At 34.7% G+C, this 144,179-nt stretch overlaps 9 protein-coding genes, 1 long non-coding RNA gene and 1 pseudogene across 12 annotated transcripts in view; 4 read left to right on the forward strand and 7 right to left on the reverse strand.

Moving 5' to 3' along the window:
- Window positions 1-12,453: 12,453 nt before the first annotated feature.
- On the forward strand, window positions 12,454-17,088 carry LOC142526832 (guanosine nucleotide diphosphate dissociation inhibitor At5g09550). The gene is made up of 13 exons (XM_075631449.1): window positions 12,454-12,733; window positions 13,339-13,401; window positions 13,611-13,694; window positions 13,922-14,029; window positions 14,102-14,274; window positions 14,529-14,640; window positions 15,399-15,479; window positions 15,570-15,632; window positions 15,847-15,948; window positions 16,071-16,195; window positions 16,299-16,509; window positions 16,643-16,717; window positions 16,800-17,088. Exons 1-13 carry the CDS (start codon window positions 12,647-12,649, stop codon window positions 16,851-16,853), a joined length of 1,338 nt encoding a protein of 445 aa, XP_075487564.1. The 5' UTR covers window positions 12,454-12,646; the 3' UTR covers window positions 16,854-17,088.
- Window positions 17,089-21,484: 4,396 nt separating this feature from the next.
- LOC142527659 (terpene synthase 10-like) lies at window positions 21,485-50,103 on the forward strand. 2 transcript variants are annotated; one of them, XM_075632523.1, is made up of 8 exons: window positions 21,485-21,616; window positions 29,501-29,797; window positions 29,884-30,145; window positions 30,314-30,698; window positions 30,936-31,154; window positions 48,719-48,857; window positions 48,991-49,239; window positions 49,622-50,103. In XM_075632523.1, the coding sequence occupies exons 2-8, from the start codon at window positions 29,564-29,566 to the stop codon at window positions 49,976-49,978; spliced, it is 1,845 nt and encodes a 614-aa protein (XP_075488638.1). In that variant the 5' UTR covers window positions 21,485-21,616; window positions 29,501-29,563; the 3' UTR covers window positions 49,979-50,103. The 2 variants fall into 2 exon arrangements, with proteins under 2 accessions (XP_075488638.1, XP_075488639.1); XM_075632524.1 differs by lacking the exon at window positions 48,991-49,239 and having other exon boundaries at window positions 21,486-21,616.
- A 9,788-nt stretch (window positions 50,104-59,891) lies between these two features.
- On the reverse strand, window positions 59,892-63,115 carry LOC142527189 (uncharacterized). The gene is made up of 3 exons (XR_012815413.1): window positions 61,027-63,115; window positions 60,266-60,941; window positions 59,892-60,040 (listed from the first exon to the last, which is right to left on the reverse strand). It is a non-coding gene; the product is annotated as an uncharacterized LOC142527189 (long non-coding RNA).
- Window positions 63,116-64,182: 1,067 nt separating this feature from the next.
- On the forward strand, window positions 64,183-68,476 carry LOC142526829 (uncharacterized; annotated as a pseudogene).
- A 7,503-nt stretch (window positions 68,477-75,979) lies between these two features.
- On the reverse strand, window positions 75,980-79,876 carry LOC142527873 (uncharacterized). The gene is made up of 6 exons (XM_075632856.1): window positions 79,458-79,876; window positions 79,275-79,370; window positions 78,463-78,503; window positions 76,857-76,974; window positions 76,655-76,735; window positions 75,980-76,338 (listed from the first exon to the last, which is right to left on the reverse strand). The coding sequence occupies exons 1-6, from the start codon at window positions 79,656-79,658 to the stop codon at window positions 76,282-76,284; spliced, it is 594 nt and encodes a 197-aa protein (XP_075488971.1). The 5' UTR covers window positions 79,659-79,876; the 3' UTR covers window positions 75,980-76,281.
- A 3,189-nt stretch (window positions 79,877-83,065) lies between these two features.
- LOC142527404 (putative glycosyltransferase At5g03795) lies at window positions 83,066-85,878 on the reverse strand. The gene is made up of 6 exons (XM_075632189.1): window positions 85,780-85,878; window positions 85,407-85,679; window positions 83,944-84,230; window positions 83,537-83,760; window positions 83,292-83,449; window positions 83,066-83,191 (listed from the first exon to the last, which is right to left on the reverse strand). Exons 1-6 carry the CDS (start codon window positions 85,813-85,815, stop codon window positions 83,093-83,095), a joined length of 1,077 nt encoding a protein of 358 aa, XP_075488304.1. The 5' UTR covers window positions 85,816-85,878; the 3' UTR covers window positions 83,066-83,092.
- On the reverse strand, window positions 84,844-85,044 carry LOC142527006 (uncharacterized). The gene has a single exon (XM_075631713.1). It carries the CDS (start codon window positions 85,042-85,044, stop codon window positions 84,844-84,846), a length of 201 nt encoding a protein of 66 aa, XP_075487828.1.
- A 3,039-nt stretch (window positions 85,879-88,917) lies between the features above and the next one.
- Window positions 88,918-106,545, reverse strand: LOC142526221 (cleavage and polyadenylation specificity factor subunit 3-II). 2 transcript variants are annotated; one of them, XM_075630474.1, is made up of 13 exons: window positions 106,212-106,545; window positions 101,322-101,409; window positions 100,888-101,138; window positions 100,141-100,258; window positions 98,014-98,087; window positions 95,907-96,043; window positions 94,318-94,381; window positions 93,197-93,262; window positions 92,408-92,477; window positions 91,601-91,705; window positions 90,772-90,913; window positions 89,949-90,048; window positions 88,918-89,840 (listed from the first exon to the last, which is right to left on the reverse strand). In XM_075630474.1, exons 2-13 carry the CDS (start codon window positions 101,344-101,346, stop codon window positions 89,052-89,054), a joined length of 1,941 nt encoding a protein of 646 aa, XP_075486589.1. In that variant the 5' UTR covers window positions 101,347-101,409; window positions 106,212-106,545; the 3' UTR covers window positions 88,918-89,051. The 2 variants fall into 2 exon arrangements, with proteins under 2 accessions (XP_075486589.1, XP_075486588.1); XM_075630473.1 differs by having other exon boundaries at window positions 101,322-101,488; window positions 106,017-106,545.
- Window positions 106,546-109,794: 3,249 nt separating this feature from the next.
- LOC142526348 (dynamin-related protein 3A-like) lies at window positions 109,795-119,718 on the reverse strand. Its single transcript, XM_075630680.1, has 20 exons — window positions 119,203-119,718; window positions 117,878-118,160; window positions 117,729-117,757; window positions 117,552-117,653; window positions 117,031-117,099; window positions 116,890-116,949; window positions 116,495-116,608; window positions 116,371-116,419; window positions 115,821-115,930; window positions 114,705-114,797; window positions 114,518-114,610; window positions 114,298-114,435; window positions 113,595-113,708; window positions 113,400-113,495; window positions 113,255-113,297; window positions 112,464-112,612; window positions 112,217-112,363; window positions 111,735-111,787; window positions 110,949-111,048; window positions 109,795-110,453 (listed from the first exon to the last, which is right to left on the reverse strand). The coding sequence occupies exons 1-20, from the start codon at window positions 119,584-119,586 to the stop codon at window positions 110,175-110,177; spliced, it is 2,505 nt and encodes an 834-aa protein (XP_075486795.1). The 5' UTR covers window positions 119,587-119,718; the 3' UTR covers window positions 109,795-110,174.
- Window positions 119,719-132,390: 12,672 nt separating this feature from the next.
- Window positions 132,391-135,187, reverse strand: LOC142527601 (gamma-glutamyl peptidase 5-like). The gene is made up of 4 exons (XM_075632443.1): window positions 134,761-135,187; window positions 133,047-133,196; window positions 132,799-132,966; window positions 132,391-132,647 (listed from the first exon to the last, which is right to left on the reverse strand). The coding sequence occupies exons 1-4, from the start codon at window positions 135,067-135,069 to the stop codon at window positions 132,546-132,548; spliced, it is 729 nt and encodes a 242-aa protein (XP_075488558.1). The 5' UTR covers window positions 135,070-135,187; the 3' UTR covers window positions 132,391-132,545.
- An 8,348-nt stretch (window positions 135,188-143,535) lies between these two features.
- LOC142527188 (uncharacterized) overlaps window positions 143,536-144,179 on the forward strand; it is a 1,233-nt gene continuing 589 nt past the window's right edge. Inside the window, exon 1 of the mRNA XM_075631925.1 lies at window positions 143,536-144,179. This exon is cut by the window's right edge and continues 589 nt beyond it. Within this exon, the coding sequence (XP_075488040.1) occupies window positions 143,536-144,179 (644 nt within the window).

A 144,179-nucleotide genomic window follows, 5' to 3' on the forward strand; every position in this document is an offset into this window, starting at 1 on the left:
CTTGTCGAACGTGCCAGCTTTGACTAATATAGCCTTCGCCACAGTATCAGCCAGAATTTGATATTCCATTTTGAGTAACTTTTTGTGGCAAGAAGGAGACAATTCTTCTCTAGTGGCTGAGAAAGTGCTAAGAGCATAGACATTTCTAGCTTGGAAATATCAGATAGTTCAGAAGTAGCTGAAAGTGGAAGGAGAAAAGTTGTGCCCAATAGTGCGGCATCAATGGAGATGGATGCATCTCCTTGAGAGTGGACGATCTTTCCTTCATGCACAGTTGCCTTAGCATAGAAATTCAGAAGAGCATTTTTGTATATCACAGCTGGTGCTTCCAATAAGTTTCGAAGTCCTGATTTCTCAAGGTCTTGAAACATTTTAACAAGATTCTTATCTTTGACATTGAGAACTGAAGCAAAGTTGACTTGATATGCATTAAGAGTGTATGCTCCGGCCATTTCTCTACGATGAAAGGATCAGATAAAATTTGCAGTAGATAGAAGATGATTAAGAGAAAGCAGTAGCTGAGTAGCAACAGTTTTGAAACGGTAAAAGTGAAAAATGAGAAGGTGATATTTTAAAATGAATGTACAGCCGTCAAGTAAACATAAGGACACGTGTCAGTATGTTTATGGTTGAATGTTTGAAAAGACTTGCAAAGTTTGTCAGAGACGCGATAAAAATTTGAAATAGGCGGGCTGTCCAGACGGTTACTAAAAATAATCAGAAGAAGATTTGTCGTTTTATGATAACGTCTGCTGGAAGTTTCAGAGTGCTGAAATATTTGAGCACTGTGACAAAACCAGCAGACTTGTTGTTTTATCGAAAAGACAAATACTCTATCTGTTTTCTGAAAAAGGTATAAAAATCTTAGTCTGACTAAGATATTGTTCCCCCTCGGTAAATGCAACTAATAAGTGGATATTAAACACCAAATGACTTTTGGCAATCTTTCAATCTGAACCGTTGAAAATGAACAGTCGCAAGAGTCTTTGTGTCTTCCGAAGATTACTATAAATGCCTGCACAACTTAAACGAAGTTAAACATTCATAATCTAAAATGAAAGCTCAAGTTAAAGAAGAGTTAGAGTCTGATCCAGGAGCGGAAGCAAAAATGTTCAGAAGGAAGTTTGAAGATGTCATTCTTTACGTAATGATCCTTGGATCAAACTCCTGGAGTTGTAATGTCAACAATCAAAAAGATTTGTTGCTTCCATTTAGTCGGAGATGTAGCATCGATCTGGCTTTCTAATGCAATAAGAGAGTGCTGGTTGATCGATGAAGCTGATGCCCTGTAAAGTATCTGATTATACATTAATGCTAACAAGACCCAAGCTTGCTAGATTCTTACTAGACCCAAGCTTGCTGGAATCTTTTCGAAGCAGACCATCCTTTTCCTGCTGAATACTGAATGCAAAAAATTTAATGTAAAGCTTCTTGTTAAAGAGCATTTGTTGATCTACTGCTTTTACTTCTGCATCGTTTAATGTACTGGAATGGTTTCTAATAAAATTTCAGTTTAAGTACTTGATATTCCCTTCTGCTTTCCTGCAAATAACTTACTGTTGGCTAAATAAGATAAATAACTGATGAATGATGAATAAAATTCAGAAGAAGAGAAGTCGTCTTGATAGCTTCTACTGGAAGATAAAATAAGCCTTGTTTTGTTAATGAGACAAAATACTTTTTGGTTCTGACAATGAATCACAGAATATCATAATAAAGTTTTTCCTAAATTAGTGCAATATATGGTAACAAATCCGATGAGAGCTAGATATGGGATGTTTCATATATCTACTGTAGTCAATACTTTCTCGTGCTTTGGTCCCTGGTTTTCATCTATAAATATGAACATGGGTTAAACCAGATAGTCATTCTTAAAAAAAATGGCAAGAGATAATAGTCCTGATTTGTCTGATGAGTTCATGAGAGAGGTGACTACTGCAAGAAAGGAGGCAATAGAGGTCAAGGTGCTGAAGAAGACACTTGCTACTTGGACTAAAATCCAGGAGCTTAGGTCTTCCTTCGAGAGTGGGCGAACATCTTCTACTAAGGAGTTGATGATGATGTTGAAGTATTATCGACGTCTCCATAGTGCTGATAGTGCTGACGTTGTCTCTGATGATGGAGTCTACCTTCTTATGCTCTTAAAGGAGCTTAAGACTCTGAAAAAGATTGCTTTTTCAGATGAGTTTTTACGTACCTCTACTGGAGAGCTGACCGCTTGGTTGGCATCCTGGAGAGTTTACGTTAAAACAGAAGTGAAAAATGTACGCCCCCGTTTCTATTATCTTTAATGAAATATTATGTCTACTGATTGTCGCCATCGTTCAACTTTTACCTTCTGCAAAATTAGAAACTGAATAATCACAGAGGAAAAGTTAAGCCAAAATATCAGATAATGATAAATAATTAAGTTAAATCTATCAATCCAAGTGTATTTCGAAAGTAAGAAAACTTATTCTCAGGGAGAGGTTTTGTAAAGATGTCTGCTGCTTGCTGATCAGTAGGTATGTATTCCAGACGAATGTTCTTCTTCTGCACATGATCTCTGATGAAAAGATGTCTGATGTCTATGTGCTTCGTTCTGGAATGAATTACTGGATTTTGTGTGATTGCAATGGCACTGGTATTGTCACAGAAAATAGGTGATTCGGAGGCTTGAATTCCATAGTCTTTTAACTGTTGCTGAATCCATAATATTTGAGAGCAGCAGCTTCCAGCAGCCAGATATTCTGCTTCTGCAGTAGATGTGGCTATGGAGGTCTGCTTTTTACTAAACCAGGATATCAGCCTGTCACCAAGAAATTGACAAAAACCACTTGTGCTTTTCCTATCCAGTTTACATCCTGCATAATCAGCATCTGAGTATCCAATAAGATTAAACGACGAGTCCTTGGGATACCAGAGGCCTACATTTTGAGTACCCTTAAGATATTTTAAAATCCTTTTACCAGCAATGTAATGTGATTGTTTAGGGTTTGATTGAAATCTAGCACAAATGCAAACAACAAACATGATATCTGGTCTACTGGCAGTCAGATATAACAATGAACCAATAAGACCGCGATACTGAGGTACCTCTACTGGAATTCCACTTTCATCTTTATCAAGTTTAATAGATGAGCTCATTGGAGTAGAAGCAGCAGAGCATGCTTCCATACCGAACTTTTTCAGAAGCTCCTTGGTGTACTTGGGTTGATTTATAAAAATTCTAGTATCAAGTTGTTTAATCTGTAATCCTAAGAAGAATGTTAATTCTCCCATCATGCTCATCTCGAACTGGTCATGCATTAACTTAGCAAACTTTGCACATAATTTGGGGTTAGTTGACCCAAATATGATATCATCAACATAAATCTGAATTAATAATATGCGTTTGTTTTTGGCCAAGGTAAACAAGGTTTTATCTACAGTACCAACGATGAAACCATGATTAATGAGAAATTGTGAAAGTGTATCGTACCAAGCCCTAGGTGCTTGTTTCAGACCATACAATGCTTTATATAATTTAAAAACATGATTTGGTAACAAATGATTAGAAAAACCTGGAGGCTGTTCAACATAGACTTCCTCTTGTAGTAGACCATTAAGAAACGCACTCTTTACGTCCATTTGATATACTTTGAAGTTTTTGAAATCAGAAAAGGCTAAGAATATTCTGATAGCTTCGAGCCTAGCTACTGGTGCAAAGGTTTCATCATAGTCTATTCCTTCTTCTTGTCTAAATCCTTGTGCCACCAGTCTTGCTTTGTTTCTTACAACTGTTCCTTCCTCATTTAGTTTGTTTCTGAATACCCACCGAGTTCCAATGACAGCTTGGTGAGAAGGTCTAGGTACTAGAAACCAAACTTTATTCCTCTCAAATTGATTCAGCTCTTCTTGCATAGCTTCTATCCAACTGGGATCCAAAAGAGCTTCTTCAATCTTCTTTGGTTCATCTTGAGAAATAAACGCAGCATGTATGTATTCATTTATCATTTACCTTCTGGTTCTCAAAGGCGCTGCTGGATTACCAATAGCCAATGATGGAGGATGAGATTTTCTCCAAATAAAAGGATTTAAAAGGATATCTTCCTGATTTGATATGTTGAGATTGTTCTCGACGGAACCAGTAGTAGGTTCTTGAGTGTCTTCTGCTGGTATTGGCAGATCTAATGTCTGTACTTCTGGTTCCACTATCGGAATGTCTGGTTCTGGATTTTGAAGATCCTTGATGTTTGCTTCTACATCATCTTCACTGTCCAGTTCTAAGTGGATCCTATCTAACATGTTACTTAAATCTGACGTGTTAGATATTTCAGGAGCACTGCTGTCTTCATCGAAGACAACATGAATCGACTCTTCAACATTAAGAGTTCTATTGTTGAAAATTCGAAAGACTTTGCTTACAGCAGAGTAACCAAGAAATAGTTCAGCATCTGATTTTGAGTCAAATGCAGTTAAGTGATTTTTGCCATTATTTAGTACAAAACATTTGCAACCAAACACATGAAAATAAGATACGTTGGGTTTATTCCCTTTCCATATTTCATACGGAGTTTGATTGTGCCTTTTTTGACCATAGTTCTGTTTTGCGTGTAACAAACAGTGTTAATTGCTTCAGCGCAGAAGCGCTGAGAGATGTCTGCATCTGCTAGCATTGTTCTAGCTGCTTCTTTTAGAGTTCTATTTCTCCTCTCAGCTACTCCGTTTTGTTGAGGTGTTCTGGCAGCTGAATATTCATGATGAATCCCCTGTTCATCCAAATATAACTCAAGATTTTTGTTAGTGAACTCAGTACCCCGATCACTTCTGATTTTAATGATGGAAGAAGATTTTTCATTTTGAATCCTTTTCAGAAGCTTGATCAGGAGGCTACTGGTTTGATCTTTTCCTGCGAGAAATATTACCCAAGTGAATCTAGAAAAATCATCAATAACAACAAGAGTATATTTCATTCCCCCTAAGCTCATGATAGGGATTGGACCAAATAGATCCATATGCAGTAATTCCAGACATCTTGAAGTTGACTTGCTATCTTTGTTTTTGAAAATAGATCTTATCTGTTTCCCAAGCTGACAAGCAGAACAAACATGATTTTTAACAAAATTAATATCAGGTAGGCCATCAACTATATTCTGCTTTTTGAGATGATTGATTGACTTGAAATTCAGATGATTCAATTTCTTGTGCCATAGCCAGTGTTTATTACTAAGCGAGGCAACTAAGCATGTAGGAGTGTGGACATGATTTGAGTTCCAAGAGACTCTGTAGGTGTTGCCTTCTCTCTTTCTAGTTAATACAGTAGTTTCAGCAGAATCTCTAACTACACATGAGTGCTTCTGAAAAGCTACAGAATAACCATTATCACATAGTTGACTAATGCTAATTAGATTGTAACAAAGGTTGTCAACTAATAACACATCATTAATGGTTATGTTACCATGGATAATCTTACCTTTACCCACGGTTTTACCTTTTGAGTTGTCTCCAAAAGTTATCTTTGGTCCAGTGCAATTCATTATCTCGGAGAGTAGGTTTTTCTGTCCAGTCATGTGTCTGGAACATCCACTGTCCAGATACCATGTAGAGTTACTGATTTCTGTTTTCTTCTGCTGTTCCTGCAAACACAAATTTTAGTATCCGGTACCCAAATCTATTTGGGTCCAAGCCTTATCAGTCCTTTGGGGACCCACATTTGTACAATTTTTGTACTTCGGGTATCCATGGAAGTGTGTGCAACAAAGGGTCTGTTGTTTTTAACATTGTGCATCCTAGTATGTTGTTCTTCCCTTCTGTTTCTGTTGTCCAGCCTGTATCTCTTCTGAACAGGTTTAGAATTATAGTACTGGTAGTTTTTAACCTTCATAGGAGGTTATCTTCCTGAGTTGAATCCACTCATGATTCTAGAACTCTGGTAAACTTTTTCCTTAGGTTTAACATAACCCAGACCATAGTGCATTCTTCTGTTCATCTGATTTACATTCCTTTCTACTGAAACAGTAGGTACTTCTGGTTTCTGTACCACGCTGGATTTCACAAAGTGAATATACTTCCCTTTGCACATATCCAGTTTTGGCTTAGTATTTGTTTCAGAGGTGCCTTCATTATTACAAAATCCGAGACCACTCCTGTCTCCAGATTGTTTTTGTAACTCTTGCATCTTTTCCAGTGAAATAGAAGACTTGTTCCAAGCATTTACCAGTAGTGATAACTTCTGATTTCAGAAAGCATCTTCTGGTAATCTGCTTTTTCTCTTTCATTCTCCGTTTTTAATTTACTCATCTCAACTTGTAAATCATTACAGCTGTCTACTTGCAAGCAAGTTAACTTACTGTTCTGATCCTTTAAGTTCTGATTTTCGATCTTAACTTCTTCGAATGATTGAGAAAGTCTAGAATACTCTTCTACCATGTCATGTAATGCATTAACCAGATCAGTTCGTGTGAATTCGTTAGAATCAAAATCAAATACCTCTCCAGATGTCGAGGTTGAATCAGTGTTTGCCATGAGACATTTAACTTCTTCTGCATCACTGTCACTGGAATGAATTTCTGAATCAGATCACTCAGAACTGGAGTCCGCCCATTTGGATTTGCTTTCTTCAGCAATCATTGCTTTTCGATCTCTTCTGGACTTTTTGTCATTCCTCTTGTGATCCTTTCTCTTCTGGTCATCCTTCTTTGGTTTAGGACAATCAGCAATGAAGTGACCTATTTTTCCGCAGTTAAAGCATCCCGTATCACCAGATGGTGAATCTTTCTTGAAGTTGCGATTGGGACCCTGATAAGTTCGATGGTTCTTTTCATGAACCTGGAGAATTTCTTTACAAACAAGGACATAGCATCACTACTGATTTGTTCAGCAGTCTTCTCCAATGTACTGTCAATGATCACAGTAGGTAATGCTTGAGGTACAGCTGTAGCAGCAGTAGAAGAGGTAGTAGCAGTAGCAGTAGCAGCAAGAGCCTTGGTAGGTAGACTTGAGGGCTCTTCTCCACTTCTTACCTCCAGTTCGAACTCGTATGCTTTCAGGTCTGCAAACAAGTCGTGCAGTTCCAACTTGTTTAGATCTTTGGACACTCTCATAGCCATTGTTTTTACATCCCATTCTCTGGGTAAGGCTCTCATCACCTTGAGAGCTATTTCTCTGTTGCTATGCTCTTTACCCAGAGCTGTTAGCTCATTTACCAAGCTACTGAATCTTTCATCGAACTCATTTAGAGTTTCACCAGCTTTCATTTTTAGATTTTCGAACTTCTGCATTGCTACAGACAGTTTGTTTTCTTTCGTTTGCTCATTTCCCTCACATATCTGGATGAGCTTTTCCCAAATATCTTTTGCAGTAGAACACATTTTAATCTTGCTAAAGGTATTCTTGTCGAGAGTTTTATATAATATATCCTTTGCAACATTATCAAGGTTGGCCTTCTTCTTATCTTCGCTGGTCCATTCACTTCTTGATTTTTCAACCATATGCGGTGCACCCTCAGTAACAGCAACAGCTGTGTTAGGCTTTAATATTTTCAATGGACCATCTGTGATGACATACCACATGTCATCATCTTGTGCTGCAAGCTGAGCTTGCATTCTAATCTTCCAATCATCAAAATCTTCCTTAAAGAACATAGGGATCTTGCTAAAGTGTGCCATCTGTTGTAGTTTTTCACGAACAAGAATAACCTGCTCTGATACCAATTGTTGAGGATCGAAGTTGAGTTTAGAGGGGGGGTGAATAAACTCTACTCGTTTTTCTTTTCTTTTGATGAGGTACTAAAATCCTGTTAGAGATAGTAGTTTATCTTGTTGCGTATACCTTCACCTAGATTACAATTATAGGTGCGGAAACAATCTGATGAAGTAAGTGAAAGACAATAATAACAGTAGGCAGTAGTTTTTTATGGAAGTTCGAAGATGAAATCTTCTACGTCTCCCCTTCTCCTGTTTCCAGAAGGTATAACTAAAAGACTTTGGATATTACAGTACAACTCTTGTACACACCCACTTCAGAAGGACTTACACATTTTCCTACTGAAACTCTTAGTTGCTCGACTCAAAAAGAACGTGATACAAAAGGTTCTGAAAAGACTCTTTTCAGATTACAAGCTCTTCCTGATAAAGTATAAGTGTTGTAAAAGATTGTGAAGAGTGTAAGAATCAGTAGCACAAGATGATCTTCAAAAGATCGGATATTTGCTATGAAGCGTGTGCTACTTTTCTTTGTGTTGAACTCAAAGTTATCAAGGAATTTTGAGGTTGTCTCGTTGAGTGAAATAGCGTTGATCCTTGAAAAGATATTATGCATAGAGTTCTTTTTCTGTAAGGGTTTGTTCCATGTATATATAAGCGACTGAGTTCAACGTTTATGATCAGAAGATGTCTTCAGATTTCTGATAGAGTCAGCTTTATTACCAAAAAAGGTTCCTGCAGAAAAGCTATAAAACAATCAGTCCTATTTTATACTAAACTCGGTAAAGTGAATTAAATGACTCCGTATAGTATTTAATACTGCAATTAATACTAGTACTTGGTAACTTTAACGGTAACATTTAAAGTAGTCACGTTAGGCAACATCTTCTACTGATTCTGTTTTTCTATCATTTCTACTGCTTTTGTTTTACTAGACCAGTAGCTTCTGATTTTCTTTTTGTCTACTGTTTTCTTAAAGAGTGCTGCTGGTCTGCTGGTTTTTATTTTCATCGCCACAATTAATTAATGTCTATCACCTAAATAGAGAAAATTTAATAAGTTCTATACGCAACGCAAAAATATTCTCTAGATTTGATTGCAATTCCAGCTTTTATCAGATTCGGATGAAGGAGGAAAGTAAGAAATTTACAGCTTTCTCCAGATCATAAAAACATTATATCTGGAAAGTATTACCAATAAGATTGGTAAATGCACCTTAGATATTCCAAAGAAATATGAATATCGTTTTAAAGATTATCTATAATTTATGTTTGTTTATATTTAAATAACATCTAAAAATATAGATGAACATCTTAAACATTTAGAAATAATTTCTAAAGTTTGTCAACAAGAATGACTAGTCATATCTGAAAATAAGGTAGTCATCGCTACAAGGAAGATTGAATTCTTTGGAGTAAAAATCGATTAGTCAGGAATAATTATGCAAGGACACATGAATAATTATGCAAGAACATATAGTGAAAAGGTGCATAGTTTTTTAAATTAACTAAAAGAAAAGAAAAAACTTCAAAACTTCTCAAGAGTTGTTAACTTTGCTGGAATGTTCATTAAGAACTTAGCAAAACATATGAAAGTGTTTACTCCATTATTAAATAAAAATGCCAGACTCATATGGACCTGAAGAATACATCAAAGGACTTAGCCAACTAAAAGAGATTTTCAAAAATCTTTCAGAAATGACTATTTCTCAAGATGAAAATTATGTGATATTATATACAGATGTCAATGATCATTGGTGTGCGACGGTTCTTACAAAGCTCACAACAGATGGAGAACTATCATGCAGGTATTGCAGTAGACTCTTCTCATATCCAAAAGTCATACGATAGCAAATCAACGAAAATGAATTTTATGAAGTAAAAAGATCTTTGAAAAATGTCCATTATTTTTTCTTGCAAAAAAAATTACCTTAAAGATTGATAATATATATGTAAAAGTTTCTTGAAAAATATAATTGAATCTAAACCCGAGAGGCTAGATTATTAAAATGACAGACTTTATGTCAAAATTATAATTTATATATTGGTATTATTAAATCTCATGAAAATATTTTTGCATATTTCTTAACAAGAGATGAAACGTTGATGTCGATGATATCATGAAAATGCATAGACATTTGAAAGAACACCTCGAAATGCTTCAAAACAAGTTCAGCAAGCTTGCCCTAAATGTAGAAGTTTCGGGTAGGCTACAACACGTTGATAAGAGCACTATCTCTGATGGAATTACATGTTGTTTATAAGTTTATACTCAGTTATGATTTGTATTGCAAAAGCCTATTCTCCAGGCTGTGGATAAATTAGTGGCTTCTCAAAAGTGACTTTTCGAGTATAAGGCTCTATACCCGGAGCCGGGGATTCAAGTACTCTTAGAACAAGTGCTAAGTCAGGAACATCTTTAGATGAGTTGGCCCAAGCGAAAAATTGAAGTTCTGGATCCTTATCTCTAGCCCTCAAGTCAACCATTCACATTGGGATTGAAGATGGAGAGATCAACCTTAGACCTTAAATCGACAAGGGAAAATATAAAGTTGATACTAATGAGCCTATATTTTTTCCATTTCTTGTATATCAACATATATGAGAGAAATTAAAAACAAGATTATGTATCAAGCTATCGATAATCCGGGTTCACATAACTAGAAAATATCCTAGGATATGGATGAAACAAATTTCCCATCCTAAGGAGTTCAAGACATGATATGAATTTAGGGCTCTTACCTCGGTTTATAGTACATCATCCAACTTTCCAAAAATTTCAATACTACCTAAGTGGATTCAGGAAGCTGTTCATGAAACATGGGCTGACAATTATTATTTGTTCAGTGAAGATATTCTAGAGCTTTATTTTTTTATTGCAGCACCAGAACCAGCAGGAAAAGGCTCACATGAATCACTTCATCAAGTTAAGGAGATCAGCCATGAACATTCAGAAGTTCATCAACAATCCTCCAGAAAATGAAACACATTGTTTCATCATTAATTGAAGATGACATCTCCAATAGACGTATGTGGATTATGGGTCTGCCTTACAGAGATTGACAAAGTCAAGTTTTCATTTAAGTTTTATTGAAATTATATAAATGGATCTTTTCTGTTAAATACGATAACAAGAAAAACTACAAATTTTGCAAAAGACATATATGAAAAGAAATTTATTTTTCGTGGAACAACAAGCTGCCAAAGATTAAAGAAACTCGTCGAAAATTCTGCAACATGGCTCATGTTAGAAGATGGTCAGAAAACATTTTCCCAAATTGTCGAAACAAAAAGAGCCAGAATTCGGGAAAGATTTCCGGCCAATATCTAACCGGAAACACACAATAGAGACAAGTCCAAGCCGTGAGGGACCACACAAGTCATGTTTTATGCGAGGACCATATAAAAGCAAGAGATTTCCCGAAAAAATAAAGATAACATGTGATCCAACCACTACAATAATAGAGCATGAACCACTCAACCAATACAAAAGAACGAACCAATAAGTAGTGGTTTGATCGGACCACCTACCACAAAAGTCTGTCAGCAACAACCGACAATAATTCAAGTCCAAAGTCTATATTTAAAACCCACCAAGAGTTCTATATATATTGAAGGCACAAGGAAGTTGAGAACATCGACCATTTATCCAATTTTCTTTCAAAAAAATTCTAGTATATGTGTTTTGTATTCCAAGCTACGATAAATAGCTAAACAAGTTTTTCCTCATCTACATGAGCTTATTATTTTAATAATATATAGTATGTCTGAATAAAATTTCCAAGTTTTGCCCTCTCATGTATTATTTTTAACATAAATATATTACTACACTTTGAGGTAAGAAACGAAACAAGGTTGTGCTAGATGTTGTTGAATGAATCTGCGATATGAATCATTAGTTGTGTCTATGTGGTTAAGCTGTATGATTTCAAAACGAAATAGATTTTTGATGTCAAAACATTATGTACTAAATCGAGAAAATGTCAAAACATTAAAGAGTAAATCGAGAATTTTCTCGTGATTTCAAAACGAAATAGATATTTGATTAATACTCGTGTCCTTTTCCTCTTGAATTATTATTTAAACAACTTATCATATGATATTTTTGGAAATCAAGTTGATGATACATCAAATATTTTTGATGATGCATTTAATTATTGACCTAATATAAAAGACACCTAATATTATAAGCATTAAGCTAAATTGAAACACTTGTGAAATGAAGTCCAATTAATTTGAATATATTTAAAAGGTTATGGTACTGAATACTCGTTATTTTACTGAAAGATATAACCGATAATAATTATGTAAATAAAATATTTTAAATTGTACATCAAGTCAAGCGTCACAATCCTTCTTCAAACAAGGACGTTTTACCAAATGTTATGACCGATGGTTGTGATGATAGCTGATGGTAATAATATAACTCAAATAATTTAAACCATACATCAACATAGTTTTGATCGATCTCCAAGCTTGAGTAATTATCGCAACACAACACTTTCAACTATATTTTTATGGATCATTGGCCAACATTTTTAATCAAAATGTTAAAATACTATTAAAATCTTTGCCAGAATTTATTTTAAAAAAATTGTCGGTACTTTGATACGCGATAGGAGATGATGGCAAAAATTGTATTGAAATATTTAATAAAAAAATTTGATTATTAATAAGATTTTAATTTAGTAAGTTCCAAAATACTATAATTTGGTTTTTAAATGTATTTCTTTTAATTACATTACACTATTCTCCCCCCCCCCCCCCCCCCCCCACCCAACGCTGAAGACTCGCTCCCCTGCATCGCACAGAATGTGTTCGCTTCGTAAATCTACCACTGTTCTCGTTTCCATTGATCCTCTTCTCTCTCCCTCCTTCACTCTATTTTCTCCTTTGATCCCATTTTCATATTACCCCCTCCCCCCACTCTCTCCAATTTTCTGGGTTTTTTTAAAAAAAATTGAGTAAATTGTGTTCGTCGACATGGATGAAGAATATGATGTGATTGTTCTGGGAACTGGGCTCAAAGAGTGCATTCTCAGTGGCCTCCTCTCTGTTGATGGCCTCAAAGTTGGTACTTTTAGTCTCCACTCTCCATGCATGGATTTTTGTGAATGAAGTAGGATTGTGTGAGGAATTGGGATTGAGCCCAATAAATTTCTGGGATGTTTTGAATATAGTATAATATGGTAGTTTATGCATGGTTTCTATATTGTTTGTATGATTGCGTGTATTGATTTTGCTTGCAGTGATTGTTTTGGTCTAGTTTGTTGGTTTCTTAGATTAAGACCAGAAATTTTTTGGCCTTTTGAGTATGATTTAAGAGTTAGATAATCAACTGTTCTTGATTGAAGTCTTGATCTTGTTCGTCATTGTCATAGAAAGAACAGGATCTGATGATTTCTGGATTTGTAGATTTAATGGTGTGTTTGGCATTGCAGAAATGCGTATACAATCACGGATCGTAAATTAATCCGAGTGCAACCATTTCTAATTTTGGATTGACTTGATATGAATTTTCAAATCAAACTTGGCATTTTCAAGTTTTAATGTCCACTAACTAGCGTCTTGATCAATTGACTTTTGTCAAATTTGATGTCCATTTACACTCATCATTGCTTCAGATTTGATTAAAGATAAAGCTTCAAAGATTTAATCTTGTGTTCTCCTAACAGGTGCTTCACATGGACAAAAATGACTATTATGGAGGAGAATCCTGCTCTCTCAATTTAAATCAGGTAATACTTGTTGATAGAATCACGGAATATATACGCTCTCTTATCAAATGCAAAATTCCAAGCCCTTTGATCAGTTTTATTTTATAATATCTATAGAAACCGTATCGTTCAAAGAAAAATAGATTAGTTGAGTGAATATCCATATTATTATTTGAACTTCATGTCGGGTTTCCCCGGTTTGTTTTAACAATTTATATTTGGTTCCATAGCTCTGGAAACGCTTCAGGGGAAATGACCAGCACCGAGAGCAATTAGGAGCTAGCAGAGAGTACAATGTTGATATGATTCCAAAGGTATTTGAGATTTTCTAATGATATTAACTCTTTTACCTTCCACGGTTTTGCTACAATGCTCCAAGATTGGTGAGTCATATGGATACATCAAATCTCAAGATATTCCCATGCAACTTTTGCTGTTGAGTTTCAACTTCTGAAAATAGACTGGCTCAGAATGTCTCACGCCTTTGAAAATTTAAAATTAATAATTAAATTTGAGTTCAAAGTTATTTTTTATTTTATAGTTCATGATGGCGAATGGAAAATTGGTACGGGTGCTTATCCATGCGAATGTTACCAAGTATCTGAACTTCAAGGCAGTAGATGGTAGTTTTGTCTACAACAAAGGAAAGGTATGCTGCTTGGGTAAAGTTTAACAGTTATTCGCTTCATTCTCCTTATCTTATTAAATTTAATCCCCTCAGATCTATAAAGTTCCTGCTACTGATGTTGAAGCACTAAAATCTCCATTAATGGGGCTGTTTGAAAAGCGTCGTGCAAGAAAGTTTTTTATTTTTGTGCAAGAATTCGAAGAGAGCACCCCAAAAACTCATGAAGGGATGAATCTGGATACGATCACAGCGAGAGAACTTATTGCGTTAGTTTTTCAGCATTTCATATTATTGAACCACGCTGCAATTTTTTATGACTTCCTCGATCTTGGTAGAGATTTGAATATCTATTCAACTAATTAATGCAGGGAATTATTATTTGATTAGCTCCTAGTCAGTCAATTTTTCCCATTGCATTTGATGAATCACATGTCACATGGTTATGGCATCATGGAAAGTTAGTTTAAAAAACTTGTTTGTATAATTTAACAGTAAAAACCATCTTTGCTTTCTGATGCAGAAAATATGAACTCGAAGATGACACGATTGATTTTATTGGTCATGCTTTGGCACTCCATAGCAATGATAGTTACTTGGATCAGCCAGCTATTGATTTTGTTAAGAGAATGAAGGTAGATGTTTTTATAGTTATAGTTGGCATGGCTAATGAATATCAAGTTTTAATGTTCTTAACCACACCTTTTAAGCCTAGAACACGGGGCAAGAACATACTGTTAGATGTATGTTTGCTTTGAAAAATGTAATTTATATATTATTATATCAGTATATATATGTATATGTGTGTGTATATGTGTGTATTGTAATGTTTGGTCTTAAATTTTATATTTTGCTGAAATATTTTGAGAAAAGGTCAGACAGATAAAAAATGTATGATTAATATTATTTTTTTTTATCAATTTATGCAAGATTTTCTTTATCAACTATTTTTTTCTTAGTAAAATTATTTTATTTAATTACGTGTAAAATGATATTTGTGTGGATGATAATTAGATTGGAGTATTTTTCAAAAAATTATAAAATATAATATACTCGATGAAAAGATTCTATAATAATATAGTAATTTACGGGGGTGAAAAAAATGATATAAATGTGGTGATTATGTTGGAAGGAGTAGATATTGATGGAAATGTATTTCGTGGAAATGATTGCAGTTAAGAAGAAGATATTTGAGTCTATTTTTGTATTTGGGCAATAGATTTGGGGAATTAAAAATTTTGAGTACACTTTCTGATGGACTAGCTATATGTGGTTCGAATTTGATATTTTCACAAGCATGATTTTTTTATAAAAATTTTAATCTGTCCTTTTGCGAAGTTTTTCTTACTAAAGAGGTAGTGTTTAATAACTATTATTTGAATCTCTCGAAAAGCTGTATGCCGAATCTTTGGCACGTTTCCAAGCGGGATCCCCATACATCTATCCATTGTATGGACTGGGAGAATTGCCTCAGGTTTGTGTGCTTCTTTATATCATTTTCATGTTTAAAGCCATTCTATTTTAGTTGGTGCACGATTGAGCATGCATGTATCACAATTCACAGGCATTTGCACGGTTAAGTGCCGTTTATGGTGGGACATACATGCTGAACAAGCCGCAATGTAAGGTAATGGTTACCAGAACATGTCTTCCCTTGGTATTGTTTTCAATCTTCAAATCTTCTTTGATGAAGAAATTAAACAGTTGCAAGATTACTTTTGTTTATAGAATCTGTTTTCAATAGAGGCTTCAGCTTTCATGTTTATTGTACCCTGATACCAATGCAAACATGAGAGGTGTTCCTTGCGTTTCAATCCATCTAATTGTTTTAGATTTTACAGGTGGAGTTTGGTGCAGATGGAAAGGTAATTGGAGTAACCTCTGAAGGAGAAACTGCTAAATGCAAGAAGGTCGTCTGCGATCCTACATATTTACCTGATAAGGTAACTTTAAGTTCCAGCCAACTACTAATTAGAATGTCGCATAACAAAAAAAGGCAAGTTCATGTGTTGGACGTTCTTGATCTCCACGAAACTAGTGTAAATATGAATGCCTATATCCACAGGTTCATAAGGTTGGAAAGGTTGCTCGTGCTATTTGTATCATGAGTCACCCTATCCCAGACACCAATGAGTCTCACTCAGCCCAAGTCATTCTACCACAGAAGCAACTTGGTCGTAAATCAGATATGTGCGTCCATGAACTTCCTGATGTCATATTTGCATTATATGAAAAACTCTTGTTTATCTTATATCATGTTTGTCTCAAGTTGGTCATGTCTCTTATGCTGAAGGTATCTGTTCTGCTGCTCATATGCTCACAACGTGGCTCCTAAAGGAAAATATATAGCATTTGTTTCTGCAGAAGCAGAAACTGACAACCCAGAGGTCGAACTAAAGCCTGGTGTGGACCTTCTCGGACCAATTGACGAAATCTTTTATGAGACCTACGACACATTTGTACCCACTAACGACAACGATGCTGACAATTGTTACATATCTAAGGTGTTATGCTTCTGTCTATTTTCCTATATTTTTGTGTCAAGACTAAGACTGACATCACATACATACATGCGTACATGTGACCTCATTTAACAATTTCTTATCAAAAACTCATTCTCTTTATCGTGTGTTTCAGAGTTATGATGCGACGACACACTTTGAATCCACGGTTACTGATGTGTTGGCCATGTACACGAAGATAACTGGAAAGGTATTTCACGAACTAGTGAATTTGATTTGTCAAGATTACAGAGAAACTTCTTGATTTTATGTAACTCACTATGATTTTTTAGGCCCTCGATTTGTCGGTGGACCTGAGTTCGGCCAGTGCTGGTGCTGAAGAATAAGCATCTTTTAACGTCCTCTAATTTTCATGGATTACCAACTTTTATTTCTAATATATGGACAACTTGAGTACTTGATTTTGTTAAGAATATTCATTTCCTTGAAATACATTAGGACAAGTGTGTTAGGTCCCCGTAGCAGCTTCATTGTTCTACTCTATGTTTCTTGAGTAGTTTTTCCATCCCGTCGGAATGCATGTTCGAACATCGATCTTCGACTGTCGAGCCAACTTTTTTTTATATAAGTTTTTCCTGAATCTCGCCTTAGTTTAATTTCATAAAAGCAATGGGGAGTTGAAGTCAAAATCTGATTGTAATGATATTTTTCTGCATGTAATTGATAATATATTGGAAGGCAATGCCTGTACGTCTCTCTTGAAAAACGATTGAAAGGTAGAGTTTTTGGACAACATACAAAACTAAAAATATATTGTTAAACTTCATTTTTTATTCTATATATCTATCTTGTTGCGATTTTGATCATCTATATTATATAATTCCAAAGTTAGTCATGTACTTTTCATTTTCCTATAATTTTGGTCTTTTTATCCGAGAATGTTGATAATATACTGTACAAGTCATCGTCATTTTTTCGAGAAAAATATTAAATTACAAAAATAACGGATTAAGACTGAATTTTAACAATGTGCAATCAATGATCTATACTTGGTGGGGTTGTGGTACAAAATGTATGGCATCCACGTATATAATATTTCACAACAAGAATGTAAATTATGGGGCAAACATGATGGGGCCGGACTAGTGAATTATGATCACAAGTTCCAGCCCCGTGAATCACGTCTAGTCGTGTTCAGGTAAGAATTGTGTGGTGGATTTATTTTATTTCTCGATTTAAAATATGTTATTTTTAATTTTTCGACCATAAATTGTGCCTTAAATCCACCTCAATTATTAAAAAAGATAGGTTGAGGTCGACGTTGGTTGATTCTCTCTTATGTCGCACGATCGATTCTCGTATGGAGCATATTCCACACTAAAATAATGTGGAGTATGTTCTCGAGATCAGTGTTTGTTGTCATCTCCCTTGGATCTCTGTTTACTCGTGCATATCCTACAATTTACCTTTTCGTCTGGGTCCAGAGGAGTGGCGGAGCCAGATTATTATTTCTATCTGGATTAGAATTTTTTAAGATAACGTTGAGCTAATATTGGTAAATGGAGTCTCCGGACTATCAAAAAATTAGACTAAATTTTATATACAAAAAATAGAGGGAAAAAAAAAAAGATAGGTCTATTATAAAATAAATAAAACTAGATCTATACTTGCAAGGGTCGACCAATCGCGCGAATTATTATACTAGAAGCGTGCAAGCCTCATTAAACATTAAACTTGCTATATGTTTCATTTTATACTTGAGTTACAATATTATGTAGGAAATAAATTATTAATAGTATTAATTATTATTATATGTTTACGATTTATAATATATGATATATACAGAAAATTCTACTTTTAAACTTTAAATATGGTAAAAACGATATATTAATTTGAGCCGATTGAGAGATAAAAGAATAAAAGCAAAAACTTGTGTGAGACGGTCTCACGGGTCATATTTTGTGAGACATATATCTTATTTGGATCATCCATAAATATTACTTTTATGCTAAAAGTATTACTTTTTATTGTGAATATCGGTAGAGTTGACCCGATAAAAATTCGTGAGACCGTCTCACAAGAAATCTACTCAAAAATATAATTAATAATGGTTTGAAGACAATCGCAATAATTTAATGACATCTGAGAAACCAAAAAAATATATTGAAGGTTCATTTCACATTTGGAAAAATTGACCAAAATTGAAGTCATAAATATTAAATAGCTCGAAAATGAGGAGATCCAATATTAAAAAAAGGAAAAATCTTACCCATCGTAGAAGCCACATATATTTTTTCAGAATTAAAAATCATTGGATTTTGTAGAAGCCACATGTTTTTTTTCTTTCTGAATTATATATTTTTAGACTATTTATGCACGTAAAATTATCTCATAAGATTTTTTGTTTTCACTCGCAAAAATTCCAATTCCATGTTATTGGCATTTTGCATTGTTTAATTCGTTGAAAATTTGAATAAAGTATTCTAAAAAAATCTTGAATATGGTAATTTAAAGCCAAAACATGTAAACATTTTAAATTTGGGAATTTAAGAGGCCAAAATCCATCCGATATTAATAGATAAATTAGGGAAATTTTTTTTTAGCTTAAGAACATTATTATTGGTTTTTAATTTCCTCAATTTTCAAATAATAATATCTTCTTTATTTTTTTTTTCAAAACTAATAATATGTTTTTATAAAACCATGAAATTTAGAATCTTCTTATAAATTAGTCAAAAAAATAAGCGTAAGAGATCCCCATGTCCCCTTCGACGGATATGGGTGTTTCTTGCCAACACATGCAATTAAATAATTGTGTTCATTTATTGAAGATCGAGAGATCCAGAAAGCTTCACTCCACAGATATTATATGATCTTTATTTTATTTTATTTATTTATTCAAAAATAAATACAGAGTATGATAAAATTCAAGATATGTTATTAGTAATTAAACAAGTCTAATCAATACCAAATCGGAAGAAATCTTATGTAACATTTTTTTAGTAACAATTTGTGTACCATCAATAAATCTGATCACATATATTGATTATGAAAAATTAAAAGAAGTTACAATTCATTGATTAGAAATGTTACAAAGAATCTATAAAAAAAATAAGTCTATTGTGAGACGGTCACACGATATTTATTCATGAAATGAGTCAACATTTCTCATATTTACAATAAAAAGTAATATTTTTAGTGTAACGCCCCAGATTCGACTGGAGCTCATCACATGAGAACTCTAAAGTTAATAGTGTTTGACTTGAAACAATTCTGAGATAAGTGACCCACTGAGAAGTTTCTTAGGGTGCGTGTGAGAAAGACTTGTGTGAGAACCCAAATTTCCAGCAGCTAGCAATATTCAACAGTAATACAAAAATTTCAGCAGAAGCTAATAATTCCAGCAGTAACTAATATTTCAGAAACTGGTATTTTTTCAGCAGATAGAATCCATCAGCAGAAGAGTTCAGTAGCGCGAGATTTCAGCAGACAGCTACTGATTCTGCTTATGACTTGTAACTGAAGCATTTAACATGGAATAAAGGTGGTTAATGGCACATAATGACATATTCATTAATTGGGAGGCTAACAGTCAGAATTTTTGCCTATAAATAACACCCTCAAATATCTGAATTGGTGTTATACAAATCTTGAGTTATCAATTGAAATTCGAGCTAAGAGAGTGCTTTTTTCGAGCAGAAAAATCCAGTAGCGAGAGCAAGCGGATTCCAGACTTCAACGGAAACTTTCTAGTAAATTATTGTAAGTGGGCTTATGTATAAATATCTTGAAACCAGTTTGATAATTTCTGTTTTGAAGCAAAGTATATGTATTTGTGATATATGATTTTTGAAGTACTGAAACATAGTGAAGTAATGGTAGGAATATATATTCTGAAACATTCCTGATTACTAAATTCTGATTACTGATTACTGGCATCACCCATTAGAGAAGAGAACATATAGGAGACTGATATCAGTATAGCCATGAAATTCACAAACGTGCTCAGTGCTTGCTTGCTAAATTTTAAGTTCTGATTTATGTTCTGAAACATGTTAGTCCTGAATACCGATTCCTGTTCTGAAAGTAAGAGTTTCTGTATATTATTTGTATTACTGTTTCCGTTGAAAATGGTTTTGAAAATTGGGAGTTATGTCCACCTCCGCTTATTGAGTGACGACCATATCACTCATCCACCAAACTCATCTCAGATAAGAACAAGGAAGAAATGTTAGAAGAAGAAGAGTAGAATCAGTTCTGGGGCTGGTGAAAAAGATTGTTGTCTCTCGGTTCTAATTTATGTTTTTTCGCTACATCTGTTAAGACGTTGTTATATCTGGTTTTTACATTTTCGCTGTAAAACATTAGTTATTTGAGTTTGTATCAGAGAATGAAATATTCAATATTATGAATAAAAAGACCGATTTCTGAATTTTGTACTTCCGAGGCTCGTTGTTTCGAATGTAAATTTGAGAGCAACGTCGGTGTCGACCAACTTCGTCCCTGGGGCATGACAACTTGTCTTGGTACAATGTAACAGTCGTCGAATCTGACGTGTTACATTTTACATAAAAAAATAATATTTTTCATGAATGATCCCAAATAGAATAGTCGTATCACAAAATTGACTCGTGAGACCATCTCACAAGTTTTTGTTTATAAAGAATGATGTATAAGATTTTTTTGTGTATCTAATAATATAATTAGCTGCATAAAACTTGTCCGATAAGTAAAATTGATGCTTAGTCTAAGAGCATGTACACTAGTAGATCTTGTCATGTCGTCCAAGATTTATATATTTATTTATATGTAGTCAGAACTCGCAACCGTTACAATTCATTATGTACGAGATAAATCACGAACTAACATAAATAGTTTATAAACCACGCTAGCCAGATAAAAGTATTTTATATATATATGTAACGTAATATGATTAAATTTTTTTTAAAGACAGACCAACTTGATTGTTCAATACTATACTATAAAAATTAGTGAAATTGATCGATTAACAGTAGCAATTTATGTGATATTAAAATTGGAATGTGAAGTATATACTTTGAAGATCCCATAGTATATCATCATTTCACCGCTAAGTTGTGCACTTCTAACACAGTGAAAGTACAGCTTATTTCAAATAGGGTAAATTGGTGTTAGTACCTGAACCGAAAGGAAGTTTGTCCCAACTCCCTGGTGAGAGAAAGTTTATTCAAATATGCCAAATATATAGTCAATTTTATTTTAAGTTAATTGATCCCTGCGCTTTCAAAATGGTATCAGAGCATGGTTAATTTATTTCAAACACATGATTTATTATTATAAAGAAATTAAAATGTTTGAGGAGGAGAATTTCGAAAAATTATGAATCCGAACTTAGGTTCGAGAAAATAATTTACAAGATCTATTCTAATATTTTGGAATATACACAAGTTCATCTAACTATTGTTAGATATCAGAAACAGAAAGGGAAGCATCAGCACCCTCAGGTAAATTCTCAGGTAAACTTATGATTCAAGCAAATAAATTTCTGGAGATAGTGCCAGATTCCTCTAAGCTCTCTTCAGATCTAAGGGAAATCAAGAAAACCGTACAAAATTATGGCAACATGCTATATTTTGTACCTCAACGAGTTGAAGAAATCCTTAAAAACCAGGAAGAAATTCTTGGAATATTAAATGATATTCAAACAAGAATTCAAAAACTAAAACAACAATTAGGTTCTAGTAAAAGAACTTCAGGAGGATGGTTACCACCATCATTCGGTACCGAACCTTTGTTACATCAACAAGAAAGGCAAGAGTGGTGTCAAAACCATTGACTGAAGAAGAAAAGATGATCAATCTAATTAAATCTGTCTCAGAGAAGAAATTTATCTGATGACAACTTTAGAAAGGATTAGTCTGGAAGATCTACAAGAGTTGGCGGAATCTTTCGCAAATCTCAAAGTGGTAGATCTAAAGATGAACACAGCAGGAGGTGAAATAACTGCTATAACCTGGTCATCGACTCAGGAACCACCAAGGGAAAGTGTGGGATCTCAGAATGTTAACATAAGAGAACCCCAATCTGATTTCCATACTGGTGGAGGATCACACCCAGCGGGTACAAGGACAAGGAGAAGTCAAATTCCCTTGCACCAAACACCCTACGGGAAAACTGTTTTAGATCCGATACATCCTTACGGGGTTATGCTTAACCTTGATGTATTAGATTTCAAAAACAGAGAAGATCTCATAGATGATTGGACATCTTCTATGAGAATCGCAGCAGAAACACTTGATCTCAACAAAGAGGGATTCATTAAACTTTTAGAAATGAGTTTTATGGGATCAGTGAAAATTACTTGGGACATGAATTCATTAGAAATGAAAGAGTCAGTCCTGGCAGGAGAATCTCTGAGCGAGATAGCCGGAAAAATGGCTACCCTATTTAAAGCACAATTTATGGGGTTAGATTATTTTAACAGTCAAGATACAGAGAAGAGGAAGAAATATACTCAAGCTCTGTATAGTCTTGAATTGCATGATATATGTTTAGTGGATGAATACATTATGTTATTCACTAAATATAGATGAAATTCAGGAGTCGAAAAAGATATAGCTATGCAGTTTTTCTTCGCAAAAATGCCAAGTCCCTGTAGAGAAATGCTCATAAGGGAATACGTACCGGGAAATCCAGATACGTTGGCACGAAGAGCCTCTTTTCTTAAAGGAAAATTGGAAGAATGGTGTCACATGACAGCATTACAAAAGAATTACAAACGCTTAAGGGGTATCAACAAAAGAACTCCTTTGTGTTGTAAGGAAAATGATCTTCCAACAATTATTGGAAGTAAACCACAGAAGCATAAGAGGAAAAGTTTTAGGACTCATCCTTATGCTCGAAGTGGAAGAAGTTCTTGGAAACCAAGAACTATATGGTCTAGACAGAAAGCCAGATCTTATAAATCTGGACAAAGAAGCGGACCATCAAGAAGTAGGATATCATCCCAAGCATCGAGTACATCTCGAAGTACAGGAAAAACACCTACGAAGAAAACTTTCAGAAGATCTCATACTCGAGCAAATGAAAGTTTCAAGGATTGTAATTGCTGGACATGTGGAGCAAGAGGTCATATCTCGACCAACTGTCCAAAAAATGAAAAAAGTGGTATTAAACGCTTTGATCCAACCCCGGATATTGAAGAAGAAGTTTATTACCAAGATCTTATTCAAGTATACAGATTCGAGGACATTGCCTCGGATGAAAGTATATATGAAGAAGAAGAGGTCTTAAGTCAGGAAGAATCTGATGGAACAGAATCGGAATCTGACTGAGGACGAGGTGTTTCGACACGAAACACATGAAGATTTGTCTGGATTTTTCAGCCAGACAACAATCTCTCATAATATGGTCCAAAGGATCATGAGAGAAAATCCTACTCTACAGAGATATCAAGGATTCTCTGCAGGACAGGTAGAAAAGTTCTTAGTAAGTCTTGGCCTAAAAAACAGAAAGCATCATCTAATTTATAAAGTTTCTAGAAAGGAAATGACAATCCCGATGGAACCTACAGGAAATAGAATGGAGATGCAGTTAATTCCTTCTGAAGAAATTAAGGAGGAATTACAAAAACTCAAGATAGAAGTAGCAAGGACTATGTCCTGGATTCATATTGGAGCAATCCAGATTATGATAAAGGCTACTTTCAAAGAAGATATAGATTCACCTATTGATATTGCTATATGCGATAAAAAAATGGGGAATCTACAAGATTCAGTACTGGGAACAATCTCAGGAAATCTCTTTGCAGGAAAGATTGTAGGAGTAATCTACCCAAGGATAGCCTACAACTTGGCAGATCGAGATTTCAGCCGAGCCTGGACATTACATCAGAATTTCAAGGAAAAGAGGCTGATGAAAGAAGGTAATAGACCATATTCTATTACTTATCAGATTTCATATGCTCTATCTAATACACATCATTCTGAGTTGTTTATTAGAAACAAGTTCATTGAAATACCCGAGATATTCGGAAAATTTGCCCATGTAATTTATCCATAACGAGTTGAGTCTCCTTTAATACAGGAAACAAATATCCAAATACAAGACAAACCGATTCTACAAAGGAATCAAAGTCTTAAATTTGAATCAAGAAGACGATCTTTTCAGGGAGATAGAATTACGAGTTACAGGTGGGGAAAAACGCTTGTCATAGAGACCCAACAGGAGCTGAAAAGTTTTTCTACAATTGAAAAACTTAGATGCCCAGAAGGGTGGAAGGAAATAGAAATAGTATTTGATATTACAAAGCAAAGAAATCAATTTCCTTGTAATTCAATATACTATTTGGAACAACCTGTGATAGGAACTTACCAAGGACTGATTAATATCAGAGAATTGGAAGTTCATATTCAAGGAATTTCAGGAAAAGAATCAGATTGACTGATTCTTGGACTAGAGTTTCTCGAGGAATACAAACCTTGGAAATGTCTAGAATATAGAATGGAATTTATGGCAGAGGATAAAATGTGGAAAATCCAATGACCACAAGCCCATTTTCCATATACATTCCAGTAGGAATGTTATATGAACAATATAAAGCAGAATATTTTGCTGCTTATATTGATTCAGGTGCTGGAATCTGTACAGCAAAACGAGGAGTTTTTCCAAATAATTTGGAAGAAGAATTACCAAAGATTGTTGGAAAAGATTTTTCCAGAAGAATTTTAATCTTATGTAAGGGGATTAAGATGACCGAAATCATGATTGGCGGTGCTGGACAAACACCTTGGTACAAGATGAAAACACCACCAATTTATTTTCATGATACAGGAGCTGACATATTGTTAGGAAATAATTTCCTACAAATGTTCAAGTACTATACTCAAGAAAATGAGACTAGACGATTAGTGTTCACAACACCCTGTGATCACAAAATCATAGTCCAGAGACTACGAGAGGCATTTTACAGAAAATTGCCAATCCAGTTTCGCAGCAAGCGTAGTGATTCAGGACAACTTCTGAACTCAAAAATGAAGGATTCTAGAAGGTTTGGAGAAACAATGCTTCAGTTAAGAGCAAACAAAATACTCCAACCAGAAGATATAGAATGCCTTAAGATAACTCTACAGAAGAATGAAGTAGAGTTTGAATCTAAGGTATCATTGGAAGATGTCAAGAAAAAGATCAAAGAAAATTACAATGAAGATCCCTTGGCATGGTGAGACAGAAATCAACTCAAAGCTTGCCTTAAGATAAAGGAAGGCAAAGAGTATGAATTTGTCCGTTGTAAGCCTATCCCAATGAATATCATTGATCAAAGGGATATGCAGATTATAATCAAGAAACATTTGAACCTTAGTTTAATCAAAGCAGGTATGTCACCATATAGCAGTCCAGGTTTTCTGGTAAGAAATCATGATGAGATAAAACAAGGTAAACCCAGATTAGTTATTAATTACCAAGAGATTAATAAGATTCTGGAGTTTGATGGGTATTTTATACCTAGTAGAGAACACTTGATTAGTTGCATACGCAACGCCAAGATATTCTCTAAGTTTGACTGTAAGTCTGGATTTTACCAAATTCGGATGCAGAAAGAAAGCAAGAAATTCACATCTTTCTCCACACCTCAAGGACATTATATTTGGCAAGTATTACCAATGGGATTGGCTAATTCACCCCAGATATTTCAAAGAAAAATGGATAATCTTTTTAAAAATTATTTTAAATTTATGTTTGTTTATATTAACGATGTGTTAATAGCATCTAAAAATATGGATGAACATGTTAAACACTTGGAGATTTTCTCTAAGATTTGTAAAAAAGAAGGACTGATTTTATCTGAAAAGAAAGCAGTCATTGCAACAAGAAAGATTGAATTCCTCGGAATTGAAATCGATGAGTCAGGAATAATTCTGCAAGACCACATAGTCGAAAAGGTGCAGAATTTTCCAGAAAGTCTCAAAGACAAGAAAAAACTTCAAAGTTTTCTAGGAGTTATTAATTTTGCTGGGATGTTTATAAAAAACCTAGCAAAACACAGGAGAGTGTTTAGTCCATTATTGAAAAAAGATGCAAGATTTATTTGGACAAAAGAACACACAGAAGGACTTGTCTATTTAAAGGAGATTTGTAAAAATCTTCCAAAAATGGCTATTTCTCAAGACGAAGATGATCTGGTATTATATATCGATGCCAGTGATCATTGGTGGGCAGCAGTTCTTACTAAGCTCACATCAGATGGAGAACATCCATGCAGATATTGTAGTGAGTTATTCTCAGATGCAGAAGCCATCAGATGGCATATCAACGAGAAGGAATTTTATGCAGTAAAAAGGGCTTTTGAAAAATGGCCATTATTTTTACTTGCAAAGAAATTTCCTTTGAAAGTTGATAACACACAGGTAAAAGCTTTCTTAAGGAATAGAATTGAGTCTAAACCTGAGAAAACCAGATTATTAAGGTGGCAGGCACTATGTCAGAATTATATTTTTGATATTATGATAATAACATCCCATGAAAATATTATTGCAGATTTTTTAACAACAAGAGATGGACAGCGGTGATATCGATGCCATCATCAAGATGCAGAGGCATTTGAGGGAACACCTTGAAATGCTTCAAAACGAGTTTAACAAGCTAGTCGTAAATGCAGAAGTTGCGGGAAGACTACAACAAGCCGATAAGAGAGTTATCTCTAATCGAATTACAGGATGTTTACAGGCTTATACTCAGTTTTGGTCTGTAACACAAAGGCATATCCTCCAAGGCATTGAGAAGCCATTGGTTTCCCAAATGGAGAGTTTTCGAGTACAAGACTCTATACCTGGAGCAGAGGATTCAAGTACCCCTAACACAAGTGTTAAGTCGGGATCATCTCCAAATGAGTCGGCTGAAACAAAAATTGAGACTCCTGATCCTTATCTTGAGTCCTCAAGTCAACCCTCCACCTCGGGGATTGAAGAAGGAGAGATCAACCTTAGGCCTCGTACTGACAAAAGCAAATCTAAGGTTGGTACTAATGAAGTTGCTATTTCTCCATTTCAAGTTTACCAACAGAACTGGGAGAAATTAAAAACAAGAGTTGGCATTAACCCAGCTACTAATAGGGTTGATGTTTCAGGAAAATATCCTAGGGTATGGATGAAACCTAATTCATATCCCAAGGAGGTCAAAGTCTGGTATGAATTCGGGGCTCTTGCCTCAGTTTATACCACCTCACCCAGCTTTCCGAAAATTTCAGGATTACCTAAATGGATTCAGGAAGCTGTTCATGAAACTTGGGAGAATAACGATTATTTGTCCAGAGGAGATGTTTTGGAGCTATGCTTTTTCAGTGCAGCACTAGAACCAGCAGGGAAAGGTTCACATGAAGCCTTTCATTTCATCAAGTTAAGGAGTCCAGATACAAATATTCATAAATTTATCAAGGACCCTCCGACAGAAGAAACACCCCTGGTTGCTTCAATTACTGAAGACGGTTTTTCAACCAGAAGAGCATGGGGTTTTTGGGTCTGTCTCACTGAGATGGACAAAGTCAAGTTTCCATTCAAGTTTTATCAAAATTCTTTGAATGGATCGTTCCTGTTAAATACAATAATAGGAAAAACTACAAGTTTTGCAGAAGAAATATTTGAAAAGAAAAGAAATCTTCTGTGGAACAGCAAGCTGCCGGCAAGTAAAGAGACTCGTCGGAAATTCTGCAATATGGCACATGTGGGAAGATGGTCAGAAAACATCTGTCTTGAATGCCAGAATCAGAAAGAACCGGAGTTCGGTAAAGGTTTCAAACCGAGATCTGATCGAAAGCATTTTACCGAAACAAGGACAAGCAGGGAAGGAACACAATCACATCGAGGAAACAAAAAGCCAAAGATTCCTCGACAAAGTTAAAAGAAACATATGATCATCCCACCAAGAAAAGAAGGATCACCATGTGAAAAACCATGTGAGAGGAATTAAAGGACCACCAATAATTGGTGGAAAAAGAACAAGGACCACCAATAATAGGTGGAAAAAGAACAATGACCAAGGACATTGGATTCCTTATCTTTAAAGATAATGAAAATCTGATAAAAAGACAAGAAAATTGGACCCAAGTATCATACTATAAATAAGAGTAAATGGGAACCAGTAAAACATACCAGAAAGAAACCTAAAGAAAATGTATTACACATATCTAAAGATTTTAAAAAGAAGAATCAAGTATAAGAGAAAAGAGGCGGATTCTCTTAAATGGCTAGTCCAACGATTCCAGGAAAAATGAGATGAGATTACCGCAGATCTCTTACATACTCATCGTTACTGGTATCTTGGAGAGGTAAAAGAAGATGAGAAGTTAATTTCTAGATTAATAATCTAGAAAAAGACAGGAACATCTCAAGGGACCACTCAACCACTACATGGTCCATGTGCAAGCTGTAAAGGTTTATGAAGATTTGAAATCCGAAGTTCAAATCCGAAGAAGCCTTCTATAAATAAGGCAGGAAGAAGGAAGTGAAGATCATCGAACATTTTCCTCATCTCTTTCAACAATAAATTGTAATATTTTCTCTTTCTAGTTTATGAGTTTTTCAAGTTCGGCTACTATTAGTAGCTAAGCAAGTTCCTCCTCCTCTACTGAAGGTTTCAATGTAATAATAAATGTGTGTGTTTGAATAAAGAGATCTTTGCTCTTAGCCCCTCTCATGTATTATTTTCAACATTTTATCTTTTACCATACACTCTAAGGTAGGAAACGAATTAGAGTTGTGCCAAGTGCTGCTGAAGGAATCTGCGTCGGTAACCATCGGTTGCGATCGCGTGGTTGGACTGTGAGGAGCAGTCTGTAAAATACGGTGGATATAACCCGGTGGTACTCCGGTCAAAGAGGTATAAGATTTAATTTATTTTACGGAAGCATGATGAGCCATTATTTGAAAAAAAAAATCAATTATTTAAAGATAAAGTTGATGGGTAATTTGGGTAATTGGTAAAAAGAAGGGAGTGAGGAGAAAGACAGGGGTCAAACAAGAACTGAAGGCAAATTTCTCCTTCAAATAATAGAAAGTAGTGTAGCAGTAGCCCCATCCATTCAACACCCAAAACGAGAAAAAAGATAACAAAGTTCTCATAAATGGCTACAATGTTAATGCGTAAACTAAATTTTATGATCAAGCAACCCAAAAATCTTGGGACTTTTGACAGGAAGCTGGCTTCAAAAATTTCACCTTCATCTTCAAAAACCCTTATTTCTTGCTCTGCGACTGCGCCGTCTTGCGATGAAGCATTATTGAACCGGCGCTCCGCAAATTACAAGCCTCCCATTTGGGATTTCGATTTTATACAGTCGTTGAGCAGTGAATACGCTGTAATATATGTAGTTTATATTGGTGCAGGCTAGCTGCATGTCTTGTTGAAGATTTCACTTACTGAATTCTCGTGTATTTTCTGTAGGACGAGAAGTACGCGACGAGATCCTGTGAACTGAAGGAGCAAGTGAAAATAATGCTCGAGGGTCAAGATTTGTTGGCCATTGATCAGTTGGAAGTGATCGATGATTTACAAAAAATGGGAATATGTTACCATTTTGAGGAGGAAATCGAGAAAATTTTGACGTCCATTTATGAAAGAAGGTATGCCAAGGAAACTGGGGATTTGTACTCCACGGCTCTTCAGTTCAGACTCCTAAGGCAACACGGTTTCCTTGTCTCTCAGGGTATTTTTTTTCGATTTACAGCTAAATCTGAATCAAGACTCCAAATATTAGTTTTTATATATATATATATATATAATATTAATTTCAACAGCATTTTCTCAAAGCGTTGCCATGAAACACCCTAAATGAATACAAAAAATGCTAGCTAGGCTTGTCGATGAATTGCAGAGATATTCAATCGTTTCAAGAATGAGAAAGGCGAATTCGAGTCTTGTCATGGCGAAGATACTAAGGGATTACTCCAATTGTATGAAGCTTCTCACTTGTTGACAGAAGGTGAAGAAACCTTGGAGGCAGCAAGAGAATTTGCCACCTTTTTTCTGCACAAGAATCTTGAAGATCAGGGTAATGGAATTGCTGAAAATCTATCTTTGTTGATTTGCCATTCTTTGGAAATGCCACTTCATTGGAGGGTCCCAAGGCCGAATGCAAGATGGTTCATAGAAGAATATGGGAGGAGACAAGATATGAACCCTATTTTGCTTGAGTTTGCAAAATTGGATTTCAATATTGTTCAAGCAGCACACCAACAAGAACTCAAGCATGTCTCAAGGTACATGATCATAAACTCTTATTCTTCTATGAATTTGGCTCCAATATATATAATTAATTGGTTGACATGATCATTTTCTCGTCGGCATATACGATACACAATTTTTTTTTAAAGATGTTGTTTATCAAGAAAAAGGACAGGTATCATAACTCGAGAAGGCTCAATTATTTGCTCTATCGTGTCAAGTTTTGTTTTAATATATATATATATATATTGAGCTTTTGGCCTTTCTCGCAGATGGTGGAAAAGAACGGGGCTTGTTGAAAAGCTGCCTTTCGCAAGGGATAGACTTGTGGAGTGTTATTTTTGGAACATCGGTTGGCTCTCCGTCCCTCAAAATCAATATTCAAGAATTACTCTTTCTAAGGTTAATTCGTTAATAACAATTTTGGATGATATATTTGACGTCTATGGTACATTGGAGGAACTGCAGCTCTTAAATGATGTCATTCAAAGGTTAGGATTCGAAACTTTAAATTACATTCACATAGCCAAGGAAAAATAGTTTTTTTTTTTCTACTAACTTGTTCAATTTTGGATTTTGTTAACTAAATTTTCAAAATTTGTCTTTCATACAATAACTTTTAATTTCAGTCATTTTGTTACAATTGCTGAGGTGTACACAATGAAAATATTAACATCACATAGAAAATTGCTGACGTAGTATCGAAAATTGTTTACTTGTTAGATTTCATATCAACAATTAGACCAAAACATCCGAAAATTAAAATTTATTATATCAAAACCAAAATTTGAAAATTTAATGATATGAAACTCAAAAATAAACAAACTAATGAACCAAAAAAATCATTTTCCCCGTAGACAAAGATAAATTGAAATAAAGGACAATAAAAACCAGCTTTCGAAAATATATAAATGTAATGCCCTGGATTTGATTGTTGTCCTCATTTTACTAACACATGTTTTTCAAACGTGCTTATGTCATTATTCACATACATCCTAAGAAACTTCATAGTGAGTCATCCATCATATAATTTCTCCAAGTCAACCACTCTTAACGTTGAAGTTCTTATGTGATGAGCTCCCGATAAAAATATGCATCTTGTTGATATAAGATTACCAATCATATATTTGAAGTCATCTTCAATTGTACAGTCTCACACCTGTGTAGTCTTGGAATCACTCTCATTCCAATGTGAGATCGGTTTATTCATGTTTTTTTCGTCTAAAAGCATGTCAGGAGCTGCACATTGTTCATGCAACCTCTTGGCAATGGCGATCACTCCACACCATCTTCGGTCCCGGGCGTCACATGAAAATTTCCGAATGTTACAATAAATCCATTCCGATTCTTTGTTTAAAATCTTATATTATGTTAAGCATAGTTGCATGGGAACTTGGACAATAGCAAAATCAGTCAGCTATAATTTGGCCTAATATTGATTTTAGACTTTTAACTGGTAAAATTTCAGTTTTTGTTTGATAATTTGATGTTTTTGTAATTTTAATCATTTTTTCGTTGAAACACTAATATAACACCCGCTACATCGGCAATACACAACACCACATAAGTGACAACATGCATCATATTAGCAATATCTGGTGTCTTATAGTTTTTCAGGAAAAAACTTACTAAAGAAACAAAGTGTGTGAATTAACATTGAAATTTGACCAGTTAACGTTCAAAATAATCTAATTTATAAAACCAATTTAATAATTTTTCTTTTGGAACAATGGAGCAGGAACCAATAAATGATGTCTATCCATCCATTACCAGTCTACCACTTTAGTTAAAATAAGAAAAAAGTTACAATTTTAGTCAGGGACGGATCCATAAATATGGGGATATTATTAAAAAAAATTACACTATATCGTTCAACAAAGTTGTGCCCTACGAGATTTTAAAACATAAAATTCATCAATAATAGAATTTACATCAATATGTTGAGCTAAATCTCGTTCAATATAGAGTGTCAAACAATCGACAAGAAAGTCATCCTCCATTTTATTGCGAAGTGCCATCTTCACATGCTTCATTGCTGAAAAAGTCCGCTCAGTAGTGGTGGTAGACACATGTAATGTCAAAACAAGATGAATCAATCTAGTCAACATAACGTAAACATTTGACCGTCCACTCTCGATCAATTGCTGACACAACTCAACAAGTGTAAAAACCTTTAAATTCTGCATCACATCAAGTTTATAATGTATCAATTCATACTTCAAAGCAACAATTTCTTGATCTGTGAAATCTCTAGGATAAAACTTCGTTGCAAGCTTGCAAATATCATCACTGTTAAATGAGTCAAATGAATTTTTAGGATCTAAAGCTGTACTAAGAGAAAGAAGTTCCACCGATGACTCATTGAACCGAGTATTTAACTCCATCAAAATGAATTCTATTGCTGCATTAAAAACATCAAAGTGGTAATGATGTTCTATTGTAGTTTGCCGACAGGAACGTCCAATCTTATATAGACAATCAAGGTCAGGCACATCAATTTCATTTCTTGAGCAAAAAACTTTAACTTCCTGAAGAAATTTGTTCCACCCACATTCTCTAAATTCTTGAAGGCTAGTTTTGGTAATAGTGACAAATGTAATAGCAGTCAAAATGTCTTGAGATTTTCTTTGAAAAAATTGACAAAGAGTATATGTTGTTCTCATAATTTTATGCATTAAGTGCAAAATAAACACAAATTCAAAGCTTGCCATGTTTCTGTAAATCCCCCGAACTTCAGCCTTAACTCTTCCATTTGGAAAATGATCACTGAGAACTTCAAAAACTTTGCAAGTTGCAATGTGTAAGAAATGTATTGTTCGACAGATACCACAAATAATAAAAATATCAGAATAGGATGTAAAATAGTAAATTGTGTTTAATCAGAATTAAGTGTTGTGCCAGATGTTACAACATCTTGGACAACATGCAGAGGAATATTATATTTTGTAACACAAATTGACTTTAAATAAATAGATGGACGAGATTAAATATGCACAAGTATAAATACTTGTGCGGTGCCTTATGACAAAAAATCAATCACTAGAAAACCAAACTGTTTATAGAAACATATCACTAGTGATTACAACAAAAGTCAATTTCCTCAACAAGTTGAGAAAACAAATAGCTTTCTAAAAAAAATAACCAGAATAAAATGTTAACAAGAAAGCAAAAATGTGATGTCAAAAGAGAATCCACGAAAACGATCTTCAGCCAACTTCTTTGCGGAAGTTGTCTGTAGATGTTCCCAACATTCAAGGTAACACACAATCAGCACTCTTCAACAGCAACGGCTTTGAGAATTATTTTGTCCTGAAAATCTTTACTTTGTGTATGTATGTATGATCGATATAAAAGCCGCCGCTTACCAATGTCCTTGACCTCTTATTTATTGATGAATACTTTTATCTCCATAAGGAAACCTATAGCACAAGGGAAGTAAGAGTTTTATTAGGAATAAACTCTTTTAAACATGATATCATATCTCATCAATAAATAACATATCTTTAAATATATTTGAATGATTATCTCATTATCTAAGAAAGGCAAAATCATATTAAATATTTACTTATTCAAAGCAACAAGGAAAACATGTTGTCAAAGAAATAATTTAAGTCAAGAAATATATCAATCAAATTCGGAAATAATATTTCCCTTCAATCTCCCTCTTTTTGCCTTTCTTGGACAAAATGAGATCAAACTTTATCCTTGTTTAGTTCAAATCAACTCCCCCTGAGTTAAAGAATTTCTCTCCCCCTGAATAAAATATTGTTAGCAAGGGTGTTGTTAGTGGTGTTGGCAACATTCAGAACAACACCTGCATCATTTTATTAGCAGTTCACTTAGTAAAGATATCAGGTGCAGAGCGAAACATAGGGAATATGATTACACACCAGGAAGCATGTATAAGGAACTAACACAAAAACAAGATAACCAAAGATAACCAAAATCAAAGAAATTGAACCAGAAACAAGAACATATTCAATAATCCTCATCCTCCTCTTCATCATCACTGTCATCCTCTTCGCTGTCATCATCCTTGGTCCCTGATGGACCAGCATCTGTTTGATCATCTCCCATTTTTTGTCCGGGAAAGTTACCTACCTCCAAGATGAGCCTGAGGTCAGCAGCCAAATTCTCATAATATGCCAAGTCTGCCTTAGCCTGGGAAATCTTTTTAAGAGCATGATCAAGGTGAGCCTGAACTCCAGCAAGATGAATCTTGACATAACCATCTGTTGGTCGATGAGAGGTGAAACTTGTAGAAGGCTCAGAAGTTGGAGGTGCTGTGGTAGAGGCGATCCAAGGAAGGTCAATCTTTCTATTTCCCTTGAAGAAAGCAGGGGAAATCTTCAGTAATTCATTGGCAAGTGTGGAGTGTTCGGTGATGTCTTTAATGAACCCTTGTGACTCCAAAATGCCATAAATGAGAGAGGAAAACGGGAGCTTGGATGACTTCATGCCGCCATGTGCATATTGCATGATGGTATAAAAAACCAGATGCCCAAAGTTCAAGCTGGAGGTGCCAATGGCAAAAAGAGTCAGTGCCTGAGACTTAGTGACCACCGTGGTGTTGGTGGTTGATGTCCAGTTGCGAATGGCGATCTTGTGAAGAACTGAGTAGAGGGACGTAAGAGTGGCAGCCGAGACCTTCTCGGGATGTGCAGGGAACTGGCGAATCAGTCCACCAGTCAGGGTGGAAATCACATCATTAAGGTCCGGTGGAGGGCCTTCAGCAATAACAGGTGTGCTGTAGTAATCATTGATGATCTGCGGCTCAAAGTTGTATACCCTATTCCGTACAAAAACTCAACCAAATTTGGCCGATCGCGCATCACTTACGCTGGGTGAAAGGTTGGCGTAGAATTCAAGTATCACTTTATGGCAATAAGGAAGTGCAGATGAGACGGTAGAGAGCAATCCGCGGGATTTGAGAAAATCGATTAGATTGTTGCGAGCGAAAGCTTCCATGTCAGCATTTCATTCTTCAAGAAGAGCTCGGTTGGCGTAGAGGGACCAGTTTAAACACGCCTCCTCTGTGTAGAACATGTTGTTAAAACTGCTTGACAGGTCATAGTCGCTGAGGTCGATGTTGTCCGAGGAGGTGTCGTCATCTGATACAACATCCATAGGGGCAGGTGCAACAACAGGTATCGTATCAGCAGAGACACTGGAATCTTCAGAAGCAATGGAGCCAGATGGTCGAGTAGCTTGTTGGCTCTTGAGGTTTGCCATAAATTGGACCAACGTGATTTCCTCATCACGAGGTGGTGAGGACATTGGTGGAGGAGGATGCGGTGCGTTCGTAGCAGAATTAGTGGAGTCACCGGAGGAATCACTGCTGTCTGAGGGCGAAGGAACTGTCTTCGTACGAGCCACAAATTCATAATCTCCATCAGCAGAGTCATCACCCGAGGTGTGCTCAGGGTCAGCAAGTGAAGGTCTGCTCGTCCCCTCACCCTTTCGACGAAATCGCTTTGAGGTGGTCAAATCAGGGTTATACCCTGCCTGTCTTTTGGAGCGACAAACTTGCTGGCGCGGAGGATCGAACACCTGAATTATTGGTGGATTATCAACATCAAAAGCATTCCCAGGTTCACCGGGAGCAATAAATTCCAGAGGCTCGGGAATTAGAGCAGCAGGAATGATCTGCAAGTTCTGGACAGGGGGTGTTGCAGCAGATGTTGCGGGAGGTGAGGAAACATCCTCTGTATGGCCCATTTCGCTTCGGATATCGTGTGGATCAAAGCCCTTTCCTGCCATTTACACGAGATAAGTTGCCAGCAAAGAGGAGAATCGACAATTTTTGGGGAAAAGTTTTACAGAAAGAGGTTGCGGGAAGATGGTACGGAAATTCAAGAAACAATTAGGCAGATAAAGATGAATTAGGCTGTGTAAATAAATGAGATAAGTATGAATGAACAGTGCAACGGTAACAAAATCAAACAATCAAATGAGTCCAAACGGTAAAAAAAATGATTCACTCCACAGAATTCTCTCCCAACGGTAAGAAAAAAATGGCAATGATTAAGAGCTTAACACCTTTTCAGACATTACTGAGCCAATTTTAGACAAACAACTTTTCAAAATTTCCAGAGATAACGCCACATCGAATATTAGCACCACTAGACAACAAATATCACATAGATTAGAAATTGTTGCAAAGTCTGGATTTTCATCGAATTTTACTTTATTGAAATACTCATGTCCTTTTGGCACACCAATATTCACGATGATATGTTTATGCATGACCTATTTATGCCTAATAACAGAATGTAACAAAAATATAAACATGGAACAAGTATGAGATATATTTACAGATGAGGTGTTGACATAAATGTTGGCAACATGTTCTGACAACACGCACAATTCTAAAGAAAAGTTTTCAATTTTACTTCACACTTATCAATTTTCTGATCATAGAAGTGGCAGCTTCCACACTAGAAGAGCAGTCTTCAATGGACTCCTCTAGATAACTTTTTCCATTTTCTTCTATTTCTGTGTTTATACTTAGAAGGGGTAGCTCCCACACTTAAAGTCCAGCCTTCATTGGGCTACTTTAGGTAGCTTTTTCCATCTTTTCTTCTAATCACAGACCCAACAATTTTAATAATTATACTTTAATCTCTCGGGTTACTTGTCACATTGATTAGAGATAAGTGACCATTCTTGAAATCTTTAGTGACAAAGTTCACATGTATAGGTGTGAAGTTTTTAGAATGTAACAAGGAATTGTAAGTGCATCAGAAAACTATGCCACACAGTTTCAACACAACATATCACAGTATGTATGAAAATGCTGAATGTCTAATGCTTAAAGATGCACATGCATGATAGGTGTTGTCCGAGATATTGTAACATCTGAGACAACATCTATGAATGATCAGGCAGAACACATGCTGAGAGATTTCCTAAGGTTGGAGAACCTCTCAAAGTCTAATGCTTTTGTGAATATGTCAGTCAATTGGTCATTTGTATCAACAAATTTCATTCGAATCAATCCTTTCTCAACTAGATCTTGAATAAAGTGATGACCAATGTCAATGTGTTTAGTTCGAGAGTGTTGTATTGGATTTTTTGAAATGTTTATTGCACTAGAATTGTCACAATACACCACTAAGGGTTCACTCTTAAAGCCCATAATATTCTATCATTTGATTCATCCACAAAAGTTGAGTGCAAGCACTTCCAGCTGCCACATATTCAGATTCAGCAGTTGAAAGTGAAACACAATTCTGTTTTCTACAATGCCATGATATCAAGTTATTTCCAAGATAAAAACAGCCTCCAGAGGTACTTTTTCTATCATCTAAATCCCCTGCCCAGTCAGCATCTGAGAACCCTACTAAATTCGAGTTGGTGTCGTGTACCATAATCCTAAGTCAATGGTTCCGGCTATGTATCGTAGAATACGTTTTACGGCTTTTAAATGAGAAATCTTAGGATTAGATTGGTATCTAGCACACAGGCAAACACTAAACATTAAGTCAGGGCGGCTAGCAGTCAAGTACAGGAGACTTCCTATGATGCTGCGGTATAAGGCGTTGTCAACATTTTCGGCAACATCATCTTTGGATAATTTTTCATTTGAACCCATATGTGTCTTCATGTGCTTGGTGTTTTCATTAGCAAATTTCTTTATCAAGTTTTTAGCATACTTACTTTGACACAAAAAGATGTCATCATGCATTTGTTTGATTTGCAAACCAAGAAAGAAACTTAGCTCACCAACCATGCTCATTTCGAATGTGGCTGACATGCACTCAACAAAATTATCAGCATGCTTTTGAGATGAGGAACCAAAGATTATATCATCAACATAAACTTGACAAATAAGAATTTCACCTTTGGATTTCTGAATAAAAAGGGTATTGTCTACCTCACCTCGTTTGAAGCCAATTTCAAGAAGATATTCTGTTAGTATGTCATACCATGCACGTGGTGCTTGCTTCAAACCGTAGAGGGCCTTCTTCAACTTGTACACATGATTCAAATTATGTGGATCTTCAAATCCTTTAGGCTGTCTGACATATGCTTCCTCACACAAGGTACCATTCAAGAATGCACTTTTGACGTCCATTTGAAATAATTTGATTTTCATGTAGCATGCAATGGCTAGCAGAAGCCGGACTGACTCAATGCGGGCAACAGGAGCGAAGGTCTCATCAAAATCAACTCCCTCAACCTGTGTGTACCCTTGAGCAACCAACCTTACTTTGTTTCGAATGATGTTCCATGACTCATCAGTTTTATTTTTAAAAATCCATCTAGTTCCAATTATATTGACGTGGTCAGGAGGTGGAACTAGATCCCAAGCATCATTTCGAACGAATTCATCAAGCTCATCATGCATAGCATTGATCCAAAACTCATTTTTTAAGGCTTCGCCAACATTTTTATGTTCACATTGAGATACAAAACATGAAAATCTAACTTGTGAGTAAGCCGAGCTCATGCATATAAGTCCAGCCATTTTTCGGTAATCGAATTTTTCTTTCTTTCGAGTTTGGACTTCACCTTGCACATTCACAATTATTTGAGATGATGGATGATTTCTCTGAATCTTACTCGGTATATTATGTCCATCATCTGCTGTGTCATCATCACTATTTGCTTCGTCATCAAATTCAGTGACTTCAGTGTCACATGTTGTGCTATTGCACCATCTGGGGCAACACTTGCATTTTCCAGTATGGTCGGATTTTCCAGCAGATCATCAACGTCATCCTCAGCAGTTTTCTTCTTGAGATCTGCACAATCACCAAAAACAACATTAATTGATTTCATAATAGTCCTTGTTCTTAGATTAAACATGCGATAGGCTCGACTATTAGTGGCATATCCTAAAAACAGACACTTATCACTCTTTGAATCGAATTTAGCAAGTTGATCCATGTCATTTAAAGTGTAACAGATGCATCCAAATATATTAAAATATTTGAGATTAGGCTTCTTTCCCATGATTATCTCATAAGATGTCACGGTTGAGCCACTTCTCAAATACACTCTGTTTGAGATATTACAAGCCGTATTTAGAGCCTCTTCCCAAAAATGCTTTGAGATATTCTTTGAGTTCAGCATCACCCTTGCCATTTCTTGAAGTGTTCTGTTTTTCCGTTCGGCAATTCCATTCTGTTGTGGAGTTTTTGGTGCCGAAAACTCGTGTGAGATACCTTTCCTGTCACAAAATGATGAGAATGAAGAATTCTCAAATTCCTTACCATGGTCAATCATGATTCTTCTTACCTTCAAACCATGAAAGTTTGTGATTTTTGTGACCAATTGTTTGAACACACTGAAGGTATCCGATTTTTCCCTAATGAAACTAACCCATGAAAACCGTGAGAAATGATCAACACATACGAAAGAATATTTCTTACCTCCAAAGCTTTCGACTTCCATAGAACCCATAAGATCCATGTGAAGTAACTCCAGACAGCGTGTTGTCCCAGATGTTGACAACACCTGGTGTGACATGCGAGTTTGTTTACCTTTTTGACACTCATCACACACATAGGGTATTCCAGATGAAAGATTGGGCATACCTCGCACTGCCTCGTATTTGCTCAGATTCTTCAAGGTTTTGAAATTAACATGGCCGAGTTTTTGATGCCAAAGGTCAAGTTCAGTGATTTATGCCCGTTTGCATGACAGTTTTTCACCAATTTGGTAGCAATTGTCCGAGGACCTTGTGCCTGTCATGATGCATATGTTAGATTCATCAAAAACTTCACACACATGCTTATTAAACTTAACATGCAAATTATCATCGCATAATTGACTTATGCTTATCAAGTTTGAGTTTAGTCCTTCAACATGGAGCACATTGTGGAGCGTTGGTAGTCCTTCGACGTTCAAAGTTCCCTTTCCAACAATTTTTCCTTTGGCTCCCCCTCCATAAGTTACTCTTCCACATTTTTGTTCAACATAATCGATGAGATATTCTCTTGACCCTGTCATATGGGGTGAGCTTCCACTCTCAAAGTACCAGTCAGTGTTAGTTTTTAATGAAGTATAAACAACATTGCAGTGAATTTTTACCTTTGGTACCCACATCTGCCTTACTGTAGGTCGATTCTTGGAGGTGTTGCGGAAAGTGTTGTGCAACATCTGAGGCAACATTCGGCTTGACTTTTGGTTTATGCGATCATCCCTAAGTTTAAAACAATATGGCCTGATATGTCCAGGCTTAAAGCAGTAATGGCATACATACCTTCGTTTTCTCTTCTTAGGAACAGGTGCAGTGGGTTGTCTTTTCGGTGGAAAGCTTTTGTTTGAAGGTGTAGGTTGTGGCGGTGTGGATGTTTCAGTTTTTCCTTTCACAAAGACAGTGGATTTTGAGGATTCACCAGTTTCATGCATATTGTCTTTGAACCCTAGACCCTTCTTGTCATCTCCTCCCATCGAAAGTATGGATTCGAGCTTTGATGTGCTCGAATTAAACTTGAACGAGGTTTCAGTTGCCTTTTGAAGTTTTTCTTTGGTCTTTCTCAGTTCTAAGTCCTTTTTGCTCAGAATTACTTCAAGTTTGGCAACCACGGCTCTTAGATCAGATCAGTGTTTTCCTTTACAAGAGTAGAGTTAAGCTTGTTTCTTTTGGTCCAATCCTCAAACAATTCTTCATAAAGCTTTTGAACACTCTCAAGAGTCATCTCTTCATCATCAGCTTCGGATTCATCACTCCACTCGAATTTTCAGAAGTTGTGGATTTCAGACACACTGATTTTTTGCAGATGTTGCGGCCAGGTGTGGCAACACGTAGGGCAACACCTAAAGGATTCACCTGCAGCCTGCGATTTTCTGTCAATAATGCAGTCAAGGAGGTGTGATTGTCTTCATCATTGAATTTCTCCTCCTCATCAGATTCTTCATCGCTTAGATATGCATTGTAGCCTTTGTTCTTTCGCAATCTGTTGGCACATTCATTTGCATAGTGTCCAAACCCCTTGCACTCTCTACACTGCACTGAATCATACTTCCTTGAGTTAAATTGTTCTCTGCCTTCATTCCTTGGTTGAGATTGTTGCTTGGCAGGAAACCTTTGTGGTCTTTCAGGTGCAGGAAGACTTGGAAATTTTGAGGGTTGTGCATCATTCTTCTTATCTATGATTCTTTTCAAGTAATCCCCGAATTTCTTTGTGATAAAGGAGATAGAGTCCTCACAAAGGTCTGATTCATTGACTTCTTGGGATATTTGAAGGAGGTCATTGTATGTGGGAACCCGGACGCTAATTCATTTTCTTAATCATTATTAGGATCAAATGTAACAATTAAGTAACTGGGTCATAATTTTTTTTTTAAAATACAAGAGTGCGCAACATATGAAATAAATCTTATTTCATTTACAAGATCAACATCAAGATCCAAAGTACAAGTCTTGTACAAAAGTAAATCATACAAACTACTGATCATTCACTACATATCAAGTGATGAAAACAACTCTACTTCTGGGTTCGAATCTCCACGCTAATCTCAATCTCTCATCCTCTTCTCGACCCTGATCCTATCCCACCTGTTGTCATGCACACATACAAACACAACAACAGCCGGATAACTCCGGTGAGAAATATATTCCCTGTATAAACAACGTATACATGCAATCATATAAACAGATATAAAAGCATGGAACAGTTATCAATAACATGTATCATAATCTGAAAGACATGAATCGATATAAAACTGTAAATCAAACTCTTGACTCATAATCTCTGACTCGACTCTTCTCTAATCTAGGGATCCCGATCGAATAAAAACGCAACAGTCTCCCCACCTAGTCTCCCAGCTAGATGGTCGTACGTTCTTATTTCCAGACTTTGGCATTATGTATCGAATTTCTGCATTAAGAGTCGATCTACTCCTAAGCCCATCGATACACCAAAATTCCAGTGACTTGGCAGTTCTGCCAAAGACTAGGCACATCTGCCCAAAACTCTAACTCATGCTTTGCTATAACTCAATAGACTAAGCATATCAATCTCATGAATTGCAAATATCAATGCAATAAAATAATTATGTGGTTTTGGGAAACTCAAGTCAGATCTAACTCGAGTCGTATCTTCCCGGTTTAACATTGATTTATACTTTTCTTTTCGTAGATCAATCTGATCAAGTTGAAGTCTTGAATTCGAAGCTGTCAATACTCAATCTGATAATGACATTATTGAGGAGTATAATATCAATATACAACCCAATCAATACTGGATATAATCAGAACTCAATCTAATTCTGTTTCGACGGCATAACAGCACAATCTCGATATACCCAGCAATACAATATCAGCAGATACAAATCATAACTCATAATCAATCGACAAACACAATCTGATACCAAATCTGTATATTCTCAATCAAATCAAATCTGAAAATGATAACAATTTCATATGGTATCCGTTCTTTATCCGGTTTCAATTATACGATGTCTAATATCTCAAGAACACAGAATAATAAGCAAATCATGATTCCTTCAACACATGAATTTCGAACCATATCAAAAATTAAATAACTTACGTCCTGTCGAAGCTCTTGCAAGAGAAGTAGAGTACTAAAGTCGGATTGACAATCGGACGGGCGAATCTCTTACAATCACGATTCTAGTACACAAGAAAACTTGAGCTTCCTTAGAATTCTTTCGGTTTTCCTTCTGTAAATCTCAAGAAAATGACTGAATTAATATATATATCATGCATGGCAAGGATAGGTGGCTCTCTCTTTGTCAGCACGTCGGCGCATATGCGCGACCTCCATCGGCGCATATGCGCGAGACCTACTGGTCTCTGCGCATCAAAATAGTAGGTCTCTGCGCATCAAAATCTTTTGCTCGCGCATATGCGCGAGACCTACTGTCTCGGCCCTTGTCAATATCACATGCTCGCGCATATGCGCGTCCTGTCTCACGCATATGCGCGAGGTTCTCTGCATGTCTCGCGCATATGCGCACCTCTTGGTCGCGCATATGCGCGAGGGGTTCTGTCCTCGCTCATATCTCATGTCTTCTTTTGTCTTTCACGTCTGTCCTTTTTCCGTCTATAATCACATCAATTATCAATAAATCATTTCAGATTACAATAATAAAATATCGGGCATTACATTGTAGGTGTCATTTGAAGCTTGGAATGCAATTGTTTTCCTTTAATCCTTCTTCTGCATGTCTATGTTCATCTCAAAAGTCCGAAGTGAACTGATAAGGTCTTCCAAAGCCATTTGCGTTGTGTCCTTAGCTTCATCTATCGCATAGATTTTTATGTTGAATCTTTCGGGAAAAGAACGGAGAACCTTACTAACTAGTCGTTCATTAGAGATGGGGTCTCCAAGGCTGAACGCCTCATTAGCAATTTCCCGTAGGCGACGATCATATTCCAATATGTTCTCAGATTCTTCCATCCTCATCATCTCGAACTTGGAAGTGACCATCCTCAGTCTTGTTCATCGCACACTCTCAGAACCTTCACAGTGTCTTTGTAGAATGTCCCATGCATCCTTGGCCGAGACACAATTAATAATAAGCCCGAACATGTTCGTATCAACTGAAGAAAAAATTGCGTTCAGTGCCTTCGAGTTGTAATTTGAAATTTGCACTTCATCAGTAGTCTAGTCACTTTCCGGTTTTATCAGACTATCACCATCTTCGTCTATTCTCCTTGGTGGAGTCCAACTGCTTAGAACTCTTTGCCATGCTCTCTTATCTATGGATTTTATATGAAACCGGATTTTGACATTCCATAGACCGTAGTTGGTTCCATCTAAGACTGGTGGCCGAAGTGCGGTGTTTGCGAGTGATAGATCCATTTGAATAGTTTTTCCTGTCATACAAAAACAAAAACCAGAATCATCACTTAGTATATCAAGAGTAGGCTCTGATACCACTTGTAAGAAACGTATTGTTTGACAGATACCACAAATAATAAAAATATCAGAATAAGATGTAAAATAGTAAATTTGTGTTTAATCAGAATTAAGTGTTGTGTCAGATGTTACAACATCTTGGACAACATGCAGCGGAATATTATATTTTGTAACACAAATTGACTTTAAATAAATAGATGGACGAGATTAAATATGCACAAGTATAAATACTTGTGCGGTGCCTTATGGCAAAAAATCAATCACTAGAAAACCAAACTATTTACAAAAACCTATCACTAGTGATTACAGCAAAAGTCAATTTCCTCAACAAGTTGAGAAAACAAATAGCTTTCTAAAACAAATAACCAGAATAAAATGTTAACAAGAAAGCAAAAATGTGATGCCAAAAGAGAATCCACGAAAACGATCTTCAGCCAACTTCTTTGCGGATGTTGTCTGTAGATGTTCCCAAAAATGTGATGCCAAAAGAGAATCCACGAAAACGATCTTCAGCCAACTTCTTTGCGGATGTTGTCTGTAGATGTTCCCAATATTCAAGGCAACACACAATCAGCACTCTTCAACAGCAACGGCTTCGAGAATTATTTTGCCCTGAAAATTTTCACTTTGTGTATGTATGTATGATCGATATAAAGCCGCCGCTTACCAATGTCCTTGACCTCTTATTTATTGATGAATACTTTTATCTCCACAAGGAAACCTATAGCATAAGAGAAGTAAAATTTTTATTAGGAATAAAATCTTTTTAAACATGAATATCATATCTCATCAATAAATAACATATCTTTAAATATATTTGAATGATTATCTTATTATCTAAGAAAGACAAAATCATATTAAATATTTACTTAGTCAAAGCAACAAGGAAAACATGTTGTCAAGGAAATAATTTAAGTCAAGAAATATATCAATCAAATTCGGAAATAATATTTTCCTTCATAGTGTACATACCTATCAAGCTTTTTACCGAATCATAGTGAGAACTCCAATGAGTAGCTCCTGCTCGTTGCAAATTACCAATCTGGTTTGCACCACTTCCAGAATCACGTTCTCCAATTGACAACATATACTCAATTTCATTTCTTTCTGCAGTATGTAATTCAGCAATGCGCTTAGTAGAAGAAGTGACAATATTAACAATATTGTCCAAATGAGAAAAGAATTCCCAAATAACACTAACATCCTTAGCTGCAGAAACCAATGTCAGTTGTAAACGATGTGCAAAACAGTGGACATAGTATGCATAAGGACAATCTTTGAGAAATAATGCTTGAAGTCCATTCCATGTTCCACACATATTGCTAGCACCATCATATCATTGGCCTCTGATTTTCTTAACATGGAGATCATGATGAACAAGAACATTTGATATCTCATTTTTCAAATTCATTGAGGTAGTGTCATTAACACTTTTGATGGCAAAAAATCTTTTTGTCAAAATCCCATGATTGTTCACAAACCTCAATATAATGGCCATTTGCTCTCGTTTAGATATATCTCGGGCTTCATCAACAAGAATACAGAAGTATTTATCTCCAACTTCCTCACGAACCATCTGTCGTACTCTGTTGGCCATAATATGTAAAATCTCTTTCTGAATTTCTGGAGCGATATATTGGGCATTTTTTGGAGCATTCTCTAGAACAACTTCATCAATTTCTGTATTCATTTTTGCAAAAGCCTTCACTAATTCAAGAAAATTTCCACGATTAGATGAAGATAGAGATTCATCGTTACCTCTGAATGCACAACCTTGAAGTGCTAGCCAACGAACAGCTACAATTGAGGTGCTCAAACGCAGACGATTTTTCTCTTTTTCCTCTTTAGATTGTGCATGCATCACTTTATCAATATGTTGTGAGGGGCCTCATCAAATTTTTAGCCCTTCTCTCACACATAGTATGAGGCGAAGAAGCTGGATAACCAATATGGGCAAGAAAATCACATGTTTTTCCTTGGTTTACCCTTTTCCAATTGTCAAATCCTTCATTGACCAATGCCGAGATATTAGATGAATTAACATCATTCAGGAAAAGAAAACAATAGAAACAATATGTCTTATTTGTTGATGGCGAATACTCCAACCAATAAAATTTCTGAAACCATTTTTTCTGAAAACGACGATTATGGCTTCCAAATTTTGTACCTGGATACTCCAACATATCTGGTTGATAAGGCCTCATATTTAGATATGAACGTCTTATCTCATCTCGTACATTAACATGATATTCACATATTGTTTTCTTTTTCCCGGATCTCGTTCAAGACAAGTAGATGATGACTGATGATCGTCTTTAGGAGAGGAACATGAAGGAATTTGTATATTGGGAAATGGAAGACTTTCACTGGATTGATGTTGCATTGTAAGGACTGTAGGAATTGAAGTATCTTCATTAGCTTGACGATCTCTCTTATTAAAGAAAGAGGATATCAATGTTTTTCCTTTCTTTGCAGCAGATTGATGTTCCATTTTTAAATAGTTCAAGTTATAATCCTAAACAAGTAATAAAATAATTATCCAACAAATAAACAAGTAATTGTCAATCAATAACTCAACAACAAACAATCAAGACTCAAAAATCAATTGCTCATAAACAAATATTCAATCAATAAACACATGCCTTAAATTACAAGACAGAAAACAAAAGGAATCAAAACTATATAATTCGGAATCACAAAATAAAAATTTTAAAGTTATTTTAATATGGTTCCACTGTTAAAATATGCTTCCTTATAAAATCACAAAAAGTAAATTTTTAATATGGTTCCACAGTTATTTCTTTCTCCCCTGTTATGTATTGCAATTTGGAATCCAAAACTATATAATTCTCGAGAATGAAAAAAAGAACAGAAGAAAAGAAAAGAAAAAGGCATCTCTCAATTCCAAGCAATTCGACAGACGCGTGCCACGACCTCAAGATTCGACACAAATCAGATTTTGTCTACAAACTAAAATTTGAGTTATCTCCAACTCCATCCAATTTCTCTATAAATACACATACATGCCTCAGATTTTATCAAACAAGCCATGGCCAATAGAGAAAAAAACAACCAAGAAACCACAAATCACGCACAGAGAAACCATCAAAAACAAAATCAAACATGTATAGCCGATTCTTACCTGGCTTGTTGCCCTGCCGGATGAGCAATTCAGTTTCTTGGTGAGTCCGATTGCGTCTTCTTTCTCTCGCTAAAGGAGTTGGGAGAGATTTTGTAGAATTGAGGTGGGCCAAAATTTTGTAAAATTTAGTAGAATTGAGGTGGGCCGAAATTGGGCTGGGCTGGATTGGGACATTGGTGGGTATGTTGAAATTTTAACTTAAGTATTAAAAAAAATAAAAAATGGGCTGGGCTAAAGCCCAGTACAGCCCACAAGTACATCCGCCTCTGATTTTAGTAATGTAAGACGCATATTTTGGGCTTTAGACATATAAATTGTCAAAGTTTAGTTGTTTATATAATAACTTGAATTTTTTTTTGTTTTTGGTTCTTTTTTTTCCCAAAACCACTAAATTCATCGGATATTGTTTATTTGACGGTAGTGCTTTCTTACTTGACTCATGTGAGAAGAATCAAGCTTATATTACACATTAATATATACATGAACAAAAATAAAAGAAAACAAAAAACTTTTTTCTTACATTTTGAAGTTTTGAGGGGCGTTTTGCTCTATTTTCTCTTTTCTTTTTAATCATATGAATTTTAATGTGAGTAATATGAATTTTATTCTCGCTAGATGTGCCACATAAAAAATAAGCAATATCAAATAAATCATATTCAATGGATTTAGTGATTTCAGACAAAAAATAACCAAAACAAAAAAACCATGTTACCGTACAAAACCAAACTTTGACAAGTTAGATGACTAAAACCCAAAATATGTCAACTTATTGACTAAAATACTAATTTTCTATTAAAAAAATAAATCTAATACTTATTTTATATATAAATATCAATTTTGTATGCCCAAACGAAAGTCTCATAAAAATTCTTGATTCAACCCTCTCGTCGATGCCGGAAATAGAAAATGGAACATTCGAGGAGGGGAGATGGGACTAGAGATGATTTATATTTTTGGGGAGAACTATTAAAACTTGTATATTATACTATTTTTTTCCACTTAACTTTCAGTCTCAAATTAATCATTATACGTGCAAATTGATCCAAAATTTTCTATTTCAATTTTCATATTTCAGATGGAATATTGAAGCAATGGATCAACTCCCAAACTACATGCAAATGTGCTATCTAGCTCTCAATAATTCAGTCAACGAAGCGGCCTATCATGTTCTCAAAGAACAAGGACTTGTAATCATCCCTTATTTAAGAAAATTGGTAGGCAAATGAATTTTTAATCCATGTATCTGAAACCCATAAATTCAAATCTGTCTATCCAAACACAACTTAAATATCATTCGATGCGTACTTCAGGCGCACACTAACGATATTAAGTTTTGAGATCTTGCAGTGGAAAGATTTGAGCCAAACATATATACACGAGGCGAATTGGTACTCCAAAGGCTACACACCAAGAATGGAAGAATACATGAATAGTGCATGGATTTGGGTATCGACTCCTTTGATGCTCGGGTTTGCCTTTATCCTAATGGCAAATACAATAAACATGGAGGCTGTTTCAAATTTTTTAAAATATCATAACGTGATTCGATGGTCGGGAACACTTGTAAGACTTGCTAACGATTTAGGAACATCCAAGGTACAAGGTATGTCTTATATGTGAATAATTATTTTGCGAAATTGCAAGAATCTTCCTATGCCTTAGTCTGCTTTGGTTTTTTATCCTATAAATAGTTAAAGTTTAATGGTCTTGGTCTAATAAAAAAAATCTTTTAGTCATTTTACATGTGAGTGCTGATATGACGTCGAATATTACTGGCGTAACACTTTGAAACTACTAGCATGACGATGGATATTGCTTACATATGTCATATCTAAAAAGCAAAATTATATATGTTAGTCCTTTATTGGTATTGAATTCTTCCCTACCAAAACAAGCGATCTCTACTGCAAATTTTCGCTTTTCAAATCCTCGGTGTTTTCTTACTTATTTGGTAACCATGCACTTGTGAACGAATTAGGATGAGATGGAACGAGGTGATATACCAAAATCAGTCCAATGTTACATGAATCAAACTGGTGAATCCAAAGAAGTGGCAGAAGAACATGTGAGGGGTTTGATACGCACGACCTGGAAAAAGATGAACGAAGAATTACAAGCTACGGATTCTGTATTTTCAGATAAATTTATTAGAGGTGCTGCTGATCTTGGTAGAATGGCGATGTATATGTACCAGCATGGCGATGGACATGGCCATCAAAACCTTCAGATCAAGAAACGTATATCAAGTTTGCTCTTCGAGCCTATTCTGTTGCATGAAGGAGATGAATATAAAGGAGTGAATTCGTTGAAGAGACTTGCTGACTTTGTTAAATGATAGATTTTGTGAAGTTGTATGTTTATATTGCTTTTGTAGAATTTCATGGAGTTCTAGAGATTTTCACGGACTGTTATATATTTATTTTGTAGGATTTTTATTGACATTTGTAATTTTTTTTATTATTCTATGGATTTTGTAATTTGTGATTGTGATTTTTTTTAAATCTATTTATTTAAACTAGAATTTGAACGTGAATAACTTCTATTTATATATATATAAAATTAACAAATATGATTTTACATATCGTGCGGCTTTGTGATCAAGTCGAAAAATAAAATGAATGGTGTTAATAATTAATATTTTAAATTATTGTAAATTATGATTAAATTAGAAATTAGAAAAAATATGTTTTTGAAAAATCCAAAGAATAGGAAAAACATATGGATGAGAAAATAATATTATGAATCAACTAATATTTGTATATAAATTTTTTAATAGAAATGAAAGTGAGTCGGTGAATTTGAAATATTTTTCAATTAAATGTCCATTTAATTTTTTAGGTTGAATCAATGACAATTTATAACATTTTACGGTTGGATAATATGATTTAATTCTTGTACTCGATAAAATTTCACCGAGTCGTTAAAAAATATTGAGAATTTGAATACTCTAGACTTTTGTACAGTTTCTAAAATTCAAGTTTGAATATCTCATGAATTTTATAAAATACACAAAAAATTAATTTGAATTGAGAGAATATAAAAATATATTTTGAATTCTACGGATGACAATTTTTGTAAGGCCCGAGATTTTATCATCTTAATCCGAGATTATTTAATTTATGAATTTTGGGAATGTTGAGTCATATTCCATGGTTTTACAATTTCATAGGATTGAAATTGAATTAAAAAGAGTTGTGAGGACCAAATTGCAAATAGTAAAGATTTCAGGGGCTAAAAGGCAATTAATGAAATTGAGTGGGACACTTGTCCTCACCATGCAAATTGATATAAAATCTTCATTCCTTCACAAACGATTTCAGCCAAGGAACCGAGAAGAATTCTAGGAAATCCCACGAGACTTTATTTTGATTTAAATTGCGATTTTGCAAGATCCGTCTATCAGAATTTGGTTCCGGACACAGTACTGTACTCCTCTTGCTACGAGCTACAACTAGACGTAAGTTTTATTGAGTTTTGGTATCATTTGAAAATATGATGTTGTAGGAATTTGATATGATTCATATATGATGTTCTTGACATGTTAGACATCAGAGAATCGAAGTCAGATTGAAAAACAGATCGATTATGGAATTGTTATGATTTTTCAGATTATATTGATTGATATTGGCCAGATTTGGATTGTTAACTGATTACAGCTGGTATTGGACATGGGTTATGATTTGTAATTAATATCTGTTGAGATTGTATTGACGGGAATATTCAGATTGTTCCGTTATGCCGTTGATTTTGAATTAAATCCAGATTGATCCGATTTGGTATTGATTGGAGTAGTATATTGATATGGTACTATTGATATTGCCATTGCCAGATTGAGGGATTGACAGACTTTGAATTCCAGACAGAAACGACATCAGAATTTCAATAAAAGAAAGGTATAAGTCGATGTGGTATTGGGAGATCGACTCAAGTAGGATATACTTGGGTTTCCCTAAATCACATACTTATTGTTATTATATGCATTGATTTGATTATTATATGTTGTTCTATTGATTTATAGGAAGCATGTACTAGATGAGTATTAGACGAGTGATCTTGTGACAGAAGTGCCTGATAGTGGTGGGATCGCCACGGGCACATTGCACGATGTCACAAGATAGTGTATTGGCGATAGTGCCACAGTCTGTGACGGATAGGTCAAGACACTGGATGTTTGGTTATATCGACGTGGATAGAATCGGAGTTTCTTCTATTACTGTTGATCGATATAGGAATACCAACGTCTGGAAACCGGGATCCCTAGACTAGGATTAAGTCTAGTCTGAGTCGTTGAGTCACGAGCATTGTCGACAGTTTTATATTGATTATGTTTCAGATTTTGATACATATTGCTGTTATCTGTCCATGCTTTTATGTTTATCATATGATTGCATGTTCGTTGATTTATACTGGGATTATATTCTCACCGGAATTATCCGGCTGTTGTCGTGTTTGTATGTGTGCATGACAACAGGTGGGACAGGATCAGGGTCGAGGAGATGACGAGATATCATGAATAGAGTGGAGACCACAGACTTTGACGTTGCTGTAAATAGGGTTTGAACACTTGATAGCTAGTTGTTGAACTTTCGTCTGTATTGAATGTATGCTGTACAGGACTTGTACCTCATGTTATACTGATATGTATACTAGAATGATTTCCATTACGTTCCGCATTTAAAAAAAAAATTTATACCCTGTTTATTATAATTGATTAAATGGTCCCAATGACGATTATGAACTTGATTAGCGTCCGGGTCCCCACAACAGGTGGTATCAAAGCCATAGATCCTTTAGACTGGAATAGAAGATAGTGAGCGAGGTAGATTGAGTTTTCTTTCCTGCTTTTGATTGCTAGCATGTTTTACTGCTTTCAATATTACATGTTTACTGAATTATCTGATTTGATATGGTAACATGTATATTGAAAATGAATCAGAACCGATTTTTGATCAGAGGTAAGATGATCAGAAAGGGACTGAAACAGATTTGTTTTATTGGATTGCTAACCCTTTTGATAATCATATATGCCTCCCAGACGAATTTCAGAACAGGGTAGTACCTCAAATCCTCCGATGGATGTCACAGCAACTCCAATGGAAACATTGCTGAAGAGATTTCAGTCTTTCCATCCACCGACTCTGAAAGGTACTGAGACTTCAGTGGATTGTGAGAGTTGGCTAGATGACATAGAGATGTTGTTTGATTCATTGGACTATACAGACGAGCGGAGAGTGAAACTGATAGGGCACCAGTTACATGATATTGCAAAGAACTGGTGGATTACAACAAAGCGGGCATTGGAGCATAGAGGTACAGTGATTACGTGGAAAGTGTTCCGAACTGAGTTTTATCAAAGATTTTTTCCAATGTCGTACAGAAAGGACAAAGGGGCAGAATTTGCGAATTTGAGACAGGGTCAGTTGAACATTGAAGAGTATGTGGCCAAGTTTTCTACCCTACTGCGATTTGCTCCACACGTGGCTGAGCATGAAGAAGCTATTGCTGATCAGTTCATCAATGGCTTGAATCTGGAGATATTTACATTGGTGAACACTGGGCGACCAAACAACTTTGCTGACGCCCTGAACAGAGCAAAGGGAGCAGAAGCGGGTCTGATGAGACAGAGAGGAGCTTCATATGTTGCCCCAGCACCGATACCACAACAACCCCCTCCCAGATTCGAGAGTGGTAGCAGCAGTGGTGGAAAGAAGGACTATCTAAAAGCCAGAGGAAGACAGTTTAAGAAGTCTGGCAGCAGTTCTTCCAGTTCCAGTGGCTCGAGACAGACTGGTCAAAGCCAAAGTTATACAGGACCATATTGCAGCACTTGTGGAGGGAAGCATTCCACAGAGCATTGCCGAGGAGTGTTTGGCTCGTGTCGTATATGTCGACAGCAGGGACATTTTGCCCGAGTATGTCCCCAGAGAGGTGCACAGGGATCCCAGGCAGCAGAGTCATCTGGATCAATGGCTCAGATCGGGAGACGACCATCTGATGTCCATTCTTTCCAGCCAGCACCGTCTACCCAGTCACAGCTGAGGCCAGGAGGAATCCAGACAGCGAGCCAGCCTCCGAGACAGCAGGCCAGAGTTTTTGCTTTGACTGAGGAGCAGGCACAGGATGCACCTGATGATGTCGTTGCAGGTAACTGTTCTATTTCTGGTTACCCTGCTTATGTATTGATTGATACTGGTGCATCACATACATTTATTTCTGAGGGATTTGCATTGATGCATGCATTACCTGTTGAGTCCCTATCTACTGTAGTATCTGTCTCTTCTCCTTTGGGGACATGTTTGATATCAGTGAAGTCTGTTAGATCGTGTATACTGCAGTATGATGGGCATGAGATTGAGTTAGACTGTATTGTGCTTGGGATATCTGACTTTGATTGTATTATCGGTATCGATATGTTGACCAAGTGCAGGGCTACAGTCGATTGTTTCCACAAGATTGTAAGATTCAGACCTGAGATGACTGATGAGTGGAAATTTTATGGTAAGGGTTCTCGAGCCAGAATTTCTTTGATATCTGCTATGAATATGACTCGATTATTGCAGAAAGGAGCGGATGGATTCCTTATCTATTCAGTTGATTTACTGAAATCGAGTCCATCCTTGGCGGACTTGCCAGTGGTATGCGAATTTGCTGACATCTTTCCAGATGAGATTCCTGGTTTTCCTCCAGCCAGAGAGATAGACTTCAGCATTGAATTGATGCCAGGTACAGTTCCGATTTCTAGAGCTCCGTACAGAATGGCACCGATTGAGTTGAAAGAATTGAAAGAACAGTTGGAGGATTTACTGGCCAAGGGTTACATTAGACCGAGTGTATCTCCTTGGGGTGCTCCAGTGTTATTTGTGAAGAAGAAAGACGGTTCAATGAGACTATGCATTGACTACCGACAACTGAACAAAGCAACGGTAAAGAATAAATATCCATTGCCTCGCATTGATGATTTGTTTGATCAGTTGCAGGGATCATCTGTCTATTCCAAGATCGATCTGAGATCTGGATATCATCAGCTGAGAGTCAGAGATTCTGATATCTCGAAGACAGCGTTCAGAACCAGGTATGGACACTATGAGTTTATTGTTATGCCGTTTGGTCTTACGAATGCTCCAGCTGTTTTTATGGGTCTGATTAACCGTGTGTTTCAGAAATATAAAGGAGTGAATTCGTTGAAGAGACTTGCTGACTTTGTTAAATGATAGATTTTGTGAAGTTGTATGTTTATATTGCTTTTGTAGAATTTCATGGAGTTTTAAAGATTTTCACGGACTGTTATATATTTATTTTGTAGGATTTTTATTGACATTTGTAATTTTTTTATTATTCTATGGATTTTGTAATTTGTGATTGTGATTTTTTTTTTAAAATCTATTTCTTTAAACTAGAATTTGAACGTGAATAACTTCTATTTATATATATAAAAAATTAACAAATATGATTTTACATATCGTGCGGCTTTGTGATCAGAAGTCGAAAAATAAAATGAATGGTGTTAATAATTAATATTTTAAATTATTGTAAATTATGATTAAATTAGAAATTAGAAAAAATATGTTTTTGAAAAATCCCAAGAATAGGAAAAACATATGGATGAGAAAATAATATTATGAATCAACTAATATTTGTATATAAATTTTTAATAGAAATGAAAGTGAGTATGTGAATTTGAAATATTTTTCAATTAAATGTCCATCTAATTTTTTAGGTTGAATCAATGACAATTTATAACATTTTACGGTTGGATAATATGATTTAATTCTTGTACTCAATAAAATTTCACTGAGTCATTAAAAATTATTGACAATTTGAATGCTCTAGACTTTTGTACAGTTTCTAAAACTCAAGTTTGAATATCACATGAATTTTATAAAATACACAAAAAATTACTTTGAATTGAGAGTATATAAAAATATATTTTGAATTCTACGGATGACAATTTTCCTCGTGGGTTCGAAGCTCTGTGGGGAAACTCAAACCAGACGGGTTCGGGGATACTTTATCAGGTATATATTTGGGTTCAGGATTTTTCAAAAATCCGTCCAACAGACCAAGACGGATATGAGGATGATATTCTCATTGTCAAACCCGTCCTAATAATAATAATAATAATAATAATAATAATAATAATAATGAAAATAACTTATTCTAGTCCATATCATATGTATATTTTTAATAATTAGCATGCTTTATTAAAGATTATATAATGGTCTTTTATAATTTAATAATTTTAAACTCTTCCTTATTAATCCTTTTATTGTTTCAATAAATTACTTGCACTTGGATTGACGGATTTCAATTCCATAGATTTCGATTAGTTTTATTATTTATTATGAAACAATATATCAAATCTTAAATCCACATCTTACTTTTTACACATTACTAACACAAAATATAATTAATTTTCCTAATTAACATGAAATACTATATAAATCTATAAGAAATGCAATTTAAGTTTATCGTCTTACTTCTCTAATCAACAAAAATAAATTTGAATATGTTTGAAATATATCAATCCAAGGGTAAATAAGATTCATTTTTTAAAAAAATTATTTAAATAAACTTATGTAATTTTGCATGACTTCTCCAGCTCCTTAATATTAATAATGTGAATTAATTAAATAATAATATTATGATAAAATAAAAATATAGATTTACAATTATAATAATGATGATAAGTAATTAAGTATAATACTTAAATATAAGAAATAAATTAATACTAATATTATTAATCATAATAAAGAATAATAAAAATTTAAATTTATAATCCAAAAAATAAGGTGCAATGTTATAATGACAATAAAAGTAATAATATTAATAATAATAAGAAATATGTATGTCGTATTTATTTGTATTGTACTTTTTTTATTTATAAATTACAATTATGGATTTAAAAAATTAATTAACAACAAACTAATATAATTTTAGATCCAACTCGGATGATAATAATGTAGAAAAAGTGATCTAATGATGTTGAAGATAATGACGTGGTTTGATTTTTTATGTTTATTAAACCATTGATTATTAATGTAATTATATATGTATTGGATTCTTATATCAATACTATTTAAGTAAAATTTAAGACTTTTTTTGTCAACTCACTGGGTCGAGGATAGAAATTCCCCGATTAGAGAGAACCGGGGATGGAGATTGGTCGGGGATGAGATGAAATTTCCTCGATTAGAGAGAATCGAGATGGGGGAGAGGACTAGGCCAAAAATATAACTTGGAGGCGGGGATGGGATGAAAACCCGTCCCACCCCACCCCGTCCCGCTCGGTCCAGTCTCATTGTCATATCTATTGTATATATCTAGACTTCTACGCTAAAAAAATCATTAAAAATTTAGAACTAATAAAATTTTTCAACTAATGACTGAGACGAAATTGGGAGACGATCTAGAACTTGATAGATATAATTAGCGCGCACAAAACTAAAAACAAAATTGAGAATAAAAACAAACTATAACTATAAGAATATAATTATGAACTATCTCTTAATCTACAAATAATTTGTTCGGTTGAATACTTTTTTATATTTATAATTTATTTACTCTATGTACTCGAATTTAAAAGTTTTCCAGAAAAATAAGTATTATTATTATTATTATCATCAGTGTTCTAAAAATCCCCGCTTAGGACCACCTACCGCCCTGATTTTAGGCTAGTCGAAACTTCTAGCCGCCACCATATTAATCGGTCGCCTAGGAGGCGCGCGAAAGCCGCCTAGGCGATTTTACAATTAAAAATCCGGAAGGTTGAACGATTTTACACTTAATTGGAGTACTTTTGAGGGAGTAATTACTTAATTGAGTATTCAATACTTATTATTATATATTTTTATATATGTATTCAATATTAATATTTTTTTAATGTAGATCCATACTAAGAAAAGAAATAGACTAGATACCGGAAGGTTGAACAATTTAGTGTATGTTCAATTCAATGCCAAGATCATCAACAAGAAGAGAAGGCAAGAAGAAAAAAGAGTGGATGTTCTACTTGCTAGTGAAGCAACTATGGCACAAGGATGGATTGTTGATGGTGGAGATGAAGATGTTGAGACAAATGTTGAAGATGTAAGGGAACTTCACGAAAAAAAATTTGTATCGGATGAAGAGGAGGAAGAAGCCATGGATTTTGAGTTTGAATCCGATACTGAAGAAATATTGGAAAAATATGGAGATGAACTAGAAGAATTAGATGTTTAGGTTTAATATCAATATATTATGTTGGAAAAAATGTTGAACAAATTTAATTTTCATTGTACAACGGTTGTAGTAAAGTAGTAAACTGATGTGGATGATTCATATATAAAAATTTATTAATATATATTTATTTTTACAATTTTAAATTTTATAATAATATATATTTTATATTCAAACATAATACTCATGAACCACTTAATGAATTTAAACTTTAAAAAAAAAACCGCCTAGACAACCGCCTAGGCCCCGCCTAGTCGTCTAGGCGCTAGGCGGTAGGTAACCGCCCGCCTACCGCCTACCGCTTTTTAGAACACTGATTATCATCATTGTTGTTATTAATGATTTACGATGTTGGGTGTCCAAATTAAAATAATTAGCCCATCAACAATATAAATATAATATTTCATCAAATACAATTATTTTTCTAGGAATATCACATCCACAGATTTAATGTTTCATAAAAAATTAAAATTAAAATAAAATGTAATTTTAATTATATTAATTTTCACAAGAAATGAATATATTTATATATTTCTGATGAATGGAGAGACGATCGATCATATGTAATGAAATAAAGTCGATGCAAGATACACGCATGATGAAATCTTCAAGTCCCCTTTAGATAGATATGAGTGCTTCTTTCGGACACGACGAATTAAACTAAATTATTGTTTCTTCTTTATTGGAATGTTGAAAGATCCACAAAGCTTCAGTCACAATGTTGATTTTGATCTATTAATATTTAATTTTCCTTCAAAAATTAATATAAATTATGTTTAAAATATACTTTTACTACCTCAAAAAACATATTTATTAATAACTGAATGCCCATACATTACTATATTTACATATCTTTATTATCATTTTTATTATTATTTTTAATCTATTCTTTTTTTTCCCTGACATGACGCAGATTAGGCATGTAATATTTGTGATCCCACATAAATATGTTTTTATCATGCAATCTTGAATACATAACATAGCTCTAGCCTTTTTAAGGTTTAAGATTTGGGTTTTCTACATAATTTTAAATGCAAAAACTTGTGTGAGACAGTCTCACGGGTCGTATTTTGTGAGACGGATCTCTTATTTGGGTCATCCATGAAAAGTATTACTTTTTATGGTAAGAGTATTACTTTTTATTGTGAATATCGGTAGGGTTGATACGTCTCACAGATAAAGATTCGTGAGACTGTATCACAAGAGACTTACTCTATATTATAATAAATTAATGATTAGTTATGAATTTATGATGCAACTATTAATTTATTATATATTATATTTATTTATATATATCATTTATTCTATTTTATTAAGGATGATCACATGATACTAACTAGCTAGGAGGACACCAACTTTTTTTCCAATTTTACCCTCATATGATACTAATATTACATTTTTGTTATTTTGTTTTTTAAAAAAATTTCAACACACACTTTTATTTTAATTTTTTTATTTCAACAATTCAAATATCAATTTAGTCACTTCATAAATTATAAAATTACACTTTAGTCTATCGATAATGATTAAAAAAAATTTGTACACACACGTATCTCGTGTGCATAATAACTAGTATCAATTAAAAGTACGGTTATATATTTATTAGTTTTATGTTTCTTTTTATAATTATAAATAAAGGGAGATTTTCTTAAATAGTCTCCACACAACTACTATAATCAATTTTAGTCTTTAATTAAATTAATTTACCAAAATAGTCTTTTTATCATATCAAATTACATATATATCCCCTATCATTTAAACCCTATTTGTTGTTGTATAAACTTACATTGACGTAATTATTACGTTTCATAATCATGGTGATTGGTGATTTTGTTTATATTATTTTAGACGATCGGTTACATACGGTTAGCTAAAATTTTGTTAAGAAATAAAATTATACGTCACTTTATGCCTCTAAAATCTAAATCATAGTATTTATCAAACATTTAATTTGTGTAACTTAATATGTTGTGTGCAAACATGTCATGCGAATATAATAACAATATACAACTAATTAACTATGTAAACCCCGAAATGCATGAATCCAACTGAATATTCAGTAATAGGAAAGATAACAATGTCAACAAGCTCGAATTGAACTCCACGTCTGACAATCCCAAAACAGTTCGTATGGCCATCTCCTTCAAAATATTTGAACTTCCAATTCTCAAATTCCAAAATCCTGTTTAGCAAAAAAAAAAAAAAAAAGACATTAAATTCATTACAATTATAAAGTGATTATGAATCACAATTTTGAAGCAATAACTTAAACTTATTGACATTAATTGCAAAGATCTTTCACAAAGTCATATAAAAAAATCTTTTTTTTTTATGGAAAAAACAATAAATTCATTGCAACTAGTAACAATAAGTGAAAATGCTTAAATCTAAAAATGCATTATCTTACCTTCCTATAATGATATTGATCCCAACCAGCCTTGCTTCTACTTGTGTACCAGAAGATCCTATGATTAAAAGTATCCTTTAGTATGAATAGTTCAGGGATAGGTAGAAATTTTTTCAAACACAATAGCTTGGTGATAAACACATAAAGGAATTGGATGAAGGAGCAGAGCCAAACATTAAAATAGACAAAACTTCAAAATATTCTGATACTGAAATTACCCCAAGCATCCCACAAAAGCTATCCTCGAACATAAAGCAACTTGAAGTAGCACAAAACACGGGATGGCTCAAAGAACTAAATGAAATCTAAGAAGAAAAAGAGGTACTGTAGTTTAACCATAGGCGGACAAAAACAGCAACTTTGGTTATCGTCTCAAACACTCTTGCCATGGGAAAGATTTTGGCCAGTAGCACTGACTTGTATCCTCAAAATATTAGCATCTACTCCGTACAATCCTAGCAAATTTGAAGAAAGTATGTAGAGTTCTGGACCAAAGCTACACAAGGCATCTTCATCTTTCAAAATAAAATGGAAGCTTATTGGCTTAGCAGTTTAATGCCCCAAATACAAGATACATTAAGTGAAATTTAACTTACAATATTTCATGGAAATATCTATATATTGGTTATGCAAGAATCTCTTCCAATGCAAGAATCACTTCCAATATTGATCAAATCTAAAAAAAGTAAGAAAATTATTGCCAACATTAAATAACAAAATAATTTTAAAATAAAACAGAAAAAAATACACAAATTTCTTACCAGATTCAATCTCTTCAAGATGATCCAAGCACTTTCCGACGCCACAGTAGAAATAGGAATCGCTAACACATCACGAGCCATCTCAGCCAGAGTAGGAAATTTGGAAGTAATTAACTTTCCACCAAAGAAAAATATCAAAATGTTCATTTGCAACGTCAACATCTTCATCGAGATACCGATCTAACTCAGTCTTAGCATCCATATTTCCACTTTCAGCCTTATGTCTCAAGTATTCTTGTTGTATTAGTGTTCTTGTATGAATATTTCCTATGTTTATACCAGATGGCTCAACTTTACTAGTGGATGATCCTTGAGACATTTTTGAAGTGACCTTCCTATAGTCCTTCAAACAAAGAAGTCATATACAACTTTATTTCAACTCTTAATTGCTCCCCTTTCTCTTGCCCATACATCTTCGAAAGCACAAAAGCCACATAATCAAATTTGAAACGAGGATCAAGCACACATGCAATAAAAATCATCTTATTCATTTTTTCTGGAGCACCCCAATATTTGTCAAATTTAGATTTCATCCTTTTTGTCATCGTAGCCAAAACACTGTCATCACTCTCTACCAACAACTTTAAAACACAAGAAAACTCGCCAATTTCATGAAAGTGGATATTTGAAGTAACATATGATGAACCTGAAACTCTCAACGTAAGATTATAAAAGGCTTCAAGAAACTTCTCCATTTTTCTCACATTTTCCCAATCACCACTTGTCAATGCACCTACATCCTTTCCATCTTCACAAACATGGGTAAGAAGATGATCCAACAATCCAGGATCATGAATACCATAACTTACAAAAGCATTTTCAAATTCCAAAGCAACTTTCAACATCAAGTAAGTAGAATTCCACCTAGTAACAACATCCAAACACAAGGACTTCTTACTTGGTATCTTTTCAAGTTCACAACAATCTTTGAATTTTTTAATCCTTGCAAGAGATTGTCTAATATATCTTATAGCTTGTCTAACTCGTCTTACAGAATCTCCAACTTCTTTCAAGCCATCTTGAACAATGAGATTGATTATATGAGGCACACACCTCACATGAAGGTGTTTACCATCCATCAAATTACTTCCCCATTTACTTAATTGGTTTGACATCTCTTTCACTGTAGTATCATTCGAACTAGCATTATCGACTGTGATAGTGAAGATCTTATCCAAACCCCAATCAAGCAAACATTTAGTGATAACAATTGTCATATCATCGCCTTTATGGCTAGATATTAGAGAAAAATTTAATATTTTTTTTTTTGCAAATTCCAGTTTTTGTCAATAAAATGAGCAGTAAGACACATATAATTAATTCTCTGTATTGAAGTCCATGTGTCTGTTGTGAGGCAAACTCTTAGACATGTCTCCTTGAAAAAAAGCTTAAGATTTTTCTTTTCTTCTAAGAAAAGTTCAAAGCATTCCCTTGTAATAGTCCTACCAGATGGAATTCTAAATGATGGTTGTATCACATTTATAAAGTGTCTAAATCTTTCCATTTCCACAAAACTAAAAGGTAATTCATCGACAAGTATCATCTTGGCCAAAGCTTTCCTACAACCTTCTTGATCAAATCTCCAAGCATTGATTGTTATATGATCTTTTGAAATGTTTTGAAAGGCTATTTTTGCTTGTTTAGTTTCCACATTACATGGATATTTTTTACACTTTTTCAAATGAGCACCCAACGATGAGAAAGGCTATTTTTGCTTGTTTAGTTTCCACATTACATGGATATTTTTTACACTTTTTCAAATGAGCACCCAACGATGAAGTACCATTTAAACTTGAATCGGCAGCATAACTTGAACCACAATAATTACATTTTGCTCTACGTGTCCCATTAGAATCCTCATATTTCTCAAAATGTTCCCAAATAAGATATCTAGGTCTTACAGATTTTCGTTTTTTGCCAACATCAACCGAATCTGCAGATGACGAATTAGGAGCGTTATCATTTGAACTCTTGCTTTCATCGATCATACCCTCCTTTTCTGCCATCTATAAAAAATGAAACAAATTAACCAGTCAAGAAACAATAATGATAAACATTGCATGTGTGCCCTTGCAAAATCAAACCAGAAATACTCCAAATAAAAAACTTTAATTGCTGAATCAATATACAAACATATATGGAAACCATGAATCACGAGGTAGATATACTTTAGGAAAAATAAAAAACTTTAATTGCTGAATCACGAGGTATGAAACCATGAACTAATTATAGGAAAAATTAAAAAGAAAAAAAAGCAATAATGTATCAATATATATGTATATAGAATGGACAGTAGCCACAAAAGAAGAAACGATTAGCATAAGTAACTGATAGGTATTGGCACCCATTTTCACAATACAGTAACCACAAGACCCATTTTCACAATACTTGATTAGCTCACTGGGCATCCGTGGCTGTGGGTGACTTAATTGAAGCCCTTCTAGAAGAGCTTGAACAAGCTTTGGTTAACTTAATTGAAGCCCTTCTGTAAGGTTACCCAAACAATAGGAACCGTTATTTCTCAATTATTGATAGGTCTTGGCACCCATTCTCATCCTCAGCGACCACGCCGACCAGCGTACGTTAAACATCGCTACTTACAGTTACTCCCACAAAATCCTTACAAAATAATCAAATAATAATATGGTTAGCGTTGTGTTGTGGTCTGCATACCTGTGGGCTATGGACTATGGTGAGTGCAGAGTGGTGACTGGTAGTCGTAGTCTCGTAGACGATAGCGGTGAGTGGTGAGTGGTGAGAAAAAAAAACGTCGCCCTGAGAAAGAAAAGAAAACAGATTGAAAATTTATTGTTAAATCCGAATAGGCCCATAACCCATTATACAATATGACCCATTATTCATAAAAGCCCTATACTTAACAATAACATGGCTGGTTCGGTTATTCGGTTTTTTGGGGGAGTAAAACCGAAAATCGAACCGAAAAACCGAATCTCATAAATTTTAAAACCGTAACCGGCCGAAAAATCGAACCATTTAAACCGAATTATTTGTTTCGGTCAGTTTTTTCGGTTTTTCGGGTTTTATGCCCACCTCTAACAGTATCGCAGGAGTGACCGGTTATTTAAAGAATTTTGGGGTACCAATGTACTACATAAAAACGTTTGAGGGTTAATGTGTATATATTTATCAAAATAAGGCCGTAAATTTGTGCTAAAATTGCAAACGAGTCCTCCCGTCCCCTCCGAGAGAATTGAAAGAGACTTGGACACCAATATCGTCAAATCTCCACATCCCCTGTACGGACAGCCACCTTCCTCCATGAACGGAGCCAACGTACAACACCTTCAGAAGCATGGTACAACTCGCGTCTGCAAGTATGAGAAAGACGACTCCTTTCAGTGCTCCAATGGAGACTCCATAGAGAAAAAAACCCCATCGCAGATCGGTTACGACGCCACCCACTCGCCGCACGCGCTCCACGATTCCGGTGGAGGTGGGGTCATGGACGGTGTGGAGATGGTTGGCCCTCACGCGCGTAATTCGTGTTTGGCCCCGGTTGTGGCGTCTGCCGGTGGGGATGTTAGTGCGGACCAGCCTACGCTGTCGTTTCACGGGAAAGTTTATGCCTTCGACTCCGCTACTCTGGAGAAGGTATTTTGCCTCTCATTCCGTTTTCCGTTTTAAGATTTTTCCTTGTACTGAATGGAAATGATCACCTCAGATTTCCGTTGGTGAACTCGAGAATCTAAAGTGAGCGTAGGTTATTATGGTTCATTGATTTTGTAATGTGATGCGTACCCGCGGTTTTGGGTATTTTATCAGTAGTTGGCTTTGTGCTTAGCTCGTATGTGACATTTTAAGCCGCCCCTCCCAAATTTATGTTTAGGTTCAGGCAGTTCTGTCACTGTTGCGGCTATGAAGTACCCACTGGTATTCCCACACCTGGGATGACTCCTCCAAACCAGCGGGTGTGGATATGTTAACTTGATTTTAATTTACTGAAATATCTTGAGACGGCATGAATTTACGGCTGTAAAGACCTTTTCATTTGCCCTAATAGGGCTTGGCTGGTCAATTAAGAAGGTCAAGTCAACCACAAAGGGCTGCTTCTTTGAACCGTTTCCGAGAAAAGAGAAAAGAACGCTGCTTTGGTAAGAAGATTCGTTATAATGTGTGCAAGGAAGTTGCTCTCAGGTAATAAAAATATTAGAGAACGTCCAGTAGCAATTGGTGTGTTGTAATTGTTCTCATATTTAGGCTCTTATTTCTGCTTCTTCACTCATTGAAAAGCCAGCTATGTAAAATTTTCATTGATAACAGCACATATTGTAGTTTAGCTTCAGTTGTCAAACTTTTATTCTGACTGTTAAAATTGCTTTTGTCATTTGCATGAAATGAGTGTTTGTGAATCACCTGATTCAGTGAACATTTAAGCATTAGGTGTGAAACAACACTAGGTAGTAATCTATTTTTAAAAGGGGGGAAGAATGTACATTTCTTCCATTTATCATTTCAATGGATGTGTTAATGTAACCTTTGTATTCCATTTAACATAAGTTTTTGTTTTCTTTTACACTGGTAGTTGAAGCGAGTTCAATTATGGTTTATTAAATTGATATGATGCGATATTGGTGTTGTAAGAAGGTGAGTTTGGTAAATGGTTGTCACTATGGGGTTAAAAACATGTCATACTATTCCTAAAACACACAATATGTAGTACAGAGCATTCTTATGTTCTACGAGATTAAGCTGCTTGCTATTTTTATATTCTTATGTAACAAGAGAGATTCTACATCAAGACATACTTCATAATTTTATGATGGTTTCAGAATCAAGATCTTGAATCATAATGTCTGGCTTTGGCATGAGATTTTGCTAGTTATCATATTTAAACATTAATGGCTAGCCCAACTCATTGCCATGCTGATTTTAAATCTGCATCTATGTATCATACATATGCTCTAAATTCTGCCAGGATGCAGCGGAAGAAAGGTCAGTTTACATCATCCAAGTCCGTTCCTGATGAACCGGGTTCACTCACTGCAGATTTCGATGGTGGCCAAGAAGAACAGGAGACCTTGTGAGTGTCATTTTCTCAATTATGTGGTTTTGTTACTTGTTACTTGTTAAGCCCCGTTGTCCTCTTCCTGTTTTTCTTGTTATTTTTACATAGCAGATAAATGATTGATTGAGCCACAGCGGAGACACATTGATCTTTGTTCCGTGATTTGTTATTGGATTTTTAAGTATCGTTGGATCTCCTTGCCTATAGCAGATGTAGGCATTGTGGGATTAGTTCGAAGTCCACTCCTATGATGAGACGTGGGCCAGATGGACCAAGGACACTGTGCAATGCATGTGGTCTGAAGTGGGCCAACAAGGTGCTGTATATCACTGGTTTAGTTTATCTTACTTAATGTTGTTCAGGTTGCTATGAATTTGCTTTTTCCCTTGTGGAACTTACTGTGTTTCCTTGAAGTGGTCATAGGCACTTCATCTGCGTACTTTGAATTCTACTTTTAGGGATATGTTGACACCTTATCCAAGTAAAAATTAGTATGTATATATATGTACTTGTTCGTTTTAACAAACCAACCTTCACAACCAAAACTTGATATTTAATTCAGTCGTTCAACTCGCTATTTAAATTCAATGCTTATGTTTGTTCGTTATTGAGAACACTTGGCCACGGTAATAACACCTATCTTATTGTGTTCATATTACAACGCAAACTCTCCTTTTCAGGTCTTTGTTTTGCCTGTTTCAAGTTATTTATAATACAGTAAATTCTTTGTTTGGTCCTGTTGGGATTGATGAGTTCATACATAAGAGTTTTATAGGATCACTTTTAGTAAAATTCTTGACTGCTAATTTGACTTTTGAAAGGATGTTTCTAAATTCTGTTGTAACTTTGAAAGTGTCGTTTCTCTATAGTTTTTTAACAAAATTTCCTGGTAATTCATCATTTCCATTTTTTATAATTTTTCAGAAACCCAGTGTGGTTATCTGTATTTAACATTACCCGCAGAAGAGAGTTGCCCTCCCTCATGTGCATTTAAAACCAGATTCAGCTCTTTGCTACATGCGAGTCAATTTATACATAAAAATCATATTTTCCTTTTCATATGGAAAAACACTTAACCACTTATCGTGACGTCAGAATAAATTATCCTATGTGGATAAAATTCAATTATACCAAGTCTACTCCATTCAAAAGTTTCTTATTGTTGAATAGATGCTATTAGTGCTCTAAATTACTCACATTGAAGCTTTTGCTGTTGCAGGGAGTACTACGAGACCTTTCAAAAGTTCCAGTTGTTGACGTGCAACCACATTTTACGAATGCCGTTGGGATTAAAAGCCATATCATGAAGGCTGAAATGCTGAAGGCGATGAAGAGGAAGAAGGCTGAGCAATCAGAGGCTCCTCCTCACCTTTCTCCCGAGCCGCAGGAGAAGATCGCCAAGAAGAAGGGCTCCGACCCTATTGTTACTGTGCAGAATATTTCTTTGGGGGTCGGGAACTCCTCCTCTGGCAAGCAAAAAGAGCAGGGGGGCTCCTCGAAGAAAGACCTCTGGGCTGGTGGGAAGGGCCTTATGGTAGAGGTTCGAGACTCGGCTTCTCCGCCAAGTTGCCGAGTTCGGGTCGAGAGGCCCATTTATGGCCCAGAAGTTTCTCTCTTCCGGGACTCTTCGGGCCCGGTGGCATTGAGTTTATTGCAGAATTTGATTTCTGATGCTGACCTGCAGTTGGTGCAGAGGGCCTCCGATGAGGAGGTGGAAGAGCGGATGTCCCTCGGCTTTCTCCAGGCAAGTGTACTTCACATTTTCATAATTATATTATCTTCGCGCACAATTTCACTTGTTTTATTTCCCCTCTGCATGGTATATTATTTGCCGGGGAGCACTCCCTCCGTGCTAGTCATGTCCGAGCAGCCTCCCACAACCAACAAAAAGAGCTAGATGATGTGAGGGCACGACACGCGGAGCTGATGGAGCAGCTCCGGGCCACAGAGGCTCGGGCAATGGAGGAGAAGGCATCTATTATGGCCGAGCTGGAGGAAGCTCGGAAGCGAAACGCCCTAGCGAAGCGGGAGAGTGCCCGGCTGGCCGAGAAAGCTATTAGTTTGGGGGCTCAACTGCAAAGCCAACGGCTGGATGCCGAGACTCTTTGGGCAACGAAGAAAGAAGACTTTATCAAGTCTCAGGAGTTCGATGTTCTCTGTTCAGAAAAGGCGTTGAAGTACTTCGAGCTTGGCTTCCAGGGTTGCTTGGCTCAATTTCGGGCCAACGGCTACTCGGAATTCAAGCACCCTGCTTCCTTCCTCAACTTAGAGAAGACACTCAAGGATATGTTCAAGAGAGGCGAGCTTTCTGGGGAGGAAATGTCCGAGGAGGAGTCTTAATTTTGCATGTCATTGTACTTTTGTTTTTATTTTTGTTTGAAATAGCTAGATCCTTTTATTCCAATGAAAATCATTTTCTTTTCATATTTAGTTTTCTTACCCGAGCCACTTATCCGAGTTACGAAAGAAAATGATAAAAAAATTTCTCTAGTGTTGATACAATAATCCGAGAGGCGTCTACTTGAGCAAGATATGAAATGTTTAAAATTTCGTTGTGTTGAATTAATAATTCGAGCAACGTGTCTGCTCAGGTAGGATGTAAAAATTTAAAATTTTTGGTCTTGTGAGACGATCTCGCGAATCTTTATCTGTGAGACGGGTCAATCCTATTGATATTCACAATAAAAAATAATAATTTTAGCATAAAAAGTAATATTTTTTTATGGATAACTCAAATAAAAGATCGGTCTCACAAAATACGATCTGTGTCTTACACAAGTTTTTTTCAAATATTATAACCTGAGTAGGATATTCACTGAGTAAGATGTATAAAGTTAAATTTCACTAAGTTTTGGATTTGTAACCCGAGCAGGGTATTCACCGAACAAAATGTCAAATCTTAAAATTTTGCTCAGGTTTTGGACTTAAACTCATGCAGGGTATACACCTGAGTAAGTTGTAAAATTTAAAATTTAGCCAAATATTGAACTTGTAATCCGTGCAGAGTATTCACCCGAACAAGATGTAAAAGATTAAAATTATTGCTAATTGTTGAACTTGTAATCCGAGTAGAGTATCTACCGGGAAAAAGGAAAAAAGGTAAAATTTTGCTGAGGTTTGAACTTGTGACTCGTGCAGAGTATTTATTCGAGTAAAACATAAAATTTTATTGTGCATCAATCGGGCATATTCATGGATTGTCGAGATGGTCAAACTTTTGTATTTGACAAGCTATGTTGGTCTTATTAGCTGCTGAGTGGGTCGGAATTTATAATTATCAAGTTGTGTTGGGTTTATGAGGTGTAAAACTGATCGGACTTTGTAATTGTCAAGTTGTGTTGGGCTTATGAAGCACCGAGCTGGTCGGACTTTGTAATCACCGAGCTGAGCTGGCCAGGCTTTGAAATTTCCAAGCTGTGTTGGACTTATAAGGTGTCGAGTTGGTCGGCCTTTGTAATTGCTAAGTTGTGTTGGGCTTATGAGGCGGCGAGTTGGTCGGGTTACATTTTATTGCGTTGAATAACTTTATCAAATCGGGTGATCAGAGACAAATTTGTATAAAACTATCTGGTCGGAACCAGAACCAATGTAATAAAGGGTACTATCTACTCGAGCAAAATAATAACTAGAAGAAAATAAATCCGAACATAATGATAAAAATTTAAACAAAATTAAAAAAAAAAATCAATAAAACTGACGGTATTTATGAGAAATCTCCTTAAGATTAGTACTTTTAACTACAAGAAAATAAATCCGAACAGAATGATAAAAATGTAAACAAAATTAAAAGAAAACAATAAAACTGACCGTATTTATGAAAAATCTCCTTAAGATTAGTACTTTTCTGAGATGACTGTCACGCCACGGATTTGAGACACAATGTTGCTTTCAAATAAATTCTAAAAATAAGAAGTCTCGTAGTACAAAATTTAACTAAACCAATATATTATTTCATAACGAAGTTTGTGCTTACGTCCAAAAATACAAAATACAAGCCAAATATATCAGCGGAAGCTAAAATCTATCAACATAACAGCATCGAAAATCAAATAACGACGATTATTTTAAGTTTCTTCTTTTCACCAGTCCTAAAACTAGGTATGCTTTTCCTCTTTGAGTTCTTCCTTTCTTTTATGTGGGAGAGGAGTAAGAGGTAAGTGTTTTAGAAAATAACAAGGGTCATTCTAGTACATATAATAATGTATAGATGGTTTTTTTTAAAAAAAAAAAACCATGGTCATTTTCATGGTTCATAGCATAACATATCATGGCTTAAACATAAACATGTTCCATGAAACATAATCTTGACGCCATAAACATATAACACTTCCATTCATCTTCCTTTAACGGTTAAGCGATATCAGTCCCTAATTGGTAATCATCTAAGCGGACGAGGCCGTAACAACAGTTGTATCCCACCATACACAAATTTGGAGTTCCGTCTCATTTTCAGTTGAATCTTTATAGTGCCAACACTTAACACTGAGATTCATACACTTTACATGTTTTACTGATATTATTCCTAATTTTAATCATATAAGGGAGCGAGGTCGTAACAATGGTTGTATCCTAATTAAGCGGCGAGATTCCGTCAAGTTCTTGTAGCAACTAGAGTTATAATAAGGTTTTTCGAGCAACCAACCGGCAGCGAGACTTCGTCTTTATCTTGAGCACCAGCGGCCAGAAGCGTTGCACGCACACTTATTTATGTTCTATCTGCTTCACAACCAACAACCAGCTTCTTCATGCTACAAATAATTTACAGTAAGTGGGATTACGTTTTAAAACTCGATATTTTTTATTTAAATCGATTGATCTTGATATGACCCATCCTCTTTTCAACCATTATTTCAAACTGTTGATTGACTTATAAATGTTGAACCATTGATGATATACGATAATGTTGAACCATTGATGAAATATGATATCGAACTATTGGAAAATTTTAATATCAAACTTCCGCTTGATTATGGTATTATTGAGAAGTTTGGTTGATTACTATATGTATTTTTTTTATTGGAGGTATGATATAAGGTTTCGAGCATTGTTATGATTTGGTTTGAAATGATAAAGAAAATTTTCCGAACTGTGTCCCTTACATGGTGGGTAAGAGTAATCATGATATGACCCTGATGTGGTGGGTAAGAATAACCTATATATGGTCTCACCCTTTGGAGGAATTACATACAGGAGATTGATCCGTAACACCATGAGATATGAGATGAATTTCAGTATTACTTGATATATGTTGCTTGATTTGAGATCAAGTTTTTGTTACGATGATACCATTTTTATAATACTTGAAAAACTTTGTACTCTATGATTAAGCATCCTGCATTTATTTAAAGATTATATGTATATTTTTTATTCTGTATTCGATCAGTCCCCTAAGTATTTCACAAAATACTCACCCCTTAGAATCTCACCCATATTTAAGCGTAGAACAAGTTAAAGATGAGGAACAAGAGCAATTGTGGGGATAATGCTGCAGCTTTTTCGGTGAAGAAAGATTTTTTATTTTTATGTCATCTTTGATTATAGTTGTACGCTTCCACATTTTTTCATCGCTTTTAAGACGATTATCTATTTTATAAAGTAGACTGTTATTTGATTACTACGAGGCTTGTTGTTTTGTGTTTGTGTGATTGTGAAATAACGTCGAATTTTAACATAAACGCCATGGTTTTGGGGCGTGACAACTTGTATCTTCTCCTCTGGTTAAGATCATGAAGATACCAATTCCACTGCCAGTTTAACAAGAAGAGTTGTCAACAAAGATCTTCCACTGTTTTTTTCTTCTATCTGAATTGTTTCTTCCAAGAAATCATCCAATATTTGGGTTTTAATGGCATCCTGAGGTTAAAACTTAATATGATACTTACTGAGCTCGGTTACCCATTTGACGAGTCTCCAAGAAGCATCCACATGTGAGATAATTCTTCCCAAAGTGCTATTAGTGAGTTCCGTGATGGGATAAGACAAGAAATATGACCCCAATTTTTTAAATGTGATGACTAAAGCTATTGTGTAGCTGAGCTCGGCTCTTTTTAGGGCATAACTGACAAAGTAAATGAGCTGATGAACTGAGCCGCATCTTTTGACTAAGACAAATCTTGCTGCTTGTGTGGCGACTGCTAGGTATACCAATAACTCTTACCCTCGAATAGGCTTATTGAGGAAGGGAAATCCACCTGGATAGGATTTTCAGCTCTTGAAAAGACTGCTCACTTTCTGCATTCCATTCGAAGTTCAATGCTTTTCGAAGAACTTTGAAGAATAGGAGACTCTGGTCGGCTGACCGAGCAATAAACTTTGACAGAACATCAATCCGATCTATCAACTTCTATACTTCACAGACATTTTGATGTGATTACATAGTGGCTAGTGCATGGAATTTGTCTGAATCGACCCCGATTCCCCGTCGGGTAATAATATACCCCCAAAACTTTCTCGTCGTATGAAGCCCAAAATTACATTATGTCGGATTCAAATTCCGTCTATAATTACGAATAGTAGAGAAAATATCTTCAAGATCACTGATAAAATCATCTGATGCATTGGACATAACAAAATATCATCAGCATATACCTCTACATTACGACCGATATAATCTTTAAACACTTTGTCCACGAGACTTTGGTAAGTGTAAAGCACACCTTGTCTCATTCCGACTCGACCAAGGGGTTTTGATGGTACCCTTGGTAAGCATCCAGAAAGCATAAGAGCTTGTACTATAACAAAAATGACTTTTTTACAGCAGTCGGAGGATGCATAAGACACAAATAAAAATTGTTGAAAGTTGTAGGTCATTGACAGCACGCAAAACATGTTGCATAAAAGACTATCAACAAAACGCAATGCACTTTGTAGAAAATAAAATCAACAATGCCCGATGCATACATTGGAAAAATAAAATCTACAGCATGCAATGCATGCCGCATAAATAAAATCAACAATGTGCAGTGCACGTCGCAGAAAAGGAAATCAACAACGCACAATGTACGTTGCAAAAACAACTGCTGAATTCAAACAAATCCTAGCTACAACCTTCGGTATTTCCCATGTTAAATATAAAAAGAAATTATGCAAATTCAAAATCGTACATACTGGTTTTTCAAAAGAACGAATATGAAGTAGATAATGGCAATAAACCATATATTTGCATCTAGAAGCCAGGAACTGAAGTTAGGAATATTGAATCCAAAAATCTGCTACAAAAATAATTAGTAATAATAATTGTATACATACCTCGCTGTTTAATCCAAGCAGTAGTAACAACTAAAAAATTCCATAGATGACAAAAAGAGAATCCTTTCGCCACCAAGACAACATCATTAACATCGACCGATGATATAAATCATATTGGAAAAATAAAAGAGAAATCTTACAATGATAACATCTTAAGACACTTAAAAACCAAAGTTAAAGTTCTATATTTTTCAAGCACAATTGTTATATCTATTGTCGCACATGATAAAAGTTAAAAATTTAAAATGAGTTTAACGAGCTACAATGTATTTCTAGTATGTGTTCCACAACATACCTTCGTACCCCTGTGAAATTAAAAGCCGACCAGGCAAAAATATCCTTTATTTTTACTTAAGCACTTGAGTAGCCTCCCCTTTAGTGGCTCGGACAGATTTTTGGTGATCCTGATCTCAGCAGACGAAGCAGATATAATGTATTTCTCGCAATTTTCTTTCGTGGTGACTTGGGCATCTTACCCAATTCGATTTAAATGATAATGTCCTCGCTTTGTGGGCTGGCTCAGATGCTAAGTTTTAAATGCCTTCTTCTTTACTTGGACTTGCTAAACATAACACTTCCGAGCCACTTTCTGATCACCCCTAACCTCTCATACTGCTCTTTTAACGGGGATGTTAATTTTTTAATGAAGGGTTGAAGTTACTGCCATGAAAGTAGCCATGACCGGCCTCTTAAAAATTACATTGTAAGCGGATGGAGCCTCTACAATTTATTTGCTTAAAACCGAAAAAATCGACGGACCGAAAAATGTCTTAAATGGTTTAGTTTATCGGTGTTCTGGTCGGTTATGGTTTTAAAATTTATAAATTCTCTTATCCAGTTCACGGTTTTTGTTCTCCAAATTACCGAATAAACCGAACCGACTAACCATATATAATTAAAATAATGAAGAAATGCGCGTATGAAATCTTCATGTCCCCTTCAACAGATATGGGCTTGCCGACAACTCAATTAAATAATTGTGTTCATTTATTGGAAGATCGAGATATCCAGAATGCTTCACTCCATAGATATGATATGAGCTTATTTCTATTTTTTTAAAAAAAATTAAATAAAACATCGAGTATGATTAAATCCAAGATATGTTGTCACTAATGAAACAAATCTATGGGGAAAGCTGTATCTAATAGGAAAAAATATTATATAACCACCAATAAATTTTACCATAAATATTGATTATGAAATGTCAAAGAAATTACAACTTATCTAAGATAGATATAAATATACCACTTTCAATTGTGAATTTCCTTATATATCCTTGTTCATTTAAGTTGGCCAATTAAATTATTAGGTTATCTTAAGGGTTTTTTTTGTAATTCAATGTTAATCTTAAATGAATTTGGACATTAATACACATTCCTCTTTATTTCTTAAATTTTATGCCAAAAAAATTATTTTTTTTACATTTCCTTGTTCATTTAAGTTAGCAAATTAAATTAATATGTATTTTTAAGGGTTTTTTTGTGATTCATTGTCCATCTTAGATAGATTTGAACATTAGTTCACATTCTTCTTTATTTTCTAAATTTTATGTAAAAAAAATTATTTATTTACTTTTCTTAATCAATTTTTGTGATTCATTGTCCATTGTCTATGTGTACTCTATTTAAGTAAATTTTAGTTTTGATTTTGGTAAAATTCACTATTCTGTTAATTTTATTTTTAATATTTTTCCGTTTTGAATGATATTTGAATGAAAAATATTTTTGCTGAATTATCATTTAAGAGAGATGTATTATGTCGCGGATTGAAAAATGTCATATAAATAAGTAATATATATGATTTATTGTCATGATGTATTTTTATGTATTGTGTTTTCATATATTTAGATTGATAAATACTTGTAAACATGATGTTATTCAAACGACTTTAAACATTATCCAATTCTCGTTATTATATTTTTCATTATTAGTTGCCTACGTGCATCGCACGTGTACATTCCTAGTTAATTAGAAATATATATCTTCTCATGTGAGTGGCTTATTAATTAGAAATATATATCTTCTCATGTGAGTGGCGGAATCAGAAATACGACTCTACACGGACTAGAATTTTAAACTATAAAATATTTTAATATTTTATATTGATCTACTCAAACTGATATCAAGAACAAACTACATGGCAATACACAGTGTAACATCAGTGTTAACATGCATTACATTTGTGATATCTTGTGTCATGCATGTCAACATTCCAGATAAAAAATAAATAAATAAATCTCTTGTGAGACGGTCTCACGAATCTTTATCTGTGAGACGGGTCAACCTTAACGATATTCACAATAAAAAGTAATACTTTTAGCATAAAAAGTGATTTTTTCATGGATAACCCAAATAAGAGATCCGTCTCACAAAATACGACCCATGAGAATGTCTCATACAAGTTTTTGCCGTAAAAAAAATTGCAAAAAAAAAACATAAGTTGGTGAGTTAACATTGAAATAATTTGACTAGTAAGGGCCTAAATAATTAATCTATAACACCAATTTTATATATACATTAAATTTCCTTTTTGTTTTTCCTTTCACTTAAGATCCCACAAGCCATATGTCACTTTAGATCCCACAAGACCCTTGAACAAGACAGTACATCCAGCTCTGGTTCAAGCTGAAAATGAGCCCATAAATAATTCTTTTTTCGAGATAGCAATTGACTCATGATCTAATTTGAATATGAATATTCGTTTATTTCTCAAATCAGAACCTGATATATTTCATGGTGCTTATAGATCTTCTAACACACAAAAACCAACGAGTCACTCCAAGAAATACCAAACATACATATCACAAGAATACAACTGGAGTTGTTGCTGAACAGAGATAACCACAAACCAAACCAAGCTAAAATTTCAAGAAACTATACAAACAGAATGCAATCTCGCAACGAATTATTTTAACTGTCAAACATATCGGGATGACATGATTTACATAGCTCAACGTTTCACACTCGTGGCGGTCTCGTTTTTCATGCTTGATCTTCAAGTAATAATGCCTCAAGCTCTTCTCTACGACGCTGGAGGTGCTGTCATTGTCATTGCATCATATTTATTATGTGATTCTTTAAACATGGAACAGATACAACAAGATCCAATCCAAAGTAGGAAGCGTAAAAAAATAAACAACAAATTGAATTGAAGGGTTGGGAATCATCAAATATTTCAAAGCTATGAAGTCTGATTTCGAACAACTACAGACCCTTGTTTCTTCTTAAAACTTGGATCCCAATAACAGTTAAATGCTGAAGAGATGACTGAAAAATGAGAATACTGTATACTAGTCTTGTCATTCAAGCAAGTATCTTAACAGCTAAAATTTAGTAAGGCAACTCAAGGGATTACCTCGAGATCCTTTATCGCTTGGTCTCGTGACATATGGCTTCTTTTGTGAGAGCGTTTGAGCATACCCAGGCAAAAGATCCCCTAACACAACAACGGATTTATGTAAAAAGTCAATTGTGCTCTGAATTGATTATGCACACACAACCGATGCAATGAGCCTAATACCATATCAAATAGTAGGTACATGATTTCTTGAACTTACGGCTATAATATAAATAACACCACATCCAAGGAGCAAGTAGGCTGCTATGCTCTGGAGAAGAAAAAGTTCTTGATGGTTCCGCATATGCTCAGGATACGCTCTGGTCATTACTGCAACACTGGAATTGGCCGAGATAAAAGAAATATTGTTAGCGACTCTATAGGTGTAAAGACGCTGTTATTTATACTTGCAGGGTCTCTAAACAAATAAATAGATGCAGTCATATTTCATCTGACCCATTCTTTCCAACTACAACTTCTCTCATCAGAAAATTTTACCTGTTATTCGATTTGAAATTTTAAATATCAAAATATCCCACCCAAAGCTGTGTTTTGACTATTATTATGCAGCATGCTCAACATGCGATGGCCTGCTATTTGTGTCTACAAATTACAAAACAAGAAATAGCTTTGTCTAATTGTGCACCAATGCACATTTAATATATAACCAATGTTATTAAGTAGTGTTTGCAACCTCTACAAAAATGATTATGGATTTTTCATTCACAAACCTAAAAAAATGATTATGGATTTTTCATTCACAAATTTATGAACAAAAAATATAGTCATTTTTTTTAGTAATTACGAACACTCCTTGACTACCTATATTGAGCACGATGATAATCTATTGATGTCTTGCAGAGTCAAGAATAGGACAGAACTGACTTCGAAGGGGGCACTGTCATTAGCATAGATTGGCTCTTTAAAAAAATTCAGATTCTTGCTTTCAGAAATATGCATGAATTATTTTCCCAGCACACTTTTTGAAAACAGCCACTAGTTGATGGGTAATGACTCAATTTAATTATTCAATTTATTATTGAAGCCCAAATTATTAATTATAAAAGCTCAAGCCCACAATTAATTATAAAAGCCCAAACCCACTATACACTCCAAAAAAATCTATAAATAGGAGAGGATTCTCGTTATTCAAGGGAGGATGATTTTATGCTTAAACTTTTTAGAGCGTCGGAGTGTCTACGCCGGGCAAACCCTGGGGCCTCTGACATTTGTTTGTTACGCAGGTGATCCCTATCCACCAGGTACTTGGACCCGTTTACGAACCCGCAAAGTAATTCGGGTAATCACAATTTTTGGCTACATCACTAGTATAGATTCGCTCTTTGAAAAAATTAAGATTCATGTTTTAAGAAACATGTATGCATTATTTTCCCAGCACACTTTTTTAGGAGATATAATTATTTAGACTGTTATTTGGTGTATTTGTTTGGTTGAGTAGGTCTCTTATGAGACGTTCTCACAAATCTTTATCTTTGAGACGGGTCAACCCTACCGAAATTCACAATAAAAAGTAATCTTCTTAGCATAAAAAGTAATATTTTTTCATTGATGAACCAAATAAAAGATCTATTTCACAAAATACGACCCGTAAGACCGTCTCACAAAAGTTTTTGTCCGTCTGGTTATGTCAGTACTTGTATAACGTTTTCATTTATAATATTTTTTAGTTTACCTTACCCAGACGAAGATGATAATCCACATACAATAAACATAGCTAACTATTAACAACGATACACATCCTAACATAAAAAAACTATCAATAAAATGGTGTGGCTCGAGTTTGTAATCATAAGATATAGACTTACAAGATCTGCAGCATTCCTCTGCCAACCCAATACTGAAGAACCTGCAACATTATGATGAGAATTCAATAAATTTACCCAGTTATAGCAGTACATGGATATCAATCTCACAAAATAACATTTAAATCTTTAAACATGGTAAGAGTGTGGCAAGACAAAGTCTTTGCAGATACAGATTTCAAATTCTTAATCCCATCACATCCGATTAATCTTTGTTTCAATTTTTCAGAAGCATCTGGATTTTCAATCCCAAAAAATGAAAATGTTTCATCACTGATGACCTATTTGAAGAAAATTATATTTATTTCTTGGTTTTGAAATTGAATCCGCCAGTGACAGATACAATAGAGGCCGGAGTTTTACGTGTAAATTATCTAAAACTGCAACCTTTGCCCCCTCAAACTTGTGAATTCGTCCTTCGTACCCGACCATCTTTAAATTTTCTTGGGAAAAGCTTATCAAAAGGCTATATACACTGTGACAGAAACACAATCTTAGGGGAACGCTGTTAAGAATTTTCGAGAGCATAGTTAGTTTTTTTTTTTAAAGATAACTTGCATCATCCATGGACAGTTGTGTACACAAATTCACTGGAGGCAAATATAAAACTGAACTGGGATACCCTTTAATTCATAAATATCAGATGTAATTGCAGGGAATACTCTCCTCAAAATGCCTAGATGATTTCATGCCCGAATTTATGCTCAAATTTCTTGAACTAATAATATTTTACACTGGGAATTATATTCCAGATTCTACTGCCCTGTCTCTAGGTTAAAAAACACAGTAAATAAAGATGAGTAAATGGAGCAGACCTTGGAGAACCTTAGAAAGTATTCCCACTCTGTCTCCGCAATAACCACAATTATAGCAATAATCACCGCGTAACACCGGAAAATCCCATCAAATATCTGAGCCCAAAAAACAAAAACAAAAAAAAAAGAAGGAATTAAGCATGCCCAAAATCAGCGAAAAACCAAGAAAATTCTTAAACCCACATCGTTTCCGTTCCTAAAGGACTGAACGGCGGAGATGACGTTCATAGCGATGCAGAAACAAGCAGCCAGCGCAGTAATGACGCCGAAGCCCCGACACGTAATCAAGAAAAAGTCGGGCCCCCTTGACCGGGACCGGCCCGACGTATGTTGCGGGGCAGAGACATTATTGCCGTTGCCCTGGTGCAAACTCTCTCCGTCCATTGCGGTGTTCCGAAAACGATGCTAACCGATGGCTAACCGGCGGAATTTTCTGCAAATCTCGAGCAGATTTCTTGGTGGGAAACTCAATCAGTGAAGCATAACTTTAAGTATAGTTCATATATTATATATATAAAGAAAGGCAATCACTTTACTTGCACCAGCTGGTCAAGAAACGGGATTCCAAGGTATTCTTCTCGGTGATGAGCCGCCGCGTGTCGCCTTGAATATAAATATACAGGGTGGAGGGGCTGCTGGTTTGTCCCATACCCCATGGTCGTTTTGCTAATGAGCTGGCGTGGTGACGAGGATCATACGCCTCATTTTTTATACAAATCATCTTTTCCAGAATGCTGAGGAAGATAATGCATTGAAATTTCGAGAAATTATTCTGCATTTTATATGGTAGATCGAATATGTTTAGTTATATCTCAACAAATCTGATCCATCGTGAATTAAGATCGGAAGTCATCTTAAAATTTGATATCTAAGTTAATATCTTATTCTTGTTTGTATTTATATGGATTATAAATGCATTTCAACTCAAACTCGATTCTTGTGAAGAATCGATTTACTCGAGTTCAATAAAATCAAGTATGATTCGAGTTTGACCAACCTTACAGAAATCACTCATGAATAATTTGACTTACTTGTATCCTAGTTGGAATATTTAAAGGCAAAAACTTGTGTGAGATGATCTCACGGATCTCATTTTATGAGACGGATCTCTTATTTTGGTCATCCATGAAAAAAATATTACTTTTTATGATAACAGTATTATTTTTTATTGTGAATATCGGTAGAGTTAACTCGTCTCACGGATAAAAATTCGTGAGACCATATCACAAAAGACCTAGTCATATTTAAAATTGCTACAAATATTTGTACTTTCATTATTTACATTATTAAGAAAATTGAAAATTTATAGTTATAGATTTTTTTCCTATCTCACTCTTGAGCTTGAGCTTAGGCTTGGACTACCAAGACACTTGTACAATCGTAATGTCATTCCTAAACACTTCGTTCGGTTTCTCATGGATTGAAGCCATTTTGCGCTGTCAAGTTGGCTTGTTAATTTATTTATCGAACAAAGATTTGGAATATAAATTCCACCATTATATGTTTTTTCAGGAGAAAATTGGATATAAATCTTCAGATACAAAACTATTTTTATATTCAGTCTCTAGATAAAATTTATTTATTTTTCACTCCCCACCTGTCATTCTTCTTTAGTTTTTACTCCCTAATGTTATTAAAAAATAGCTAAATATATTTTTTTATTACAATTTTCCTTCTTTACTATTTTTCCATATATGAGTACATGGCGTTATATCTATTGAACATACCCAAAAAAATAGAGCTACAAAAAGTTTACAACTTATATATCATTTATCTATTTTTTTACTTGTTCATCGTGTTTTCATAAAGTAATTAATTCTTTTACCTCGTTGATTGGAATTCCGTCAGATCGTATCCATCGGATTTTAGAGACCAATCCTCATAATCTAACCACACAATCGCAACGGATTGTTCATGACATATATTCCTTCAACAACACTTAGCACAACTTTGTATTGTTTTTTACCTCAGAGTGTATAATAAATATATTTAATTTGAAAATAATACATGAGATGACAGAATGTCTTGATAATTCTATTCAAATATACAAAATATTATTATATAATAACGTCCTGTAGAGGAGGAGAAACTTGTATAGATACTTATCGTAGCTGAAATTAAAACATACATATACCGAAAATATTACAAGTTTTATTTTGAAAAAAAATGAACCGATTGAAAGATGTTTTCATCTTCCTCCTGTCACGAGGGGCATAACCATAGACTTTTTATCTATCGGGCGAAATTTGTTTCATTTTTTTGTCTTTATCTCTATAATTTTTTTTATTCTTCCCCAAATTTCATAATTATTAAAACAAAATAATCATTGCATTTGTTTAAAAAAATCCAAATAGGAACCATCTAACAGATTAATCATCAACGGGCTTAAGGCAACACTTTTTATTTCAACTTTATCTTGAAATATATTCGACCCACTATTTTTTAAGAAAGAAAAAAGTAAAAAATAATTAATAATCTTGACATACAAATAACAATACCGTTAAAACATAACACCCAAATTTTATCAAACAAAATCATTCCTCTAAAATAATTAATATATAGGATTGAGCGTTTGTCACTTTACCAAAAATTATAGTTGATGTATTGTTACAACTCAAATCTTTTAAATCATATAGCAGTCTAAACGTCATATTTCGATTTCTCTGTCTGGCATTGACAGTTATTGCACTCCGACTAATATTCCTCCCAATAATTACATTTATCGTAATCAATAAAAATTGAACACATGATCTTAGATCTGATACATATTGTAGGATTAAACACTTTCCGTTTTTTCCTAGGCATAAATTCGGTCAAATCATGCCTTCTTTTACAGGTGAATGTTAAAACACAGTGTGTTCTTTGTTCAAGTGTTTGTCCAATTTTTATTTTTTTCCCCCAGAAATCTCGGTTAATTTTGTCACCTACGATATAATCGATTTTAATTTGGTTCGGTTTGTTCGGTTTTGATGAAAAATTCGGTCGGTTTGTCTTGGTCAAAAAATTTCGGGTTTATTCGATTTTGAATAATTCAGTACGGTCCGTTAAGTTTTTATCACCTCAACATTCAACTTTTTGCTAAACGCGAGTCAATTTATACATTAATATCAATTTTTTTCCTTTTCATATGGAAAAAATCAGTTGAAATACAAGAAAGCAATAAAACCTCTTTTCGTGAAATCAGAATAAAGTATCCTATGTGAATGCAATTCAAAGATACCAAGTCCATTCAAAAGGTTCTTATTATTGAATAATTGCTATTAGTGCTTTAAAGAGTGGGTCTTTTGTGAGACGGTCTCACGAATCTTTATCTGTGAGACGAGTCAATCCTATCGATATTCAAAATAAAAAGTAATACTCTTAGCCTAAAAAGTAATATTTTTTCATGGATGACTCAAATAAAATATCAGTCTCACAAAATACGATCCGTGAAACCGTCTCACACAAATTTTAGCTTGCTTTAAATCACTCATATTGAAGCTGTTGCTTTGACTTGTTTGAATGTGAGATCTTCTTGTACATATACTTTACGTACTAACAGTAGGAAATTCGGGGATCAGCTACAGTACATATAGGCGTTTCTTTTTTCCTTTTCTTTTTTTCCCATTTAAGTGCATGAAATCTTGTTCACAAATTCAGGGGTATTTTATTTTTTAACCTCGGTCAACTATTTTTTTAAGAAAATGACCTCCTCAAGTATATTTCAAATACACTTGAGGAGGTTATTTTCTTAAAAAAAGAGTTGACCGAGGTTATTTAAACAATTTCCCCCACAAAAAATTTATCGTTCCCAAGAGTAAACTACTTGGTGGAGCTCATCACTTAACGACGTTCCTCCTCAACCATAGATCATACATTACCATATGGAATGCATCAAGTTTTATTGGCGGCGTATTCCACTCGAAATGTCTCTGCACCTGTTGATGATCCATAGAAAATAAGGTAAGTAAATTGCAATACTTAAGATTGACTCGTGGATCTAAAATATATTTTCTTTTGTTTTTTTGTCTTACTGACCTTGAGTAGATTTTTGTGTAACATTCTGTATTCTGCACCTGCTTTGGCCTTCAAAATGTCCTTGAGTGTGTACACATCTGCCTCTTTCAAAAGAAGAGCAAACTTTCGCCATTCAAGAATGTCGACAAATGGCAAATCAAAGTGATCTCCCAAGATTACTGCGAAATAGCAGATTGTAGGATCAAATTATATTATAGAAACAAAAAGGATTTCAAAAAATGCAGCAGTAATATGATGCGATTTACCCGGAACGCATCCATAATGAATCGCCTTAGTGATTCGAGCGCTGGTGTGATGTAAGCCAGCAGGACAAATGCAGAATTTTGCCCTATAGAATTTGTAAATCGCACTTAGCCCAGGCACTGTTGTTTGGTTCTGAAAATCGAGTTCTTCGTCTTCCCTCCATATGTTCACCAGCTTCTTTCTTATATCCGAATTGCATTTGCCTTCCCAGTAGCCAAGAATAGTCCTGCCCGATAATGCACTACCAAACATCAGCTCACTAGGAATGATAAGGGATTTGTTTTCATTTGTAAATATATGATACTATGCTTTCCGGTTTAAATCAGGCTATGGATCATGTTGGGGATGGAAGATTGCTTCAACTAATAGTTGGACCCCAGAACTTTTGAGCTCGAAACACCAGAATTACCTCTTTTGTATGTCATATCCTCCGGCTGATTGTGCAAATGGCTGATTTGTTTGAGGAACAGCAAAATCTTTGTGTGGGATAAATTCGTCTCTATAACTAGATGAACAAACAGCTCGGATGGAGTTCTTGGCCAGCGTATGAACGCCTTGAGTCGCTACTAAGTCGAAGTCATGGCATGACACGAAGAAGTGATCCGAGCCAAGTGTTCTGTTCCAGTATGGGTACTTGAGGATTAAGCCCTCAACATAATTCTTAACAATTAGTTCCATTTGCTTGTGTGAGGATACCTGACATAGCAGACAAATTCCAAAGTGATGGAACAAAATTTAATCCTATAAATAATAGACTTGAAGAGGGAGACGGAGGGTTCCAGTATGCTATACATGTTCTGCTCATGTATTTTTAACAACTAGACGGGCTCGACCCCGCCGGACTCGATCCACCCCAAAACCAGTGCATCCAAGGCCATGGCAACATCGGAAGTAACAGTCCAGACGTAGTTTAGGTTCACTTGATTTAAATATGATTCTAATCATTTGAAGAATACTAAATTTTTAATATATGAGATTAAAGTTCATTGTCTTCATTTATTTTGGACATAAACGTGCTTTTGTAACAAATCCACTGTAGGAAAAGTGCATGAATCATTTAAGACAGATTTTCATGGTCAATTTTGTTTTCCCTCAAACTTCATGTTTATTTATCATTAAAAAATATTGAATCTTCATTGATTAAGACAGTAAACAATGATCATCACATCACATGTGAGAAAAATTTAATTTATTTAATAAGAAACAAAAGGCAAACACCAATGCAAACATTTTATTAATTAAAATATAAAAAGTTACATCAACTTAAAATTAATAAATAATGATAATAATAATAATTTAAATAAACTAATCACTCTTTGGCCGCAAAAGTCAGGTACATGAAAATGGCGGCCATCAGCACTGGGAAAACGAAGAGTATCAAAAATGGCGGCGGTTGAATCGGGCCGGGTCCCATCCCCAGCGGCAAAAATATTAGAAGCATGACTACACACAGCAACGCCACCACCGAACCCGCACCCCAGCCGCCGTTTTCAGCCTCAGCCCGCCGCATTTGCAGTTAAGGAATTTATGGAATCCGACCTTATATAATAAAAAATATGTTTCGGAAAATGGCTATTCTTACACTTATATATATATATTTTAAATTGCATGGCGTCTTTTTGCAGGCAGCTGTTCAGAAAGGGTGCGTACTGTTCTTTTTTGGAGTTTCTTTTTTGTTTTAATTTGGCATCACATTTTTTACGAAGAGATGCGTTGTTATGATAGATTCATATTTAAGGCTTAAATTTTTCTAAAAAAATCTAAAGTTTTTCTCCACTTTATATCATTAATCGCACACTGTTCATGAGAACGAACAAGAAACAAAGAAAATGAATATCATGTATACGTAAAGATTTGTAAGAAATTGCTTACCTTTTGGCGAATTTTGTAACAAGAAAGTGGGATGAAGAACAAATGGGCATGATGAGGATCATCTGTCAGAAACGAGCTCTCTCTGATATTCTTGAAAAAAAAGCTTTCGCTTGCGTACTTCCAATGAATCGATCTTGGTGTATCATCATATGGATCCTCATCGTCTCCATCTTCGTATGCATAAATCTTGAACTTCCTCTCCATTTCGTCGTAATTCCTCCTAAAAACATCTTCCGAATGATAGACATCTTCGAAAATCTCTTCACCATTCCACTGCTGATCAGGAAACGCACCAAAAAAGTTGGAAAATAAGTTGAAAAGGTTAATGCAACAGTTGAAAGTGGAAAAAAGAGGCAAGAAATGGAGAATTTACTGTCGAGAAATCTGAAGGCAAGATTGGAATGGTCATGAGATAGACAGATAGGAGTGAAGAACAGAGGAGGGAACAGAAGCAAAAGGCGAAAAAGCGGCGATGAATTGCACGGAGAAAAAATCTGAGCATTGTTGAATGTGGGAAGAAGAAGCAAAGAATTATCTTTATTTCTTTTTTTCAGTCTTTTTGATGTTTTTTTTTTGGCGTTTGTGTGGGAGAGAAGTGATATTCTTGAAGAAATTGGAGAAGGATTTTGAAGGATGAATAGGGAAAATGAGTGGAAGAGGTGAGCAAAAGAGAAGTTCTTGGCAGTTAAGTTGGTTAAGTGCAACAAGAGAAGAGAGTCCAAGTACAGGCAATCAACTTAAAAAAATTGACTTAAAAAACTATTTAAAAAATAAATAAAATCATATTTATATGTATAATATAGAGTTTTGGAGTTATTTTCTACTATAGTCATTCTTTTTCTTTAACAGAAGCATGTATAAGCCTCTACCTTTCTTGAAATGAAGAGTTTTTATTTTTAACATGTCAGTTCAACTCGAAACAGGATCACAACCGGCCAGTTAAGCCCGAAATCGGTTCTAGAACCAGCTTGAATCCATTGTTAAATGAATCCGATCCGGAACCAGTTCCAAATTAAAAATATAATAAAAAACTTTTTCTAAGGTCAAATTTCAATTTTTCTCCCCCTCCAAATAGTCTGGTATAAATTTGTGATTATTTTTTACTATTTTCACACAGAAATCTCATTCTTGTAATTCTAAATTTCTCTGTACTCAATGTCCTATTTGCTATTATTTTTCAGGGCATTTTATTTGCTATTATTTACCATACATTCACTAAAATTTTATTTAAATGGCGTCTTCATCAGATCATAATGCTGGTAGTGGTGATGGAGGTGCATGCCGTAGTGTGCCTCTGTTGGAATTTGGTGAAGATTTGGGTACATTGACTTTGACGAAGTCGAACCTGACCACGAGGAGGAAGAGACTTATGGAACTCCTTAACGAAGGTGGTGAGAATTTTCAGACATCGTCGTTCGTCGGAGCAAGCAACTCAACGACGAGCCGAACAAAGTTTCAGATCACTCCGAATTTGAAAAAAAATGTATGAACGAATTTTTTGCTTTATTAAGAATTTGCAAGAACAGATATTCAGTGGCGGAGCCAGGAATCTGGCGCTACCCGGACTAGAATTTTAAACTCTAACTTCCTTTAATATTTTAAATTGATCTACCCAGGCTAATACCAAATTTATCCAAAATTATACAAAAATTTACATGTAAATTTTTGCTTAAAAAACATGGACAACCCGGGCTTTAGGCTGTAGCTCCGCCTCTGCAAATATTCTTACAAAACTGGTGGTCGTGCCTGTGATGCCAGAATTTTGAAAAAATATTTGGTTAAAGAACATAAAGCTAACTCCAACAACGATCTAGGGTCCTCGAATGCCTCAGCTGCTTTCTCAGAGGCAACATAGCTAATGAGGGTATCGGTGTAGACAATCCTTGCAGCGAGCATCAAGCACATTGCTGCTGCCTCTCCAGCACCAAAACTATTGAAGAAATCCTCTAGTAATGATCTCGGTGAGATAGATTCCAGCAATCTCCTCAGGATATCAATTGGTCTGTTGAAAACTACTTCCATTATTCCCATGGTACTGAAAATAACAATTTTTCTTCTTGGTAAAATATGCTGGCTAGACAGATCTCCTCCTGCCCATAGATTAACTGTAGTCTTTTCAAAATATTCCCATGAGTTATGAAATATACAAAGTTCTAATCCTGAGTATAGTGACTGTGCAATTGATGCAGCCTCTGGCAGGGGGAAAACATCTGCAACAAAAAGCATTTGGCCTTCTAAAGTTAGAGATGATACTGATTCTCTGAGCGCACGAGAAGCTCCTGACCCTGCTCCTAAGGTATCGGATGAAGCAGATTGCATGCAGGGATCCCTGTTCACAATTAGAAGTAATGAAGCTGCAGATGGGGATGAATCAGGAAGGACAAGAGTTCCGGAAGAATAAAATGCTGATTCAATCTTCAGAGACAGATCACCACTCTATCTTCCAGCAAGAGATAGTGCCCCAAGGGAAAGGGCTGTCTCCCACAACCTATGGGAGGCGAAGGCCGGGTAGTTACAACTTTTAAGCAGCTTGGTCTTTGGTAATAGGTTCCAAGCCACCCAAACCTCCAACAGCACTATTAGTTCCACACTTCCACCAGATGCAGTGGAAAGGTACATCCCTCCGACCATCTGATAGAATAGCAACTAGATGCAACCACTTTGTTTCCAAAATAGATAAATGTGAAATGCAAATTATAGTTGATTTGGTGGATCGAGATGGAGCACTTGTCCCTGCTTGTTGTCTGCCACTGTTATGACAGTCCAACTGAGTGATCAAATTTCTTTCTTCAGCCACCTTCTTGAATGGACCATCTCCATTTGGCCCACGAGAGAATACTTGTAGTTTCATATCTTCTTTCTAAATCTTGTGAATGCATGGGTGTTGCATGGACTTCAGCTTGTTCGAGGAACTTCGAATATCCTTTTTATGGAGTTCTCTATTATGCTAGTTTTGACTTTTGAGCTTTCCATCACCATTAGGCCAAAACACGATTCATACAAAATATTAAAATTAAAAGCATGCAAAGTGATGCATCGTCAATGGTTTATATATTCGGGCGAAGCAAGGAAATTTTGATGAGAAGTGCTGCTTAACCTTCGATATTGCTCGTAATGAATGATTTACATGGCAAGATTAATGTCTCAGGATGAGCTCCGGGGAAGACTTTTCCAATAAAGACGGTGCGCGTAATGGTTTCGAACTAATGCAGGTTGTATCATATATTATGACAAGATTGTATTAACTACAGACATGATAATGAATCTAGTGGTTACCACACTTACATATACATTGTATGAAAAAGTTCGAATCAGGCCTTGCTTGCTCTCGCTTCTTTAGGGGAAATTTTAGGGATATTACAACGGTGACAATATTTGCAGTCTTCCACAATATTCTAGAACCTCCGCGCGCATGTGAGCTTCACGCGTTAGCTATATCGCCATATTACTTGACACAGCATTTATTTACACTTGCATTTGCACAGATAAATCAACTTCACGAAAAAAGAACTAAACAAAATAGTTAGTTATGCTATAACATCCTCCCATGTTAACTAAATCAGAGAATAACCTTAAATCTACGACTAAAAGGGACAAGTTAAGCAAATATTTCGAAAAAACACTAGTCCCACACATGCTCTAGTTCTAAGAATGACTCAAATCTAAATTCTTCATAAATGAAATGACTTTCCAAGCTATCTTCTCATCCTCCAAAAACCAGGTGCAGCAGAAGTATGGTGCATCGAGTGCACCAGGACCAACAGTTGTTCTGTGAGAGCATTGCTCCTTCGAACAAAGAGAAATGATGAATGACTTGATTTGAATATGATGGTGGCAGTCCTGGATACTCAACTCCGAAAATTCTCTGGAAAGTTTTACATACAACAGATGCAAGAGGAAAGAGCTTTTATTCAATGGGGAATGTGAACTGTCCATATCCGTAGTTTCTGAATGGGCAAAACATACTGGGCAACAGTGGGCGAACTTAATTTCATGGGTTTTGACTTCTAACGTAGTCATAAGTTCGTTTTGATTTACAACTCTTGGATTCTGGTTCTTCTGTAACGTCAATAACCCTTGAGCAACTCTGTCATCACAAACTCGCAACATTGGTTCCATTCTCGTGTTGGAATCTCCTAAATCAGAATCCAGTCCTGAATTTAATTTCAAGAAAGTGAAGTTTGGGCATAAAGAACTCTGCAAAAATGCATCAGAGGCGCTGGCTTTAATGTACATAGTTGAAGAAATGCATAAAGTTTCATTATTTGCCGGATCATAACATTGTATTCCCAGTTCAAATTGGATTTTTTCTCTCAGTATAGCCATCTTAGGCTTTTCACCGTGTACAAGAATCACATGCTTAGGAGAGAGAAACTTTATAAGATCCATAATTCCCTTGGCATCAGTATGTGGACTAAATGATAACTGATGAATCTGCAAATAGTTAGATACGCTAAGATTAATGATTTAATGAAATGAAAAAAGTTCTCGAAAGGAAAACCATATTAACCAGAAACTTGTACAGAAAGTTGGGAGCAGAACCTGACACCGCACATCAATTTGGGTGTCTCGGTCAATATTGATTTTGGCGGGTACTTTTGCTGACATAAGTTTGTGTCCTATAGTTCCAGCCACACAATACCTGATCAACAGCGCAGAGAAAGAGTGGGGCATTTTCAACATGTAGCCAGTTACACGAGTAAATTAATAGTCGAGAAAGAGATCCAAGGTAAATCATATACGCAGATTTGCTTTCTTCTAACCAAAATTTATCAAGATTTATGTAGACTGCGCATTCAAATGTACGCAAACAGGAGCAGCGTTGGTGCAACTGGTTTGTTAAGCACAGAAAAGCCATTTACATCAATAGAAGTGTTTCAACTTTCTGACCGTATACATGGTAAGATAGGTATAACGGCCCAAGGAGCACACCTAAATTGAGCATCCAAGCAAGAAAAATCAAACAAAACCAACTTTGACGCTAATAGATTTGATTATGAGATGATAAATGTGTGTTTTCTCAAGCACTACCAAAAGAAAAAAGTATGATTCACAGAAAGAAGAGGATTTAAATATCTCACCAAGAAAATTGAAAGATGGTAATTTGCTATTTCATAGGGCAATATAACTAAGCTGAGCTGCTGCCTGGCATTTGCTAATGATAAAGTGTATAGCAAGCAATGAACTTGAAATAGAACTCTGAATTTTGTGGGTATCAAATTCATTTAGTTATTAAAACCTTGACATGGAAGAACTTCAAAAGAGAAATCTTTATTGAATCAGATAATGGAAAGGAGCAACGGGATCCCCTGTCTCGATTACAAGAAAATATATGCTATTCACAGAGAAGGAAAATAAAGAATACCCTGGCAGCATAACAAGATTTCCTCCGCATGGAGCCCACTGTTTGAAGACTTCGAGTGAGAAACCTCCACTTATCATTCCAGGAGTAGCGAAGAGAACACAAGGCCCCGGAGCATTTATCAAGGATCGGTCAAAACTGCAGACTGCAGTATTCATGTTTTAGTGCAATTGCAACATGGCTGTATTGAAATTTAAAGGCAAGTATGATATATGTGTTAGCAACCACCATCTATAGGCAATCTATCATTACTTAGACAGCTTAAAACACAAGGCCAAAATTTTTTATCACAAAGTTCATTTTGTTTTACCTGCGAAATTGAAGCCAAAAGTTAGTTAAACAACATTCTAAATAAAAGTTATTTAAACAACCAAAAATTAACTTAAATACACATGCAAACTAAGTTTTTTCAGCTCGTAAAAGGAATAGCTACTAGACATATCAGGAAAGTACAAGAAAAAGGAAATGGCCACATATATACTTCACAAAACTATCCACAAAATAGAGCAACAAATTATTGCAGAAGTAGAAATGCATTTGCAATGACTGAGCATTTTACGAAAGCCTCCCATAATCAACAAATTGCTTAACTATTTCTTGTATATTCACGGAAACAGGTAAATGTGCCATTTTGGTTCCATGGAAGAGAATTCTACAAAAGTACCAGGCTAGAAGCAGCCTCCGTCGAAAAGATTGGTAATTCTAAAAGATATATAACTCATATATTCCAGCTAACAAATCAAAGTAAAGGTTGAAAAATTGTATTAATCATGTAACTGCGAAATTTCTCTGCAAATCCTTAAAATAGCAGAGATTGAAATATTGTAAGTACCGTTTCTGAAGTCAAATGCATTGCGTGTAGTGTAAGTATCTTTCACCTTTTGGCTGGTCCAGTTAATGAGAATTTTGTAATACATATTCGCTTGAACGGTCAAACCTGAGACAGTCAATGAAAATGTTAGTATTCATGTTGACAAATAAGGTAAAGAACAAGAATAGACCATCAACCATCTGATTCTGATTAATTGCCACTTAAAATTTTCAAAATTATCCTGAAAACTTGAGACATGTTGAGTTGGATTACAAAACAACCAGTAAAATGCCTCCATTTTGAAAAAAGAAACATATCCTCTTAAATATGTGCCCATGGACAGGCAAAAGAACAAAACGCTCTGTCGACAATATTAGTCAATGAAACAGATTAGAATACAATCGACACTAGACAAATTATCAAACATGAAATCGCATGGGAAACATGGAAACAAGGTTTTAAATATTACTTACGATATATATTTCAGGAGTTTTTTATTTATGAAAATTTCAGGAATACAAAATCTTTATTTCGATTTAGGAAAATCATGGAATTTTTTTCGCAATATTTTATAGATACAATACACAAATCTGTAGTTATACAACAAAGTTTTTCAAGATTATTGCAATTATTGATGTCTCCTGTAAAAAATTTATATCCAAATAAACATTAAAGTTTGTTTTTAATAATAATGATATTATGCAAACATATTTTTTCATGAAATGTCTTTGGAGTTGGAATTTTGTTTAAGGTCAGAAAACCCCAAATCCGGCGGGAATTCTGGAATTCCAGAAGAAATTTGAAACATTGCATGCAAAAAGATCGTACCTGCAGAGAAATAAATAGGAACTTTAAGATTCATCCTCTCCCAATAGTCATCTAACAGCATGCATAGTTCCTGTCGATAAATAATGATGCTATCTGAAATTCATACAAGAAAATGAAAACATATGCAAATGATGATTTTCACACTAACAACTTTGAGTCCTCAGAAAATAAGGAAAATCTCTGTCAACAGCCACGCAGTCAGTTGCCAATTATGAAAAGAAATGTAACCAACCCAGTCAACCCTCCTACTCATAAAGACACAGAAGAAACATAAAATAACACAAAGAAAATGACTAAAGGAGAAGAGATAGCAAAGAAAATCAAACTTGTTTATGACATGATAATCAACTCATTTGAAAGAAACCATTATTAGTTGCCTGTTACAGATTGTGCAATTCTTAAAGTCATCATACAAATGGTGCAAAGAAACATGAAAACCAAAAAGGACCACGTGTACAATGCGCGGGCACAATAATGTTACTGCTCTGCGTTCGCCATTTAATCCCTTTTATTTACAACAATTCAATTGCAATTGTTTGTATACTAAGATTAAGTTCTATAAATAACAAAACAGCTTTCAGAAATATTTCACATGACCAGAAATTTATATATAATATAAAAGCATCCACAAATACTTCAAAATCTAATACCAAATTCATGTTACGCATAAATGCCAATCTCTTTCAAATACATAAAAGAAATTAATTATGATTCACATCCAACTCAAGGGCATCGGCCGGATAATAAGCATCCATTAAAATCAAGATCAAATAAATGAGTTAATAATACCTGTGCCCTTCCAAGAGCAAATGTTGGAATTAAAACCTTTCCTCCACCGCCAACACAATTGTGAACCTGCGGAAATAATTAGGAATCGGTAACAAGTAGATTGAAGCAATGAAAAATCTGCACGGTAAAGTACACAAACATCTAGTTGAAAATACAACAATGAATCAACATCTATGTTCTATAAATTTGAGAATTGTTTAAGCAAACCATCTGAGCATGATAACCTTTTGTACAGAGTTTACAAAGTAACAGATTTTCATGCTATTTTTATCTACTGAAAATTTGCACATTTGGCGTATGATCATCAAGGATTTAGTCAAAGATGAACATATTGTGTCCGTTTAGTTTCAATTACTAACATAATGATAATGAAATCATGCTACTGACTGAACTAATTACAGAAAAACAGTTAATTGACATAATGGAAACACAAAAGGCATCTATATCGATTTCTTTCAAATCCAAAGATGACTAGAAAAAAATCCAAGTCCTTTTCAGCAAGAATTCAACTCCACATGGATATTATCTGTTGTCACTCAATGAAATAAATTGATTAGTACCAGGAATTTTTTCTGCAAAACAGGACCAAAACACAATTAAGAAATTGAAGTGTATGCTGAAACATACCCCGGTACACCTGCCTTTTGGAAATCCATTTGATGTTATTTCATTAAATATTGCAGGCTGACAGGCTCTAGGATGAATATTGAGTCCAGTGAAGGAATTCTTTCTTTCACCATTTTTAATAAGAATGTATATGAATTAAAATATGTCTTAATAAGATGTGTTAAAAGAAATAGACTAGATTATCATTGGGATATACTAGCGGAAGACTCCAAAAACTAATCATAACTGCGTGCATGCAATATGTAGCTTTAAGTTTTCAGAAATGTACACAGATGAGACAGCGACATCGAGAGAGTGTGCATCTCTACAAATTGTTACCTCTCGTGAAATCCATTAATCACTCCATATTGTCCAAATTAATTCCCACATGAGTATTAAAGAGAAAAAAGTAAATGCAGCAAAAGGAACATCGACAAGCACAACTGATTTATATCGAACAACAAAAACAATAGACATATCAACGAAAACGAAACGCTATGACAAAAGGCCCATACAGCTTTGAGAAATTCTCTCTCTCGAATATATTTCGATTCACGGTATGTTGTTGCATAGGTTGACCTGTAAAAAATTTGGGATAAAGCATTCAATACAAATTCATTTGTGTAAATCAGGCAGTTGGTGCTAATTACTAAGGAAAATATATAGATGCTCATAATGTAATGAACCCGAAGGCCCAGCCAGAATGCAACGCCGACTCAAACCCATCACAGCCAACCGATATTACCTACAAGAGATTTATTCATGGCCGATTCAAGAATGAAGCATCAGATTCTTAGTTATTTAATCCTTAGGGACTCTATTTCATTATTTGTCATTTGCTCGGATTTTCTTATCCTTAGTAGTTTGTTTCCATTAAAATAAAGGATTATGATGCTTTCAAAATTTCAAACACTTGAAGAAACATGAAGAAAAAAGATCGACACAGTAAGTATGCTGAATTAATTAAATTTATATTAATATTGCTGAATGGAAAGAACAGACTTTACAATGAAAAACATACTCCCTCACTCTCACAAGAAGGAAGATCCTTCTTCTCACAAAATTCAGGTCTATCCCATATGACTCTTCCCCCCACCCCATTTTATCCCTTCCCTCCATGCATTACAAACTACTCGTCCCTTCCCACGTGCATCTTGAACCTTCTTAATTAAACTTTATAATTTGTTAGGCCTTTCGCATGGGCTTCATTTGCAGGGAACCCGGGCTTCAGTTTCTGGACTCCTTATTTCCTGATTTGGGCTTGGACTTATAATTACCATATCAGATTATCCCATGAGGGATAATTCTCAGAGTAGTTAGGAATTTTATTCTGCAAGATTTTATTCCTATATGATATGGAACATTCATGAATTTATAGATGGTTTTTATGAATAAAACGAGTTTGAGTTTGTTACTCAAAATCATTTATATGAGATCGCGAGGTTCTCTCAAAACGAGCCTCAACGAGCAATTATAAAAATAGCGAGACGAGGGAGAAATTTGCATAAACACGTAAGTACACTTGCGATAGGAGATTTCTCTGACAATCAACCCATCACTAGATCCATAACTCATGAAAGTGACACATGAGCGCTTAAAGAAGTATAACTGGGACCTGAAAGTCCAGAAACCACTTATATAGCATGTTACATGGCATATGGATAAGATATTTCCACCACTATAAACAGAGTTGACATAACTATTTCATCCATAAATATTTTGCGGATCTAATAAGTTTTAGTTGAAGAGGGAAATTTTCTAATATGTTCAACCAATTTTGTGTCCACAAGATGCAAAAGTATGGAATCTTCCTCCAGGTAAGGATTAAAATCACGCACAAGTTTTTCGTGTTGTATGGACTCTTCCTCCAGGTAAGGATTAAAATCACGCACAAGTTTTTCGTGTAGGATAACAAGATTAAAATGAAACTGGCACGTGTCTGACATCAAATTTGTGCCTTGACAAATGCAAAAACGACACTGGTTCCTTCACTCAAATAAATCATAGTTCAGAGACAAGAAAAAAGGAAAATTCCACAGGGCATTAATCCATATAAATTAACAACAAATCACGACATCTATTTTATTATTAATGACAGACTTACTCTGTTATAACAAGGTCCAACTGAAGTCGTTCGATTTGAGCTGCTCCAAGATGTCTATCAGGCGTCATATTATAATCCCCAGTGTACACTAAGGCAGCATCTCTGACTTTTGCATAAAACATCGCAGCCCCAAGAACCTAAGAAGCACATTTAAAGATCATTGACTCAATCATCCAATTTTGTGGAATCAAATAAACTTAATGGACAAGGTAAACATCTAATCACCAAAAACTCATTTTCCCCATAGTTATTTAGGGAGCAAAGCGCACTAAAGCGCTAGGGTACTCTGGAGCCTGAAGCGCAAGACGAAGCGCACGCTTATCGATGTAAAGCGCATTAGGCATAAATTTTAAAATTCAATATATATAAAGGGAATTATATATAATATTACATAAATTAAATATTTTTCACAAAGACAGCAAACATTATAAATTAAAAATTCATTAATACATAATGTAGTGTAAATCATAACCAGAAAAAACTTTAATCATCTAAAATTCATTAGTAAGTCATAAATCCGTAGTATATTAAGAAAAAAACTTCAAATATCTAAATCATCTAATTCTTCTCCATCTTCCACATCTATATCATCATCATCTTCTTCCAAAACCATGGTGAGTCATGAGTGTATAAGAAATTGGGGTAAAAGTTTACATAGAGGATTACATTATCATCTAAATCATCAAATTATTCTTCATCTTCCCCCACTGTATTATCATCATCATCATAGAGGGAAGATGACAGTAAAAGTTTGCATAGAGTACTACTGAACTTTCTGATAAAAAAGTCTTGCATAAATGAGTGACAACGTGGTTCTTTTATCATTAAATAGATATGAGCTTTGCTAATTGGGTTTCAAAATTGGTTGGGCTCGAGTTAATTTTTATTTACTTACAAAATCTCAGTCCACTTCTTTAAAGCGTGTGTTTTTACGCCTCTCGGATGTCTCACACCTAGGCAGAGACGAACGCTTTAAGCGCGCTTGTTTCAAGTGTTGCACCTGGGTTATTCGTGCGTCTGGCTGGGTCCGTCGCCTAGGTGCAGCCAGTGCTCACTTTTAATAACTATCATTTTCCTTATCAAAATTTTGATGAAGGCCAGCGCAGGGATTATTGGTGTTGTTTAAGACACAGTGGGCTACAAAATTAGATGAATGGTACCTAGTTTCCAATTATTTTTTAATAATTTACTTTCAGCGAATTGCCAGACAATGTTTATAAATTTTTAAGTTTGAATGATTGGTATCTTTTGGGCTCCCATGCAACAAATTTCAAGGAAATTTATTTAACAATTATAAGTCTAAAATATAAAGAACCGTAGTAACAAAAATTTACATTTAAAATATGTTTTGTTGCAGAACATTTTTTTCAGTTTTTTCTTCAGTTCGCAGGGAATGCGGAACCAAACTGAAATGTATAAAACCAAACAAAATTTAAAAATTTACCGATCCAATTTAATGTTCTGTTTCAGTTTGATTCATTACATATGAGTCATAAGGAGCTTCATAGAAATCCAAACCCATTTTTGATCAAATACTTGTATCTTTAAGTCACTGTCATCATCACAACAAAAGAATCATTCTCTTACAATACCATCGTTGGAATCCGTTATTTACTACTTGACACCACCTTGAGCTTTCACCTTTGAGTAAGGTACAACAACTTGTGGAGGCTACTCTTAATGCTAGGATGCTCAGGAAGCTGGAAACTAAAAGAAGGGGGATGAGGAGCTGAGAAAAGTAATATGAGGAGGTGGCTACTGATTACAGATGTCAATTGGTTCAGTGGATATTGAATGAGCTAAAGAAATTGAAGGTGACAAGATATGGAGGCTGAGCACAAGATAGGCATCATCAAGGTTGCAGAGTGGGATTTCAGTAATAGTATGATATCATAAACAACAATTTTGCTTTTTCTGTTTCAATCAATTTGGATCAAACCGAAAATGTTTCATGTGATAAGAAACTAAACAAACCGAAAATCAAACAAAAATGATTTGGATTGGTTGGTTTCAGACTAAAAGTTTGGTTTTTGCAAGCCCCCAATTCATGATTATGAACTTTCAATACAAAAGTAAGCTTGGAGGAAAAAAAAATTTAAAAGCTTACATGCCCGGCATAGTATGCACGAATCTGGAGGTCTTCATCAACCTGAATAGTTTGCTTCAGATCCACTGCAATGACTGCATCACAAATATTTCATATAGAAAGCGCAGATGAATTCATAAACCTTAGTGAGATTATTAACACAATGACGCAAATTCCATGACATTACGCAATGTTTCAGCAATCTAGTACCGATTTCCGAATCCCCCCAAAAGTAACTTAAGATAAACACAAAAGATAGAGACAACCATATGTGTGGAAGAATATATTCTTATTCTAATGTAAAATCACAGTACAACCCACAATATATATACATAACTTATTTCTATATTGTATTCATAATCTAACCTTACTTAGTAGACAAAACATAAGCAATAAATATCAAAGATAATTGTATTCACAATATATTATTTCTTTTTCTAAACTCTCCTCAAGTTGGAACAAAGATATCTCTCTGCTCTCATGCCCAACTTGCAAATGAAATCTTCGAACTTGGGTTTGAAATGACATGTGTTAAGGCATCAACAATTTGTTGTTCAGATGTGAGAAAGGACATACGAATTATTCCTCCTCCAAATTTTCTTTGATGAAGTGCCTATCAACTTTGTACTGGATTATTCATCATGCTCATTGCTGACTTAATGTCGTATAATAGCATCATTGACACTTCCCGGTCTAACTTCAATTCTTCAAGAACTAGCTTTAGCCATGGTAACTCACATACTCCATTCTTCATAGCTCTGAGCTCAGCTTTTGCACTACTATGAGCAACAACACTTTGTTTTTAAATTCTCCATGACACAAGATTACCCCATAGAAAAATACAATACTTTGAGTAGACTTACTATCAGAAATAGAAATTACCCAACTTGTCAGAGATATTCATCTTGTTTCTTAGGGCTAATTTACATTGACAGGGATTCGTCCTATAATTGTGTTACCTTTATTTCCGTTTTGAATTTCAAATGAACAAAATTCAGCTCAAATTGTGTTCCTTCAGTTATTATTCAGCTTGAGTGTTTAAATCGTATCTAATATTGTTCTTAGTTATTGCAAGTGAGCATGTTAACTAGGATGACAATTCAACCATCAACATAAAACCGGACGGTCGGACCGGAAAACCGTTATATTATATAAAATAATAATATAATAAAGTAAATAATATATTTTAAAAATTCTAAAGATCTTAAATATGTATATAAATAATTAAAAACATATATATTTACCAAAGTTATCTAAAAAACATATATATAATCAAACGTAATTATATCTATATTTTTTAGATTAAAAATAAATCAAAATAAGCTCAAATACTACTAAAAATACTATTTTTTTTATAATTTCAAAATCAAAATAATCATATACATAATTAAAAATAAAATTTTAAACATAAAAAATAAATTTTCTTAAAAAAATATAAGAAAATAATCAAATTCAAAACAAATTAAAAATGTGGTGAAACTGTTCTAACCGGTTCGACCGTTAAAATTGTTTTCAGATTAGGTCCGTTCTGTGGCCCGTTCCCGGTCAAACCGGACGGCCCGGTCCGGCTTTAAAAACACCGCTATCAACCCACTTTTCTGACATTTACCAAACTTCAATGATGGTCAGGCCCACAAATTTACGATATCGTGATGGGAAATGACAATGAAATATCGTGATAATAATATGTAAATACACAGTCTAAAAACTTTTTTGCTCCATATCACTAATGGTTTAAATGGTATGAAGTTAAAAATCTGCCAAATCATGTATCAAAAGGTTTGTGCATAATTCAATTCGCAAGAATATATGAAACTAAGCAAACTTGTTGAAAATTGAATTATACATAGCGCTTTGTCCAATTGCTTACAACGTTGGAGGCATATGTTGGAGACTGGAGAACAAACTATGTTGCCCAAACTATTACTTTAAAGGAAGACCCTAGCAAAATAGAATGCAAAACAGGAAAACATGATAGGGTAGTGTCTTCAGCAAACAGAAGAAGGCTACAACACAAGAGAGAAAGGCTGATGAATAATTCCTAAAATAAACAGCCTCACAATAGAAAAAGAAAGAATGCAAAACCATTAAGTTGCATGAAACTTGAAACAAAGAAAGCAATAATAAAATGAGAAGGCCACCACATACCTTTGTTCATACATTTACCAATATGATCAGAACTAAACTGTTCTTCCTCTCCCCTTCTATCAACCATCACCTTCCGATAATCCTCAAGCATTAGTGGAGCTAATGCTTTTGTTGGATACTGGAGAGAAATTAATCCAAAGGATCATTTCCAAAGATATTCAGGTTCGTCGGCAATACCATCAAAATCATAAAAATAGATTCAAGTACACGACAATAAACTCCAAACATATCTAGTGATATTGATAACATAAATTTATCACGAAGTTTATTCAATAGATATCAGGAAAAGTACTATATCCAACAAAGTTAAAAATGAAAAGCTGCAAAAACATCAGTATTCAGATTAACATATCGCACAACAAATACGCTTAGGAAATTGGCAAGTAATTAAGAAGACAGAAAATATAATAAGACAAAATAATAATAAAAGAGTTGATTAGAAACTCGGAACGCAGAATATCTATTCTCACCAACGATCGAATGGGATGGATATCCTAACAAGAAGCACAAGTGAAAACCCAAAAGGCGTCAAATAAAAGTCAGCACCAAAGTGACATAATCATCTTCCCGTTGTCGAAGAGGCCAGGGTTTAAACACCGGTGACAGTAAACACCTTCCCCCGTAAAAGAGATATTTAAAGATGAAAACTACTGTTGTTATAAGATGCATTCAAAACATTCATTTTAATACGCAAATTTGTAGGACACACGAAACTTCTACAAAGCACATGAAGCAAGATATGTGTACCGTCATATAAATGGGGCCATTGTACCCACAAACTTCAGTAAAATACGGGAGGGCTCCGATGTGATCCAAGTGGAAGTGTGTGATAATAATACATGCAAGTGAACCATTGAAATCACCGGACTCTGAAATTAAAGAGAAGTCTGGATATCGCCGGTGGTCAAGGTATCCCATATGCATGCCACAATCAAACATTATCCTCCTCCCGTTTATGGTCACGACCACGCAGCTCTTCCCCACTTCTTGTCCCGCTCCTATAACCAAAATTCAGCAAAAAGAAAGAAAAAAAGCCCAAAAGTGGCAGCAAGAATATATAAAAATCCTATGTGACAATTCATCGAGCATATGGTGGGAATCATATCCAAAACTGTAAATAAAGAGCAGAAATATTTACTCGACCTTAATTCTACACAAAAGGGAAAAATGACAAGTTTTACCTAGAATCAAACATTCAATAGCCATGATTGGTGTTTATATGCTCACGAAAAGGTTTGCCAGGACTCGTGGAGGTATGTTGATGGGAACCTCAGGTTTGAAATGTCATCATATATTGAATATTTGTTTAAAGGCCGGGCTTGCATATGATACGGGCCATATAATTGAGCTGTAAATCTTATTTCACATTTTTTACATAAAAAATAATAATTTTTATTTAAATCAACACTTATTACATACTATATATTTTCACATAAAATTAATACTTTCCCCTCGAATCATCTTATATTATATAATATTTCTTCGTAACATAACTAATAAAAAATGATAATTTTGCATATGAACAATTATATTTTGGACATAAAAAATAACTTTTCATGGATCGAATATTTTTCGCTGATATATATTAGGAACTTAAGTGGATTGGCTTAAATAAGTTACAGGGTATGGCCTCAAACGAGTTGGCCTTCGGGGTTACGTCGAAAAGAGGATATATATTGATGAGTCAAAGTTGTTATTTATTCAGCATATTTTCCATTGTAATTGACTAGCCATAGGGGAAATTTTGATAGATAACACTTAACAACGTCATATTTAAAAAATTAACGCTCACTTTTAAAATGTCTATTCTACTCTCATTTTAAATATTTTCAAATCTTTTTTTCTTTTAACCCTAAACTAACGCTTTCTTCCTTTGTGCTGCTCATTTGTTCTTCTTCTTTTGCCTACGGTTACTGCTCTAAGCTTTGCCAGAGACCGAGGGAACAAGCTCAGGAGTTCTTCCGCAGTTGAAATTATTTAGTTATTTGTTTTACATTTTAGTTATTTGTTTTACATTTTTATAGTGAGTCTTTAATTATTTGTTTTAAATTCCATGGATTCCATAGTTTAGTTATTTGTTCCATGGTTTAATTATTTGTTTTACATTCCATGGATTCCATGATTTAGTTATTTGTTTCATGGATAAGAAATTACGAAATTAAACATAGTGTGAAATAAGCCAAAAATGATTTAGGACGACCGAATGGCGACTGGAAGCGATCGAATGACGATTGAGTGATATAACAAAAACAAAGTAAGCAAACTCGTGTTTTATATCTTATTTATTATATTATGGTACGTTTTCATGGATAAGAAATTACGAAATTAAACATAATGTGAAATAAGGCAAACATGACTGAGGGCGACCGAATGGCGACTGAGTTATATGGTAAAAAATAGTGAGCAAGTTCATGTTTTATATGCTACTTAATATATTATGATATATTTTTATGGATAAGATATTACAAAATGAAAAATAGTGTGAAATAAGCTAAAAACCGATTGAGGGCGACCGAATGACGATTGAGTGATATGGTAAAAACAAAGTGAGCAAAATTGTGTTTTATATCATATTTAATATATTATGGTACGTTTTCATATATAAGAAATTACGAAATTAAATATAGTGTGAAATAAGACAAAAATGACTGAGGGCGACCGAATGGCGACTAAGTTATATAGTAAAAAATAGTGAGCAAGTTTATGTTTTATATGCTACTTAATTTATTATGATATATTTTTATGGATAAGAGATTATAAAATGAAAAATAGTGTGAAATAAGCTAAAAAACGATTGAGGGCGACCGATTGACGATTGAGTGATATGGTAAAAACAAAGTGAGCAAATTCGTGTTTTATATCCTATTTACTATATTATGGTGCGTTTTCATGGATAAGAAATTACGAAATTAAACATAATGTGAAATAAGGCAAAAATGATTGAGGGCGACCGAATGGCGACTGAGTTATATAGTAAAAAATAGTGAGCAAGTTCATGTTTTATATACTAGTTAATATATTATGATATATTTTTATGGATAAGAGATTATAAAATGAAAAATAATGTGAAATAAGCTAAAAAAAATATTTTATAGTACATCAAGTGGTTCTATTATATCACACATATATCACTCAATCGCTCTCAGTCGCTCTTTGTATTATGACATTATTTTTATATTTTACACTATTACTCCATTATACTATACTAAAATAGAGTAAATAGACCCCAAACGTGAAGTTGCTCATATTTTCTATTATAGGAATCATATATCTCTCAGTCGCTCTAAGTCGCTCTTTGAATTATTTTACGCCACTTTTATATTTTATACTCACACGATTATAATATACTATGATATAGTAAATAGTCCACAAAACATTAATTTGATCACATTTTATGTATTGAATATTACAAAATATCTTTGATTCATTCATACTAAATCATTAATGTTCAATTACATTTTTAAAAAAAACATCAAACCTTCCACTTCCAGAAAACAATATTTTCTAGTACATCAAGTGGTTCTATTAGATCACTCATATATCACTCAGTCGCTCTCAATCGCTCTTTGTATTATGACATTATTTTTATATTTTACATTATCACTCCATTATATTATACTAAAATAGAGTAAATAGACCCTAAACGTGAAGTTGATCGTATTTTCTATTATAAAAATCATATATCACTCAGTCGCTCTCAGTCGCTCTTTGAATTATTTTACGCCACTTTTATATTTTATACTCACACGATTATAATATACTATAACATAGTTAGTCCACAAAACATTAATTTGATAACCTTTTAGAGATTGAATAGTACAAAATATCTTCGATTCATTCATACTAAATTATTAATGTTCAATTACATTTAAAAAAAACATCCAACCATCCACTTTAAAAAAAACAATATTTTCTAGTACATTAAGTGGTTTTACGAGTACATTTTTTTCTTATAATGTCCAACATCATTGCATAAGCTACATTTCTTTTTTCGTTGTTGTCCAAACTCTCCAATAGATGGTCTTCTTCATTTATTTGGTCGCCCCCGTTTTGGCTTAAAGAATATAATCGGGAATCTTCCAATCTCTTGAATGAGGCACGAGGTAAATGGTACCCGAGTAGGCTTGACGCCACATATGCACAAGCTAATGCGTGTTTACATGGAATTTTATCACATTGAAACACACAACAACTGCAGGAGTAGGTGGAGAAATCATTCTTCCACTCTCCATTAGAATTAATCAAAATCTGGATAATCGTCGTTCCTATACAAAATAAACAATAAAGATGTCATAAAAATTAAATTATTTAACATATAATCGGATGACATAACATATCAAAGTGAGCGACTGAAAACAGAATTGAGCGACTGAACCCATAATGTTTGGGCGACCGAACAATTAAGAATGAAATATATGAAAAGTTATATTTACAATATATACGTTGTAATAAAAACCAGTAAATCTATAAAAAAAATTGAGATGTCATTAGAACTTACACCTGATTTAAAATCTTTGACAATGTTGAGAAAAATTGAAACTTTTTTAGGAAAACAAATGACTATAATATTCTCTTGCTTAATGTAGAGGAAGAAAAAAATTGAAAAGAAGACCAATGAGTGAAGGACGAAGAAAAGAGAATTGTTGTGAGAATGATGAGAAGAATGGAGGGAACAAGAACCTATTTCCTTTCTTCCCTTTCTGTTTTGTACGCTTCTTTTGTTTTTATAATTAATTAATTAATTTTTTTAAGTGAATGTTATTTATCAAATTTTGAATTGTAAAAGACTAATATTTAAAATTAAAATTTTTTTAGGGTTAGATTTTAAAGTGCCCCTATGCTAGGGAGTGACGGAGTCTTTGCTCTGTGTTTATCTTCAGCTTTGAATGTACATAGAACACTTTGTGTGCATTCTTTTACTTTGCTGCCTTATTTCCATTATGTGGATTAAAGATCCTGAAAATTGGTCCGACCGGTCGGATTCCATGGAGGGAGAAGATGAAAGAACGGAAGCAATGGAGGAGACATTGATAAAAAGAAAGAGAAAATGAAAAACATAGCAGAAAATATGAAAGTCATCATAGAAAAGATGAAACCATAAACCAATCTCTCAAGTCTCTCATGGATTTGAAACCATTGTTGGAAGAGCTCATTCGAGGATGTTGGATCTCCAGCAAGGATCGAAGATCCAGAGCCACAAGGCACGGAGGAGAAATATGGTTTCAAATCTAAGAGGGACTTGAGGGATTGGTCGATGGTTCTCATATCTTGTGCGATGACTTCATATTTTCTGCAATAGTGAATTTTTTGTGAGACGGTTTCACGAATCTTTATCTGTCAGACGGTCAATCCTACCGATATTCACAATAAAAAGTAATATTTTTTTTCATGGATGACCCAAATAAAAGATACGTCTCACAAAATACGACCTGTGAGACCGTCTCACACAAATTTTTATTTTTCTACAGTGTTTTCAGAGCTCGTTAATGATAGATCAAGCTCAAGCATACAACTAAAAAAACATAAACATAAAAAAATCACAGTGCTTCATATTTTTACTATTCAAATCATGATTTTTCAGACCTTAAACACCAACTTTTCGGACCTCAATCAACCAGAAAAACTGATGTATATTTGTTGTCCGGAATCCGGAAATTGAGGCAGCTCGTTTTTTTGTTCAAAAATGTTTTAGCCACTTCAATATCAATTCGACAATGTCCAACCTTTTAATAACGTTCCTATGACACTTTTAAGAATTTATCATAAACATCGAATATTTATTAAAAGAGCTTAAATAATTTTTTTGAAGTTCAAAAGATCAAAACTGCACAAAACGACAATTAAACAAAGATATAATCGAGGTTCGAGTTTTGCACGGCTTTGAGGCTGGAAGATTGTTAAAAATCGAGTTGCAACGGATCGAAGAGGGAGTTTTATACCGCTTTGACCCTGGAGGATTGCTCAAAATCGATCCAATAATGTTTTATGGACCAAATCGAGATGCAATCGACGAGGAATTGAAATCGAAGGCTGAAATGTCAATCGAAATCTGCTTGTTCTGAGGGCAGAACTCGTGACGATTTCGCTCAAAATCCCGGAAACCTGGACGCAGGGGTGGTGGTGGTCGGTGTTAGGACGTAGGGTGGTAAGTGACCAAGGCTTTGGATGATTGGGTTCGGACCAATTGAATATTTAGATACAGAATTCGATTGAAAGGTGTGAAACCCTAACACATGCGACCCGTTGATTTCACGGCAAAATTCTTGTGATAGGGACGGCTTATGATGGAACTTCTGGTGTTGGGAGGTTCGTCGGTGAGTGGGGAGTGCGGTGGTGGGTCATCCGGACAAAGTCACGGCGGAGACTAGCGGCGCGAAGTGTTTTGGGTTGAAGCTAGGGTTTGGGGGTTTTAGATACGTAAATAAATATAGAAAATGCACTTACATCTACTTTTATTTTTTATAAAAATTATAACAACATCCTGCATTACTAGAAATCTAATAAATTGAGAATAAAGTCGTCAAAATTATCAACGATTAAAATGGTTAAAAAAACTCAATTTACTATAAGTCATTCTAATCGAATAGACTAGTTCGGATGTTATTTGTGCTAATCAGATGATGTCAATTGTTGTAATTATGTCATTCAACTTGATCTTACAGCGTCTGGTTTGCATAGATAACATTCGAACTACTTTAGCGGCCTGAAATATGACTCGTAGAATTTTTATTTCTAATTGTTTTACCCGCTGGTCATTTTGATTATTATTATATGATATATCATCAAATTCTTCAGGTCGCCATATTCCAAGTGATATAGGGAATGTTCATGTAACTTTTATAAAAGGTTAAGGTCTTGAATATCTATTTAATTTTCGGATGAAAGAAATGTGCATTTTTATAATTCACGGGGGAACTTGGTGCAAAAAACTTTATTTCTTTTCCTAAAAATAGGAATAATGAGATTTCAGACGATAAAATACAATTTAAAATTCTAGACTTCTGCCCATTAATATTAATTAGTTTTTAAAAAGTCTAATTTCTTTATAGATTCATGTAGAACTATGATTTTTAAAACAAATTAATATCTCACTCGTGCATACATATGCAATCAATTATTAAAATCAGTAAATATGAACGTTTTGAATAATTAATTTAAATAAAAACCCACTAAATTGATTATAATTTATAGTTCATACAATTAAATAACAACTTTCAATGATGGTCAGACTCATATATTTATAATACCATGATGAAATATTGGAATAAGAATCAAACGAACAAGTCTGAAAACTATTTTTGTCAATATCATTAATGATTTAAGCGTTAAAAAATCTTGTGAATCAGGTGAAAAATGTTTATGAGTAATTCAAGGTGCAGGAGTACAACGAAACTTAGTAAACTTCTTGAAAATTTAGCGATTTGTCCAATTGCACGCAACGTATGTATGTCGGAGACCGTAGAACAAGCTACTTTACACAATTTATTACCTTGAAGGAAGATCTCAACAACATAGAATGCAAAACAGGAAAACATGATAGGGTAGTGTCTTCAGCAATCAGAAGAAGCTACAACACATGAAAGATGGGTTTTTGAATAATTCCTAAAATTAATAGCCTCAAGGTAGAAAAAGAAAAAAATGCAACTAAAAACAATTTGGAGAGTACAACTGCCTAATTTGTGTGGAAGCGTTCAAAAATTGGCAGCAACTATGGTTAGAATCAGTGGTTCGAAAAGTTAGATTTTTCGTTATAATAACGAGCTATGTAAACCCGTCACATAATTGATATTGGATCGTCGATCAAGATTATAATGATACAACTATGATGAGAATTAAGAATCATGAGCTTGGAGAGGCCAAGCTCATGTACCTTGTAGAATAAGTTCTACATGAGCTTGAGCCCATCTATCTAATTATTTAAAGGTTAGTTTCAGACTTAGTTTGATTAATTCATTAGCCTACACAAGTTACTTCTTAGACAAGCAAAATTCACTCTCCCTCTCCAAACCCTAGGTCATGAACCTTTACCATTTGAGCTTTGGGATTCGCACCCCACCCCTCAAGTGTTCTACTCATCTCCATGTTAAATCTCTTCTAGCTTGAGAAAAATTGCAAGCTAGAAGAGAAACTCGAGAAAATTTCAAGTTGATTTTCGAGACGTCCTAGAAAGAGTTCGTGATTCATGTTCTACCTTGAAGAACTATCTCCACGTAAGACCAGAATAGTTGGAGCAATTCTCAAAATTTTATCGTTTGGAGGTAATTTTCTGATAACACCAAATTGTTGTGATAATTCATGTGTCCAAGACTATTTTGTATGACAAAATAAAATTTTAAACTTCTGCTGTATTTTATGCACCAACAAGTACAACCGAGAAGGAAATCCGGATGAGCATCTCTCCTGATTCGAAATGTAGTCTTGCTACATTAGTATGACAACCCTATCAAGTGTCGGGTTTTCTTCACCGTTTTGGTCGGGTTGGCTCAACAATGATTCAATCTGCTCAAGCTGGATGACATCCGAACATTTCAAGATTTCAGTAGGGCCTTTCTTCATCGGTTTGCGAGCAGCAAAAAGCATCTTGTGAAGACTCTGAGCCTCTTCAGAATCAAGCAACAAAACACGAGGGTTCGCGTTGGTATATTCGCAGGTTCAATGCTATGGTTGTGGAATTTCCTTCCATCATGTTGGACTTACTACTAAGCACTTTCACTCAGGGGTTGAGGCAGAGAGATTTCTTTAAGTCTATCGTGAAGAAACCATCTACCAATTTTGAGAAGAAGCTAGTGAAGGCAGAGAAGTATGTTAATAAGAAGGAAGTGCACACAGTTTTGGTATAAAAGCCAAACCACCCCGAAATCAGGAGGAGGCCCGGCCACCCAATCCTGTGGCCATGCCAATCCAATCCAATCCAATCCAATCCGTCCAAATTTCTCGGACAATTCATTGCCTACACACTCTTGAAACTTGAAAGCAAGCAAGCTCTAAACGAAATAAATGATTATAAAGACTTCCTTCTTACTCTTGACGGTCCGTAATAAGCATAATGTTTCGTTACATAGACGATACTATGATTCAATTCTCAGCGGCCCCCGTAAAACAAAAAAAAACAATGAAAGCCACCAATTCAAATCAATCAAATGATTCATCATTTTACACGTTGGCAGAAAAAGTTTTAAAACTCTAGCTAAATATCTAAGTATTAATTGAAATAATTACCTATTTAGTCTTATAGTTTACATTTTTTATTTTATTTTCCGTCATGTTAACGTTGATATAGGATTCTGAATGAGAACTAAGCTCCTATCAAATAGAATTGTTTGAATCTTGGACATTGTGATTTGAGACGAAGGCTCATGCATGAAGATGAAGTTCCATGATATGTTAATAATGGGTGTCGTTTATATTAGACTGTATATGAGGAATAAAGTCAGATCTTATTGCTTGAATATTAACAGGAAATACATGGAGTATTTATTGGGAAAACTCTATCTAACTAAAGCCCTAAAACAATGGAAACTTATCTAAGAAATATAATTAACTCTGGAATATAAAATAAAAATAAACTAATACTCAACTCTCCCCTCAAACTAGGTCATATATGTTGATCATGCCTAACTTGTAAATCAAAATTTTCATACTTTTGCCACCAACTTCATAAAAGTGAGAACAAAGTAGGCAAAAAATATAACAATATCTATACAAGTAGGGGAGAACATTTCTCACAGCAGAGCAAAAAAAGGATCAAATATTTGCTACAACCTTATCAGGAGGGAAGCAACATCTCCTATTTTCATTGAGGCATTTTTAAGCATTGCAATTATCACAATCCGATCATTGCTAGAACAAAAAAAAATACTATATGGGTCGGAAAACAAATGGTCAACATCACTTGTGTATTCATTTAATAGAAAGAAATGCGACTCTCCAAGTACCAGACCGCAAAAAAATAGGAATTTACATGTTTTCCGGGAATAATGGCAAGTAGGCGTGAAATGAATGTGGTGATGGTAGTGGAAGAATTCTTCGCCAATCTAGATGTCAACTGAATGATATACACCGGTAACAGAATTACGTCCAGCACCATTGGAATCGGAATTGCCGTAAAATGGTGAGTGGAGCTCCCCAGAATGTGATGACTTTCGTGACTTCGGGTTTTTGGAAGACGCGGAGTACGATTCTGTGGAACCACTGGTAGTGTTATAAAAGGATGAGGTGGGAAGCCCGGGGATCCTTGGCAGGCCTGTTGGGTCAGTGCTCAAGCTGTATCCCCTTTCGACTGACTCAGCTTCAAGTGGTAATTCATCCAACGTCTAACATGGAAAAAATTTCATCACCAGTGGGAGAAGTAAAAGAACCAGAATTCTAACTTTTAAAACCACAGCACGTATAGGTTAGAGATACATATGACTATGAATTGTGATGTAACGGCTGGTTTGATTGTGTTAATAACTCAATGACCGTTAACTTTCTACCCAGAGATTGGGAAAAGCCAAACTGTTGCTAGACGTAGGTCTGACTGGATGAGATCCATGCCGAGAATGTTCAATGCACCAAAAAACAGAAACTATGCAAAATAAAGCTATCATTTGAAGATGTGTGAGCCATGGATGTATGAGCTGACATTTTCTATGGATTACAGAATTTGTCAACCCTCGCAAATATTAAAAATAAAAGTAAACAAGGCCATAAAGGGGCAAGAGAGAATAAAAATGTGACTGAACGAAATATTCAAATATTTCAAGAAAGCTCTTAGGGTACTACAAGTCAACAAGGGATGTTGTAACACTTCAAATTCTGGCACTTACCCGGAAAGCTTGCTGCAGGACCCGAAGTGACTCCCGGGTACGCTTTCTCTTCATGGCTACCTCGTCTGGCTCCTGTAACATCTCTTCGAGCAAGTTGTCCCTGCCCAAAACATAAAAAAAATACAAAAATCCAAATCTAGGCAGTTGAGGAAACTATGAAAAGCATAAACTGTAATTAGCTAAAATAATAGTCGACACTTCATACCCTTGCAGACAGGGAAAAAAATGTAAAACATTGAAACTTGAGCCAGTCAATAAATGACACCATGCAAAGATTATGAAGTGGCCTTTTCTTTGGAAAGAACACAGTTAAGAAAACTTCACGTAAAACATGGATGTAAAAGGAAGAAGCAGTAGACTAGTGATAATTTCTAAACCCTTTGTCTCACTCTTGAGTAGGATGAGACTAGAATGAAGCAATACAGATTACAAATAAGGGACTCAAGCCAAGCAATAAATGTTACCGAGCAAAGATAACGAAGTAGTTTTCTATTCGGACAGAAGAACACATAAGAAAACTTCGTGACATGAATGTAAAAAGAAAGGAAAATGGTTATTATTTCTATCCCTTTGACTCATTCTAGAGTGTGATGAGACAGAAATGAAGTAACGTAGTTTCCAACTAAGGCACTCAAGCCTCTCACTGCTAGCCTGCGTATAATTCTGATTTCAGATATAACCTATCAATTGAAACATGAAACTGACACATCAACTTGACTTTGCTTGTTGGGTTTTTATTTCTTCAACCATATTTAAATACACAAAGCTTTCAGAAACAGAACATACCTGTAAAGCTTTTTGATGAATACATTGTGGAGCTCCCGCTTGGTGTGGTTTACCTGCATTACAATACCAACAATAATAAAATAATTATTAAACAAATATGCATGCAATTAAAGATAACAAAAGAGGACAAGTCAATATCTGAACACCAGCAACTGCTACAAAAATTTGCCCAAGGAAAAAAAGAGAATATTGAACAGCTTTATCGTCAAAATGCTGAAATATGACAACTGATTTGTGAGGATTAGAATTTGGTCAAAATGCTGAAGTATGACAACTGATTTGTGGGGATTAGAATTTGGTTAGAAACAATGGCTTGTATGATTGCACAAAAGGACATCATCGGATTAGAATTTGGTTAGAAACAATGGCTTATATGATTGCACAAAAGGAAATCATCGCTAACTGGTGAAGTGAGAATGTCCATGGGATGTAAGAATCAAGTAAAGAAAGAGAATTGAAAGAAAATGATAAAAACAAATTACCAGAAAATGCATGATTGCTTTCGGTACTGAATCCTCAATGTTCTTCCGGACAATGTCATAATATGATCTCAACAACAGCTTGGTAACAGCAATCTCAATGGTCTCATGATCTGACTGAGCTTCTGAGGGCCTTAATACAGAAGGGGGCTTTTCAAGTGAACAGGAAATACATATGTTAGGCCGGCAAGCAGGAAGAAATAAAGCTTTAAAAGCAGAATGTAGCTCAGCTAAACAGAATACCACATACCTCTCTCAAATGAATCATCGAAAAACTCTGCTCCAAGTTCATAACATGTCCATTGAATGGTTTGCTAGTTGAATTATCTTCAACAGACGTCCGGTTGTCATGCCCACCAAAGATCGAAGACATTCCCCAGGTTGAACCAGCATTGCTAACTAGTGAGTCATAAATAATGGTCATTAGGGCTTTCAGGTAGTAATTCACTTCTCCTATGCGAGAACCATTGTACTTGTTAAGCAAATAAATTGTAAATGTATGATCAAGGTAGAGCGACTCAGAACTCGTTCAAATTACTAAATTCAGGATTTAGATTTTTTCATATATTTCATTAGTCATAAGAACAAAGTTGCCAAGCCAACCGCTTGCTTTTGGAGAGGAAGTACTCGTTTTTACAGTTTAATAGTTCTTCCACTCTTGTAGAATAGAAGGTCGGGTCTAAGTTCCTTTTCCAGCATGTTCTTTCAAGTTAGGGTGATTATGAACAGATGGTGTGTGTCAAACTCTCACCGACCAAGCAGTCAATTTGTCAGTTAAATAAGTGGTTACAAGCACAAAAAACATCATATAGATTATGGACCTAAAAGGTGGTTTAATGAAAAATAAGCCACTGATGACTGAATTAATTTTTGACTTTTTTTGTAATCTCTTTGATTTAATTTGATACAACTGTATGTCATGGTAAAGTAAACTTGAACCAATAATATTTTCTCAATTTCCCTCTTGGAAGAGTTATATACTGGCAGAATTTAATGCTAGCTTCTTGATCATTTTTATGAAAGAAAAATCACAAGAATTACCAGATGGTGCAGTTTTTTCAACATCTGCAACTGGTCGAATGCCCTTTTTTGCCATGGAAAGAACAGCAACTTGATTAATCAACGGAATAGCTGGAAAAATTAAAGTTCAGGATTTACTTCGGACGCTATTGCCAAGTAAACTTACCTGCTCAGGAACAATACCATTTACCAGTCGAGAAAGAATAGCACGAGACTTTACGTTTTTTTCTGAATTTGGTACTTTCTCTAACTCTACTGCATCCTAATTAATAAATCCAAATCAAGAATTGATGAGCATACCTTTGTTAACAACCCAGACAGAAATATAACTTACAAAGTGCAGCAAGTGCACGTTTTTTACCTTTTGCCTGGGAATTGGAGCAGCAAACTTCGACGACTTGTTCTGTTGCAATGCGATCTCCAAAGCTTTATTCCCACCAATAAAATTTGGATGGGAAGTGTTTATGTAATCCATCTACAGAACAGAGAAAAAGAATCCCAATCCAAGAATAAACAATTTTTAACCCATAAAAAACACTTGCAAGGAAATTTAAGGCAAATGATGATGTATCTAGTATATAATGATGAAAAAGCAAAGAGCACCAAGGTATATTTGAGGACGATGGTTGAAATATGTGTCAGAGAAAATATTAACGGGGGATCACGTTCACGTATAAAACATAATTTCTGTTGGCTGATGTAGCTACCTACCATCCCTCTGCATGAGTTGCACCAGTTTGGATACAGATAAATCATTAAAGTTATTGAACACAAGGGATCTAATGGAAAGACGTACTCCACTCTAATAAGAAATTAATGCTACATTACTGTGAATTGTTTAATCATATAAACGTGAAGCATTCTCAAATTGTAAGTTCAAAAGATAATAATAGCAACAATAGTAAAAGTGATATAGAGAAGCAATTATAAGACTGCGGACTCTGATATTTTTAAATATTTGGCTCGCAATGTTCCTAGATTGCTATGCAAATCCAATGGTCTAGGATTCAGAAATAATGTGGAAGAAAAGAAACAAGTTATGGAGCATCAAATTTGCATATTACCTCCATTTCCACAATGTGTCCTATCATTGTCTCCGATGGTTCAAGACCTTCTCTCAAAAAATTTCCAACAACCTCATCCATACGCTTTCTGAGAACTGGAAAACGCTGCAATTCATTAACCATACAGCGATGGCTCATCTGAAAAAGCGAACTGTGTTTATGTCTCTAGCAAAGATAAAGCACATTTATAAATAACGATAGGATTTATAAAAGCAAGCACCTTGATTAGCTCATCGTAAATAAATCTAGCACACTGAAGACTTGGATCCAGCAGGCGAGCTATTTGTCTCCGAATAAGAACTTCAAAGGGAACCTACATGTTTGTAGTGGAAGGCAGAATGCTAAATAAATGATCTTACATTTTCTTTTTTTTAGAAAAAAAGGGAAAAGACACATATGAGACTTACTTCTGGCACAAACAATGCAGATTTGGGACCCGTTGCATTTTGAATGGCAGTGTGGATGTCATCATCTGTTAAATGAGCACATGGATCCACATCCTGTAGAAAGGGATACAGTTGTCAATCGCGCATAGCGCCTCGTAGCGCAAAGGTTGCCCGTGGCTATAGCGCATAACGAATAACGTAGCGAGGGTTATTTGAAAGTAAAGCGCCACAAGTATATAAATATATAATATATAGCATATAGTAACATCAATTCAAAAACCTTAATTTCCAGCATAATATTCCATTAACTTTAATTGTAAAATATTAAAATCTGGAATTATTTTAAGTTTTTTCGTTGAAATATCATAGAAGACACAAAAATAAAGCAAGAAATGCAGAAAAATATAATTTCCAGCAAAAACCTAACTAAGTACATGCCAAAAAAACCAAAATTAGAGGGAAAAAATGACAGAAAATAAGCATGTAGCTTCGCTTTGCAATAGCGCCGCTATTTCAGCTATCGCGATTGTCGTTGTAGTGCCAATAGCGAGGATAGCGAGCGCTATTGCAAAGTCCATGGCGCGTAGCGGTCGGTAGCGATGTGGTGTCGCTTTGCCACGCTATTCGCTATAGCGAGGGCTACGGGGGCTATTGACAACTGATAATGTTAACAAAGTTTGATCTAACAATCAATTTAACATCTTCAGGAATTCCAAAGCTCAACAAATTACTGGCCATGAGAAGAGTTTAACAAATATTTTCACTTAAAAAGATCAAGTAAGCATTGGTCAAGAAAGCAGTATTTAACTAAGGACTAAAATTATCCCACTTTAGATCATGCAGGAATGAACACAGGGCAACTCAACATTTGACATGGCTTTATTCACTCAATAATCTGCCTCTTTCTTACCCAACAAAACACTTACAGTTGCCCCAATGAGAAAAACTTCTTTGTTCTACAAAACCAAAGGACGGATTATATATTTATATTCATAAACAATGTAAAATTTTTCACCAGTGAGATATTTAAAAATAGATCATCAGTACAATATTTTACACTAGTGAGATATTTAAAACAGACCTACGATACACTATTTTAGAAAGCATATCCACAGCATTCTAATCAAGAGCACAAACCTCTAAGCACTTCACAAATATGTTTTGGAAAATGTAATGGATTCTTGCCCCGCCAGACAACTCGGATGTTGACATTTCTTCATTTTTTCCTTCTATCATCGAAGAAAATGCTGTTTCCAACAAAAAATAAATCAATCAATCAATATGAGATGTCAGGTAAGGCAGAAAATGAATAAACGCAAGACAAGCTTGGACTTTTCATGCTTGATCACATATTAGAACCACAACTGCAAATGCTGAAAGAAGATACACTGCTATGTAACCAACATATTTAATTATTTATTGAATTATATTATATTATAAAATGAACTTTGAGATAAATGTAAAAACTTTTATTGTTCAGTATACCAAGCGATTCAAATAAGGAACATTGATGAATAACTATTGGCTCATTTGCAAAATAAGCCAATGAAATCAACAACAAATGAGCTCTATGCAAACCCCACGCCAAACTGCTCACGAATGGCTTGATTCATTCGCAGGTCAACAAATAAACATAAAAATTAATATCCAAAGTAATGTCTGAACAAGATAATTAGAGGAAATATACCTTCAGAATATTTTGAAAGAATGTTGAGCAATAGTGCTCCCTGGCCAGCCTGTAGTAAGTCAATAAAAGTTTAGAGAGTAGCAAACAAGGAAATAGTAGACAGATGAGTTTTTTTAAAAAAAACCTTAGATTCAGTAATCTCTCCATAGCTTGCATGCTCTTTTGCAACAGAAACAAGAGCAGCACTTATCCGAGCCTTCAACCCTGGAAGAATTGTCTTAATATGCTGCACCAGAATCTGTATAACAAGGAGACAGATTATATCATACACCTATTACAGTAAAAGAAATCTCCAGTACAATCGTAGTGAGAAGGAGAGAACGTCAACCAACTAATTCTATGCCAAGGTATAGTCAGACTAAACAATTATTCCAGAAACTGCCAAATGTGGACAGAGCTTCCACTTGCTTCACAAGAATACTAACTAGAAATGCTATTTAACTCTACTTGATGACCAAGGCCAAGAAATCAAATAGATTTGAAAGACAAATGACTGGGGCTTAATCAAACAAAATATACCTGGTTCAACTTCTTGGCCAACTGAGGAACTCCACAGCGATCGGCAAGGTCATTGTATACCTGCAAAGAAGATTAGCCCATTCAAGCAATCAGGTATGAGAAGAAAAATCAAAACTATCAACAACAATATCAAGAACATACTGGTCGGCTGCGAAAAAATTTCTCCTCTGCCATAAGTGCATCCTTGATGCTCCGATTCAAGAGAATGTCCTATTTAATGATAAAAATAACTCCGTCACAGAAATCGCATTGAAAGTTATTGAGAACTTTTCATACAGCATCGATTCCCGTCTATCAAGATGAGGTACCAATGCAGTCATCAGAAAATAAAGCAACACAAACACTTCCTAATGTGTGTTGAACGGCATGCATTATTATTTTCATACCATAGTCAATTGCAAAGGCACGACTAGTCAACTACTGAAAGATTCATGAACTCATTACCATAGAAAAGAACTAATAATAAGAAGATATAAACCTTCAGACTGAAAGCTTTCTGACAGTCTAAAAGTCCAAACAACTAAAATATAAAATCTGAAAATAGCATTTTAATAACTAAACCAAAAAGGAAAAATTCAAGCTCGGGACCTAATCAAATGTCAAGGTAGAATTCTCTATAATATGCAGGCATCATTTGCATCTTTCTGAAATTTAAGTGTTACCTCTTGACTACGATTCACAACACCTACATAACCGAGCTGAAGAGGAATCACTTTTCCAAGCAAAAAGTTGCGGGCATCAGTACCTCTGTCCATAATATCCAACTGAAGAACCAAAGTTAGAATATCTTAGAAAAAATGCCTAGTACACATAAGAATTAGGTACTTAAAACTCCTCACCTTCGTAATTACACCAATAGTTCTATTACCTGCAGGCAAAAATTTCAAAGATAAGCTTTAGAGTCCAAAACAGAGCATTTTTCTGTTTATAGATATGACTTTGGTAATAAAGTTTTCTGAAAAATTAATAGATTAAGAACATAACCAACCATCAGGATCAGCAATTCCAGCCATCTGAAGGGCATCTGAGTTTGCTAGATCTGAATTTGCAGGCGATACAGCCAGTATCAAACAACTTTGAATTTTAATGTATGACATTATCATAGTTCTAATGCGAGCTTCAATATCAGAAGGCTGGTCACCAACAGGAACTTTTGTTAGTCCTGGTAGATCCACAAGAGTTATGTCAAGAACATTTGGTGAAAAAATCTTTAAACGAATCTGTTTGTCTGAAACACCCTTGTTTCTCCCTGCTTCTCTCTCTGTATCAGCCTAAATAAAATTTCAACAGTCAAATCCAAAGATAATCAACAAAAAAGGTGAAGGAAAATAAGTGGCAAAGAAAGAAAGATCCAAGAAATCAAAGCAAAGAGAATAGCATAAAGATTTAGGTGGCGTGGTGGAAACCATGAAACAAGCTAACAAGATGCCATGACCTTTTGCAAACAAGGTCGACGTTGTACTAGAATCCTAACTTTTTAAATAACTCAATTAACTATGAAAATATAACCTAAATTTGCTTTATTTGGTCAATCCACATCACCATCTGGATCTGGCAAAGGTATTTTGAAAGAATTTATTTGAAAATCAGTGGATTTGAAATAAAAACTTTTGAAGGGAATATCAAATTAATCCGAATATGAATTAGATTTCAAAGGTGAACAAATTCTCAATATGGTATATTTTAAAACCATATCACTCAAATCCATAAATCCAAACACTGCCAGAAAGAACATTGCATGTGGTCAAACTTAGATGTCTAATCAAAAACACAAATAAGTAATCCTTTTGAAAACTATACAGATGGTATATTTTAAAGCCATATCGCTCAAATCCAAACACAGCCAGAAAGAACATTGCATGTGGTTAAACTCAGATGTCTAATCCAAAACACAAATAAGTAATCCTTTTGAAAAGCTAGGTGACAACCAATGCAACCATCAACCCCATAACAAAGAGTTCGTCAAAAACCATGATAAGAATTGATCAGGCACCACATACAAAAAAAATAGGCAGAAAAAGGCAGCAATTGTACAACCGATGCTCACATTGATCTTCATGAAATAGAATTGTAAGTCGTCTATTTGATTCCCGAAATAAAGCAAGTCAAAACCACCACCCAACCCACTGAGCAGATACTGATTTAAAGTCCCACATTTATATCTACATAGATGGTTGAGCATAATTTTACCAATTAGTTCAAAGATAGAGAATGGACAAAACGGAAGCTAATTGTTTCCCAAACACAATACAGTAATTGAATTTGAATTTAAAAACATCGCACCATAAAAAAACCTCACACTAATGGAAAAACCTGAATTTCCTTCCGGATTTCATTAAAATCAAAGAACTTCTTCCCCGGCAAATGCAAGAACTCCCCCCATTCCTCGTCCGCTCCATCTGTCTTCTTCTTAGTCTGCTGCAGTTGCAGCACAAGAGGGCGTCGAGTGCAGATATCATTGCCGCGAGGCAGGAAATCGCGGCCCACCAGCGCCTCCAACACACTGGATTTGCCGCTACTCTGGCTACCGACCACCGCCACCTGCGGCAATTCGATCATTGACTGGCTGCCGACTTGCGCAAATATATCCTGCAGCTTGTTCACTATAGGTATGACAGAGTGACATAACGGCGTCGCCGCCGACGAATTACCGCCGGACGCTGCCGCTGCCGCCGCCGCCGCTTGCTCTTCCGCCATGTGAGATCGATCAAGAATTAGGTGATCGATTCAATGTATCACTAAGTTAGTTAAATTTTTTTTTTTTGGGGAGAATCGACAGTTAAAATTTGAAAACCTAAAGCTGAATACTTTGTGAATAAACAATTGATGGGCGGGTCACACTTCACAGTTAAAAAGGGTTTGAAAACGAATCTCAAGTGAGATTTGTGTGGTTCTCTTACTGCGCAAGAAATTGCTAAGATTTCTTTTATTTTTAGACAATTTGGATACCAAATTTTTTTTAAAAAAAAAAAAAGAAAGAAAAAAACTTAATTCTAAAAATAAACTATCTTGAAATAAATTCTTAAATTAATTTGTGAGACGATAAAAATAATAAATATTTTTTAATAGATCGAATCAGAGAATTTTTGGGTTATTAAATTTATAAGTGGGTTTCTAATGAGACAATCTTACGAATATTTATCTGTGAGATGAGTCAATCATACCGATATTCACAATAAAAAGTAATACTCTTAGCATAAAAAGTAGTATTTTTTTATGGATAACCTAAATAAGAGATCCGTCTCACAAAATACGACCGTGAGACCGTCTCACACAAATTTTTGTCTAAACTTATTATCATTTAAATGCAATATAGTTTTGGATGCCGGATTTTTTTCTTTAAATTTTAATATAGAAAATTTTTAACATAAAATCAAATTCCATAAAATTAATTTTTTTTACAGTGATTTGATTTTTTTTAAAAAAAAATTATTAACTATTATATACATTGCGTTTCATCATATTTAAAAAGTTATGTGGTATCTAATCTAAAAACAAATCAAGATTTTAACCTTGAAATCTGTAATTGGGCCTCATCCTGGGCTGATGCTGGGCTTTGATTTTGAAAACTGATATATTTATCGTTATTTATTTATTTTTTCCACGTGCGATTTATCATATTATCTTACAAAAACTCAACTACGAGATAGAAATTCGGGTTATATATTTATTATAATAAATTTTTTTTTCTTTTTATTATTTTCAAAAAACTAAAATTCCGAACACATGAAAAAAAAAGGCATAAAAATCTTGAAAAGATAAAATTGCACTTTTGGTTTCAAATATACAAAAAAAAATGTAAAAACAATATGTAAAATTAAATAGTTGATTTGTAGCTAATTTGATACTAAAATATCAAATTTAAGACATGTTTTCTATCATCTTAGTACCAAGTATGGGACATGTTTTCCTGTGATGTCATCTGCGAAAAGTTTTATATTATCTAAAATTCAATGTATCTAAATTCATTGATTTTAGGGAAAATTTGCATTCAGTACCCGTTTGACTCTATTTTTTCTTTCCACTCCCCCTTTCCCAAAATACCCTTCAACCATATTTTAATTTAATTGATTATCTTTTATAAATAATGGCTCATCGTGCTTCCATAAAATAAATTAAATCTTTTACATATTTGACCGGAGTACCACTGGGTTATATCAACCGTATTTTACAGACTGCTCCTCACAGTCCAACCACGCGTTCGCAACCGATGGTTACTGACGCAGATTCCTTCAGCAGCACTTGACACAACTCTAATTCGTTTCCTACCTTAGAGTGTACAATAAAAGATAAAATTTTGAAAATAATACATGAGAGGGGCTAGAAGCAAAGATTTTCTTTATTCAAACACAAACATTTATTATTACATTGAAACCTCCTGTAGAGGAGGAGAAACTTGTTTAACTACTTATAGTAACCGAACTTGAAAAACACATAAACTTGAAAGGGAAAATATTACAACTTATTTGTTGAAAGAAATGAGGAAAATGTTCGATAATCTTCACTTTTTTCTTCCTGCCTTATTTATAGAAGGCTTCTTCAAATTTGAAATTCGGATTCCAAATCTTGATAAACCTTTACAGCTTGCACATGGACCATGTAGTGGTTGAGTGGTCCCTTGAAATGGTCCTTCCATTTTCTTGAAATGTCTTTTTCTAGATTATCAATCTAGAAATCAACTTCTCGTCTTCTTTTATCTCTCCGTAATAGCAGTAGAGATGAGTTTGTAAGATATCTGTTGTAATCTCATTTTATTTTTCTTTGAAATGTTGAATTAACCATCTGAGAGCTTCCTGCTGATCTCTATTTTTTTTATTCTTCTTTTTAAAACCTTTAGGTATGTGTAATACATTTTCTTTAGGTTTCTTTATGGTATGGTTTACTGGTTCCCATTTACCCCTATTTATAGTATGAATTTTGGGTCCAGTTTTCTTGTCTTTTTATCAGATTTCCTTTATCTTTAAAGATAAGGAATCCAATGTTCTTTGTCATTTTCCACCGATTATTGGTGGTCATTGCCCTTCCACTCACATGGTGGGTTTTCTTTTGGTTAGTGGGTTGATCACATGTCCACTTTTAATTTTGTCGAGGAATCTTTGGTTTTTTGTATCCTCGAGGAAAATGTGCTTGTGGTCCTTCCCTACTTGTCCTTGTTTCGGTAAAATGTTTCCGATCATATCTTGGTTTGAATCCTTTACCGAACTCCGATTCTTTCTGATTCTGGCATTCAAGACAGATGTTTTCTGACCATCTTCCTACATGTGCCATATTACAGAATTTTCGGCGAGTTTCTTTACTTGCCGACAGCTTGCTGTTGCACAGAATATTTCTTTTCTTTTCAAATATTTCTTCTGCAAAAATTGTGGTTTTTCCTGTCATTGTATTTAACAGGAACAATCCATTTAAAGAATTTTGATAAAACTTAAATGGAAATTTGACTTTGTCCATCTCAGTGAGACAAACCCATAAACCCCATGCTCTTCTGGTTGAAATATCATATTCGGTTATTGAAGCGACCAGGGGTGTTTCTTCTGTCGGAGGGTCCTTGATAAATTTCTGAATATTTATATCTGGCCTCCTTAACTTGATGAAATGAAAGGCTTTGTGTGAGCCTTTCCCTGCTGGTTCTGGTGCTGCACTAAAAAAGTATAGCTCCAAAACATCTCATCTGGACAAATAATCAATATTCACCCAAGTTTCATGAACAGCTTCCTGAATCCATTTTGGTAGTCTTGAAATTTCTGGAAAGCTGGGTGAGGTAGTATAAACCTGAGGCAAGAGCCCCTGAATTCATACCAGGCTTTGACCTCCTTGGGATATGAATTAGGTTTCATCCATACCCTAGGATATTTCCCTGAAACATCAACCATATTGGTAGCTGGGTTAATGCCAACTCTTGTTTTTAATTTCTCCTAGTTCTGTTGGTAAACCTGAAATGGAGAAATTGCAACTTCATTAGTACCAACCTTAGATTTGTCTTTGTCAGTACGAGGCCTAAGGTTGATCTCTCCCTCTTCAATCCCCGAGGTGAAGGGTTGACTTGATGACTCAAGATAAGGATCATGAGTCTCAATTTTTGTTTCAACCGACTCATCTGGAGATGATCCCGACTTAATACTTGTGCTAGGGGTATTTGAATCCCCTGCTCCAGGTATAGAGTCCTGTACTCGAAAACTCTCCATTTGAAAAACCAATGGCTTCTCAATACCTTGGAGGATAGGCCTTTGCATTACAGATAATAACTGAGTATATGCCTGTAAACATCCTGTGATTCGGTCAGAGACAATTCTCTTATCCGCTTGTTGAAGCCTTCCCGCAATTTCTGCGTTCAGTGCTAACTTGTTGAACTCGGTTTGAAGCATTTCAAGGTGTTCCCTTAAATGCCTCTACATCTTGATGATAGCATCAATGTCAATGCTGTCCATCTCTTGTTAAAAAATCTGCAAGAATGTTTTCATGAGATTTAATAATAATTATATCAAAAATATAGTTTTGACATAAAGCTTGTCATCTTAATAATCTGGCCTTCTCAGGTTTAGACTCAATTCTATTCCTTAAGAAAGCTTTCACATGTGTGTTATCAACTTTCAAAGTGAATTTCTTTACAAGTAAAAATAATGACCATTTTTCAAAAGCCCTTTTTACTGCATAAAATTCTTTATCGTTGATATGCCATCTTATGGCTTCTGCATCTGAGAATAAACCACTACAATATTTGCATGGTTGTTTTCCATCTGGTGTGAGCTTTGTTAAAACTGCTGCCCACCAATGATCACTGGCATCCGTGTATAATACAACATCATCTTCGTCTTGAGGAATCGCCATTTTTGGAAGATCTTTACAAATCTTCTTCAACTGGGCAAGTCCTTCTGTATGTTCTTTTGTCCATATAAATATTGCTTCTTTTTCAATAATGGACTAAACACTTTCCTGTGTTTTGCTAGGTTATAATAAACATCCCAGCAAAATTAACAACTCCCAGAAAACTTTGAAGTTGTTTCTTTTCTTTTAACTCGTTTGGAAAATTTTGCACCTTCTCTACAATATGATCTTGCAAAATTATTCCAGACTCATCAATTTCTATTCCTAGAAATTCGATCTTTCTCGTGGCGATGCTTTCTTTTCAGATAAAACCAGTTATTCTTTTTTGCAAACCTTAGAGAAAATTTCTAAATGTTTGACATGTTCTTCCATATTTCTAGATGCTATTAAAACATCATCAATATAGACAAACATAAATTTAAAATAATATTTAAAAAGATTATCCACCATTCTTTGAAATATCTGAGGTGAATTAGCCAATCTCATTGGTAATACTTCTCAGATATAATGTCCTTGAGGTGTGGAGAAAGCTGTGAATTTTTTGCTTTCTTCATGCATCCGAATTTGATAAAATCTGGACTTACAATCAAACTTAGAGAATATCTTGGCGTTGCGTATGCAACTAAGTAAGTGTTATCTACTAGGTATAAAATACCCATCAAAATCCAGAATTTTATTAATTTCTTGATAATTAATAACCAATCTAGGTTTTTCTCGTTTTATCTCACCATGATTTCTTACCAGGAAACCTGGACTGCTGTATGGTGACATTCCTGCTTTGATTAACCCAAGGTCCAAATGTTCCTTGATTATAATCTGCATATCTCTTTGATCAATTATGTTCATTGGGATAGGCTTGCAACAGACGAATTCATATTATTTTCCTTCCTTAATTTTCAGGCAAGATTTGAGTTGATTTCTGTCCCACCATGCCAAGGGATCTTCATTGTAATTTTCTTTGATCCTCTTCTTGACATCTTCCAATGATACCTTAGATTCAAACTCTACTTCATTCTTATGTACAGTTATCTTAAGGCATTCTATATCTTTTGGTTGGAGTTCTTTATTTGCTCTTAACTGGAGCATTGTCTCCCCAACCGTCTAGAATCCTTCATTTTTGGGTTTAGAAGTTTTCCTTCATCACCACGCTTGCTGCGAAACTGGATTGACAATTTTCTGTAAAATGCCTTTCTTAGTCTCTGGACTATGATTTTGTGATCACACGGTGTGGTGAACACTAATATTCTAGTCTCATTTTCTTGAGTATAGGACTTGAACATTTGTAGGAAATTATTTCCTAACAATATGTCAGCTCATGTATCATGAAAATAAATTGGTGGTGTTTTTACCTTGTACCAAGGTGTTTGTCCAGCACCGCCAATCATGATTTCGGTCATCTTAATCCCTTTATATATGATTAAGATTCTTCTGGAAAAATCTCTTCCAGCAATCTTTGGTAATTCTTCTTCCAAATTATTTGGAAATACTCCTCGTTTTGTTGTATAAATTCCAGCACCTGAATCAATATAAGCAGCAAAATATTCTTCCTTATATTGTTCATATAACATTCTACTGGAATGTATATGGAGAATGGGCTTGTGGTCATTGGATTTTCCACATTTTATCATTTGCCATAAACTCCATTACATACTCTAAACGTTTCCAAGGTTTGTGTTCCTCGAGAAACTATAGTCTAAGAATCAGGTGATCTGATTTTTTCCCTGGAATTCCTTGAATATGAACTTCCAATTCTCCGATATTAATCAGTCCTTGGTAAGTTCCTATCATCGGTTGTTCCAAATAGTATATTGTATTACAAGGAAATTGATTAATTTGTTTTGTAATATCAAATACTATTTCTACTTCTGTTGCGTGTTTTCTTAAATGCTCGCAATCGCACGATGTCAAGTTTTAGTACTGATTAGAGTACAGATATCGATCCCACGAGAGTGTGTGTATAAAAATGTATATCAGTTCTTGTAATTAAAATAGTCTCAATTTTATTTAGAATAATCAATTAAAAGATTGGTTTGTGTAAATGACTTGATTGCAAGAAAGTAGTTAAACTAATCATCGAATGGAGAAATATCAATAAGAGAAAATATCTAGAAGAATGATTTCACCAAGTTTCCACGATAATTATTCCCAGTTAAATTTACATTCATGAATTCCAATTATTTAATGGCCAAGAACACTTAAATTATTTTATTCCCCCTTTCCCAAGTGACGAATAACTGTATCAATCAAACTTTGATTCAATTATTCATAATAAAATTTACGTTTGATTGGTAAATGCAAACGATGTTCTTACCTAAGCCTCGCTAAAGTTATACGCCTTCCGAACGTTATACACATTCAACGATGTGTCTCTAATGATCTATAATCCTAGTCTCTCTCCCGAGTTATAAGATTAATCAAACAACAAACAATTTATGGCCAGTAAATTGCTGTGAAATAAATACAGAGAACACAATTAAACAAGAGCGGAATTCAATCAAATAAACCACTGTATCAAATCATCGTATCCACAAAGTTACGTCATTCTCTAGACTAGAAAATTAGTTCATGACGAATTCTAAATAAAAGCAAAACATGTTTGAATATTTAGACATCGACACAATAGAAAATAAAGATGAAAGAATCAGATAACAAATCCGAGGTGTCGTCTCTGTCCCCAGATCCGTCGTTCTTCGTATTTGTTCTTGTTCCCTCGTGTCTTTTTCTCCCTGGACGGCTGAATCTCTCGTGGAATTCTTTCTCAAAATGACGGCCCCCCATTTCTGACCTAGCTCGTGCATTTTATAAGATTCTGGACGCTCGGTGCGCGCGGTGGCGCGAGTTCTGGCGTGGCTGAGCGGCTGCTTCTGCTCGCTGGCCCATGCATGTGTGCGCGCGGTCGCGCATGAAGTCGCGCGGCCGCGCGAAAGTGTCTGGTCATTCTCCTGTATTGGTGCACGCGCGCCTGCGCGTGATGTGGCGCGGCCGCGCGCACCTTGCTGTCGATCTCCTTGCATATCATCGCGCGCGGCTGCACGTGATCTCGCGCGGGCGCGCGCGAGGTTCTGTCCGAGGGCTTCATGGCACTATGTTTTCTTGACTCTACTTGGCTTCGTGTCCGCTATTTTCTCCATTCCTGAAATGACAACATAAACAAACCAAAAACGCATAATTCTGTTCGAAACAAGCATAATTCAAAATGGATTCTAATATAAATTAAGTGCAAATCTTGCACTTATCAACTTCCTTCCACCCTTCTGGCATCTAAGCTTTCCCATGGTTGAAAAGCTTTTCGGCTCCTGTTGGGTTTCTTGGATAGGTGTTTTTTCCCACCTATAACTTGTTATTCTATCTCATTGAAAAGATAGTCTTCTTGATTCCAATCTAAGACTTTGATTCTTTTGTAGAATCAATTTGTCTTGTATTTGGATATCCGTTTTCTGTGTTAAAGGAAACTCAACTCGTTCTGGATAAATTGTCTGTGCAACTTTTCCAAATATCTCAGGTATTTCAATAAACTCATTTATAATAAATAACTCAGAATGATGTGTTTAGATAGAGCATATGAAATCTGATAAGTAATAGAATAGAGTCTATTACCTTCCTTCATTAGCCTTTTTACCTTGAAATTTTGATGTAATGTCAAGGCTCGGCTGAAATCTCGATCTGCCGGGTTGTAGGATATTCTTGGATAGATTACTCCTACAATCTTTCCTGCACATAGATTTCCTGAGATTGTTCCCAGTACTGAATCTTGTAGATTCCCCATTCTTTTATCGCATATAGTAATATCAATAGGCGAATCTATCACTTCTTTGAAAGTATCCTTTATCATAATCTGGATTGATTCGATATGAATCCAGGACATAGTCCTTGCTACTTCTATCTTGAGTTTTTGTAATTCCTCCTTAATTTCTTCGGAAGGAATTAACTGCATCTCCATTCTATTACCTGTAAGTTCCATCGAGATTGCCATTTCTCTTCTAGAAACTTTATAGATTAGATTATGTTTTCTGTTTCTTAGGCCAAGACTTCCTAAGAATTTTTTACTTGTACTGCAGAGAATCTTTGATATCTCTGTAGACTAGGATTTTCTCTCATGATCCTTTGGACCATGTTATGAGATATTGTTGTCTGACTGAAAAATCCAGACAAATCTTCATGTGTTTTGTGTCGAAACACCTCGTCCTCAGTCAGATTCCGATTCTGTTCCATCAGATTCTTCATGACTTAAAGACTTCTTCTTCTTCATATAAACTTTCATTTGAGACAATGTCCTCAAATCGGTATACCTGAATAAGATCTTCGTAATAAACCGATTCTTCAATGTCCATGGTTGAATCGAAGCGTTTAATACCTCTTTTTTCATTTTCTGGACAGTTGGTCGAGATATGACCCCTTGCTCCACATGTCCAGCAATTACAATCCTTGAAACTTTCATTAGCTCGGGTATGAGCTCTTCTGAAAGTTTTCTTAGTAGGTGTCATTCCTGTGCTTCGAGATGTACTCGATGCTTGGGATGATATCCTACTTCTTGACGGTCCACTTCTTTGTTCAGATTTGTAAGATCTGGCTTTCTGTCTAGACCACACAGTTCTTGGTTTCCAAGAACTTCTTCCACTTCGAGCATAAGGACGAGTCCTAAAACTTTTTCTCTTATGCTTCTGTGGTTTACTTTCAATAATTGTTGGAAGATAATTTTTCTTACAACACAAAGCAGTTCTTTTGTTGATACCCCTTAAGCGTTTGTAATTCTTTTGTAATACTGCCATATGACACCATTATGCCAATTTTCCTTTGAGAAAAGAGGCTCTTCGTGTTAATGTATCTGGATTACCAGGTACGTATTCCCTTATGAGCATTTCTCTCCAGGGACTTGGCATTTTTGCGAAGAAAAGCAGCATAGCTATATCTTCTTCGACTCCTGAATTCCATCGATATTTAGTGAATAACATATTGTATTCATCCACTAAACATATATCGTGTAATTCAAGACTGTACAGAGCTTGAGTATATTTCTTTCTCTTATCTGTATATTGGCTGTTAAAATAGTATACTCCTATAAATTATGCTTTGAATAGGGTAGCCATTTTTCCAGCGATCTCACTGAGAGATTCACCAGCTAGGACTGACTCTTTCATTTCTAATGAAGTCATGTCCCAAGCAATTTTTACTGATCTCATAAGACTCATTTCCAAAAGTTTAATGAATCCTTCTTTGTTGAGATCAATTGTTCATGCTGCGATTCTCATAGCAGATGTCCAGTCATCTATAAGATCTTCTCTATTTTTGAAATCTAATACATCAAGGTTAAGTATAACCACATAAGGATGTATAGGATCTAAAACAGTTTTCCTATAGGGTGTTTGGTGCAAGGAAATTTGACTTCTCCTTGTCCTCGTTCCCGCTAGGTGTGATCCTCCACCAGTATGGAAATTCGATTGAGATTCTCTCATGTTTACATTTTGAGATCCCACACTTTCCCTTGGTGGTTCCTGAGAAGATGACCAGGTTATAGCAGGTGGTTCACCTCCTGCTGTGTTCATCTTCAGATCTACAACTTTGAGATTTGCGAAAGATTCCGCAAGCTCTTGTAGATTCCTCCAGACCAATCCTTTCTAATGTTGTCATCAGATTAATTTCTTTTCTGAGACAGATTTGATTATATTGATCATCTTTTCTTCTTCAGTCAAAGGTTTTGACACCACTCTGACCTTCCCTTGTTGATGTAACAAAGGTTCGGTGCCAAATGATGGTGGTAACCATCCTCCTGAAGTTCTTTTACTAGAACCTGGTTGTTGTTCTAGTTTTTGAATTCTTGTTTGAATATGCTTTAATATTCCAAGAATTTCTTCCTGGTTTTTAAGGATTTCTTCAACTCGTTGGGGTACAAAGTATAGCATATTGCCATAATTTTGTACTGTTTTCTGGATTTCCCTAAGATCTGAATAGAGCTTAGAGGAATCTGGTACTATCTCCAGAAACTTATTTGTTTGAATCAGAAGTTTACCTGAGAATTTATCTGAGGGTGCTGAGGTTTCCCTTTCTGCTCCTGATATCTTACAATAGTTAAATTCTCTTGTGTATATTCCAAAATATTGGAATAAACCTTGTAAATTATTTTTCTCGAACCTAAGTTCGGATTCATAACTTTTCGAAATTCTCCTTCCTCAAACATTTCGTTTCTTTATAATAATAAATTATTTGTTTGAAATAAATCAATCTAAGGCTCTGATACCATTTTGAAAGCGCGAGGATAAATTAAAATTAAAATAGGGAACAAGGGTGAATTTGTCAATTTTAAAAATATTTTCTTTCACCAGGGAGTTGGAGCAAAGATTCCTTTGGTTTGGGGACTGAATTCCAAATTACTCTTGATTTTATACCGCTGTTAAATGCTATTTGACCAAAAATAAAATCATCTATTACTATTAGGTAAAAACTTGTGTGAGACGGTCTCACGGATCGTATTTTGTGAGACAGATCTCTTATTTTGGTCATCCATGAAAAAATATTATTTTTTATGCCAAGAGTATTACTTTTTATTGTGAATATCGGTAGGATTGACCCGTCTCACAGATAAAAATTCGTGAGACCGTCTCACAAGAGATCTACTCTTACTATTATTAAGAATCTCTATAATAGAGACAAAAATAGTGTCTTGGTCTGTTTTTGATCTCTTTCAAATTTTCTCTTATGTGATATTAATATTACAATTTTTTTTTTAATTTCAACAAATATTTTTGCTTTTATTTTTTTAAATTACAATAATTCAAATAATATTTTAATCTCTAAATAATTTATCAAATTTTACTTTAATACCTCGATAATTATATAAAAAAAAAACTATACAGAGCGTATGTGCAAATAGCTAGTGGGGGCAGTTTCGTTCGATCCTACTTGTGTGCCCCCACAGGATTTAGATGGTCCAGATTTAGGCACATGTGTGATTTTAAAAAAAAATAGTGGATCCCATGTACTTGTGGCTAAATCTGGACCCTGAATTTATACATGAGACACTGCCCCACGTGTAGGGTGAAATATTCCTAGCTAGTGTAACAAACCTTCAGAAATATGCGAGGAGAGCGGCAAATGTGCTTATTTGACCAGTTGCACCAAATCAAGAATAATATCCAATAACAGTGCCACACGTCACGATCTGGGGGGTGGGTGGGGGGAAATCTCTTGTTTCTCGCCGACATTTCTTCGTGTATATATATATATACGGGTGTTTCGTGACCGCCAATCCACATTTTTCTGTAGGTTTTCTACGTCGACGTTTCCAAGAAATCAAATATGCCTCGCCGTAGCTCCGGTGGTCAGTTAGGTGTTTCATTATTTGGAGATTAATAGAATCTCTCGGGATTGAGTTGGATTTACAATCTTGGTTGCTTGCATTGTGATATATTCTGGGTTATGAAATGCCAAGTTTTCTTGTCCTATGTTTTTGTTTGTTGTGGCGCTATAGATTCTTTCAGCTTGATTTGTTTATTAGGCTTTTTAATATTAAATATTGATATCATGGAATTGCCACGACATAAAGGTACTATGCAAAAATTTGTGTGAAACGGTCTCATGTATCGTATTTGTGAGACGGATCTCTTATTTGGGTCATCCATGAAAAAATATTACTTTTATACTAAGATTATTAATTTTTATTATGAATATCGGTAGAGTTGACGCGTCTCACAGATAAAGATTCGTGAGACCGTCTCACAAGAGACCTACTCAAAATACTACCGCTACTTCGTAAGCTTGACAGAGTTTTGTCGTCCATTTTTACTTATGGATTTTTATTTTGAACGTCATGTTTGTTGTTAACTGCTTTGTATCAAGTGAATCATACGAATTTTCTCCTTACATTTGTACAATCCTTATGGAAGGTAAAATAAAGATCCACATTGTACTTACGTCTTGGAATGCCTGAGTGCAGACTATAAGCATCAGAACCACCCAAACTAGCTGAGATTGGTCCTGGTGCAAAGCTTGAGAGACATATGTTAGATGCGATGTGTGCCATTGGACTTTATTTACCTTGTTATTTAAGGGAAAGTTCCGATGATATGTAACATCTTTTATTTTCCAGTGTCTAAATAGCTCTGGAAATTACATCAGCAATTGTCATGGATATGCTGGCTGAATGCAGGAGAAACTCCGGTTCTGTGATCAGTTCTTAATCGATCGTGCTCACGCGCATGTTCGGATACACTCAGATTCATCATTGATGCTTTGAATAGATATTTGTTGCTATGAATCTACTGTGAAGAATTATCCATCAGTGGGTATCAAACTTTACATTGCGTAAATAACTTAGCTAACATGATGGAATGAAATTTAGCTTCATCTGCAAATTGGATATTCAGCTGTCTGTCTTCAAAATTCTATATGGAAGAAAGGCAGGCCTTGAATGCGTAATTCCGGGGAAATCATTAAAAAAATTCAACATGGAAATTATTCATATTAAATACTATTACATGTTTCTTCTGAAATGTCGCGGTCATCGGGTCATGTAGCAAATTTGGTCGGATAACCCATGACTGACGCTTGGGGTTCAACAACCGGTTCTATACTTCTATATGGTAGCCATGAAATTTTCCGTATAAAATAGTAAACAATTGAATAAACTAGAAGAAAGAGATATTTAATGGAACAATATAATTATTAAATTGATTATATCAATTCAACTAATACAATGTTTCATTTTAGTGGCATGACATGATGTCTTTAATTTAACTCAACTCCTCGTATTTTAACGAAACCCCCCAACTGGTCAATTCTCTTACCAAATTGCCCGAAGTAAGTAACCTCTATTTACATTTACAACTCTTGGGTTTCTATCACAATCTCCCTTTAAGGAAGCTTACGCATAGTTTCTTCCACGCCTCTCTGTCTGGTTCACCAGACTCTAACCTAGCCTTGGCCTCTTCACCAAGAGTCTCCTATAAGTTTACAAGTAAATAAATTGTCAGAGTGAATGCCCCAAAAAAATAGCTCAATAAGCAGATAAAAAAAAGTAATGTCTTTCCGCTTGTGATGCGGATGCCTACGGTGGTCTCTTCTTTAAGTTTTAGGAATATAATAACCAAGTACCTCGATGAGCTTGAGATTGAGAAGGCGATCAATTATGTGTAGAACGATGTCTTTAGAATACTCGGGATGGCCTTGGATTCCCATAACGTGATTGCCACACCTAAACATCTCAACTCCGGTCTTGTTTGACCAAGCTAGGACCTCAGCTTTTGGAGGGATTTCCCATACCTAGATAATGCAACACTGTTAAAAAATAATTTATAGGGAGTTTATTAGAACAAAGAAGCAGCGAGTTTTCTTGATCCAACCTCATCCCTATGGAACTCGACGATAGAGAGGGAAGCCGGTATTTTCAGAGAAGTGAATACTTGCGATGGCAAGAATTCAACTTTCCTGATTCCTATGTCCCATCCTGTGGTCGCTCTGCCCGTCTTTCCACCCAGTGCTCGCCCCAAAATCTAATCAGAAAACAGAAGAAAAATCCATTATAGACACAAACATGTCGTCGCAAATCAAGCTTTTTTAAGGTTTGATTTGAATATTATCGAATTCTTGAATTTCCATGATGGGAAGTTATGTTTACAAATATCCAATACTAAAACGAAAATAAACATACTAATATATAATACTGTTGTGTTCTTGAAGGAGTTTTAACACGCATAACAATCCTCAACGCAGAATTGACTCCACAAAATTTAGAAGTCACAAATTCAAGAAAATATTATGCCTTATTTGAAATCACTTGGACTTTTTTATATAATATATGGGACCGGATCCTCTAGTGCACAACTCCGGATCCATTTTCATGTGGGACATCCTTATATGGCCACTATGAAAACCATAATCGCGATTCCACTCACGCACACCATTTAAGCTTGATTTTTATTCTAGCTTATTGAATTTTATTTTGGTGCGACCTTTCCAAGAACTATGAGTCTACAAATTCAGACCTTAAAATAAAAAAATTAGGTCGCAATTCGGTTTCCATGTAAAACGTGACATCAACAGTGGCCATTGAACTTATAGTTTAATCACAGATAGGGCCCGTAAAGTTAGACTTTTCTTTTTCCCTAAAAAAAAATTTGTTCAAAACTTGGTAATCAACACATTTATTTAGCAGAAAACCAAATCCCCAATAAATAAATACATTTAGCGATGCCGCGTCGCGGCAACAGATTGGCTGTGTTTTCTACGTCAATTTCTTAATAAAAACGGAGTGATTCTAAAAACCTATTATTTACAGTTTAGACCATTTTCACAGGCCTTTTCTATAAATAAACATATATTATTGTGATAAAGAATATTGTAATATATATGCTTTAAATCTGTAATTTATTATTGTCTTAGATCTTCAAATATCTAGTGTGTATATATATATATATATATATATATATATATATATTCCAAAGAAGAATCATAATTATAATTTGCTTGAATATAAGAAGTGGCAAAGGAGTGAGACATGCAGCTGACATAAACCCGAAAAGAAAGGACAGTTGTGCAAAATCAAACAAGAACTGCAAGAAACTTTAACAATATCGAAAACCAAAATTCATTCTTAATTCATAAGTTATATTATTAGAATATTACTAACGTTTTATTAACAAAATATATTTCACTTTTCAAAAAAGGGATATATATTTCAGAAATCATACATGTCAAACTTATTTAATGATCACAAAATTGAGATGGGTGAGCTGAGATCATTTAGCATAAATATAATCTACATTTGATCTCGAACATAACCATTCCATTAATTTTTTGGGCAGTGTTAAGTGTTAATTCAGTAGCGAAATTTTTCACATGAGTCCACACGTTGTGTTATGTGAAAAAACATATACTATGACCATTGTAAGCATTGAATTAAGAGAAGAAATCCATGTTTTTCTAGGTGCTAGAGACACTAGAAATTCTATTCACTAAACAAGAGGTAAATCGAAAGCCACAAAACGCGCCGAACTCTGAGCTGTCAACACAAGGCAACGAAGAAAGCAGAAATAAATATAAATAAAAAATAAAAACCTGGTGGCCGAAGCAAATCCCGAGGACCTTCTTCTTCATGTCGTCCAATTTCCTCAGCAAAATCACCAGCTTGCAGATCCAGATGTCGCTCCCGTGCGCGTCATTGCAACTTCCGGTGATCACGAATCCTTCGTATCCGCCGATCTCGTCGTCCTCCGGGAACTCGCCCTTGGAGACCCTGAACAGTTCCCACACCTCCCCCTCCTCCCGCAGCATTCTCACGAAAACCCCGTAGTAGCCTCCGTACATCTTCTTCACGTAGTCGGAATCATCCGCGCACAGGAGAACGGCGAACTTCTGGCCACCCATTCCCTCTCGTCTCTCTCTCTATATATATATATATAAATAATAAATATGTATGTATATGTAACGTGGATAGAGAGAGAAAGGGGGAAGAGGAGAGGGCTATTGCCGAAACTCGGTTGAGAACGAACTGTAACGACAGCTGCTTTTATAATACGGCAGAGGAGGAAGGGCCGAAGACGAGTGAATTTACGGTTCTGTCCTTGAAGTTGAATTGACTGAATTGCCCCTTGTCATTCAATTGCCTTCTTAATTGCCTAGTAATACATCTATAATATTTTTTATTATACATATGATTTACATTTAAACGAGGGTTAAAATATAACTATAATAAATATTGAGAAACTACACTATAATTTTGATATATAAATAAAAAAATAAAATGAAAAATAAAATAATAAAAAAATAAGCTCAGTGAGAATTGAACCTATAACTTAAATCCAAAGAAACAATAATCTATCCACTAAACCACAATAATTTATAATAAAATTTTAATATTTTATTAATATATATAATTACTGAAACAGACATCAAAGTTAGTTACTTTAAGTATCTCAAACTTAATAAAGTAATATAGATTATTGTGTCAGTAAAGCAGAAAGGAAATTATCCTAAAATCCTTGTAAAAAAGGAATTGGATCGGAGATCCATTCTTACGAAGAATCTATCATTCCCATAATTCCTATATCGCAGGTTCAATGAATCTAGACTTTATTTGTTTGTGTAACATCTCTACTTTTTTTCCTGGTTTATTTTGTCAACCGGATTTGCATATAATTTCCAAATTCTATTTATATTATGTGTTCTATATGAACATAGGTTTTCCTATAGCATGGCACTCTAGGTGTATCTATCAAATTGATTCTAATCTTATCTCAGATTTCTTTTCTGAGGATGGTATTCTTTGGTATCAACAAATCTCATTTCGAGAGTTTTATACATCAGTGAGACGTGTCATACATGATACATGTCATCCATGATCAAATAAAATATGAGATGAAAAGAAAATTGTAAAATATGAAATTAGTTTGTTAATAGACATGACAAAAAATTGTGTGAGACGATCTCACGGGTCGTATTTTATGAGACATATCTCTTATTTGAGTCATTAATGAAAAAATATTACTTTTTAATCTAAGAGCATTACTTTTTACTGTGAATATCGATAGGGTTGACCTGTCTCATAGATACAGATTCGTGAGACCAGTCTCACAAGAGACTTTCTCAAGAGACATTTCCATCAAACATATCAAAAGTTATTTATTATATTCTATATGAGGTTTAACTTTAATTAATCTCTAGGATACAAATTAATACATTATAATTTGATTATTAAAGTCATATATAGGAGAAATATTATGCATTTTGCTAATATTATGTTTGTTAAGAAGTGATTGACTTGGTATAATTGAAAGGTGAGTTATCATTATAATTTATAGCCTCCAATAATTATAACTTTTGAGGAAAAATTGGTGAATTACTTCTCTTAAGGGGATTAACCATCATATTAAGAAAAGAGGATTAATTATCCCATTGGTACAACAATCTCCCACTATATATTATGACTGGATAGATCATCAAGTAGAAGGCTAGCTCCATAGGCTGAGATGGCGATTATTCGTCCATCTAATTTAAAATTTCATCTATAATTTTTTGTTGAAATATAAGTTCAGCTTCAAAAATAAAATAAATCGATCATGCTCGACTTATCTCATCTATCTTCTTTATGTTCTTTTCTTGACCAAACCCTATCCTTGATCGGCTTCGATGAATACGAATCCTTTCGTCATCGATTCGATTATTCCATCTATTTGACCCCTTTGATTGATTCATTATGTTTTATGTTTTCTTTTTGTAGTCAAAGTGTCTCTGTTAAATAAATTTAGTTACAATCAGGGACGTAGCCATGAAATTTTTTCATCCTAGGCTCTGATTCAACGGAACCTAGACTGAAGCTTTAAGGAACAATAAATATTTCATTTACTAATGAGTTTTACAAAAATTTAACCTAATTTATAATTAAAATACATAATAATTATATTTTTTTACCCATGGGCTGGAGCCCACCCCAGCCTTTGGGTGGCTCCGGCTCTGGTTACAATCGAAAATGACAAACTCGTGAAGGATGAATCCGAAATTAAGCGTGTATGCATGCGCCTTTACGCCACGAAAACAAGTACTTCATTTATTTTGCATGCCCGCATTTTTTAATTTTTTTTTTTTTTTTTGTTTCACCAATAGAAAATTACACGCAACTAAGAGGCTCCATCATTTTGGTATTTCGGAAACTTTATGGAAGGAAAAAGGAAATCCTTAGACATTGAAGTTGGTGGATGTTATATTTAGGCCAATGATTTTAGCTAATTGTTTTTAAGACAGCTTCTTGTCACGACTCACGACCATAGAAAACTTCGAGAAATTCTAGAGAGATTAAGTTGCATATGACTAGGAGAGCTTGTTGTTCTTGTTTTTGCACACGTAATTACTGCCTGCTTTGATAGTGTTTGCACCAAAAATTAAATCGAGTTCAATTAATTGTTTAAGTTCAAAAATTTAAATTAATTAATATATATATATATATATATATATATATATATATATATATATATATATATATATATATAACAAAGAGGCCTATTATTGTATTTAAATAAGCAAATAACGCCCAAGCAAGGAAATCGTAGGAGGAATTCATGACTGATGTCAGATGTGGAAGTGATCGTAGACAGTGGAGAAAGTGAGGAGTTGAGCAGCCGAGAGTTGAAGAAATCGTCTTAAGAGTGAACAAATAGAGAGAATTAAGAAGCAGATCACACACACAATCTATCGCACATTTTTAGCGAACTTCCCCTACAGAATTCTCATAGCTTTAATCAATCATTTTCATTCTAGATTTCATTAGTTCAAGTCACTTTCATTCAGATTTCAATAATGTTCTTTGTTTTATGTTAATATTTTGTAAATTACTATGTTTTATTGAAAATATAGATCATGTTAGGACGTTATCTCTCAATTTCCAGTAGTGTTTCTCTAGTTTTCTTTGTTTATAACATTATATTTGTTTAGGAGATTATAACGGACGATCAAATTTAGTATCTGCAATCGCTGTATTTTTAAAAGTCATATTTTTTTAATCATTTTATGACACATCCGCAAATCGAAATATTTTCCGAACAAATAGTACTCGCAAAAACGTAATCAAATAACAAAGATCACATGCGAACTTAGAAGAAGTTTGAGACAACATGGATTACAGATTAAGTTACTTGTTTGGATAATTAGTGGCAATTTTGATCCTAGTTCACGATAAATGTCATTTTGTCGCTGTGGTCAAATTTTTTTATATTGTTGATGAATCTTCACTTCCAAGTTAAGATTATGGTATGGACAAAGCAAAGCGCACATGTGATGTGTGTGACTAATGAATTATATCTTTAAAATAATATATTTTTTTATTGTAATATTAGTAAATGTTTGTTATTATAGAATGAGTATGTCTCTTGTAAGACAGTCTCACGAATTTTTATCTATAAGACGGGTCAACTATACCGATATTCACAATAAAAAGTAATACTCTTAGCATAAAAATTAATATTTTTTCATGTATGACCCAATTTAGATATCAATATCACAAAATACGACTCGTGAGACCGTCTCACATAAGTTTTTACCTTATAGAACTAGGCGTAAACGATGATAAGATAACTTAACTTACAATAAACTTTTATAATATTTAATTTGATTGATTATCCCATGGTTTAATGAGTAATAGATTTCTCAAGAGATTTTCCCATTATTCGGATTGAATTAGCTTTCATTTTTTTTTTTCTCGATTATAAGTCAAATATCATAAATTAATTTAATTTTCATTTGAAAACATGTCATGCTACCAATAATTTACACCACAAGCACAAGAACAACAAACACCACATAACTATTATATAAATTGACTGCATAAACTTGCACCTAGTTTACCATACAATTTTGGATCACAACCCCCCCCCCCCCCCCACAATCGTGCAATAATTTTTATGGTTATTACAGCTACTCAAAGATTTACAAGTTTTCTCGACCACACCAGCTAGCGTATTATGTGACAACAAATCTTTCATTCATATGGCCAATAATCCAATTTTTCATTAGCGCACCAAGCATATAGAAATTGATTGACACTTTATCCGTAGTAAAATCAAAGATGAAGCGATAAAACTTTTACCCAATTCGATCGAATCTTCATCTCGCAAACATGATCACAAAGCAACTTCCCCATCCCACGCCTGTCTGTATATCTAAATAAAAAGCACAATTGTATCTCAATCAGCTTCTGGTTTTTTCAATAAATACACAGATTCATAATATGTAATAATCATCAAAACAAATCCAAGCAAAAACATCGTATATTTCGGATAATGGTGACCGTTGAATCTCCAATATTCCCGATGCTTAATCTCGTTCACTCGGGTTCACTGTTTACATGATTGATTAAAGTATACTTCCACGTGATTTTTTCATGAGTAAATGTCCATTTGTACGTTCAAATTGCAATCGATACGACGGCCCAGATTACGGTGTTGTTTACATGTTTTAATTGTTTTTATTTTTAAATTCGTTTGGGCTTCCTGCCTTTACTTGGTTAGCTCACATGTCCTTGTAAGTTGTAAGATCAGATGTATTTCGATAAATTTGACCACAAAGGCTAGATAAGGAGAAATGTATGCGTAACATTGTCGGGGGATAATTTAGTATGAGCCCCCCACTAGCAATTATGTGATGATCGAGGTCGAAGAGGGTGGGTGATCGTTAGTGTCATGAGGTTGCACGAATAATGAACGGCTCTTGACAAGCTTTTAGACGAAAGGAACATGAATAAACCGATCCAGGGGCGTAGCCTGCAGGAAAATTTTTGACCTTGGGATGAATGATTCGATACATAACAGTGACATGAACTAGTATAAGCTACTGAAGATGTGTCATGTGGTATTTCATCGAATAAAACTCGTCGATTGTTGATTTCTAAATGAATATTTCAATCAAATCAAATTTTATCAGCACATGTCTGGGATTAGAAGACCACCACCAATGAAAGATGCAGAAGCTATCACCGAACATTTTAAATGAGCATCAAAACTAATTTTGATAATCAATAACATCCAAGCACCTAAATAAGAGGAATGAACACATATTGGGAATTTAATAACATTAAGACAACAACATAAGCATTTCACTTTACTAAAACCCTTGTAAAACAATTTATTATCGTCTCAAAAACTCAAAATTAACTCAAAATAATATGTCGCAGTCACTTAACAAATAATTGAAGAATCACTTATTAACTTCTGCGTATGAACAAATTTAACATGATTTTATTCCAAAGAAAAACAAAAAATCCAGAAACAAATAATTCAGGAGTGATTAAAAGATTTGATATGTACTACACATATCAAGAAGGTATATCTTTTTTTCGGGAGTTCGTCACATAAGAACTCTAAAGTTAATCGTATTTTTTAGTACAGTAAGGACAATCGTCGAATCTGAAACGTTACAAATTATATTTTATTTTTAGTTGTTTGATAAATAATATATAAGTTGTATAAAATTTATTAGTGTGAGGGGACAAACAATAAATAATAAACAATATATAATTTATATAAATTTTAAAATATTGTACTACTTTGAATTGATCTAGCTTAATGTACGACACATGATTTGGCAAAACTTATTCTATGCATGTATTTTCCTTATCCTATCCTATGAACTCCACTGCTCATGCATAGATTAGAACTTTTCATTCTTTTCTTGTTTAAAGAATCATGCATAGAATTTCAGGGCTTACTTATTTTTAAATCAAATCCAGCTATAAAGTTAAACAGATCAATGTGAAAATTATAAATATAAACAAAGTTGTTTGACTCATCTCACGGATAAAATAATCAAATTAATTTTAAAAAAAATTGTACACGCATGCATCATATACATTGTAATTAATATAAACTAGTGCACCAACATACGCATTGCGTGCTTATACAATATTTTTTATAATTTATTTGATTTATATTTAAATTGAGATCAAAATTTAATTTTAAAAAATAGTGATGTATTACACTGTAATTTTGATATATGAATTAAAAAAATAAATAGAAAAAAGAAAGAAAAAAAAATTGAACCTACAACTTGATGTCTATGAAACAAGGGCTCTATCCGCTTAGCCATATATGACTTACCTTAAAGTTTTAACAATTTATTAATATATATAATTATTAAAACAGACCATGATACCAAAATTAGTTATTATAAGAGTTTTCAAATTTAATAATATAATATAGAATATTATAAATGTGATGTTATTATTCATCTTTTACATTGTCACAAATTTGGATTTTATGTAATTTAAAGAAAAATTATTTTACAGCTATGCCTAATAAATTAAAGAAAAGAAAACAAATTCGAAGGGGCAAAAATGTGATTTCGGGGTTGAAATCGGTTCACACACTATTAATGGACCACGCCGAACAAATCGGCCGTGAATGGGCCCAACCCAATAACTTTAATTTCACTTACCGTAACAGCCTAGAAACGGTCCAGTCTGGTGGTTGCACAACTGTACTCTCTCCCGTATAATAAATACTGTGTAACAGTAAATGAATATGCCTCACACGTTTTTTGTTTGAAAAGTATTAATTTAGTTAAAATATTTTATGAAATTAAATATCATATTAAATTTAGTAAAATAGTTTATGCAATTTTTTTTCATTTGCGTGCTAGATTAAGGAAGAACAATATACATAAATTAATTTTTTTTAAAAGATAAAATGTAGGTCTATATTCTAAACTTATTCATTAATATATTAAAATAACACGATTAAAATATGTAAAAATGACACCTATCAATCACACTTTAAAAACTTTATCAAATATTTCATTATCTTAATAAAAACATCTATTGCATTTTCTTAATAAAAAATATGTTACATTTCAACTTTTAACATCTTACATAAAAAAAACTATTATATTTCACTATGTTCAATCAAATTCACTCGCATTTTCTCACGTCGTTATTCTGGATGTTCTCTCAGTTTTGGCTTGATATTTTTCATCAATTTTAATTTGTTATATTCGACTAGTGACTTTTGACCAATCATTGAGCAAAAATTGGACTTTTTCAAATTTTTCGACTTTGAGTTAAAACATCTCTTATACAATATATTTTCTCCAATACTAAAAGGTCGCTTCACTGCAACTGTTGAAAAGGGCAAGTCAGATTTGTTTTTGCAATTTTTGACAAAATTGGATATATTTGTGTTTTTTTTTTTTTGCGACTACAATCGCAATATGTCGAAATTTTCTCATTCACATCACTAAAATCAAAAGTAGTGGTAAAAAAATTCGTAAGTTCTTGATTGAAATTTGAGGATTCTCGTGGGCGTTTCGTCCGTTTCTTAATAAAAGTTGTGTTTTAGTAAGTTTAGAAGTAATATTACAAGTGGTACTGGATCGTGATTCATGTGAAAAAATATATCCACTATATTTGGTGTTATGTACATTATAAATATCATATAAATATATTTTAATATTAAACAATATCAATTATATATTAAGAACCGTTTTCGTAATATGGTCTAAAGAATCATTAATATAATGTTAACATTTCTTATAAATCATCTAATTTAAGTTTATGATCTAAAACAAAATAACATAAAAATGTTTCAGGTATTTCTAAAAAAATATTTTTATCGTTTCGCGTTCATGATCTAAATACATTGACTTAAAGCATCATCACTAGATATCATATGTTCACTAAAAATACATGAAATATTGCAACAATGTGTTAAAACTATATGAGAAGTAGGATAATAAACATCAGATAATTGATCACTAGCGTCATTAAAAACTTTTAAAATTTCACAAATACTAGTGCTTATGTTCCATTGATCGAAAACAAATAAATATCAAAAGCTTGAACATGTTGATGCAAAAATATATGTTATAAAATTTTATATTCAAAATACGATAATAACAATTTATATGTTGAATTCTAATTAGTTGGAACGTCTCATCCAAACTATTTAGATATTATACCATTTATTTTGCAAAATTTGCCCATTTGTTTCATAACTTGGGGATGTGTCCATAGATAATGAATTGCATTCCTAATAATTGAATTTGTGATGCTAAATTTTTTAGTTCATTTTGAACACACAAATCTAAAACATGACTTGTGCACCTAATATGAAAAAATTTACAACATAGCGATGATTTACATATTTCAATAAGCCCACTAATACTAGAAGTATTTACACCAGCATTATCAAAAGAAATTGGAAAAACTTGAGAAGTTAGACCATATTCTGAGTCTTTTTCTCTCAAATATTACGCTTCCAACATCTGGTATCAGAGCATCAGGATTTCACAAAAATCGTGAGAAGAAATTCCAGGAGTGATAAATAATTCTTCTCACAGAGTTATCCTTATTTGATGGCTTCCAACAACGATTTCTTTCAAACCCAAATTCCAAAGCTTCTTGGAAAGAATTATGAACATTGGAAGATTCAGATGGAGGTACTATTTGGATACCAAGAGATCTTGGACATCATCAAAGAAGGATTCACAGAACCAGATAATGTAGAAACATTGTCAAAAGACGACCAAAGCATATTGCAAGAAAATCGGAAGAAAGATCGAAAAGCTTTATTGATCATCTTTCAAGCTGTTGATTCAAATAATTTTGAGAAAACCGCGACAGCCAAGACAGCAAAAGATGCATGGGACACTCTTTTAAGATCCTATAAGGGTGTGGAGAAAGTTCAAAAGATTCGCCTTCAAACTTTAAGAAGACAATTTGAACTTCTTCAAATGGAGAAAACAGAAACGATCTCTAATTTCTTCACAAGGATGCTAGCGTTAGTCAACCAGATGAAAGCCAATGGCGAGAAGTTTAGTCCACAACAGATAGTTGAGAAAGTCCTCCGTTCTCTGACCATACAGTTCGAGTACATCATAACAGCCATAGAAGAATCCAAGGATTTGTCAATTATGACAGTTGACGAGTTGATGGGTTCTCTTTTGGCACATGAACAACGTCTGAAAGAAAAATCTGAGAAGACAATTGAGGAAGCTTT

The sequence above is a fragment of the Primulina tabacum genome, chromosome 15 (genome assembly GCF_025594145.1).
Source record: "Primulina tabacum isolate GXHZ01 chromosome 15, ASM2559414v2, whole genome shotgun sequence".
NCBI lineage: Eukaryota > Viridiplantae > Streptophyta > Magnoliopsida > Lamiales > Gesneriaceae > Primulina > Primulina tabacum.

Excerpts from the sequence above, each read along its gene's own strand:
- LOC142526832 (XM_075631449.1), top strand. The coding sequence starts at position 12,647 with ATGGATGAAGAATATGATGTGATTGTTCTGGGAACTGGGCTCAAAGAG. Across the intron at positions 14,641-15,398 it reads ATTTTGTTAAGAGAATGAAG|CTGTATGCCGAATCTTTGGC; the intron begins GTAGATGTTTTT and ends TCTCTCGAAAAG. Across the intron at positions 16,196-16,298 it reads CTTGGTCGTAAATCAGATAT|GTATCTGTTCTGCTGCTCAT; the intron begins GTGCGTCCATGA and ends CTTATGCTGAAG.
- LOC142527659 (XM_075632523.1), top strand. The coding sequence starts at position 29,564 with ATGGCTACAATGTTAATGCGTAAACTAAATTTTATGATCAAGCAACCC. Across the intron at positions 29,798-29,883 it reads CGTTGAGCAGTGAATACGCT|GACGAGAAGTACGCGACGAG; the intron begins GTAATATATGTA and ends TATTTTCTGTAG. Across the intron at positions 49,240-49,621 it reads ACGATTTAGGAACATCCAAG|GATGAGATGGAACGAGGTGA; the intron begins GTACAAGGTATG and ends TGAACGAATTAG.
- LOC142527873 (XM_075632856.1), bottom strand. The coding sequence starts at position 79,658 with ATGGACGGAGAGAGTTTGCACCAGGGCAACGGCAATAATGTCTCTGCC. Across the intron at positions 78,504-79,274 it reads ACTTTCTAAGGTTCTCCAAG|GTTCTTCAGTATTGGGTTGG; the intron begins GTCTGCTCCATT and ends ATAATGTTGCAG. Across the intron at positions 76,736-76,856 it reads GTGTTATTTATATTATAGCC|GGGATCTTTTGCCTGGGTAT; the intron begins GTAAGTTCAAGA and ends TTGTTGTGTTAG.
- LOC142527006 (XM_075631713.1), bottom strand. The coding sequence starts at position 85,044 with ATGCGGCGGGCTGAGGCTGAAAACGGCGGCTGGGGTGCGGGTTCGGTG.
- LOC142527404 (XM_075632189.1), bottom strand. The coding sequence starts at position 85,815 with ATGACCATTCCAATCTTGCCTTCAGATTTCTCGACA. Across the intron at positions 84,231-85,406 it reads GTTACAAAATTCGCCAAAAG|GTATCCTCACACAAGCAAAT; the intron begins GTAAGCAATTTC and ends CTGCTATGTCAG. Across the intron at positions 83,192-83,291 it reads TACACAAAAATCTACTCAAG|GTGCAGAGACATTTCGAGTG; the intron begins GTCAGTAAGACA and ends GATCATCAACAG.
- LOC142526221 (XM_075630474.1), bottom strand. The coding sequence starts at position 101,346 with ATGGCTATTGAATGTTTGATTCTAG. Across the intron at positions 91,706-92,407 it reads TCCTATTTATTTCTCTGCAG|GTTTGACCGTTCAAGCGAAT; the intron begins GTACGATCTTTT and ends TGACTGTCTCAG. Across the intron at positions 89,841-89,948 it reads AAATTGATGTGCGGTGTCAG|ATTCATCAGTTATCATTTAG; the intron begins GTTCTGCTCCCA and ends AACTATTTGCAG.
- LOC142526348 (XM_075630680.1), bottom strand. The coding sequence starts at position 119,586 with ATGGCGGAAGAGCAAGCGGCGGCGGCGGCAGCGGCAGCGTCCGGCGGT. Across the intron at positions 115,931-116,370 it reads TCTTTCAAAATATTCTGAAG|CATTTTCTTCGATGATAGAA; the intron begins GTATATTTCCTC and ends TGTTGGAAACAG. Across the intron at positions 110,454-110,948 it reads TCCTGCAGCAAGCTTTCCGG|ACGTTGGATGAATTACCACT; the intron begins GTAAGTGCCAGA and ends TTTCCATGTTAG.
- LOC142527601 (XM_075632443.1), bottom strand. The coding sequence starts at position 135,069 with ATGGGTGGCCAGAAGTTCGCCGTTCTCCTGTGCGCGGATGATTCCGAC. Across the intron at positions 133,197-134,760 it reads GGATTTGCTTCGGCCACCAG|ATTTTGGGGCGAGCACTGGG; the intron begins GTTTTTATTTTT and ends TTTTCTGATTAG. Across the intron at positions 132,648-132,798 it reads TCAATCTCAAGCTCATCGAG|GAGACTCTTGGTGAAGAGGC; the intron begins GTACTTGGTTAT and ends GTAAACTTATAG.